Here is a 117823-nt window from a genome sequence, read left to right on the forward strand (position 1 = left end):
CCCAGGTGTATTAGATTTTGGGGAGACTATAAATCAGCTTTGAATGGTAAGGATGGGACATCATCTTAATTTTGGGCAGCAAAACCGGCTGTATGTTAAACTACAGCATCCATTTTCCTTGACCGTGAGCTACCGGTAAACTGGCGAGTTGATCACAACTGAACAATTCTAGAGAGATCCCAGGGCTGTTCCAAAACCATGGACAGTCCCCTGTCTGTCTGTCTCTGTGTGTGTGTAAGAGAGAAAATCAGATTATATGTTATCTACTCCAATAAGTTTTTGTTTTCTTGAATTCTGTTCCCATGTTTATAATGAAAATTGCTACTTTGCATTAGCGTATATATATTAATTGTGCAAAGGGGTTTCACATGATTGAGGAAGAAAGGTCTATAATCATTCTCTCCTATGCTCTGAAAATGCATAGATATGACATATGATAAAGATATATACAGGGAAAGATGCATGTGCAAATTTTCTTATATAGATGTTGTAAGTGAACTGCCACCACCATTCATAGAAACATATACCATATTAACATGTTTCATCGACCATTGTACCACATCGGACAATCCCAATGTGAATGTCAATATATGGACCTGTCCACTTAATCCACGTGGACCCCTTCCCATGATTAATAAAAACACATCTTCAGGAACCAAATAAAAGATCTACTAGTCTAATCTATATGTTGCACTGTATTGTATGGTAGCCCATTTGGCTTTTGATATTGTGTGACTCAGCCAATTATAGCTCTTTCAGCAATATAAAGGTTAAAGTAGTGGTTCTCAAACTGAGATGCGTGGGGGCCTAGTGGTAAAAACACTTGCTTCCCACTTGGAAGGTTGAGAGTTCAGGTGGCAGCAGATGTTTATCTCCTAGGACACAAAGAAAAAATATCTGCTGTGAACTTTGCATGGTGTCAGGAAGGGCATCTGGCCAGTAAACGCTCAGATCGATCCGATCGCCCCAACTCTACCCTGAGTTCAGGAATTGCAGGGTCATAAAAAGGGAGCTTTTAGTAGTGGTTCTCAAAGTGTTGTCTTGGGCAGGGGTGAAATGCTCCCGGTTCGGACCGGATCGCGCGATCTGGTAGCGATGGCGGTGGGTGGTTCGGAGAACTGGTAGCAAAAATCCCTGCCTCCCCCCACTATACCCAGCTGAGCCGCACGATCATCAGAGGCTTTTTTTTTTTTACTTTTAAAATATTTTTTTCTACAATCTCTGCTTTTAAAAGTAAAAAAAAAAAAGCCTCTGATGATTGCGCGGCTCAGCTGGGATCGTCAGAGGCTTTTCAAAGCATTTTTTTCTGCAACCTCTTGGCCAAAGAGGTGGTTTAAAAAATGCTTTGAAAAATCTCTGACGATCCCACCTGAGTTGCCTGATCGGCAGAGAGGCTTTTCAAAGCATTTTTTAAAAAGCCTCTCTGACGATCCCAGCTGAGTTGCCTGATTGGCAGAGGCTTTTCAAAGCATTAGAAAAAATGTTGGCCATGCCCACCCAGTCACATTACACCCCCACCACCAAGCCACACCCACAGAACCGGTAGTAACAAATTTTACATTTCACCCCTGGTCTGGGGCTCTCCAAAACCCTTTCAGCAGGTGAGCAGTGTCAACTACAGTATTTTAGAACTTTAAAATATTTTTGTAATTTTTCTAATGCAGTGAATATCAATAAATACACACTGAATAAAGCAAAGAGCTTTGGGGTCCTCAATCATTTTTAAGAATGCAAAAGGGTCCTCAGACCACAATATTTGAGAACCACTGAGTTAGAAAATCAGAATTTAACTCTCTAGTATTTTCATCATCATCAAAATTGTAAAAATAAAATAAACTGATAATTTCATATCTATCCACAGTTGGGAAACCATTCAAAGCTTATTTTCTAACCATCCTTCTGTGACCACTCAAAAGAAACCAAAACTACATACCGAGGCGGTGAAACTGATTTCCATCTATATACTATAAAACTCTGGTCTTTACCTGGACAACAACAATTTTTGAAGCAAACGAGCTAACTTATAAAATGTATCTAAGACGCAGAACCAATGACTCCTGGGAGAATGAAATTTGGGGAAGTTGTGGCTGTTCCAGTACTCACAAATGAAGACAAATATATGTGTCCCAGGATAATGTTGCAGGATCCAATCTGGATCGGTCACCAGGACCAGAGTTTAAGTCTTCCAAGCTTTTGGACTCGTGCTGGAGCTCATCTTCAGGAAACTTCTCTCTCACCAGTATTCAGTTCCAAATAGTTTAGATGCTTTACGGAGTGATGAAAGAATATTGTTCCTTCAATGCTGTCAGTGAAGGAGCTAACACTACTCATTTCCCAACACGATTCCTTAACTGAACTCTCTGGATTATCATCACATAAACTGAATTGAAGATAGACTCTCCCATTATTTTAATGAGTAACTTGGATCTTCCAAGGCTTGCAATGGAACACAAGTGATAGTGGGGAAACTCCACAAGAATCTTATTGTAACAAAGATATACATTGATCCATTCAAAAATGACCTTGTCATGATTCCAAGAATTAAGATCAATTTATCAGAAGATGAAGATACCCCTCTTCAGTGGGCACAGTTTCCAATACAGTCGTACTTTGCTTTCACAAGGCAAAGAAAAACCATGTAGATTATGCTGCTTTATCTGGAAAAACTGGTGTCCCAGCATGGTTAACTGCCTGACACTTTAACTTGAGGAAATAACATTATCAAAAGTATCTTTTGTTAAACAAAAGGCATTTATATTTGTCTTGCTACAAATCTTTCTTTTTTAATAAAATGATGTTTTTTTCTTTAATTTTAAAATCAAAACAATAATCATCAACCCATGGTCTTTCTGTTTCTCTGTTTAGGTATGAAATATCTCTGAAAGATGTCCCAGATCACAAGTTGTCTAGTTACCCGTTAAAATCTTCACAGCATTTCATTTTGAATAAACATCAAGTTGTTTTATTTTTTTGCATTTATTTATTTTGCAGGCTTTATATTTTGCATTCAGAAAGATGAGTGCTTCCTCTTCCTCCTCCTGAACAAGATAGTCAACTAAAAGTTGATACCATAGTTCTAAAGAGGTCTTCCCGTATTATTCCTTGGATAAAGCTGTTCCAAGGAAGAGCCCTTGAAAAACACAACTATTACTTTATTCTCCTGGTAAAAATTCCAGGCTTAAAGATGCAGGGTATTCCTGTTTGAAGGACTTTTATTATAAGAACAAATGGTACAAACATCTTCTGTAATTAACTTATATGATTGAAACTACACCCTCTGTCTGTTGGAACAGTTTTCAATTCCTTGCTGAAAATCTCCTTTCATTGCTAGGTTTTGGCAGCAAATTCAAAATCAAATTAGTTATAATGGTAGAACCACTTGCATTTAAAAAAAAAATATGTTGAAATTATGTTGAAATTATGGAAATGTATTAGTTTTGCAGTAGAAATATTAGACAAGATATAGTTTAATTAAAAGCAGCAATTTCAAGGCTGTAGGAAGTTCATCTTCTCACCTGTTTAACAATTTTGGATTTTGAGTTGATCTTGATTTTTTTATCTCTTCTGCTAGGATTGCTAATACATGTTATTCTATATTCTACCTCTGCCTTTAGTGTTTTAGCATGAACTATTTTTATACATTATGATTCTGATTTTCTATTGTTGGTAATAACTTTTAATAAATTAAAAATAAAGAAAAGAATAGGAATGTGCTAAGAAAAATTCATGGCCCTAACTAGATGATCTTATGCAAATATCTTCTTGCAAAATCTGTTCCTGTTTTACAAAGATTCAAGCAAGCAAGTAGCAATGCAAAGGAGAAGAGTTGTTTAGCATTTGCCCAGTCTTAGTCTGGAAAGTGTCATCCTTGACACTTTAATACCAGTTTTATTCTCTGTTGCTACTAATATTGCTGAATACAGAGGATTGTGCAAGGGACTATTGAAAGTATCTACTTTTTGCAAACTGTGTTCCTTTTTCCAACTAGACCTGTCTGCTAAACTCTTCAAGGACATGGATTGGTCTTATAATTTTACCACAAAAAGGAACTGATTCCTGTAATCAGCATTTTTCATCTGGTGTACATGGCATTAAGGTTTTAAAAGATTGGGCCAAAATGTGGGCACAATTTTTTAGGAGGAGGAGGAACAAATCAAATAAGAGTGGCTCCTGGTTGAGCCAAATCTGTTCATCTTTCATGTTGCATGCATTGGTTTTCTGCACCTATATATCTACTGACCACTGGACCATTACATATAGCATTAGTTAGTGAAGGGACTCTGCACTTTCATCTCTTTCCCTAGTCTAAAATACTTACTTTGCATGCTACTCTATAATATGCCTTCTATTGACTAGACCAGTGATGGTTAACCTTTTTGGTGCCGAGTGCCCAAAGCGCACGCATGTGAATGCACACACATGTGCCCAGACCCCCAAAATGCAATGTGAGTGCCCCCCATGAATGCACTCCACCCCCGCGCATGCTCCCCCCTGTGCATACTCCCCCATGCCCCATTTTAGTTTCCAGGTTGGTGCAGGAGGCTTTCCAGGCCCAAAACAGGGCATAGGGGGCCTTGCACGGCACCCCTGCACCCCGTTTTGGCTTCCAGGTTGGTGCAGGATGGGGTGCACCAACAAAATGGGGTGCAGGGTGTCACGCAAACCCTCAAAATGCAATGCGAGCACCCCCCTGCATGCACTCCGCCCCCACGCATGTGTGGCAGAGACCCGAGGACCAGCTGGCTGACGGGAGGCATGCACGCATGTGTGGTGGAGCTGAGCTGAGGTGATGGCTGGCATGACAGGCGACATGGCTCCGTGTGCCACTTCAGGTATGCGTGCCATAGGTTCGCTATCACGGGGCTAGACTGTTACTTTCAGGATTTTCATCATTTCCTTCCCCTCCAATAGTTTAAAACAGCAATTAAAAAGGCACTTTTTCAACATCTTAATTGTCCTGCATATCCATATGAATAAAACACTTGAGAGACATGGCCAAAATAATTTGAAAAGCTTCTCATCAATACCTGATGCTGACCTTCCTTACTAACTTTCCTAACATTTTCTTAGGCCAGAGAAAAACTTCTATGATCCATCTGAGGTCATATATGCACTGGTCAGACCAGGGGTAAAATGCTTCTGGTTCGGACCAGATCGCCTGATCCGGTAGCAATGGAGGCAAGTGGTTCGGAGAACTGGTAGCAAAAATCCCTGCCCCCCCCCCATGTCCAGCTGAACCGTGCAATCATCAGAGGCTTTTTTTAATTTTTAAAAGCATTTTTTCTACAACCTTTTTGGCCTAAAAATGCTTTTAAAAGTAAAAAAAAAAAAAAGCCTCTGATGATCGCGCGACTCAGCTGGGCTTTTAAAAAGCATTTTTTCTACAACCTCTTCTTTCAAAGAGGTTATAGAAAATATGTTTTTAAAGGAAAAAAAGCCTCTGCCAATTAGGCAAGTCAGCTGGGATCATCAAAGGCTTTTAAAAGCATTTTTTTTACAACCTCTTCAGCCACCACCAAGCCACACCCACAGAACCGGTAGTAACAAATTTTACATTTCACCACTGGGTCAGACCCCAACTAGTGTGACCCTCTGGTCAGTCTGTCTACTCTAGCCTCTTTTAAAACAACCCACATTGGCTTCACTTACTGCAATCACTGGTAGCAAATTCCAGTTTAGCTGTCCACCATGTAAAAAAACGTTTCCTTCTATTTGTTCTGATTCTGCCTACATTTAATTAAAACAATGACATCACATATTTGAACACTGTTTCTGCATTACATCACATGTGATTTTAAATACCTCGATCATGTATTCTCTGTATCAGTTCTGTTAAAACTTTAAACTGATTAGTTATTAATTCTATTGGTTGAATGAATAATTGATTGCTCTGGAGAAAATCTTACCTATGCATTCACTAAGAATTGATACTGACTGGATGACAAATAATCATCAATCATTAGTTAATCATTACAACAATATTTGAGTCTAGTGTTTTATAGGATAGTCAGATAATAAGCAAGATAATGGGGTATATAGCATAGGTCATTAATAATTCCTAATTCTGAAGTCAGTTTTCTACTTCCTGAATTATAGGCAGTGTGCTATAAATACTGGATGATGGAAGGTGACAGTAGTAGAAGATATATATTGCTGTCTAAACTGAGCTGTAATGGTTAATTTATGGTTCTATGTCTAGTGCAAACAAAATCAATTCAGTTACTTCAGTAAATCAGGTTTTTAAAGTATGGCTTGATGTGTTGTATGAATATAGCCTACAAAGAAATTGAGGAGTAAGGTTCAGTTTGTTATCTTGATATGATTTATTGGGCCAGAGATTTCTGTTTTTCTTCTAAAACCTTTTTGGAATTTCACATCAAACTAATATCTTTTCATTGTGTAAGATTTAATTGTTTAAGAGCTGTCACAGACAAGAGAGAGGCAATTTATTCACCATAGCACCTGAGGGCAGGACTAAAAGCAATGGGTGGAAACTCATCAAAGGGAGATCTAACCTAGAACTAAGGAGAAAATTCCTGACAGTGAGAACAATTCAATGGAACAGCTTGCCTTCCAGAGTCATGGGTGCTCCATTGCTGGAGTTTTTCAAAGAAAGGTTGGACAACCATTTGTCCAGCAGGGGGATGGAGTAGAAGACCTCCAAGCTCCCAGCTCTATGACTCTAAGGTTTATTTTTTTAGTTAGATATTGGAGATTCTTATCCAGAAGACCATACCATAAACTGAAAATAATTTGTCCCAGGTTCATTACAGTTGTAAGAAGGTTTTTTGATATATATTTTTTATTTTTATTTAACCTTAAAACATAGAAGCAGCCATGATAACCACAGAAGGGAAGGGAAAATCAGAAATCCACATTAAGATAATACATTTTTTTGTTTTGTTTTTGCTTTGCTGCCTTCAAGTTAGTGTTGACTCCTGGCAATTGCTAGGACAAATCCTTGCAGGTTTTTTGGCAAAGTTTTTGGGAAATGTTGTCATTATCTGCTTCCTAGAGCTGAGAGAAAGTGACTGATCCAAGGTCATCCTGCAGTCAGGAATATAACTCACAATCTTACAGTTTCTAGCCCGATGCTTTAATCACTACACCAAACTGGTTCTCAATACATTTATTAGGCCTCTTTATTTATTGGATATGAATGCTGCCAGATCCAAATAGACCCAAGGCACATTATAGAACAACCATTAAATTATTCATAGGGTAACATAAAACATAAACATTCATCATATAATTTAACATATAAAATACTAAATACTTTTGAATACCTCCCTTACTTTTGCTGTTTAGGAGGCTCCATCCCACATTATATTAATATTATTTTCAAAAGAAATGTATTGGGATCTGGCATTTGTAAAACATCATGTCATAATGTACACACAATTTAATATTATGTTCCATTTGCATTTAAGAGAATAGAAATGATGTATGTCTCTACATACATCATTGGAAGGTTTTTCACCAGTTCCTAAAGAAGACTGATAAAAGGATATCTGCAACCTCACCAATTTATCATATGGAAAATGGTGTTGTGTGAATGCTGTGCCCCATGGTATCCCTTTTGTAAGGATGCCCTCAGGGTGTTCTCAACATTCCAAAAGTGCCCATTTATGCTACCCACTCCTCCAAATTCTCTGCTTCTGTTTCAGAAGCGCCCAGTTCCTTATGGAGCAAATATGCATATTTGTTCCGTTCATATAATTAATATCAACATCTGCTTTGTCTTTCAGTTAGTTGAAACAGGAATAAACCCTAGGCTAATTTCTTAAATAGAATCCATAAGATCCATAAGAATATATATAAGATTTTGTTGTTGTTTAGTAGTATGATCGAGAATTCAAAATGATGAAACTAGGCAGTTAGAACATATAGATCTAATCATAAAAAAAATATTTTTTATAACCAAAATGCAATGTTAAAACACACATCCCATTGTTTTTGCACCATAGTAGATAGAAACAAATGTGTGGTGGGCTAGAAATGAAGACGCTTGCCTCCAGCTCAGAAAGTTAAAATTTCAATCCTCAGGGTGCAAAGAGAAAATATCTGCTGTGGACTCTCTGTAGACCGTAAACACTCGGCTTCATTCAGATCCTACCCCAATTAAGAGATTACAGGATGATAGAAAGGGGGGGGAAAGTAGATAGAAACAAATGTTTGCATGTCTCAGAAAGTCTGCAGGATAGTGAACTGATACTAGTGATGGAATTTGTTGTGATTTATATATGAAAACAAACAATGGTTTTTGCTACACATTATTCCATTCCATTACTTAGTATTCAAACAAACTAACTAAATAATTTGATAATATGCAAAACTCAATCCCAAAATGTCTTAGAGAATGTATGATGAAAACCAGTCTTTCTTTAACTGGGTTCCTGAAACAGTGAAGATGCTGTTAAAAATCCATGTTTGTATCAGCTTTAAGGTGCTAAGTACCTGTGGTAAGGGCTCCGGTCTTGAAAAGAAAACAAAAGAACTAATTAGTATTATGTGAACATATCTTTCTTGGTTCCATTCAGCTCTCATAATTATTTTTTTTTTTTATGATGAAAGCTGGATTTTAACTGTGGAATATTTATGTTCATAATATGCCATCTCAGATTGTTATCAAACATAAAAAATAACAGGCTTCTCTGTCTAATTACTTCTCATGCAAGATGGAGGCCAGCTATCATGAGATGCATAAGAGAAAATTAACACAGAAGGCAAAGAAACATCAATAGTGAAGGGTTCTCTTCAGGGAATGTAGATCTGGTTCCATAGTTCTGTTAGAAATTAGCATTCCTGCATGTAATCAGTTGTTCCTTCTCATTTCCCAAGGTGTGCAAAACTCTCTTTCAAGCTATTATGAGGTGGGTGCAGTGGGGAATCAGAAGAAAGGCAATAGCAAAAAGAGGAAAGTGGGGGAGGGAGCGGATGCCAGTGTTGAAACATATGGTGAATGAAAGAGCAATTCCATTCTTTATTAATGTGTAATAAGTACCAAAACAAAACCATTGCATATTTACTGATAGCTGATATATTGAATACCTCCCATTATCTATGTTGGCTAAAAGTAAGTACTACTATAAATATTTCTAAAACAAAGAAGAGAAGAAAATATTTTACATAGTGATTATAGATTTTCTAATTGTCTACTTATTGTTTCTAACAGTAATGTAACCAAGAAAAGATTTCAATGACCTGTTTAATTTATCTAGATTTTTATCTGTAACTAGGTGAAATGTTGCAAATGAAATCTCTATTAAAACAATTATCAAATTGCCAAATTTTAAAAATATAAGAGATAATTGTGTTAAAGCAGTTTAAATTATTTCTCTGTATTTGTCACTTTTAAAGTATATCTACACTTCCACTTTCCCCATTTGCAGGCTTAAATTCTATGAAAGTGCCAGACAAATTCAGTTCTTCATGAATACAATACATTTAAGAAGCTATAAATCCCCAATTTTTTTAATATGTATAATGTGATGATTAAGTCAAAAATTAACTTTTTAAAAATTGTGTTATTTATATTAAAAGAAATTCTCCAAATTTTTCTGAAATAATTTCTTTTCCAAATTCTTCAAGAGCTGAATTATTCAATGAAACATTTCATGGGTACATTTTATTATTAATCATTATAAATGATTAATAATTTATATCAATTCAATCAAAGCATTTTTAAGCATAGAGGCCTTATAGGATATTTTATAAGCAATTATTTCCCAAACACTGCCATTTAGATACAAAAAATATTTCTCATAATGTTAAAAAACAAGAATATATTAAAATTACTGCTAGTTGCTTTTTCTTCTTTTCCCTTAACAATATTGGTGAGAATTGCCCTTCTGACTGTCCTGATTAATTAGTTACCAAATGCCATGAATTTGCTCTTTTGAGGAAACAGACCTTCAACTTTCCCTGTACCTTACCTTTTTCATTTTTCATCTCTTTATACCTTAATAAATATTGTAACATAAAAATATATTACAGTATCCAATTTGCTTTTCCTAAATCTGACTATCAGTATAGTGACCTCTAGTGGCTACATTAATATAATGGAATAGAGCACCTAGTAAGCAGAGATGGGAATAAAACTACTAGTGAAAATGAATTCAATGTAAAAATTAAGATACATAAGAAATTGAAAACACAATGGGTTTGAGAAAGTAACTATATGACTACAGTAGTGTTTGTCAACTTTAGCAACTTTAAGATGTGTGGACTTAAACTCCCATGCTGGCTGGGGAATTCTGAGAATTTTAGTCCATTCTTCTTAAAATTACCAAGGATGGGAAAGATTAGACTAGACACATCCCCATAAAATATGTACTAAAACATACATATAAATGCTAGAAAATTATTTATTCTACTTCCTGCCTTATTTTGTTGCCTCTGTATCCAATCGTTGCCAGTTACCTCCAAGGGGATAAGAGGACGAGTCCAGTTTTGCATATTTCACTTTGGAAAACAGACTCAAGATTCAGAGGGCTTGACAAACATGAGCATTGGGTCCTATCCAAAAAGATGCAGTTCAATGGAAAGAAAAATAAGGTCCTATCGTCACCGCTGCTGGCTCGGCGGAACCGGGCCAAACCAGGAGGAGCCCACCACTGATGCTGAAGCTGTAGAAAGAGTGCAGAGAAGAGCAGCAGCAGAAATGATAAGGAATCTGGAAGCTAAATTATACAAAATCAGCTAAAGCAATCAGGTATGTTTAGCTTAATCTTCATTAACAAAAGAAGACTCAGGGGAGATATGATAGCAGTCTTCCAATATTTGAAGATCTGGGCATAAGTAAGATACATTGATTCACCATAGTATCTATCTATGATAGATACCATAGTACTATCCACCATAGTACCTGACTGTAGAACAAGAGGAAATGGGTGGACGTTTGTCAAAAGAAGATCCAACCTGGAAATAAGGAAGAATTTCCTGACTGAGAATTATCAAGCAATGGGACAGCTTGCTTACCTGAGCAATGGAACAGCTTGCTTATTCAACATTGGAGGTTTTCAAGAAAATATTTCTCTGATATGAGATCTCATATCTTATGCAAGTGGTTAAACTAGAGGTCCCTTATAATCCTGTAATTCTATATTATTATTGGACAAATGTTTGTGTCTGAGTTTTAATTGTTATATGACTTACAGGATTTAGAAGATGGATGAGTAGTGTATAGGGATGAGTTGGAATTATATGAATGCCCAGTTGGGAGATGTCACTCAAGACTTCTATAGGGCATCACGCTGAAGTAGGAAACTAGAAATGCTTTGGGAGCTTCAGTTCACAATCATTTAAAACTCTGAATTCAGGTTTCTTATATCTATCGAACAGAGTAAATAGAGATAAGTAACAAATCCTTCTCTTAGGTAAAGAAGCCAGTGCACTCTCTCAAATCCTGCAGAAAAATATTCTGAATTTCAGGAAACTGAAGAGATGGAGTTGGATTCTTCATTACAAAATTTGCCCTTTTTATTTCTGCTTTTGTGTTTTTCAAATAGTAAATGCAGCAGCAGTGACAGCTCAATTTATCATTTATCATCATCATATCAATTTGTCATTATAGAATGGACTATCAAACTTTTTATGTAATGCCATTTTTCTGGGAACACTCACTTCTCTTTCCTATTTTCCTCCCACATGCAATTTACACAACATATTCCTCCATGGTTAACTGAATCTTAGCTTACTAAATCAATCCAAATCTTGAGTTTGCACATTGTACCAAGTCATAAACCAATATGTCTGCTTACCATGCTGTCCAAAGCCAGCCATGGCCACCCCATTCTCCTGGAGCAGCTGTTTGATCCCATGCATTAACACATACAGGCAGTGGTCAACTTGCTCTTTGAAGCAAGGAACTGGAAAAACAGCATGGAGGGAAAGGATTAAAATTACTACCAAAATTATGATGCCACTTCTGTAACTTCTATAGCAGGGCTGTCAAACTCCCGGCCCACAGGCTGGATGTGTCACGCGCTGGCCACGCCCATGCCCGGTTTAGTGAAGGGGGAAAAAGGTCTCGAAACATCACATGATGCCACCATGACAATGTGAGTTTGACACTCCTGTTCTATAGCCTCCAAAGTTTATATAGTTTCCTCCAATCAGCTGGAGCTGTGTTACCTTCTCCAAACTCTGATGACTGGCTTTCAAAGCACTAATTAACAGTGATCCCCTTGCAGTTGGTGCCATTTAGGAAAAAGCAGAAATCATCATGGACCATTAACCAACAATATACCTAAAAATGGAATAGCAGCATAATGCTAATTATTTTCTGTAATTAGCAAAATTCACAAGATGTATTCTTCACATGAAAGCTGTTGATTATAGGTAAAATTATACCTAGATGCGGTCTCATTGTAATTGTTCATATTTCTTCTTCATAGTCATAAGTTATTCAGAAGTATTTATTAACAATGCATTTTCACTGGAGGTGTTATTGCTGTTTTTACTAATGAAAGAAAAACCTATAAACTACTCTGCCTAGTAGCTAGCAATTAAAACTTGATGTCCATAATTTTAGAATTATTATTCTGTAGAATTCATAAGAAGTCTTACACATTTTATATTTCAAGGTTTCCCATGTTCATAAGTTTACAGTTACATAATGTACTTTACTAGATGTTTTATACTGCTCCACTTTGAAGACAGAGGTCTGAACATCTGTTCGAAAAGCAGACAAAGGGGATGATACGCAGAAAAGGATTTCTTAATTGGCTTCCTTTCTAGCTAGTTTATACAGGGGTGCTATTCAGCAGGTTCTGACAGGTTCTGGAGAACCAGTAGCAGAAATGTTGAGAAGTTCGGAGAACCGGCAAATACCACCTCTGGCTCACTCCAGAGTGGGTGGGAATGGAGATTTTGCAATATCCTTCCTCCAGGAGTGGGGAGGGAATGGGGGATTTTGCAGTATCCTTCCCCTGGAGTGGGGTGGGAATGGAGATTTTGCAGTGTCCTTCCCCTGCCATGCCCACCAAGCCACGCCCACCAAGCCACACCACATCCACCAAGCCACGCCCACAGAACCAGCAGTAAAAAAAATTGAATTCCACCACTGAGTTTATACCTGAGAGTCCAGCAGCTTGATCGTGCAGCAAAGTATAGCCCAGAGTCATAGTTTCCTCAAGGTAGTGCTGCCTTGCATAGTGATGATGTGGAGTTCTCCTGAATGTCTAGGATTATTACTGAGCAAACAGTAATGAGAAAAATAAGAAGTTGACAGATAGATTTTATGAATAGAGCACTGGTCTTCAGAGGGACTAAAACAGTGTTTTTAATACAAAACTGTCCATCTATTGTTTCCCATCTACTGTGTTTCCCTGAACAACACACAGATGGTGTCCTCGGAAGGGAAAAAGGAGCAGCATAAACAAGGGACTAGTTTGCAGTGCTAGTCAAACATCTAAGTAATATCTCTGGCACTTACCTGAAATAAACCTCATTTAAATTTCTTAGGTCAATATCCTTTCGTTGACAAGAAATCATCTTGGCAGTCTACTTCTGGAAGTTTGTGAGGAGAAATTCAATTGTAACATTTTGTTTTGGAAAAGATAGATTGTAAAGCTTTCCACAACATGCCCAAACTTGTATACTTTATATTATACTTTGCACTTTGTATGTTTAACATATCTGTTCCTGTTTTAGCTTTAGTAGGGATGTAAAACCATTGGGCTTTTAAATTATTTTACAGAGCCTAGTTTCTCCCTTCCTGACAAAAAAAAATCTGTTCATTCAGATAACATTTTGAGACATATCTATGGCCATTTCCCCACTATGAACCAGCCTTTTATTTGATTAAGAGCAGGGTTCATTGGTGCATCTAATCAGGCCATTTCACAACTGTCCAAGATAGCTGGTGTCTTAGTGGGAGGGCATTGTCATAGCTTGCAGAAAGTCCAATTTTTAGTTTAACATATTCAGCTGAAACACCCTGAAATCTGATGAACTAATCATGCAGCATGGTGTTTTAAGTTCCAGAAGCCATTGCAGCACAAAAAAAAAGCAAAATGAAGGTAAAGAGATGGAGAAAATAGAGAACAGCATGAATGCTCTATTTAAAAGTATTATGTAATAAAGGGTTATAGATTATAACTTATTCTGGAATCTGTCTTAAAAATCATCTAAGAAAAACCGTAAGTTAGCTAATTCTACATTTTGTTTTATTTAAAAGCAAGCAACTTCTTACTTAGAGCTTGCTTACTTAGTAAATCATGTAAATATCCATCTAATTTTAAGATTTTTCTTTATAAAGCTTTACAAAAGTACTGTATTTTTTCTATAGAAATCAATTATAATCAGATTCCTGCATTTTCTTGATCACACAGGCAGTAACAGCCTCTGAAAAGTGTAGCAAACATCCTGCAACTATTTTGTTTAGTGTGAACCTAGTTTTTAATTTGAGTGTTTTTAGAAATATTTTTGTATATTTTCAAATGTTTTTAAGCAATTTGAACACAGACACAAATCATACTAAAAATGTTAATTCATTTAATACAGCTGTCAACAGACAAATGATTCAATCAAGGCCAAATTTTGGAATTCTTGTTTTATTCCCACTGCACCACTAGGAGGCAATACTATTCCAGTTACTATTCAGAGAAACGTTTTCTGTTGGGGCAGTTAGCTTTGCACTGCAACAAAAATGTGTAGAAACAAAGCTACGAGTATTGTATTTGTAGAAACCTCTGGAGAAAAAAGTTCTGGAAGTAACATTGGGATAAGAAAGCCTAAGTTACCTAGTGTACTTGTAGGTTAAGGTAGCAAGGAGCATCTGCAAAGGGTGTGGACAGAGAGTGTATCAAGAACCAGGGATTGTAAGTGATGAGAAGATGAGACATCAGTTGGAGGCATATTATATAAAAAACATCTAAAGTAAGCATTCCTACACAAAGAGCATAAACCTGCAGATTCCCTTTTCTAATCCTCTCTCCATCAATTGACAGGGATGGCCCATGAATCTGTGAATACAAGCTTGAATCTTCTAAGAGAGTTTTTCTCTCTTGTTATAACCACTTCACTGTTATCACTCACTATCTGAAAATAATGTAAAGTTATAGCTATGTGTTTTAAAATTCCATATGGCTTGGAACTAGACAATTTGTAAATGTCTGTTCTCCTATACGAGCCTGCCCAAGTTTTAACATCCTTGGGAAAATCCCTTCTTGTCTTGCCACATCTTCAGAGGAAATGCAAAAGGGGCTTTTCAGATACAGGTCTCAAGCCCTGGAATACCTTATTGTAAACTGTCAACTATCTTTCTACTGTCAAAACCATTTTATCTGATACTCTTGTTGCTTGATATCTAGAATAAGTTTTAAAATGGAAAACACTGCTTGCAATTCAAATATTTTAATAACAAATAGATGAATCATTGTGTTGAACAATATTTTTAATGGAAATAACACTCAACTGTATTTTAATATGGACATTGTCTTCATTGTCTCTCTGGGAATCTATGCATAATATAATGCATAGTATAGAGCCTTGATAGTACAGTGGTTTAGTGAACCCTGTTATTAACACAGCTGCCTGCAATTTCTGCTGGTTCGAATCTCTCCAAGGCTCAAGGTTGACTCAGCCTTCCATCCTTTCTAAGGTAGGTGAAATGAGGACCCAGTTTGTGGGGGCAATAAGCTGACTTTGTATAAAATATACAGAAGTATGAAGGCTATTGCTTAACGCATTGTAAGCCGCCCTGAGTCTCCGGAGAAGGGCGGCATATAAATCAAATTTTTTTAAAAAAATTATATTAGGCGCAAAAACAAAAGATAATTGAGTAGACTGCAGAGATTTAAGAGCTTCTGATAGGCAGACATCTTTTCTTCCACTATACTCTGATCACAGCAGTTTCACAAGCTTTTGAAGTGGTTCATTTCTCTGAAAAAAACTGTGTGTTCAAAATGGATGACCAGGCTGGAGGGGGAAAAGATTTGCTCATCAGAGGCAGTGGTGAGTCTTAACAAGTTCCTGGAAATCTTCCAGCCATCTTAAAAAATCCTCTCCAATAAGTTTGAAATATATTTTCCGTAGTATTATTTTTTCCTGGACACAAAGCAGAGAACATTGAATGTTGCAAGAATCTATAACCAAAGCTTGACTGAATCCCATGTGCACCAAACATTGCAAATAATCCAGTCACTTTCTTTGTGGTTATTTGTTATCAGCAGTAATAGCCAGAGTGTTTGTAGTAAAAGAGTACCTGTTTTTGTTATCAGAAATTCATCTTTCAGCAAATCCACTCCTGCTTTTGAATGGATTTAAGGAAGCTTAGTGCTGGTTGATGTCAATATTAAAATAGAACAAGAAAGGTAGATACTTGGCATTCCTGAAGCATAATTACAGAGTAAGACTTTGCCTTCTCTTGTCTTCCTGTTGGGACAGTCACATTTTTCTCCCTTCTAATAAAAGATTCTATAATTACAGTTTGGAAATGTTTCATTGTAAACTCACAAACAATTTATTTTTAAAGTCTAGAAAAACATTTTGTAAATTGAAATGCCTTGCATCACAAAAGCTTTAGAATTTTATTCTGTAGACCTGTCCTTGAATGTGCCTTTTGTTTGCACACGAAAGAATATCCAGCTGTTTCAAATTATTACATTTAAAATGAAAATATTCAAAGGAAAGCCTTAGAAGAAAAATGACTTTTAATGAAATTTTATCACTTTAATTTAATTTAATTCAATTTAATTCAATTCAATTCAATTTAATTCAATTCAATTCAAGCTAGTGACTAGTTCTCATAGCTGCTGTAGGTTTTGTGTAACTCAGTGGAATTTACTTCTAAGAATAATTACACTAAACTTTCTGATCTTTGCTGTGCCCCTATTTTCTGTGATTATAGCCATATATAGTTATTTCCCACAAACATTAACTTTTCTTTGATTTATTTACAGACTTTTTTTTATCCCAAACATTTGATCCATAGATGGGGCATCTAACAAATAGTAATTTAATCACATCTTAACTAAAAAAATGTAATCAACAATAGTTTATAAAGTATAACAAAATTAGAAACAATAAACGTGTTCAAAATCCAGGATCCATGACTCCCGTGGAATTGAAATTTGGCAAATTTTATAAAACATTTTACCAAATTATCATAAAATAGTAAGGTGACCAGATTTTAACATTGGTAAAGCAGGACACCCACCATTTTGTGGGCGTGGCTTGGAGGTCATGTGACTGGGTGAGCGTGGCTAGCTGGTCATGTGACCAGGTGGCCATGGCTATGTGTATAGAAAAAAGTCATTTCTGACAGGTCCTTGCACTTTTGACTGGTCCTCACACTTATGACCATCTTCACATTTATGCCCGTGCAGTATTCTTAACAACCATGTCACTCATTTCACAACTGCTTCTCTTCACCATAATGACAAGATAGGGCAAAAATGTAAAATGTGAGGACAGTCGTAAGTTCGAGGACTGGTCAAAAGTGTGAGGACCAGACCAGTCAAAAATAACTTTTTCAGCCCTCTGAGTAGTCCATATGCATAAAAGGATACAGCAATAGAGAGGGATGAAGGAAGGGAAGGGAAATTAAAGTAGGAGTGAGGGTAAGAGAGGGAGGAAGAGAGGAGGAGAAGGAGAAAGGAAGAGGAAGCAGGGAAGAGAAGAAGAGGGGGGGAAGAGAAGTAAGAAGGAAAGAAAAGAGAGAGGTGGTAGGTTTGAGGAGAAAGATTGCTGTACAAAAAAAAAGATGAAAGGGAAGAAAGCCAACCCCAAACAAATATAAAGATATTAAGATAAAGAATGAATTGTTAAACTTTAAAGAATAAAAGAGAACAAATATGAATAAATAGCAATAATTAGAAACACACATTTATTTATTTATTATTATTTATTTTATTTTTTCAATTTATATACCGCCCTTCTCCTAGTGGACTCAGGGCGGTGCACAGCCAAAACTAAAATACATAACAATACAAAATTTAAAATTAATTAAAAGAATTATATACTTTGGCCCGAATTAAAACAGTACGAATTAAAACCCATTAACAAATTAAAACTAAACAATTAATAACCATTAAAAACTAAAAAAGGGGGGCGGGGTTCACGCCAGCCCTGCTTGCTGAAAAAGAAGAGTTTTCAGGGCTCGGCGAAAGACCCGAAGATCCGATATCCTTCTTATCTCCGGGGGCAAATCGTTCCAGAGGGCGGGGGCTGCCACAGAGAAGGCCCTCCCCCTGGGGGTCGCCAGCCGACATTGCCTGGCCGACGGCACCCTGAGGAGTCCCTCTCTGTGGGAGCGTACTGGACGGTGGGAGGCTATCGGTGGCAGAAGGCGGTCCCGCAAATACCCAGGTCCTATGCCATGGAGCGCTTTAAAGGTGGTAACCAACACCTTGAAGCGCACCCGGAAGACCACTGGAAGCCAATGCAGCTCACGCAGGAGAGGTGTCACATGGGAGCGACCCCTCGCTCCCATAATCCCCCGCGCGGCCGCATTCTGCACCAGTTGGAGCCTCCAGGTACTCCTCAAGGGGAGCCCCATGTAGAGAGCATTGCAGTAGTCCAGGTGGGAAGTGACGAGTGCCTGAGTGACTGTGCGTAAGGAATCCCGATCCAGAAAGGGACGCAACTGGCGAATCAGGCGGACCTGATAAAAAGCCCCCCTGGCCACGGCCGTCATATGCTCTTCTAAAGACAGCCGTGCATCCAGGAGGACGCCCAAGTTGCGAGCCCTATCCGTGGGGGCCAATAACTCGCCCCCAATAGCCAGCGATGGTACCAGCTGGCTATATCGGGACGCCGGAAGCCACAGCCACTCGGTCTTGGAAGGGTTGAGTCGGAGCCTGTTACTCCCCATCCAGATCCGCACGGCCTCCAGGCACTGGGACATCACTTCAAGGGCATCGTTGGGATGGCCCGGGGTGGAGATGTACAGCTGAGTATCATCAGCGTACTGATGGAACTCCACCCCAAAGCCACGGATGATCTCACCCAGCGGCTTCACATAAATGTTGAACAGAAGGGGCGAGAGGACCGACCCCTGAGGCACCCCACAAACAAGGCGCCTCGGGGTCGACCTCTGCCCCCCTGCCAACACCGACTGCGACCCGTCAGAGAGATAGGAGGAGAACCACTGCAAAACAGTGCCCCCCACTCCCAACCCCTCCAACCGGCGCAGCAGGATACCATGGTCGATGGTATCAAAAGCCGCTGAGAGATCTAACAGGACCAGGACAGAGGAACAACCCCTATCCCGAGCCCTCCAGAGATCATCCACCAACGCGACCAATGCCGTTTCCGTGCTGTGCCCAGGCCTGAAGCCGGACTGGAGCGGATCCAGATAGACAGCTTCATCCAGGTACCCAGGAAGCTGTTGCGCCACCACACTCTCAACAACCTTCGCCAAGAAGGGAAGGTTGGAGACCGGACGATAGTTAGCCAAAACAGCCGGATCCAGAGCAGGCTTCTTGAGGAGGGGCCTCACCACCGCCTCTTTCAAGGCGGATGGCAAGACACCCTTGCTCAAAGAAGCGTTGATAATACCCTGGAGCCAGCCTCGCGTAACCTCTCGGGAGGCCAGCACCAACCAGGAGGGACACGGGTCCAATAAACATGTGGTCGCGTTCAGCCGCCCCAGTATCCTGTCCATGTCCTCGGGAGCCACAGGGTCGAACTCCTCCCAAATGGCAGTCTCAAGACCGACACCCATCATCCCGTCTGTACCTACCCAGTCAGAGACCAAGCCTTCCCGAATCTGAGTGATTTTATCGTGCAGATACTGGACAAAATCCTCGGCACGACCCTGCAAGGGATCCTCCCGCGCTCCCAGATGAAGGAGGGAACGGGTCACCCTAAACAGGGCGGCTGGGCGATTATCTGCCGATGCGATAAGAGCGGAAAAATAGTTACATTTTGCCGCTTTTATCGCCACTAGGTAAGTCTTAATATGAGATCTTACCAGTGTTCGGTCGGATTCGGAGCGACTAGATCTCCAACTGCTCTCTAGGCGTCTTTTCTGGCGCTTCATCCCCCTCAGCTCCTCGGAGAACCAAGGAGCCAGGTAGACTCGGCGACAGGTCAGAGGCCGCACAGGCACGACTCGGTCCAAAGCATCAGCGGCCGCCCTATCCCAGGCGGCCACCAGATCCTCAGCCGAGCCATGAGTCAGAGTCTCAGGAAATGGCCCAAGCTCCGTCTGGAACCTATCAGGATCCATCAGGCGCCTGGGGCGGAACCATCTGGTCTGTTCCGCCTCCCTGCGGCGGGGTGTGGCAGTTAGAAAGTCAAGCCTAAGAAGGGAATGATCCGACCATGACAAGGGCTTAATCACTATCTCCCCTATCTCGAGATCATTCTTCCACTGCCCAGAGACAAAAATCAGATCCAGAGTGTGTCCTCCTATGTGCGTGGGTCCACAAATTAATTGGGTCAGGTCCATGGCCGTCATGGAAGCCATGAACTCCCAAGCCGCCTCAGACGCTTCGCCGACAGACGGCAGATTAAAGTCCCCCATGACCATAAGACTGGGGGTCTCCACCGCCACCTCGGCAATCACGTTGAGGAGCTCGGGCAGGGCCGCCGACACGTGGCAGGGAGCCAGGTACGTAATCAGCAAGCCCATCTGCCTCCCTTGTCCCCACTTCACAAGGAGGGACTCACATCCGGCTATCTGAGGTACAGTGGCCTCCCTTGGGGCGAGACCTTCCTTTACTAGAACCGCCACCCCCCCCACCCCTCCCCTGGGACCTCGGCTGATGGAATGCATAGAAACCTGGAGGGCACATCTCAACGAGGGGGACCCCCCCCTCCTGGCCCAACCAGGTCTCTGTAATCCCTACCAGGTCCGCACCCCCCTCCTGAACCAGATCACAAATGAGGGGGGCTTTATTTACCACAGACCTGGCATTGCACAACATCAACCGAAGGCCCAGGGCCTGAGGATCTGAACAACCCGGGATGCGAGACGAGCATTGAGGGCCGGAGCACGCAAACGCTCGCAGATAGCGAGTGCGTCCTCCCCTAACACGATATGGCCCCCTGCTCCCGCCATATCTGCCCCTCCCACCCACGATGTCGATAGCAACGCCCTCCCCAATATAGGAACTAGCTCCCCCCGCTCCCCCCAACCCCTGTGGGTTACCCCCCGGACCCACCCTAATCACCCGCCCGGGTCCCCTTAAAATTTTCGCTAAAAATTTTGTTAAAAAACCTCTCAATCTATGTCCCTTAGAACCCTTAAAACCCTTAAGCCACCTCTCGGGGTTCCAAGACCCGTCCTTAAGGTAAGTTTTTTCAAGGCCCACTGGCCACACCCAAGAATGGGGGGAATTTCTCAAGGCGACCAAGTCCGCGGTTGTATAAGTTCGTATAGTCATACTCAAACATAGAGATGGGCATGTCCATGGTGGCAGGGGCTATCAAGATCTCAGGCCAGTAGTTCAAGATCTACAATCCAAAAATCCATCCTAGCAATAGGCAATAAAGTCTGCATTTCCAAAATGCCCTCTCACGGCAATAGGAAAAAAGACGATGGTAATCCTCACTGCCCTCTCACCGCAGCGAGGTTCCTAGGCCAGATGGACAATCATCTGGGTGGGATCCATAGGTCGTTGATGCTCTCCCACCGCAACACGACTTGGTCACACAATAGGTCCACAGCCTCCCTCTCACGGCGGCGGGCAACCACACCCAGAGAACCGACCATTTTAGGGCTGGAAAGAAGGGGGGAGCAGGGCTCTAGATGCCATCACCCATCCAAGTGGCTGCAGCAGAAGCACTCCGGGGGTCAAGGCAGTAGGATGGAGCGTCCAGGCAAGGCCTTCAACCGCCTGCGCCCCCATGCTCGGCCCAACTCGCTTGGGCAGTGCAGACAGGCCTCCAAGACACCCTCCCTCCACAGGGGAGCCTGCGATTCCAGATTCATGCCTCCAGCAGCCCCAAAAATGCTGCGGTTCCATGGCGAGGGGGGGGAGGGGGGGGAGGGGGGGAAGAAGACCCCCCCCAGCTGCAGGCAGATGGAGCCTGATCTCGATACGCAGCCTTCCTCATCTCCCATGGCTCGGCCTCTCCTCCACCAAGCTGCATCTGGGATGGGATGCTCCGCCGCCGACCAGCCCTCTACGCGCACCGCCGACAACTTCTTCACCTTCGGCGGGTACCAGCTGATTCCAGAGAGGCTGTCATTGAACGAGTCGGGGGGGGCTCCACCCCACCGCGCCCCACCGCAGCGCCGCCCAGCTGACTCAGGCGAAAACCGCGGCCGTCCGGATCATGGGGAGGCAGCTCCGGCTCGCCCGGCGTCCCCTGAGGACCTAGGTAGGAAACAAGTGGACCTGCCGAGCCCCAACTGTTCCCCCTACCAGTCCATAATGGGGGACATAATCAGGATCCCCCCGAGCCTCCACATCTCACCAAGAAGCCCCATCCCCAACGGAGCTCAAAAAACCGCGGCAGCCATTTTAAGCACAAGGTTACCCTTACATACAAACATACAATGTATTTTCTTTGAACAGAATATTTGGCTGGTTCACAAATTTAAACAGTGTTTAGTCATTTCAATTAAATTTACAATTTCTATATTTCCTTTTTGCCATATTTATTCCTCATCTATTTTTTTAAAAAAACAATATTACCCTTCATCCTCATCTCTAATCTTAATCAAATTCAATTTTTCCCTTCTATTCTATATTATACCCCTTCCCATTGTCATTTATTTTTATATCCATCCTCACATTGGTTAATTATGTAATTATGTAATACAATTGTTTAATATAAATTCAACATTTTAATACAAATCAATTAGTTATATAACTATCTTTTTTGTATATTAATCAATATGAACATGAATATTCCAATTATTTTCATGCAATCCAATTTCTTACAAATCAATTAATTATATTTACCAATAATAATAAACCAAATAATTTCCCCCATATATTCCTCCAAACCAAAACTTAACCATTCCTTCTTTCAACACAATATACAATTAATAGTATCTCAATTATTACAAATCCCTAGTTAAATAGAGCTTTTTTTCTTTTGTGTTTTAAAATCTTGAACTCTCCTCTTTTGCCCTAAATTTCCCATTGTTTGCAGTTTTGCACCTACCTTTTTTGGTGAGGAAAAAGAAAAAGAAAAAGAAATCTCTCTCTGCCTCATTTTGCCACGCTGCAGCAAAGACCCTTCTTTACTTTCGCTTTCGCTTTTTCAGCATAGTTAGGGGAAAAAAATCTCCAGCACTCTGCAGCTAGCAACTACAGAGCCCTGAGCAAAACAGCTGAGAGCAAATCAGCTGAGAGTGGGGAAGCCGATCTAATCAATTTGTGCTAATTAACCTATGCGGAAGCTGTAAGGGGCTGTTTTTTCTATTTTTGCAGGCATCGTCTACTCATTTGTTTTCTTTTAACACTGATCAGCTGTAGGGCAGCCCTTTGAAGCCCCGTGGCAAGAGTTTAAACAGTTTTTTTCCCTCGGACTCAGGAGGCAGCCGGGAGGAACCCACCACTGTGCGGTGCATTCTTTCCCATAATCGGGACTTTTTTAAAACGCCGCAGGACACGGGACAAATTGTTCAAAAGTGGGACTGTCCCACCAAAAGCGGGACGTCTGGTCACCTTATAAAATAGTGAATCACATAATTCAGAATGTGATATTTCCTGTGCTGATTTCTGACTGTGCTATAGTTTTTCAACACAAATGTATTCCAGTTTTTCCTGTGAAGCAGCACAGATCGCTGTTGAAGGCACTGAGGAATCTGATAAATACCTCTGAAAGGACGACCCAAAGGGTCACAGATTGTCTACACAAGGTACCAAGTTTCAGGAGAAAGTTGTCTAAAGCTTTAGTAAAAAAAAAAAAAAATGACATCACAAATGTGGGCTGGAAATATTTCAAAAGTAATAACTACATTGAACATTTGCCTGATTGTGACTTTTGAGCAATTGTCTCATGGCACCATAACTGCTGCACTAAGTAATGCACCAGGATTTCCTTCTCTTTCATTTTTGTGACTAGAATTCTCTAAATGTGGAGTACCTCTTGAGATAAGAAGAGTGAAGTGTTATCAGATTTCATAGAAAGAATTCCAGTGTTTCCCCACAATACCAGTATTCTTCAATTTATGACCATTTTCTTAACACCATTTAAAATTATGGTGCATCTCCCCCTCAAAAGCTACTTATGAGCCAGTACCGAGGGTACAAATAATGCAACACACCTCTGATTGTTTGGCGTTATGAATAAAAGCAGAGACACTACAGTGCTGTCTGTCTCACCCCCATCTTCCCCTACTAGGTTCCTGCTGGCCTTTCACTCCCTCATTGAGTTCTCACAGGCTTTCCCCCTCACAGAGGCAATTCTCTCCCCACCAGGCCCACACAGGCCTTAGGCCTCATTCCCACAACACCAGAACCCAAACCTTCCTCACCTTTTGAAGAGCGGGCCTGCACTAGACCCCCCAGGGCCTCCCCCATCCAAAGCATCCCTTGTTCCACTTAATGGCCCACACATTCGTTTAAGGACCACATCAGGGAGAGCAGAGAGTAGAGATAGTTAAACTAGGCCTGTGATGGCAAAGCTATGGCACATGTGCCGGAAGTGGCACACAGAGCCATCTATCTAGGCACGCCAGCTGTTGCCTGTTGCTGGTCTGGGTTCCTGTGCGCACATGTGCGCCGGCCAGCTGGTCTTTGCGCGTGCGGGAGTGCCTGAGCCCAGAAGAGCAGCTCCATGGCCCACAGGTGCGCACAGGAAAGCTGAAATTCTTGATTCTGGCATGCACATGCGCAGCAGCCACCTTGTCTTCATGTGCACATGTGTGCCAGAAACCAGAAGACCAAGTGACCGGTGTGTATGTGCACACAAGAAACCAGAAGCTCAGCTTCACAGTGTGCACATGTGTGCCAGGGAACTGGTCTTCTGATTTCCATTGTTCCCCTGCACCGGGACCCGTGCTCCCATTTCGTGACTTCTCGGTGCTGAAAAGGTTTGCCAACACTGAGCTAGGCCATCTTGCTTAACAGCTATCATGACACACAACCATAATAGTCAGGCTTCATTATGGTCATATGTCAAGTATTATCTGTATGGCTTGGTTGGTAGTTATTCTAATGAGATGATCTGCCATTTATTTTTATTTATTTATTTATTTTTAAATTTGTATACCGCCCTTCTCCCTGAGGACTCAGGGTAGTGAACAGCCAAGTAAAAGCATAAACTACAAACATTAAAATACAATTAAAAAGATATATATAAATTTGGCCCCATAATTAAAAACAATAACAAACAATTAAAAACATTTTAAAAAGTGTTAGGCCAGCCCAGCTTGCTGGAAAATGAAGGTTTTAAGGGCACGGCGGAAGGCATCGAGGTCTTGGCTTCTCCTTATCTCTGGGGGCAGCTGATTCGAGAGGGTAGGTGCCCCCACAGAGAAGGCCCTCCCTCTGGGGGTCACCAGCCTACATTGTTTGGCTGATGGCACCCCAAGGAGGCCCTCTCTGTGGGAGCGCACAGGTCAATGGGAGGCCGTCGGTAGCAGTAGGCGGTCTTGAAGATAACTAGGTCCTATGCCATGGAGCATTTTAAAGGTGATAACCAACACCTTGAAGCGCACTCGGAAGACCACTGGGAGCCAGTGCAGCTCACGCAGGAGAGGTGTTGTATGGGAGTGCCATGCGGCTCCCGTGACTACCCGCGTGGCCGCATTCTGGACCAGTTGGAGCCTCCAGATGCTCTTCAAGGGGAGCCCCATGTAGAGAGCGTTGCAGTAGTCCAGGCGAGAGGTGACGAGGGCATGAGTGACTGTGCACAGGGAATCCCGATCAAAAAAGGGCCGCAACTGGCGGATCAGGTGAACCTGACCAAAAGTCCCCCTGGCAACAGCCGTCAGATGTTCCTCAAGGACAGCTGCGTATCCAGGAGGACTCCCAGATTGCAAGCCCTCTCCGAGGGGGCCAAAAACTCACCCCCAATAGTCAGTGATGGAGTCAACTGACTATATTGGGATGCCGGGAACCACAGCCACTCAGTCTTGGAAGGGTTGAGCTTGAGCCTGTGTCTCCCCATCCAGATCCGCACAGCCTCCAGGCACCAGGACATCACTTCAAGGGCATCGTTGGGGTGGCCTGGGGTGGAGATGTACAGCTGGGTGTCATCAGCATACTGATAGTACTTCACCCCAAAGCCATGGATGATCTCGTCCAGCGGCTTCACATAAATGTTGAACAGAAGGGCCGAGAGGACCGACCCCTGAGGCACTCTATATAAGAGGCCTCGAGGTCAACTTTTGCCCCCCTGCCAACACAAACTGCATCTGGTCTGAGAGAAAGGAGGAGAACCACCGTAACACGGTGCCCCCCATCCCCAACTCTTCCAACCGGTGCAGCATGATACCATGGTCGATGATATCAAAAGCCACTGAGAGATCTAACAGGGCCAGAACAGAGGAGCAACCCCTGTCCCGAGCCCTCCAGAGATCATCTACCAACGCAAAATGTCATTTCCGTGCTGTGCCCGGGCCTGAAACCCGACTGGAACAGATCTAGATAAGACGTTTCCTCCAGGTACTGCGGAAACTGTCATGCGACCACACTCTCGACAACCTTCGCCACAAAGCGAAGGTTGGAGACAGGATGATAGTTGGCTAATACTGCCGGGTCCAGGGAAGGCTTCTTGAGGAGAGGCCTTACTACCGCCTGTTTCAAGGCCGTGGGGAAGTAACCCTCACTCAACGAAGCGTTAAAAATTCTCTGGAGCCAGCCTCGTGTAACCTCCCGGGAAGCCAGTACTAACCAGGAGGGACACGGATCCAGTAAACATGTGGCCGCACTAAGTCTCCCCAGAATCCTGTCCACGTCATCAGGGGTCACAGAGTCAAACTCTTCCCAGATAACGTTCTCAAGACTATTCCTCACCACCCTGCCTGAATCTACCCAGTCAGAGTCCAAATCCCTCCGGATCCGAGCGATTTTGTCATACAGATATTGTCTGAAATCCTCGGCCCTGCCTTCCAGGGGGTCCTCCCGCGCTCCCAGGTGGAGCAGTGAGCGGGTCACCCTGAACAGGGCGGCCAGACAATTCTCTGATGACGCAATAAGAGCGGAAAAGTAATTAAACTTTGCCGCTTTTATCGCCACTAAGTAGGTCTTAATATGCGACCTTAACAGTGTTCGGTCAGATTCAGTGAGACTGGCCCTCCAACCGCTCTCTAGGTGTCTTTTCTGGCATTTCATCTCCCTCAGCTCCTCGGTGAACCAAGGAGCCGTGAGGGATCGACACCGGGTCAGAGGCCACAAAGGCATGACTCGATCCAAGGCCCCACCAGCTGCCCGATCCCAGGCAGCTACCAGGTCCTCGGCCGAGTCGTGTGCCAGATCTTCAGGAAATGGCCCAAGCTCCAACTGGAACCTATCAGAATCCATCAGGATCCATCAGGCGCCTGGGGCGGACCCACCTAATTTAGTTATGTAGCCAGATGATGCGGGACAAGCAATGCTTAATGTACCTTTCTAACCTGCTCTCTCATGCAAGAGTCAGCAGCACCATCCTACAAAGGACTGCCCAATCTCCCTGGATGCTACCAGACATCCCTGCTGCCCCAGGTACAGAGATAAATGACCACTGGTCAAAATCTACTAAAATTTGTGATTACAACTGCCAGTGGTCATCTGTACCTGTTGTATTAAGTTTGGACTTAGATAAATCACACAACAAAAACTGGTGAGTAATGGAATTTTTAGTGAAATGTTTCTGGTTCGGACCGGATCACCCGATCCGGTAGTGATGGAGGCAGGTGGTTCAGAGAACCGGTAGCAAAAATCCCTGCCCCCTCCCATGCCCAGCTGAGCCACGCAATCATCAGAGGCTTTTTTTCTTTTAAATGCCTCTGACGATCCCAGCTGAGTTGCCTGATCATCAGAGAGTTTTTTAAAAACCCTCTGCCAATCAGGCAACTCAGCTGGGATCATCAGAGCCTTTTGAAAGCATTTTTTACAACCTCTTCGCCGAAGAGGTTATAGAAAAAATGGTTTTAAAAGAAAAAAAATGGCCACGCCCACCCAGTCACATTACCCCACCACCAAGCCACGCCCACAGAACGGGTAGTAACAAATTTTAGATTTCACCACTGCATTGCACAATCCCGTTCTCTTGGCAGAAGAGACCTTAATCCAGTGGCCCTTGAACAGATGTTACGGCTAGAGACCTCTTCTCTTGCAGTAGATGACCAGGATGCCTTGTGTTTTTAACACTTCACAACATCTGCTCAACTTGCCTTCTTGATGGTTGAATTGTTGATTTGTCTCCTCTGCTCAATCTATCAGGATAAATTTCATATTCTGGAATAGACAACCCTCCACCTCACTAAAGGTCAAAGTCCTGTCAGCTAGGTTTTGCCTGTGTACTATGATGGTTTACTGGGGTGTGGCCACAGGTGAGAGCTAAGCACCAGGTGGGGACCAAAGGTGATGAAGCAATGCTAAAAAGAAGATAGCAAGCCCACTCCACCAGAGGCACTACCTTTCCATAGACATACTATACACTCCAATATTCTATGAAACTATTATAAATAATGTACTCCCAAAATATCAAATATAGTACAAGAAAGTCCCAGGCTTTATACTGTATAATTAAATTTTTAGCCATGAGGATTTTTCTCCCAGAAAAGTCTTCACAGTATTCATCCATCCATTCATACACATACAATATACCTTTTTAAAGTCCAGTGAGCATTTTTAAAACATATGTACAATACAGTAATTAGAGAAGTATTAATAACGTGAAACCAAGGGCCAGCAAATTAAGCTAATTAAGAATAACCTATAACATGGATCGGTAAAGGTTCCCAGAGAAAGGAAGCTTCACAGCTCAATTGCTGTTTCCAATGGCTAAGTACATGTCTGACAGTGGCAGGATGACAGAAAAAGCTGGGCACGTCCTACTATTTTTCTTTGTACCTGAGCTCCAGGTGCATTTAGCTTGAAAAGTGAGCAAGGAAGAGATTAGCTGAGCAAGGATAGGGACTTGCAAAAACCAGTTTGTTATCTATACATTTGGGGAAAATAAATGGTTCTTAATTTTTATTTAATAGGCATAAGATCTCTGGAGGAGAATAAACACCTTATCCTCTCCTGATTCCAAACCAAACACGCCTAATTGAGTTGGTTTGGGGAGCCCTCAGAAAAAGCTAGGACTGCCCTAGAACTAGTGAAACTGGTTTTTGCAGCCTTTATCTGCTAACCAAGTCATGATTTGATTTACTGATTGCTTTTCTTTGGCTGTATCATGCTGGGCACGGCTCTTCTGCCGGCCTCATGATGAAATGGTTGTTTTTCCTTCCTGAAAGAGCTAGTCTCTGATGTGATGTTGCTGGTAAAATCTTACTAGAGGCTCCACAAATTGCTTTGCATCTGCATCTTCATGACCACCTGAAGATTGTGAAGAGAAACATTTGAAGAACAATGAGCAACACCAGGATCTACTGATTTTCTACTTATTCCTTGAGATGTATGTGGGGGGCGGGGAGAGCAGTTTTATAGTTGTGAATATGGGTGGAAGGATGGGTAGATAAGGCCAAGAGAGTGAATTCGTGATGAAGAGACCATTGCTTCCCTTTCTCTGCCCTCCCCACAGCTCTCTTGATCCTATGCAAATTGGAGAGTTCACCACTTGGGGGAAGGGTGCAATGACCAAGCTCATTTGTGCATATTTAAATATCTAAATTATTGCCAGTTTAACTGTAGTGAGAAATAGTGGGATCAGTGATGTTCATCAAACAAGGTGAGGATTAGAACAGAGACACCTTTTGCTAATTGAAAGAAAATAACTTTGCTAAAGGCACTCCAGGGACTAATCTGTTTGAGGAATTTTGCTTTGACCCCTTATTATTTCTACATATCGCATATTTAGCCAGTGCCATGGTTTATGCACCATGCTAAAGATGATTTATTGATAGGATTTTCACACTAAACTCTAAATCATGGTTTACAATCCAAAATGACTCACAAAATATCTCTTTATGGTGTGAACCAGGGTTCTGCATGATATTTGGGCATAAAACAGTTAAATTTCATATTTTGAAAACTTACAAGAAAAATTACTGATTTCTCACTTTCATTCTAATAAATATTATATGCAAACTTTTATTAGAGCCGTGGTATTGCAGTGGTCAGAATGCAGTACTGCAGCCTAACTCACTGCTCATTCCAGGAGTTCAATTCTGAGGGGCTCAAGATTGACTTCCATCTTTCCTGTAGGTAAAATGAGGACCCAGATTGTTGGGGGCAATATGCTGATTCTGTAAAACACTTACGGCTCTAAAGCATTATGAAGCTGCATATAGGTCTTATTGCTATTGTGTGAAAATATGAGAGGCATCAGATCTTATTCAGCTTGTTTCTTTGTAAAGAAGTCACTGAAATTTGATGGCATTTCTGTAATATAAACTATGCATGCAATCATATACCTGTACAGGCTGAGCACAAGGATTGGCAATTTTAACATTATAATAGTTTCTGATTCTGTATCTTTTTTTAAAACATTAACCTCATAAGATTTGCTGTAAAGGCAGCTCACTGTCTGCTTTCAGTCTCAGTTCCTCTATAGGTTGTTTTTAAAATTACAGAAAAGGCTGGCCTAATGCTTGGTTCCGTAAGATTTTTATTAGAGTAGCCATATTGGATCTCCTGAGAAAAATGAATGAAATTGCCCTACTAAGTTACAGTTTGGATTTAGTAAATATCCCTATTCAAATTTTTCATTGGGGGGGCAAATGGGAGGGAGTCACAACCCCAGAATATTTTGATCCCTATAGCAAAAGACAAAGGGTTCCTTGTATTCAATTTGGAAAAAGTGCCTAGATTGGCAGATGCATTTCAGTTCAACACCTAAGCAGTAGGATGAGTTTCTTCATTCCTCTTAGCTACCTTGAAGCGTTTAGAATAAAACATCTGGTGTACAGAATGTGCTTTCTTCTTGACTGTCACTTCCTGCTCTACGGCTGCTCCTGCCTTACTTTGTGTAATGATAGGCCCTACCGGCTCTCCTTGTTAAGTCTTAAAATGGATGGCCTCGAAAATCACAAACTGAAGAAGAATGACAGAGTAGGCAGGGATCCTGTTATTTATATGTCTGCCTAAAACAGTAACTTCCTGTATCTATCAATCCACAGTAAAGGAACTCATAAGAGAGTTAGTCCATTTTGTCTACTAAGCAAGCTTTAGTGCTGTTTTTTAAGCAAACAGGAAACAGTTTGATAACAGGTTGGAGTTGTAGTTCCAGCCAGCCCACCACGCTTTTCAGGGACTCACTTTTTCCCATCGCGGGCTACATCTTCCTTTTAACAGGAGAGGCCCCCGACTGTCTCTAGAATCTTTACCCTGCAAATAATGTTACATCCCTCAGCCCTCATCCTCCCATGCAGGTGGGACTGTCTCATAAAACCGGTATGTGAGCTCTATGCTCTTTCCCATGCTGATGTTTCACTGGAGGATGTCTGTAGCAGCCTCTCAAAATAGCAGCCTTTTGCCAGACAGGGCCTCTTGCCAGACAGCAGCCTTTTGCCAGACGGGGCTACTCTTTCCAAAGTTATGTTGAAGTTAATGTGCTGAAAGGCTGGGTACAAAATTAGGATCAGCGGCCAATGGCCCCTGCACGTGCACTTCCTCGTGTTGCTTTCCATTTAACACCGAACGGGACTCCCGTGGAAAGGCCGGGACACACCAAGCGCGCCAAGAACGGCTTCCTGTCCCTCCTCGCGGAGGCGGCACGGGTTCACGAGCGGGAGGAGCAGCCGCCACCGCCCGCACCTGGCAACCGCAGGCAGCTGGCAGTGCTGCCCGGCGCTACGGGAGGGACGGGGAGCGGGCCCGCCGAGGTCTCGCGGGATTTGTCGCCCCCAGGCCGGCCCCCATTCCGGTGTCTGGCGGGCGGGACGCAAGGAAGAGGAAGCACGAGCAGACCAGGACCAGACCGCCAGCGAGCGCTGCGGACGGCGCAGATTTGGCGGGCTGCTGTTACTGCTGCTGCTGCTGCCGCCGCTGCCACTACCACGGAGCGAGCCCGACTCCTCCTGCCCGAGTCGCGCCGTGCGAATGCTGATGGGGAGCTGCCGAGTCCGGCCTGAGCTTGGCGGCTGCTAGAGCGTGAGGCCCGGGAGGCTGAGGAGGGAGCGGCGGCGGCGGCGGGGTTGCAGCCCAGCCGGGCTCGCACAGCATGGGTAAGGCGGGAGAGGAGGGAGCCTTCGCTCCATTGCTCCGATGGAATGACCTTTCCTTCCTGGCCTTTGGGGCGGGGGTCGCCCCAGAAGTCCGCCTTGTTTCCTCCTGGGAGCGGAGAACAACGCCCCGCAAGACGGTCCGTCCCTCCGCTCCTCCACCTCCGTGGCGTGGCGGTGGGGGAGGACGACCACAGGAACCCCTCCCGGCGCTCTGTAAAATGTTAGGCTGGTCTCCCTCCCTTCCTTGAGCATTCTTGGCTGGTTTCGCCCTCTTCCCCCAAGCCAGACCCAAATAGGATGGGGAAAGTGGCTTTTTTTGCGGTTCACCCCTCCTCCAGCATCAAAGGTTTCAATTAGTCCCTGGGCGCTAACGCTGGCGGAGTCGCATATTTTCTCATCCTGGAAGACTCCAGAGTATCCAATTAGTCATAATTACGCGAACAGGTAGGATACGGGACAGGAAGTTTGAATGGGCTTCCTCTCAAATTAAGGCTAGAAAACTGTAGTTGACTTCCTGGTTCTTCTAAACTTTTTCCTATATTTAGAAAATATGTCCTACTGACAGCTTTTGATTTTATTGACGTTGGAAAGGGATGGAAAAGCAAACACTCATTTATTCAGGTGAGCGTGCTTTAATATTATGGCCTGGTTTTGTTTCAGGTGGAAGCATGTTTGGACTAGTGAAAAGCTGTTGCTGTTTTGCAAGGCACTGTGGTTGAGAGTCTCTAGATTTTTGTTGGATTACAGTTCAGACATTGTGTACATTTGCCTTACTTCTGTGCTACGCAGATCAGTGTTATGATAAGTTGTACTCCTGAGTATATTAAAAGAGTGATATGCTTTTATGTATTGGGTTTTTTTGTATCGGTTTCTTTAAAATAAAGTGAAAGAAGATTGCTCATTTTTTTCCTGCAAGTCATATACAGCCTGAAAATATGTGTGCTTCTCTAAAAATACTGTATAATCTAATTTATCCAGTGTGACTATTCCTGAGTATATGGTGTTTTGATTGTGGAAATCATTGCCAGAAATATAGCACCTCCCGTCTCCATGTTGAGGAATATACACTGTGTAAGTTGCTAAGTAATGAATGCATTTCAATGTTAATAAAAACAAAAAGTATACACAATTGAAACAAGAATATTAGATCTCTGGGAAGATCTGCAATGGACCAGATGGATTTGTAACTTTATTTTTATTTGTGGGAAATAAAATTCTATGTAGATATTTTTTCTGATGAAGAATGAAATATACAATACATTTACAGGAGAATCTGGATATATTTTGAAAACAAAGTACCGGTACTTGATTTATTGCTACGTAACAAAAACCAACTGTTATAATTGGAGGAAGTGGTAGTGGCTGCTAAAACCTAAATCCTGTTTTGGTTATTAATTAGCAATTGCTTTAGGGCTACTTTTAAAGTTGTTTTCTCTGGAAAAATTATGTAATGTTGCTTGATTTATTCCCAGTTAGGAATGACATGTGGTTGCCTATGGACTTTACTTTAAATGTGATTGTTTATAAATTGGTATTGGTGAAGCAAAACCTACATTTTTTATGATAAATTCTATAGATATTTTTTAATGCAACAGTAGTAGCATTAAATGTGTAAATGCTTGTAGTTACATGCTGTTTCTTGAAGGTTTTTTTTTTGCATGCAAATATACTCTTCCCTGTTTAATAATGCACACATATATTTTAGCTAGTTTCTCATATATTCTGTGTATTTCTTGACGATCTATTGTATGTATTGTTTGCAAAGACAGAAGTTCCAATCCAAAAGTATTCATATTTAGGGCTGCCTAGTGTTACAATCCATATATGGCTAAGATACTTGGTTCAGACAAGCCAAATCCTCCATTGTGATCATTCTTGTATAATATCCTGTATAATTAGATGGAGTTGAATATATAAAGTGTGCTTCCGTACACGGAAAGGAAAACATTCTGTAAATATATACTGATGTGGAAGTGCTTTCAAAATGCACTTAAGCTTGTTTGTCTGGTCTCAAAATTAACTTATCCTGCCTTATTTGAAATTGAGTAACATCTGGCTCTTACACTTTCTTCAGTATCTTAAATATGATCATTATTTTGATAGAACACATAACTTGAAAGCCCTCCTGCTATGCTTCATGTAGTAGCATGAATTGATAAATTTGATAAGAAAGATATCAGTACACTTAAAACATAAAAGTTGAGGGAACAACAAGGTAAATCCTTTACCCTCCATGGCAAAGACTAGGATAGATGGTTTGGGATAGTGGTGACCTATTTTTCGTTCAAGTATTAAGTATATACATGTTTTACAATTATTGATTTTAAGGAAGGAAGATGTGTTCACCACTGTAAGGTTGCTCTATGTCACGGATCTTATCCAAAGCCACTCCTAGAAAACTAACCCTAGTAGAATACATGTCTACTATTTTTATGAATTTTAACTGGAACCTTTCAGATGGCCATTCAACTCACTCTCTTCCAATGCTAGAACCTCCTTAATGTTCATCAAGTAATGATAAATTCCATTCTACTGAATTCAACCCACTACTTAAGCCTGTCTAAATCTTTCTCTCTTCTCCCAGTTTTGTGTTTAAGAGCATATTAATTTTTTTTAGAGTTTTTAGTATGTTGGGCTTTTTAATGTACTGATACTAATTCAAACCTCTAAATCTATGCTAAGTAATGCTGATTTATATTTTTTATAAATCATTGAAATTCGATAAATGGGTTTCTGTGGGAAACTTTTAGTTACAAAGGAAATTGGTCCCCCAATTTTCCAAATGGTTTTTGCCCACAAAGCAGAAGGATGGAAGTCCTAAAACATTTTCTTCCAGAAGCTTTTGGGCCTTTCACACTCTAGCTGCTACCACAATGAAAGGGTTGACTAGTGATTTTCTGAAGAAAAAGTTCCTCTCCTTTATTTACCTGGATGTCCTCCAGATTCCTGGAAATTCCGAACTTTAATTAGAGGTCATGGGGAACAGTAGTAGTCCTATGTTTTTCATATTTTAAAGGGATCAAACCTTGTTTTATTTCCGTCAGAAGATGGACTAGAGAATTTTACTATTGTAAATGACCCAATAATATCTCCTATGTGGGGATGTGGATTGGCAAACTTGTCATGAGAGTCTGGCTAGCAGATTACATTACCAGTGCTAATAACTATCTTATTTATTAACATGTATACCAAAGTTCAGTCATATATGTATATATTAAATATAAGATACAGTGATAATGAAATAGAAGTTTAGAACATAAGGAGACAAAACACTGGATTTGCAAAATAGGTTAACTTCCTCTGACAATGTCAAAAGGGGTTCCTGAAGAAAGGTATCCAGGAGAATGTTCAAGAACTGTGGTATTACCAGTGTTTAGACTTGCTATCTTCACAAAGAATGTCAGAATGGGTTTCTGATCTCAAAAATATAGACAAGTGCATATAGGCATCGGCTTAATAGGACATTATAGACCAGTGGGTCTCAGCCTTCCTAATGCCGCGACCCTTTAATACAGTTCCTCATGTTGTGGTGACCCCCAACCATAAAATTATTCCATTGACCATTGAAAATATGTGTTTTCAGATGGTCTTAGGCGACCCCTGTGAAAGGGTCGTTCGACCCCCAAAGGGGTCCCGACCCACAGGTTGAGAACCACTGTTATAGACAGTCCCAATTCAGTGTAGGCCACAAACAGGCTAACTGCAGTTCCTGAACTATCTTTACAATTAGTTTCATGTACAGTATCATTAGCTTTAGACAATTCTAGTGCTCAAATATGAATAATCAGGAGTTCTGGGAAATTTTTTAATCTAGCAAGTTCTGCAACCATGTTTATACAATGTTGTAAAGTTCTGGTGATAGAAAATTGTTTACATTGGATAACATCAGTCACCCATTTAATATTCATTGGCAATAAAACTTGAAACTTAACATTATTATATCCAAATACAGCATAGAACAATGCATTTTTTTAAAAAAAAACTTCACATAGTAAGAAGGGGGAAGTGTACAAAACCAATCACAATTATAGCCAAAATTCCCATAATAGATACTAAAAACCAGAGTAATAAAAATATGTACTAGTGGGGATATAAAATCCATATTGCTACTGTGCAGTTATTTTCCTTCTCCATCTGGGTAATATTTGATGTTTGGCCTAAATGGGATCCAGTTTCCACTGCTTGGATCAAGAGGGTGAACAATATTGCAGCTCAGAAACAGCAAAAGGATCAGAAGTAGAGTAAGAACTTCAGTATTTGGCCAATAATCATGTCAGGATTTTTCCTATAGTCTAGGCTTGTAATCTTGTCATACACTTCCCTGCCGTCTTATAGTTCAGAGGAAAGTTTTAAAAACTTTTTTTAACATTTCTTCCCTATATACATTCATTTCCTGCTTTTCCTGTTTCTGTGCACGCTTTTATCTACTATTCTCCCATGTTTCTTTATCAGGGTAGAGCTCCCTTTTTAAGGGAGTTAAAGCATTCAGTGATGTGGTGTCTTCATCAGGAAATACAAAATAGAATAATATAAATTAGTAATAGTGAAAATAAGAATAGAATAGTGAGATGCCAGAATTTTAGAACCTTATTTTAAATATTTCCATTCAAAGTTTGAAGACTTTAATGTTTTTCAGAACATAAATAGCATTACAAAAGTAGTATCAGAAACTACCCTTGATATTCATTTATTTTCTGAAGTGTCTAGAGAATTGATACAAAACAACAAGATTTTTGGGCAGGTTGGTAATTGCCTTTGCAGTAATATTAACTGGTTTCCAAGAAATACATTAGCATATACTTAATAACTCTATTTTGTGGGGAGAAAATTAGTATAAAAATGAATGGGTTCTTTGATTTCAGTTGGAAAACAAAAGAAAGAGGAAAGTGTGAGTTGGATTTGGCCATATTTAGTATTAAATCAGGCTTATCCGGGAGATATCCAAATGGAAAATGATTGACTTGAAACCAGAACCTTCCTTAGCTTTATTAGAAAATCAGGAAAAAAGAGCACTATTTCTGTTCCTATTCTTCTCAGATGCGTAGATTTGGTTATATAGAGGAATAAAAATTCCATAAATTGGATGTAAATAAAGTTCTGGACAATATGCTTCTGGAAATATTAATATGGGCTGTGTTGGTCTTAGTCCTTGATACTTTCAAACAAATCATAGAACATTAGGTTTAAATTGTCCAGGAATTACTACCACAATTATTCCTGTCTCTTTATATGATGTAGTGCAAAATAGATGGCATTTTTGTTTAGGAGTGGATGAGGATTTAACTTTAGGACAACTGTTAGATGATAATGATACCATTTTCTGTGTTAATGAAAAAATATCTTTTGTTGCAACCCAATGATAATACTCTACTGTATTTTAACATTGTATTGTAATATTTCAGTTTTGACCAGTGACGTTTTCAACTTTAGAAACATCTAATTTATTAGAAGTGATCACTGCTTGATATAAAAAAGAGCAGATTTTATATTTGTTGTTTTTATTTATTGTTGTACGTTGCCCAAAATGGTTTTTTGACTGACTGACCAAGAGACAGACAGACAATGTACATTAATTTGATAAGCAAATTTTAAAGAATGGAATAGGGAACAGGAAATGCCATTTATTTTACATAGTAGGAAACTGTCTTAATAGCTTAACAAAAATTTCAGCAGATCTTAGGGCCATTATATTTATATAAAAGAGGAATGAGTAAATCATGTCTTTGGATATGTAATGAAAATAATTCTTTATTAAAACATACGTTTTTGCTTTGTTCTAAGGATATACATATATGCACAATAATATATTTTCATTTCATTTCATTTTCATTTTATTTGATTTATATACCGCCCTACTCCCGAAGGACTCAGGGTAGTGAACAGCCACAAGATAAAACACATAAATACAAAATTTAAAAGCAAAGTAAAACCGAATTAAACAATTTGGCCCAAGACAGATTTAAAACACCCCAATAATTTATTGACAAGGTTAAATACGTACATGTCCAGACTTTTTTTAAACTATGTACGGTACTTGTTACATGGAAATTAATGACTGGACAATAGAAATGGATGCTATGTTCTCTTCTTATTGTTAAGAAACTAGTTCTTCAAAATAGAAAATGTATGGCTTCAGTTACTGAATAAATTCGGTAGAATATAACATGTTACTTGCCATTTATGTTACTGCAAGGGTCAGCAATATAAAATCCTGGATAGTGTCCGTAGCATTCCAACATTAAATATATGAACATTAACTTTTTAATGGTAGAAATCTCAGATGTCTGTAGTTTCATATATAAGGATGAAGAAATCACAATATTTTCATACTCTTGCATAAGATCTCATGCTATTTCAGACGTTTTATTATCTATTTGGATACCTAAGAGGAGTGATCTATTATATGATGCACTGAAATCCTGCTAGATTCTGTGGTATTTGAAGCATTGCCTGTACATTTTCAAGCTCAACTTTGCCTCCCTAAGAAGTAGAACATTACAGTTGCCACATAAATTTTATACCCAAACAGAACAAATCATATACAGTCTTGTCTGCAGTCAACTGATTGACCATTGTTTCAGACTATATATCTCCTTTTTTCAATATACTGCTAGATGTTATATATTACTAAATGTAGTCATCTTAAAAATGAAAAGTTTGAACTGATTGTTTTTTTTTTTAATTACTAGTTTACTCCAGGAAAATTAAGTACAGTTTTGTGCACTGGATGTACACAAAAACAAAAGTCATTTCCTTGTTCTCCTAGTATTGATAATTGAATCCATGTCTCAATTCTTTTTCTGGAGAAATCTGACATGCTATATTGTAGGTAAGGTGTTGAAAAATTGGTGATAATTTTGTTTATAATGAATGCTGCTGTCATTCTAAGCAGGACCAGCCTCCCTGGCCCAACATAGCCAAATTGTGTTGTTGTCTGTCTGGGTGCTATAAATGTTAATATCTTGAAGTAGCAGTGACTCTGGAATCATTTTGGGAGTAGTAGGTAAGCACATTCCAACCTGGAGCGTTACTTGGCTATCTTAGGATGTATATTTCAGGCTATTAATAATTTCAACAAGCAAATTATATACTTCACTTCATGTTGTGGAAATTTACTAGCTGATTCACAATTAAATAAACATTTCAGCCTTGGGATACACATTAGAAGTATATTATCTAGAGCAGTGGTCCCCAACCCCCGGTCCGTGGACCGGTGCCGGGCCATGGAGTACCTGGCACCGGGCTGCGCAGCGGCCGGGGGACATGAACGCTGCAGCGCAAAGGCTCCTGGGCCGTGCGCAAAAGCTCCTGGGCCGTGCGCAAAAGCTCCTGGGCCGTGCGCAAAAGCTCCTGGGCCGTGCGCAAAGGCTCCAGGGAAGAGAGCCCCGCGCAGGTACGCACGTGTGGCCCAAAGCCCCCACCCCTGCGCGCGCTCAGCGGGCCACGGTAAAATTATCAAAGGCTGATTGGTCCGCGGCGATAAAAAGGTTGGGGACCACTGATCTAGAGGGCAGTTCACACAGGGAACAGTGGAAATTGCTTCTGTGTAAATACAAATAGTATACATTGCAGTATTAACAGTAATTTTGGAACAGGGTGGAGTGGAGCTTGAAAAAGAGATCTACAGATTGCCAGGCACTTTGTCAAGCAAGTTTCTTGGGCAATATTATTTCATATAATCTCAAAGGTGGCATTAACTCTATGCAGTGGTGGGATTCAATTTTTTTAACAACCGGTTCTGTGGGCGTGGCTTAGTTGGGGTGTGTGGCTTGGTGGTCATGTGACTTGGTGGGCGTGGCTAGCTGGTCATGTGACCAGTGGGCGTGGCTATCTGCATAGGGACTACAGAGGGCTGAAAAAAGTCATTTCTGACTGGTTCTTGCACTTTTGACCGGTCCTCGCACTTATGACCGTCCTCACATTTATGCCCGTTGCGGCATTCTTAACAACCGTGTCACTCATTTCACAACTGCTTCTCTTCACCATGGTGACAAGATAGGGCAAAAACGTAAAATGTGAAGACAGTCGTAAGTTCGAGGACTGGTCAAAAGTGCAAGGACCAGTCAGAATTTTTTCAGCCCTCTGAGTAGTCCATATGCATAAAAGGATACAGCAATAGAGAGGGATGAAGGAAGGAAAGGGAAATTAGAGTAGGAGTGAGAGTAAGAGAGGAGGAGAAGGAGAAAGGAAGAGGAAGTAGGGAGGAGAAGAAGAAGGGGAGGAAGAAAAAGTAAGAAGGAAAGAAAAGAGAGAGGTGGTAGGTTTGAGGAGAAAGATTGCTGTACAATAAAAAAGATGAAAGGGAAGAAAGCCAACCCCAAACAAATATAAAGATTTTAAGATAAAGAATGAATTGTTAAACTTTAAAGAATAAAAGAGAACAAATATGAATAAATAACAATAATTAGAAACACACATACAAACATACAATGTATTTTCTTTGAACAGAGTATTTGACCGGTTCACAAATTTAAACTGTGTTTAGTCATTTCAATTAAATTTACAATTTCTATATTTCCTTTTTGCCATATTTATTCCTCATCTATTTTTGTAAAAAACCAATATTACCCTTCATCTTCATCTCTAATCTTAATCAAATTCAATTTTTCCCTTCTATTCTATATTATACCCCTTCCCATTGTCATCTATTTTTATATCCATCCTCACATTGGTTAATTATGTAATATTACAGTTGTTTAATATAAATTCAACATTTTAATATAAATCAATTAGTTATATAGCTACCTTTTTTGTATATTAATCAATATGAACATGAATATTCCAATTATTTCCATGCAATTTTTTACAAATCAATTAATTATATTTACCAATAATAATAAACCAAATAACTTCCCCCTTATATTCCTCCAAACCACAACTTAACCATTTCTGCTTTCAACACAATATACAATTAATAGTATCTCAATTATTACAATTCCCTAGTTAAATAGAGCTTTTTTTCTTTTGTGTTTTAAAATCTTAAACTCTCCTCTTTTCCCCTAAATTTCCCATTGTTTGCACCTACCTTTTTTGGTGAGGAAAAAGAAAAAGAAATCTCTGCCTCATTTTGCCACGTTGCAACAACAGCAAAGCCAACAGCCTGCTTTACTTTCTGTTTCATTTTTCAGCATAGCTAGGGAAAAAAAACAGCACTCTTTGCAAGCAAGCAGCAGAGCCCTGAGCAAAACAGCTGAGAGCAAATCAGCTGAGAGTCGGGAGCCGATCTAAGCAAGGGCTAATTAGCCTATGCTGAAGCTCTGTGGGCCAATAAAATTACAAAAAAACACCGAACCCTTTGTTAAATTGCTGGTTCGCCCGCCCCTCGCCCACCACTATTTATTGGCAATAAATAGTGGTGCGGAGGGGCGGGGCAAGGGGCAGGGCAAGCCAGCAATTTAACAAAGGGTTCGGCCGAACTCCCTAGAACCGGCAGAATCCCACCACTGACTCTATGACAGAAATACCTTCACACTCTTGTATTACTGCCAGTGAGAAAATAATCACTTCAATTAATATAATTGGGAGGAATTTCCATGCATCAAATTTTTATTTCTATAATTTTCTCTGTTTCAAGGATCATAGATTTTTAAATGATTATTAATGTTATCACATCTGTACTCATGCTGCTGTTTCTTACCCATGATTTCCAGACTTTGACTTAACCTAGATTGTGCCAATGGCATAATTTTATGAAAAATTCAAATTCATTGTAATGGGACTTCAGCTCTGTTGATGGCTTTTCTACTCGATAATTCAAGTGAGTTTTATTTTGACAACATTTTACAAAATAGTATAACATAGTGCATATTAATTAAGAATACTTGAATACCAATATTATTAAGATGCTTGACCGTCCTTATGCCCATAACCAGATGTTGACTACTATAGCATTAGTGTATTACCATTCAAGTTTTAGCAATAAACTTCAGTTGCTTTTTTAAAATCATGTTTCTGTCTTTTAAGTATGAAAAATCCATATTTATATAAAATTCTTGGAAGCTTCCTTTTTTCTTTTTAAACATTGCTTATTACTTGAACAGGAAACATTTATGCAGTAAATGTTTGTGGCCTTTTGTGTGGTAGAAAAATGGCAGATGCTCAAAGACAACTAAAATTAACTCTTGATTATTGACTTCCATAGGCAGGATAGTTCTAAGGCTATGATTTGGAACAGAAGTACCTGCCGATGATAACTTTTGTTTTACTGCTGTACAAAGTTTATCTATAGAATTCAGTAGTGAAGTCTCATGTATATATGATAGAGTTGTAGCTTCTTGGCCTTCTCTGTAAGCACAGTGTTGGGCTTTAAACTTGCACAGGGCAATATTTTGAAACCTTTTCTTACTGGCAAAAGTTATGTCAATAAGCCCATACCAGTGCTATGGCTTTTTTCATTTCCTAAGAAATTGTATGCAATATACCTCATAACTAAAAAAAATACAGTTTTTCTGTGCACTGATAGATTTTGAGCACAATAAAAAAGCAGTACTAGAAACACGGAGATCAGGGAGAAGATAACTTTAGAATCATTTGGAGGTGTTACAGCATAGGACTTAACACTAAAAGATATATTTTTTTATATATATAATTTTTATTAATATATTCTATACACTAATACACAAATAAAATATACAATCCTGCCACCATGGTATAATATGATTACATTGTCTATAAATATAAAATCATTCCTTTATACATACATACATATTTGCCACCATATATATATACATCATCATATATCTATTCTATCCCACCTTTTCTGGACCCAATCGTACCATACTTTCCAACTGTTATAAAATTCTGAATCTTTTTTACCATTGATCAATCTAGTTAATCTATCTGATTCCGCACACTCATTAATTTTATATATTATTTTCAAATCTATCGGTAAGTATTGATTTTTCCACTCCTGCGCATACGCTAATCTTGCTGCAGTGATAATGTGAATCAACAAGAACCATATATCTGATTTAACATTCAAAGGTTTTGCCCCCAATAGGAAAATCTCAGGTCTTAATTCCAAATTAATCTGTGTAATTTCCAAAATCCATTGCCGTATTTTTTTCCAATATTTAACCGCCTGCAAGCAGGTCCACCATTGGTGAAAATAGGTTCCATTGCTGTAACCGCACTTCCAACAGCAGGCAGATGTCCCGGGAAACATTTTAGCTAGACCGGTAGACCATTTTATATATGTTTTCTTTATATGAGGAGGCCATGGTTAATTTCATATTTTTCAACCAAATCTGTTCCCATTGCTGGAAGTCAAGGGGATATCCAAAATTTCGCCCCCATGCTATCATACAATCCTTCACTACATCCTGTCCTATCTGCAGAGACAATAAATATGCATAACATTTAGATATCCCTTTCCCTCCTTCTAATAAGATCTTATCCAATTCTTGTCTTTTACGGTAGATTCCTTCACTATGTAAATCTTTTTTATACCTGGAGTGCACTTGAGAATAAGACCACCAGTCTATCTTACATCCTTGAAGAGTTAATAATTCTCGTGACTTCGGATTACCCTGAACATCCAAGAAACCTTCATATGTCAAGGTTTTCTCCCCTTTATACAATGTCGGGTAAATCTGAGCTTCCTGCGCCGAAATCCAACATGGAACTTTTGAATATACTCTTCTTCTAACCTTTTCCCAAGTGTACCCAAGCGTCCTACGTAAATAGTGATCATCAAAGTGTCTAGGATGGCTGGATGCTCCCGGCCATAGAAAATAGTGCCAGCCAAGTTGAAGACCGGCTCCCTCAAATGTCAAAAGTCGTCTCTTTTGTAGGACCATCCATTCTTTCACCCAAATCAAGTTCGCTGCTTGGTGATAGAGCTCCCAATTTGGGAGTCCAAATCCTCCTCTATTTTTGGGTTCTTGTAACATTTTAAGTCTAATCCGCGGCCTCTTTCCCTGCCAGATAAATTTAGATATACTCCTATCCAAATTTGTAAAAAACTCTTTATTCAACCTTACCGGGGCTGTTTGGAATAGAAATAACCATTTGGGTAACACGCACATCTTAATGGTTGCCACCTTTCCCAAAATTGATAGCTGGAGATTTTTCCATCTTTCTAAGTCTCTGAGCATCTGGCTGTAAAGAGGAAGATAGTTATCCTCCTTTATGGAGGAACATCTGACGGTCAACCATATACCCAGATACTTAATTTTATTTGTTATTCTTAAGCCCATTAACTGCTCCAGCTGTTGCCTTTGCATCTGAGTCATATTTTTCACTAGGATTTTAGTTTTTTCTTCATTCATCTTTAACCCCGCTACCTTCCCATACTCTCTAATCAAGCATAATAATTTCAGGCCCGAGTCCAGTGGTTGATCCAAGATAAATACAAGATCGTCTGCATAAGCCTGAACTTTAACTTCCTCCTGCCTAATCTTCATTCCTCTTACTTCCGTGTTTCCTCTCACTTCTCTAAGCAGGGGCTCTAAAGTTAATACAAATAGATATTTTGTGATGTGATATTCAACACCAGTATCATATAAAGGAAGTAGTCATAGTGTGTCTCTCAGAACCTTTCCAACATTTAATATATGTTTTTTAAAATAATATGGCAAATTTCTTCTAGATATATTATAATGCAGTGAAAGCTATTACAATAGTACACCTTTTTCTCAGTTTTTCAATTAAAAAAAGTTTTCCAGAGCAGTTCATAAAGTTTAGAAATAAAAAGGCTTTGCCTATGAAGGAGAAGAAAAGATCAGTTTTGTACAATAACTTATACTTAACAGATCTCCATAAAGGTAGAAATGTGCACAAATTATTAAGAACCAATGCTTTTTCCCCCTTGCATGACTTCTTCAATAGGAGATAGTGAGTGGAGAGAGAGGCTTGATTTTTCAAGTACTTGTTAATACAATGGGAAGGATTTTAGTAGGGATTAGCAAGCTTTTCAAACAGGTGCCTTTGATAATTTTGAATGGGAGAAATAACCCAAAACACTTTGTCTGAAATACTATTTTTTTAAAAATATTATTTTAGACAAAGAACTAGTTTGCCTGAAGTCGTACAAGAATTCATACAACAGAAACATTGCAAAATTTTGGCATTTAAAAATCTATTTTCAAAAATTAGGTCAATGAGTACTAGTGCCATCTAGTGATATTTCTGGTGAATGTTTATGGCTTACAAAACATTTTAATAGAATTTGTAAATCTAGCTAGTATTGGTTTCTTGATAAACTTGAAACAATTGAAATATAGTGGTTGTTAGGGATGCCCAACTCAAAAGAGAACATTTGAACTTTTTCCATTGACAAAAGAATTTTGGAAAGAAAGTTGGTAGAAAATATACAATTAAATTATTATTCAAAATGGTGTCCTCTGTTGTACAAGAAAAATATTTTTTTCCTATTCCCATGTTTATCTTAATTTAACAAGAAACCGCTTTCTCTGGATATTTGCAGAATAATGCTATTGCACTGCTGGGAACTTAATTATCAAGAAAACAAACTTCAGAGATGCATTCCTAAATATGTAAAAGAATCTCAGCTTCCAACTTAGCCCAAAGAGTTTAGGCCTATGACATAAGTTATTAAAGGGAATTGCCACACAATTTAGTTTGGCATATTCACAATGAAAAAAACTGATTTTTATGAAAGATTCAGTTGGTGAAAATAACAAGTTTAACTAGGTCTCCTCCAATACTATAATCAGGGATCTACAAGTTATAATTCAATTTGATAGTGAAGTGATTATTTTTGCTAGTGAGATAGTTGGAATCCCACCATGATTATGCTATAGTATTATATGTATTTATCAATTTGAAAACTCTATAATTAAATTATTATGATAAATCAGGACTTTAAATATTTTCCTTTTATTTTCAGTCAATTTCACTATACAGGTAGTCCTCAACTTATCACCATAAGTGAGCCCAAAATTTATGTTGCCAAGTGAGACATTTGTTAAGTGAGTTTTTTGCCCCATTTTACGACCTTTCTTGCCAGAATTGTTAGTAACATGGTTGTTAAGTGAATCTGGCTTCCCCATTGACTTTACTTGTCTGATCACATGACCTACTGCAACTGGCATAAACATGAGTCAGGTAACAAGCATCTGAACTTCGGCCATAGGGATGCTACAACAGTCGTAAGTGTGAAAAATGGTCATGAATCACTTTTTCAAGTGCTGCTGTAACTTTGAACTGTCATTAAATGAACTGTTGTAAGTGGAGAACTACCTGTACCATATACAGCTGGTTTTGGACTTACTAATCACAGTTGTGACCAGCAATTCCTCTAGGCCAGGGGTGGGCAACTGTGGCCCTTTTACAACCTGTGGACTTCAACTCCCAGAATTCCTGAGACAGCTTGGCTGTCTCAGGAATTCTGTTTAACAGCTGACAGCTTAACCAAGCTGTCTCAGGAATTCTGGGAGTTGAAGTCCACAGGTTGTAAAAGGGCCACAGTTGCCCACCCCTGCTCTAGGCAATGCAGCCATAGAATAAAAATCACCTGAGCACACCTGACATGTTCCATCAGTCCCAGCTGCAAATTGCCCATTGTTTAAGGATTAAACGATGTGACTAAAACTTCCTGTCAACTTCCCTACTGACAATGCTAGTTGGAAGCGGGCTCTTAAAGTTACAGTAGCCACTCACTTGATATTTATAATTGTAAATGCATATTGGTTGCTCAGTGATTAAATTGCAGTGATGACCACAAGGATGCTTGCAATAACTGCAACTTTGAGGACAGGTTTAAAGTCAGTGCCATCATAACTTAAAACAGTTGCTATCTATATTCTAACCATTCATTTCTTACTGTTAATTATTTCTGATTTTGATTCTTCTTATAGTGCAATGCTATGCATACATACCAAGGAGGAAATTTCACTCAGTTCAGTGATTAATTTCAATCTAGGAGGAAGATTAAATTTGGTCAGCTATTTGAAATAGGAATTTTAAGTTTTAAATTGAGATGTAGATACTGTTTTAGAGGAATTTTGCTGATGTGTATCTGTGAGTCCTTGTTGGCTCATGGCAACTGCTTGGAGAAGTCCCTGCAGTTTTCTTGGCAAGATTTTTGAAGTAGTTTGCCATTGCCTCTTTCCTAGGGATGAGAGAAAGAGATTGACTGGGCCTGATGTCACTTTGATGGTTTTGTGCCTAAGATGAGACCTAAACTGATGGTGCTTTTACAACAAAGGTGCTTTTTTTCATAGACTCCATAGACACTTAACCACAACACCAAATTGGCTCTCTTTAAACTGTTATTATTCATCTTTTTTTGATTTGGGGATGTTTTTTCTCTTCAATCTTCATAGTGTTTCTTGTGCTTCCCCTTGTTCTCTTTCACATAAATTAAAAGTACCAAATCTGTTCCTCATGTTGACCTTATAATCTGACTATATACCCCCTCTAAGTCATAGCTTGATTGCAGTAGCATAAATTAAAGAACCCCTTCTTGAAATGTTAGGGTAGCCAAGTTCTTTGGGAAGTTTGCAGCTGTCCCCAGGTTGTTCTATGTGTACACATAGCCACTTCATTTTATGGATGATCTTTGTATACCTGGTACCTGTAAATGCACATGCAGTTTCACTTGACTCCCAAAGATAAGATTGTTTTAACTTCAAGGAGTGTTTTGCTGTGCTAATATACTTTGCAAAGCAACCTTATTGAATGCTTTGTATAGCTCTTCTGAAAGCCCTGTGTTCATTTTCACTTTATATTTTTTTAAATGTAATTTTTAAAAACATTTTTATAGGTTTTATTCAACTAAACTGACTTTTTCTTTTCTTATCACAGTTGAATATGTTGTGGAATATAATTATGATGCTGTACATGATGATGAGCTAACCATTCGAGTTGGTGAAATCATAAGGAATGTAAAAAAGCTTGAAGAGGAAGGATGGCTAGAAGGAGAACTAAATGGGAAAAGGGGCATGTTCCCTGATAACTTTGTTAAGGTAAGCATTCATTATTCATTAAAGTTGTTGGTTAACTTTATTTATTATATCTATATTAAGAGCCATGGTGGTGCAATGGTTAGAATGCAGTTCTGCAGGCTACTTCTGCTTACTGCCTGCTGCCCGCAGTTCGGCAGTTCAATTCTGAGGGATACAAGTTTGACTCAGCCTTCCATCCTTCTGAGGTCAGTAAAATGAGGACCCAGATTGTTGGGGGCAATATGCTGACTCTATAAACTGCTTAGAGAGGGCTGTAAAGCACTGTGAAGCGGTATATAAATCTAAGTGCTATTACTATACTGGTGAAAATTTAGTTTAGAGATCAGAAATAATCAGAAAAGGGTGTTTGAAGAGTGGTGTAACATAGCATATTTACATAAGATATTTCAGTGTGCTTTTTTTATCCTGCCTTTATTATTTTTATAAATAACTCAAGACTGAATATATCTAATAGTCCCTTCTCCTCTTACTTTCCATGGAGCAACAACCTCGTGAGGTGGGTTGGGCTGAGAAGTGAGTAGCTGACCCAAAGTCACTTAGCCGGCTTTCATGCCTAAGGCAGGGCTGATGGCATTTCCTTTCGTTAATATTTCTGTAGTGAGTAATCACTACATCCTTTTTATATGTAGATGCTAGTTGTGCTTTGAACTGCTAGTAAAATAGTAGGTATTCAATTCGTGCTAATTTGGTCATGATAAAAATAATATACTTGCCTTCAGTGGCCTTACATGTCTAGTCATGACCATCCTATCCGAAATACTTAATAGAGTGCAGGAAATTGTGACATCAATATGTCCTGATAGGTAATAAAGAAAAGTAATATGTTTTACTAGTGGATACTATTTCACTAATAGGCAAAAATAGTTTTTAAAATTGATTTTCTGGAGCAAAACTAGAAACATACCTAGATAGTTCCTAATGTTATTTATTTATCTTTTCGTAAACATTCAAAAGTCCAGTGCTTCCATAATTTTAAGTCAGGAAACATGACTTATGATTCAGGCTTCTTTGCACATATATCATTCAAAATATGAACACATTCATCCTGTTCACATAAATATTGAAAATATTGAAATAGGAGCAACTAGGAGCAAACTACTGTATAATAATGTAATTATTCATTACATTATCTAAAAGTAATGTAATGAATAATTTAAAAACAGGTGATATCACAGCAAGAAAACTCATGTGCAAAATAATGATCATTTACAGCTGAGGAGGACTCAATTCTCAGTCATGCTTAAAAAACTTCTGAAGGAAGCCGTGTTGTAATGGCCTTTCTAATTGCCAATAGTTTTGGCATTGACTTGATCCAGGAAAAATCCTGTTCCCTAGCAGAGAAGTGGCAGCAGAAAAGAACCTTGTTTTCCAGAGTGGGGACCAAACCTGAACCCTCAGTTCTTAGTCTTATTAGATGGGCAGATACCACTGAGATCAGGTCATCCCAAAACTTTAAAAGTGACAAAACAATACATTGAATGTACCCCGAAACCAACCAGTAATAGTGCAACTCTTAGAGTTAGAGGTGTTAATTCACATAGAATAAATTCTTTGTATTACAAATGTTTCACAAGCAAAATTATGCTTCTTACCTGTATAGTCCAGAATTTATCAATCTTACCTAGCCAAAGAATCCCTCCCTGTCTTCCAAATTCCAACGATTTTGTGTATCATGACAGTAAGAACCATAAAATAAAAATTCATTTAAAATATAATATTCTGCTTTTATTACTGGTTCTAAAATATAATTAATTACTATTAATTACTAAATTAATAGTAATTATGTCTTTTAAAGAATCCTCAAGACTATTCTAATCTGGATTAATTAGATGTGGGAATCTTGAGGGTATCAAGAACAAATTATTATAAATAATAATTTATTAAATGTATATGGCATCCAACTCCCAAGGACTCTGGGTAGTTAGCACCAATATAAAACAGGTGAATAATTCAGTATTCTAGCATTTTCCCCATGAAATACTCCATTGTTAGATCAAATGATATTCACGGCCAGGACACGCACTATATTAGGATTTGACAGATGCTTTGGACAAAGCATGACCCGAGTCACCATTTTGTACCTAATACATCCTTGATGAAATCAAGTAATTTAACCAAAATAGAGCGTTGCAACCCCTTCCAAATTTCTATCTGAAGAAATTTGAAGTTAGCCTGCATTTGTGAATCTGGATTTATGTTATTGCAGTGCAACCTCTATTAATTGAGAAGGCAGATCCTCAGAGCTGCACAGAAACCCTTTTTAGTCCTTTTCCATCCTTGAGGCAATAGAATGCATTTGTAGCACATGGCAAAACTGTGTCCAGAGCACTTGATCATGCTGTATAGGAAGGTGCCCTTAGCATCCTCTGCAGGCCCCAACCTTGCCTGTGTTTGCACACAATGGAAGCCATGATTTAGCAACGGCAGTGGCTGGGTCACACAGCACTGATTGGAAGGACGGCAAATATAACTCCTTTTTTATATAATACGGGTTAAATATCAGCACCAAAGAAGACTAGGCAAGCATTTTGGTTGAATTAACTTTTTTAAAAAAAAAAATATAATTCTTTAATAATCCTTTTATACTCACAGATCCTAAATTCATAGACATAAAAAGCAAAAAATACAAAGCGTATCTCTAGGCTTTACAGGAAAAGAGATGGCAAAAGATCTGAGAAGTGTAAATAGCAGGTTCCTCACTGACGATGGACGTTATTAATTTTGTAAAAAAATATTTTTGGAAAAGGGTAATGGCCAGTACCATAAAGCTGCAGACAGATATTCTCTTAGATGAACTGTACCACTGAGTACAAAGGGATAATAACTTTTGTGTGGAGTGGAGGATTGTTGATCTTCCTTCACAGCTATAAGTAGGTATTGCTACAAGCGTAGGCAAACCAGGAAATGTTTGCTTAGTTAATATTTGAACTTTGGCCACTGCAACAACTAGGTAAAAAATTCTGCAACATATACACCTGGGTGTGTTGAAGCAAATATGTCTTTAGAGCCAGTAAGTTCTTTTTAAAAAATTTCTTGCTAGAAGTTCCTAAACCTAATTAAATCATGATGTTTTTATTTTTTAAATGAGTTAGGGGATTATGTAATGTCATGGCATTGCCTAAAGGACTGTTTGCAAATAATATATTTTTTCAGGCTCAGACAGCTGTTTATTTTTCATAAACTTTATTTATTTGGATTTAGATAATGTTTTAGTTGGGATATGGATTTAGATATTGCTTTCATTTTATGGGCTTTAATGAATTTAGCAAGGTAAAGTTAAGCTGCAGAATTTACTTATTGATTTCATTGTGCATTTGTTTTTTAGCCTTGCTGAAAGGAAAAAACAAAGTAGGCAATTTTTAAGATGTTTTCAAATAAAAGTCAGCTCTTTTGAAAAAAAACCTGACCAACTCTCTAACTGTTGTTAAGGCTGAAACAAACGGAATGCTTTATTTTCTTATGCATCCAGTTATTTAAATCAGCTTCCTTATGGTAACTCTGCTGGGAAACTGTTATTTTTGGTGAGGAATTTTTAATAGTATTGTTGATAACTGAAATAATAATTAATTATAATTTCTAAATTATTTTTATTCCTATATTAGAGATTTTTTAACTCTTCCTGAGTTCTAATGAAAGGCATTGATGACGGGTTTGCTGATATCTAATGCACAAAGTACTGGTAATAGAATCCATACTGTGAATCAGTGTTGAATCAGTGTTGAATCAGTGAATCATCAATTGTGATGCAGTCCATAGGTAACAGTATTAATTTAAAACAACGCAGAGGAAATACTCAAACATTTTCTGCTCAACTGCTTACATGCTTGTACCAGGATAACCTTAAATTGTTTTTACCTGCTGTTTGGTATTCGTTGCATTGCTAATGTAATGGTAGCTTCAGTTTTAATAATCTGACTTGGATGTCATGTAAGGATATAAATAGTACACAGAAATGTAGAGCTTGAGATGGGGGAAGCATTTCCTATCAGGAAACTCAGATTGTTTATGCAGCCAAAAGAGTAATGCAAAAATATTTGGGAAAGTACTTGCAAATGCTACAATCAGAACTGAGCATGTATTGTTCAGTGACTAAGGAATATTGAATAAGGGTCAAAAAATGGAAAATTAAGAGGAAGTGGAAAGGAGTAGACTGGAATACAGTACTTGGAATTCTAAGAAGGACTCCAGAAGCTGCAGGTTTCACTTTGTGTTCAAATAAGGGATCATGTTGTTTTGCTAGAGTTAGGTTGTTACTGAACTGGAAAAAAAAAGAAATATTGTAAAAAAGAAATGAAAAGAGGAGAGGCTTTCCCTCCCCTCCAATTTTATAGGTAGTCCTCAATTTACAACCATTCGTTTAGTGGCCGTTAAAAGCCACAACAGTACCGAAAAAAGTGATTCTACACTTGATCTTAGCCAAAAGGCTGAGAAACAATCACTCCTCCTTATTTATTACTGAATGTTCTGGATTTTCAAAAACTTTTCACACTTATGATCATTGCAGCATCCGCATGGTCACATGATCAAAATTCAGCTGCTTGGCAACTGGTTCATATTTATGACGGTTGCAGTGTCCTAGGGTCATGTGTTTTTTGCAATCTTCTGACAAGCAAGTCAATGGAATCCAGATTCACTTGAGAACTGGGTTACTAACTTAACACCTTCAGTCAGGGGTGTCAAACTCAAGGGGCCGGATCAGGCCCTTGGGGTGCTTAGATCTGGCTTGCAGGGCCACCCTGGAAACTAGGGCGAAGGACTGGTCCGCGGTGCCTCTGCCAGCAAAAACGGAGCTTGCGAGGGCCATGGGTGGCCCTCCTGAGCTCCGTTTTTGCTGGCAGAGGGTTGCAGGAGGCCGTTACAGGTGAAAATGGAAGCTGGCAGAGCACTCGGGCTACCACAGGTGTCCCCAGCACGAGTGACGTTGAGTTGGCCATGCCCACCCTGGTCTCCTGAGGTCAAACACAACCCTGATGTGGCCCTCAATGAAATTGAGTTTGACACTCCTGCCTTCAGTGATTCCCTTAACAATTGTGGCAAGACAGGTCATAAAATGGAACAAAACTCACTGAATACTTGTCTCGCCTAGCAACTGAAATTTTGGACTCAATTGTGCTTGTAAGTTGAATACTACCTGTATTATTTGAATAGGCCTTTGAGGTTGCCATAAAATACACAGACAGCATCACCACCAGATTGATTTGTAACTGGCTGATACACTTCACTCAATGTGTAATCCTTAATGGATCTACATCTATATGGATGGAAGTAAGCAGTGGGGTTCCCAAATGTTTTTCCTTAGGCTCAGTACTCTTTAATATATTCATAAACAATTTAGATGGGGGAATAGAAGGGGAACTCATCAGATTTGCAGGTGACACCAAGCTGGCACAAATAGCCAGCACCCCAGAAGATAAGCTCAAGATCCACATGGATCTTGACAAATTTGAACACTGGGAACCTAACTAATAAAATGAAATTCAATATAGAGAAAAGAAAGCTTTTACACTTAGGCAAGAAAAACCAAATGTACAGGTATAGAATAGGTGGAACCTGGCTCAATAGCTGCAACTGTGAGAGGGATCTAGGAGTCCTAGGAGACAGCCACTTAAATATGAGCAGGCTATATACTACAGCCACCAAAAAAGCCAGTGCAGTCCTAGGCTGCATTAACGGATGGATGGAATCAATATCACATGAAGTGTTAGTTCCACTTTACAATTGCCTTGATAAGACCACACTTGGATTATTGCATCCAGTTTTGGTCGCCACAATATAAAAAAAGATGTTGAGACTCTGGAAAGAGTGCAGAGAAAAGCAACAGAGATGATTAGGAGACTGGAGGCTAAAATATATGAAGAACAGTTACAAGAATTGAATATGTCTAGCCTAGTAAAAAGGTGTAGGAGTGACATGATAGCAGTGTTTCAGTATTTGAGGGGTTGCCACAAAGAAGGGGGGGGGTCAACTTATTTTCCAAAGCACCAGAAGGCAACATAAGAAACAATGGATGGAAACTAACCAAGGAGAGCAGCAACTTGGAACTAAGGAGAAATTAGCAGTGAGAACAATTAACCAGTGGGACGGCTTGCCTTCAGAAGTTGTGAGTGCTCCATCACTGGAGGTTTCTAAGAAGAGATTGGACAGCCATTTATCCAGAATGGTACAGAGTTTCCTGCTTAAGCAGGGGGTTGGACTAGAACACCTCCAAGATCCCTTGCAATTCAGTCTATTATTCTATCTAACTCAGTCTGCTATTCTATCTACACAGTGTGGGTGAGGATTTGGGCTTCCTTCGCTCAAGTCACATCACTCCAGCCAGTGACAGGAGACAAACTGGCCTTACTCTTGCCAAGAGGCAATAGCATAAAGAAATTAAGAGTGCATTATGATTTGTACTTTGACATTGTATCAACATATTTATCATAGTAGGCTGCTATTGCATAGCTTCTTCTTTTTATGTGGTGAGAATTGGCAAGTCCTCATGGTATAGTCATGTGTATTGAAAAATATCTCAAGACTGTCTTTGAAATAAAATCATAAGGATTACTTAGCTACCTGATTGCCATTTGTTGGAGAATGGAAATGAGAAGTTCCAGGAATCATATTTTTTTCCTGTTGGCATAGAAATAACTTTCTTCCAGAGGTTAAATGTTATTCAGCCTGCTGCAAGTTTTCCATATTTTTGGGCAGAGTAAAACTTTTTGTCAAATAGAAATCAAGAACTCTTGAAATTTTCTTAATATGCTTAAAATAATTAATATGAAATTAAATTTTAAGAGCTTAATTAATATTTTATCTAGTTTGCTAGTAAACTATGATGGTTATAGCGTATCTTGTGAAAGTGATGGGGATGTATATGTTTTATTTTGATTATTTGGAAAGAGTTTGAGCCAGGGAATCCTGAGCAAGTGGATAAGATCCTTTCTCTACCACCTGTGGATTCTGGATTCATGTTCTTCCTGGCTGGTTAAGGATTCCAAGGAGATGGCATGTGAATGGTTCCAAGCAGTAGTTAATGTCTCATTATGGGATGGGGATGTTCTCCCTGCTTGGATGGGAGTAGTGTTGCGCCCCTTTCTTAAGAGACCAACCTTGAACCCAAGATCAATGATAATTTTTGTCCTCTCTACAGCATTTCATTTTCTGGGAAACCAGCAGGAACTTTACTTGCCTAACAACTAGAACTCAGTTAATGGTGGCAGCTGAGACTGAGATTGCCATCACTAAGCAATGCAGTCAAACTTTATGACTGCATCACTTAATGATGGGAATTCCAGTGCCAAAGCCGAGGACTATCTGTAATCACAATTCAGGCCAAGTTGAGATAGTATTGGTAGTGTGTGCAGATGACTTCTGGAAAGGTCAGACTTGGGCTGATACATCCATCCTGGCCTTTCTGGATCTCTCAGCAGCACTATTTGCTAAGGTAAGGTTGGAGCCACAAATATGTGGGAGAGTACTTTGGGGGTGTCAGGGCAAGATGTAGTTTTTTGCTGCTAATATTATTGCCCCTTTTTGAGTGGTGCTGTGGCCTAGAGGTGAAGATGCTCACCTTCCACTCGGCTAAATTTCTTCTGCTCAACCTTTCTAGGTGTGTGCCTGTTAAATGTGCTCATTTTTGCAATTTATATTTGTATGGCAGGAAAATGACACTAAACAAATTATATTTATTTTCCTATGAACCAGACAGTTAACATGGGCAATTAATTTCTCATTTTATATTTACCAGGAAGTTAAAAGAGAAACTGAATCTAAAGAAGATGGTTTGCCAGTCAAAAGAGAAAGGCATGGAAATGTGGCCAACCTTGTTCAGCGTATGAGTACTTATGGGCTTCCAACCGGAGCATTCCAGCCTCAGGGTAAAGGCTTCAGAAGAAGTATGTATTGTAGTTGATTTCTCCAGTACAGTACTTTTAAAAACATATATATAATTCCTGAAGTCACAAAGGAGTGGAGAGAGGCTTAATTTGATCTTTATTGGGTTAGAAAAGTGCTATTGTATTTTTGAATTGATGTCTTTATTCATAAAGTGGGAAATTTGAAAGCTCTATTTAGAGAAACCCTTTAAGTATCTGTAAGTTGTTTGAGTGACCTATCTGTTTCTTTCCTGCCTTCTAGGAAAAAAACAAATGGGATGTCCCTTCTTACAGGGTACTCTGAACTTGCATTATCCTTTGCTAAGGGTAGGTTCTGAGTAATGATAGCTGGAATATTAAACATTCCAGTCAGTCTGTGTGTCTGCCAATCCATTGAAATGATTATTCTAAGAAATGTAGATTCTTTGGTGCTCTCTGAGTTTGGTTGTTGCTTGCAAAATTTTTATTATCAAACTAGGTAACATCAGTACAAATGAGTGTGGAGTTTGCTCCTGTGTTAACTGTAATAACTTGCCCTGTGTCAGGCCCAAACCCGAAGATTATGCAGCGAGATTCTGTTGAGTCAAAACCTTTATTTGTTTAGATCTAATGGGCAGAGTCTTGCCAAACTAAAACTATAATCTTTTAATCTACTAGACATATCTTGAGAGATTCTAGGGTGTGGCTACTCTCATTCCCTTCTCCCCTTGCCCCATCCAGAACAGAACTGCATAGTCTCTTAATCTGGGCCTCTCTCGATAAAGCTCTGTGTTTACTAAAACTCTTAATCTATTGATTCTCCAGTGTACATTCCATTACACCCTGCCAGTTTTGGTGGGAGTATGGTTTTCTTCTTGGTACTTCCTTGCTTCAAGTATTTTCTGCTTGATTATTTGTCTGTTGTTAATCCCTGCTTGTTTATCTGGGTGTTGGCCACTGGAGAGGATATGTTCTGGAGTTTTGAGTGGGTTTTTTTGTTAGTTTTTTTTTGGGGGGGGGGTGTATTTCTCTTTTGAAGAGTGTGTAAATATGCTTTATCTCTACAATAGTAGGTGGCTATTATTATTATTATTTATTTTATTCAATGTGTATACCGCCCTTCTCCTAGTGGACTCAGGGCGATGCATAGCCAGAACTAAAACACATACCAATACAAAATTTAAAATTATTAAAAGAATTACATAATTTTGGCCCAAATTTAAAATAATTCGAATTAAAAACCATTTACAATTTAAAAGCTAAAAAACTAAAAAAGACTAAGGGGGGGGGTTTCACGCCAGCCCTGCTTGATGGAAAAGAAAAGTTTTCAGGGCACGGTGAAAGACCCAGAGATCCGATATCCTTCGTATCTCCGGGGGCAAATCGTTCCAGAGGGCAGGAGCTGCCACAAAGAAGGCCCTCCCCCTGGGGGTCGCCAGCCGACATTGCCTGGCTGACGGCACCCTGAGGAGTCCCTCTCTGTGGGAGCGTACTGGTCGGTGGGAAGCTATCAGCGGCAGAAGGCGGTCCCGCAAATATTGATGGCTTATTTATCTGAATGCCAAGTTTCCAGTAATTCCCTAGCATTTAGGGATTTATCTTGGCCCAAGATGCCTGCAGTTTCTGAGCTGTGATTGTGTCTGTTCATGTGTTGTGAGATTCAGGAGTTTTCATTGTGTCTTTTGATTGCTAGTTGGTATTCATGGATTCACTTTGCTAGTCTTCTGCTTGCCTGTCCTACACACAGGTAGTCCTTGTACTACCACAATTGGGATCAGAATTTTGGTCACTAAACTATGCAATCATAAGTGAGTCATCACATGACTGGACCTGATTGTATGACCATTTTATATGGTTGTTAAGCAAATCACCATGGTTATTAAGTGAATCATGTGCTTTAAATAAATCACATAGTTATGTGACTCAGACTTCCTCATTTGACTTAGCTTGTTGGAAGCCGGCTAGGCAGGTTAGAAATTGCAGTCATGTGACATCCCCTAGACACTGCAACTGTCATAAATGCACTGGTTGCTGTGCACCCAAATTGCCATCACATCATTGCAGGGATGGTGTAAGAATTGTAGCTTTGAGGATGAGTTGCCAGTCACTTTTTCCAAAGCCGTTTATATCTAGTAATAAAGCAGACTGAGAGTTCAAATGAAATTACTTTGATAGACCTTAAATCAGGATACAGGTTGATAACAGTAGGTTAGAAAATGGATTAAAGGGGTTTTTGTCAGGACCAGACTTATATTCTTTATTTTCCTGCATGTTAGATTTAAAATGTTGTAGTTGTTGTTAGTACAGAATGCAGTGTAAATTTAAGTTGGAGTAGTAGTATTGGAGTTTGGAACTAAAAGGCCCAGATACGAAAGAAAATTAGATCTAATAAGTAATTAACCATGACCCTTTTCAAAATTTATATTCATGTTGAATAATCCTAACTCATTGTTTGTTTGTTTTTTGAAGAAGGAAACCACATTTTCCAGCATGTAAAACTTTAGGCACTTAACCTTCAAATTGTAGATTTGTAGATTTCCCTAAGTGAAATGATGCTAATACAACCTTTGCATGGTATAGTGTTAAGAATTTTTGAATGCATACAGAACTTTTGTTCAAAGTTGTTCACAGATGAAAAACAAGAAAGCAGTGACTTGCAGTAAATTGGTCATCCTTCCAGCTGATTCAGTGCTGCTAAACTAAAGTGAATATAATCCAGAGTCCAAATTTTCTCCATCCATCTCTGACTGACTAGCTGATATCTGATATCTCTGGTGGGATTTCAAGAAGGGAAAGTCATTCCCTAAAGTACTACTCTGCTTAGTCTTTTTTCCTTGCAGAATGAAAGAGGAATTATTTCTATGTGCCTGAGGTGGTTCTTCCTTTCATTACGTATATTGTGCTTTTCTCCATGTCTGAATATTTGGGAGTGATAAGCTCTTTAACACATACTGCATGGAGTTACTTCTCTGAAGGAAAAGGAAACAATCATCCACAACTCTTTCAACACAACAAAGAGCCTGGTGCTGGAGCCCTGGTTCTGTGAAATCTCATTCACAAGTTTCTGGGCTTTTTGTATCTTGCTGACAAACAGCAACCCTCCCAATGAGCAGCACAGAGTTGCTGTTTGTCAGCAAGATACAAAAAGCCCAGAAACTTGTGAATGAGATTTCACAGAACCAGGGCTGCAGAACAACTTGGCTTACGTAGGTAAAACCTGGCTAGAAAGAATATGCATATATCTCAATATAATTTTAAAGGAATTACAAATCAATTTATTTCTTTTACAGAGCAGTGAACATTCTACATCTACTCTTATCATTTAAGTATCCTTAATCATAAACAATAGAATCTTGAAGTTTTAATGAAACTTTATTTTGAATAACTTTTCTTATTATCAACAGGGTCAAAAAAGCGACCATGTAAAGTTCTGTTTGAATATACTCCTCAGAATGAGGATGAGTTAGAACTGAAAGTAGGTGACATTGTAGAAGTGAATGAAGAGGTAAGCTATTTTAAAAAAAAATTGTGAAAAATTAAATCTGAAAGTCATAATTGAATTGAACTCTAGAAATGTCTGTTTTGCTATTATAGTTCCAAACTATTGAAAAGACAATGACTATCTTACTTTCTATCTTACAATTTCTATCTTTCTAACTTACAATTAACTAGACAGTTATTATAGTCCTTATTTATGCTTGAAGGACTCTGAAAAATTGAAATAGGAAAGTTAGGTCTGATAGTGTTACTTAGAGATTTACTGTAGTAATTAAAATACTAGAAATGAGACGCTCATTAAAACTTACGCTTTTTAATAAAAATATTAATTTCAAAAAGTGCCAATCACACTTCTGATTTTTGTCTGCCATTGACTAATATAGTTCTCCTTCTATAATGGGAGACCCAAATATCTATTTTGACTTAGAACAGGGGTGTCAAACTCGCATCATCATTGTGGTGTCATGTGACATATTGCGTCTTTTCCCCCACTTTGCTAAATTGGGCATGGGTGTGGCCAGCGCGTGACACATCCGGCCCATGGCAGGGGTGAAATGCTCCCAGTTCGGACCGGATCGCCCAATCTGGTAGTGAAGGCGGCGGATGGTTCGGAGAACCGGTAGCAAAAATCCCTGTCCCCCCCCCCGCCCCCATGCCCAGCTGAGCCACACGATCATCAGAGGCTTTTTTAAAATTATTTTTAAAAGCATTTTTTCTACAACCTCTTCAGCCGAAAAAATGCTTTTAATAGTAAAAAGAAAAAGCCTCTGATGATCGTGCGGCTCAGCTGGGATCGTCAGAGGCTTTTAAAAGCATTTTTTTCTGCAACCTCTTGGCCGAAGAGGTGGTTAAAAAAATGGTTTTAAAAGTTAAAAAAAAAAATTGGCCACGCCCACTCAGTCACATCCCCCCACCAAGCCACGCCCACAGAACCAGTAGTAACAAATTTTACATTTCACCACGGCCGTGAGTTTGACACCCCTGATCTAGAAGTATCTCTGTTTAATTTAAAGAGCCACATAAATCAAATTCAAGTTCATGCAGTAGTATAAATAGATGATTTTTTTTTTTAGATATTTTCATTTCTGTGTTGCTTCCACTGTGAAAAAGATAAAGACTACAATTGACTCTATATAAATAGCTTGTTTACCAACTGCTTGTATGACTTCAGAATTACAGTGGTGCAGAATTATACAGTGGTATAAAAAAATAACTTTGTGACCAAGGCATGCACTGACCATCTTCAATGTGTTTGTCTTGGTCACATGTTTGGCATTATAGTTAGTATACATTGTCCTGTGCCTGACCCATTTTTTTCTCCCCCACCCCCTCTGACAGAGTGAAGAGATTGCTTAAAACAATTGATCTCTTCCTCAGCTGTTTTTCTCTACAGTGCTTTCCCAAAAGGTGCTAACTGCAACTTAACAAGCTCTGCTCTGTTATCTTAATTATCTGGCTGCCAGCTGCTGCCTATAACTGATAATACATTAATAATTTTCACACCTTGGGCTTTTGTTTTCCTCCTAACCATGGGTACTTGAAGTCATAAATGCATTAGGTATATAGCTGCTGCTATCACATTCCTTTCCATGTGTATTCCCCATTGTGTACCTGTTTACTCTCTTGTAATCGCTTCCTCTCCAGTGAATGTAAATACCAGCATTAATTCCCTTCTTCCTAATTATTCCAGTGCCGATTAGAGCATTCCAAAGGGCAGGGAAGTAAGGAAAAAAGGAATGTAAGAAAGTAAGGAAAAAGGAAGTGAAATTATAAGCACAGAAGAAGTCACATAATTTTCTTCTTAATGACTGCATCACATAGCTACTGAGTTACCAGTGCCAATTGTGGTGACTAAATGAGGAGTACCTGTGTTGCAGATTTTTCAAAAGCACCAGTTGTACATCCTCAGGAAAAACAAATGTGCTACAGATCTTACAAGCCATTGAAACAGTTCTCTTCTCAGCCTTCTAAGAGTCTTCATCAAGCCTACATTCTAAACTTCTTGCTTATGGTAGTTTTCAGACTCCTTAGAACTTGCAGTCAGTTACTAATGTGAGGGAAAAGAAAACTAAAGACCATTATTTTTTCCTCCAATTTATACTGCCGCCATACAGTATTTTCTCTCTTGGTTGCAAGACATTGGCCCAGAATGTCAGTTTTCTCAAAATAGTCTTTGCTTTGTTATTTGTAACATACTTGGTCATACTTTATGTTCGGAGTAAAGTTGAACAGAGTAGTATCACCCACTGCTCTGTTTTCTTAGTATCATACGGTTTTGTAGACAATTTCTATCCATTTGTGAATGACTTATTCCTTGTCCAACATCACTATTCCTTGCTTCACATGGTCTGATCATTTAAGTATATGTACTAGTCCTGCTTATTCAATGTACTCCTGAATTCCTGCATATCTCTGATGGTATTTTTGCTCTAATGGTGAGAACAGTGAGCATCTTTACTTTTCATGTTAGAGATAATCCAGCATCATTTTTCTCCACAGGTGGAAGAAGGCTGGTGGAGTGGGACTTTAAATGGCAAGACGGGCCTTTTTCCTTCTAACTTTGTAAAAGAACTAGAGATAACAGATGATGGAGAAGTACAAGAAAGCTTAGAAGACACAGGTAATAAAATGCAGGCGAACAGAAGGTGGACTGGATTACTTTTTTGTCAGTTTCAATACAAAGACGGCATTAGTCATATTTGCTGATGACCTGGTGGAGCCAGGATGGAGTGTTGGATGCATCCTTGCTCTCCCTGATCTTTTCAGTATCTTTTGATACTGTTGATCATGGTGTCCTTCTGGACCAACTGTAGGGCTTAGAAGGTAAAGGCACTGTAATGTGGTGATTCTCCTCCTTTTCTCAGCAGTCAGTTCCAGTTGGCGTTGACAGGAACAATAGAATCATAGGGCTAAAAGGCATGGTGATGGCCTTCTAGTCCAACCAAGATGGTGCCCTCTGCCCCTCAATTATGGGATGCCTTAAGAATCAATTCTTTCTCCTTCTGTTTACCATTTACATGAAACTGAAGGGAGAGGTCATCCATAATATGGAGTCTGGTACGTGTAATACTTTACTGGTTAGCATTAGGTCATTAGGCAATACAAGATACAGAATAGTAATAAGATCATGTGTTAAAAAAATAAGAGTAAAAGACATAAGTAAAATGGATCACTGCAGTGTGTTTCAAGGGGCTGCCCTTGAAGAACTCTCAAAAGGTTCAACTGGTCCCAAATGTGGAGATGCACACAGTATTGGGTGTTGGTAAGTTTGCCCACATTGCACCTCTATTGCATGAACTGCATTGATTTCCAGCTTCCTCCTGGGTGCAATGCAACATGCTGGATATCACTTTTAAATGGCATGGGATCTGACCATTTGCAGAACAACCTCTCTCTAAGAATATCTGCCTATATCTCCAGATTTGATAGGATAGGTACCCTCCAGTTTCCTTCTCTGAAATCCTGCCACTTAGTGGTATCTCAGAAATGTGCCTTTTCCATGGGTGCCCCGACCTTACGGAACACATACTCCCCCCTGATTTGGCAGCCCCCACCCTTTTAAATTTGGGAAAAACTATCAAAATATGGCCTTTTACCTAGGTGCTGAAGTAGAATAGAATAGAGTACATAGAATAGATTAGAATAAGATCAATTGCAATTGGCTGGAGGGCATTCTAAGGGCATGATTAAAGTTGTCGTTTTTGTTTGACCATTTTATGGTTTTATGGTTATGTTTTATAGTAATTGGATTTTATTGCTATTATGGCCGGCCCAGTTTTGTTTAAGATGGACAGCCATACAGATCCTTTATATAAATAAAAGAAAATGCAAATCATATTTCAGTGCAACCATATAATTTACCCCAATCACATCCTTCATCAATATGTGAAAGATATTTAGGTGTACATTTCTAGCCAGCCAAGTGAGCTTCAGTGTCCTGTCCCTGTGCCTGAATGTCTGGATGGGGAAGAAGAAATCCAGGCTCCTTCATGCCAAGACTGAATAGTTGTGGATTTTTCATTTTCCCAGATCTGGAGTCTTTCCTTCTTTAGTCTTAAATAGACTTGCACTAGTGAACAACTTGGGATTGTCTTGGACTCGCATCTTTTGCTCAGAGAGCCAAGAGGCTAGAGATCACCTGAATCTCCATGGCATAGAACCACGTTATTTGAGAGACTACTGATTTTCCATAGTTTTCTCAGCCTGGTTGGATTGATCTCCTCGGTCAGTTCTGTCTATTAAGACCCATACCTTCTTCATTGCAGCACCTGTCTTCTGAAATGCTATTCCCCCAGTGATCCACATAGTTCCCATTTGGATGATGTTCTGGATGTCTTTAAAAACATGGCCTTGGAGTAGGGTGCTTGTGGAGCCCCTGCTAGTTTTATTTCTTGGCTATAGAATATGGCTCGTCCATGCATATAATTTTTTTAATTGTTTTCTATTTTTTTAGAGTACATTTCACAGAGTCATTCTGAAATTGGGCAGTTCCAAACTACTATTACTCTAAATTAGTAATATGTAGTATCATTTATATGGAGTGCGATTAAAGATTAGTTTTAGTTAATTGCATATGGTGCTTAATTTCAAGCACATTTATTAGTCCATTTAGAGATACAGTTTGCTCAAAGCTAAACATATGTAAGTATTTGAAGAATTTGAATTTATATGAGGTTCCTCATTGTTTGGAAGCAAACTTACAAATGTTACTGTATAGTCCTAGTGAGATCCAACTTTGTTTTGATCAACAGCCCTGTCATAATAGCGTAATTGTCATTAAGTATTGCTACATTTGATCAAATATGTCAAGGATAGACTCATCTATGGTTAAGCTATTCCTGGATTGTCTCCAGGCCACATTCCTGAATAGGTTGATTGCAGTTATTAATATTTCCTCCATATCACATATAGCCTTGGGAAGGGAGAATCACATTTGGAGAGGAGAATCACATTGAAGTAAGGGCTATAACTTTATTCACTTTGGGCTCTGGGTGTACTGACATATAAAATATGGTCTGTCACCAGATTTAACCATGATAATGAGATTTTAATTAACTTGTGTACCCCAATGAAATGTATATGTATGATATATTACAGTTACTGCCAAATAAGTATGTTTGTATCTTATAAAATTTGGAATGTTAAGAATGTATGTATACGCTTATAGAAATATAAAAATATTTTAAAGCTTCCACATCTTTAACCTTACGGTATTTGAATAGTATCTCTAATTTTATCTTAATTGATGTAATCTGTTAATACTCAGATTGATGACATATTCAATCAAAGAGCAGAAAAATACAAGTTATGGTGAAATTTTCTCTTCCTGTCATCTTTATATGTTTGCCTCATTCTAGTGTTTCATTTCTTTACCCAAGTAATAAGGAGAAAGGTTAGAGTCATAAAAACATCATGTAATGGAACCTCAACAGTTAGATCTGAGACAGAGCTGGAGATTAAGGGCATCCTTGTGAAAACACCCTCGATTGTCTCAGAATGGATAATTTTTCATTCTCATGCCTTGTGGAAGCTTTGGTTTCAAACTTCAGGCCTCCCTGCATTTGCATGATGGTGCACCCTCTTCCCGCCCTGCATGGCCTGCACTGGGCCTCCCTGGCCTCTACCTGCTTCCCATTAAACAACCTGCACTTGGGGTTACAATGAAAACTGGCACTACCAAATGATGCTATCACCTGATGTGCTTTACAACCACATCATTTAGCAAAACAATCCCAGTCCTTATTGCCATCGTAACTTGAGGCCTACTATATACAACACAAAAGTAAAGTCAAATCATTGAGCTAAAATATGAACATAACAAAGAGTCTCCATAATAAAAGTATAACATAAACTACCATAATGAGACCCATAATGAGTTTGATGAGGTGGTTAATACCCGGGGCTAGAAACTGGGAGACCAAAAATAAGTAATGAAGGGTTTCAAATCTTCTAGATGATTCATATAGAATTCACCGACCTTCTTTGGAATGTACATATTATTAAGGACAGAGTGTAAGTGAACCTAATATTCCTGTAGTATTTACAATGTAATAGATCCTGCATTGAAAATCCCAATGCTAACACATACTTAGTTGGTCCTGTGTGGATGCTTAACATAAACATAAGCGCTAACCTAATTTTTCCATTTTTAGAATCTGTTTTTCATGGACCACAGTCTCCTGCAACCTCACCAGGGAATGGTAGCGAGTCTCCACAGATAGCACAACCAAAGAAAATCAGAGGAGTTGGGTTTGGAGATATTTTCAAAGAAGGCTCAGTAAAACTTAAGCCAAGATTGTCTAGTAATGATTCAGAAGAAAAAAAGCAAGATAAGGTAATGGGCCTAAATGATACACATTTCAAAATGTAGCAATTGTATATGTTGTGATAAAAAGCTTGTTACTTTGTGCACTTATAAAAACAAGATTGTTTATTTTGGGAAGAAGTTTATTCTGCCTTTTCTTAAGAGTTGCTGTTTCACAGATAACATTATTCTGCAGCAGTGGCTGTAAAAGGCATCCCATTGATGCCTTTTACATTAAGCAATTTACCGTATTCTCCAGATCTTTAAAACTCTATTCTTAAGTATAATTTGGGAAAATTTGAGGGCCAGTATAGTCTGTTTGACCAGGAATGGGAAGACCTATGTTCTAGTCCATCCTCAGCCACAGAAACTCACTAACTTTGTCACAGTCACCCTTAGCCCAAACCCTCTTGCAAGTTGATATGGCATAAAGTGGGAGGTCACTGTGGATACCTACTTTTCTCACGGAGTTAATGGTGGGATACAATTAAAAAAACAACAACCAGCTGCATAAACTATCATTTGAAAACTTTATCCTAATTAAAAAGAGATGGTTTCAAGAGTATGGCAAGCTGCAGCAAAGAACACATTGGGAGTCAGGCAGCATACAAATAGAATGGATAAGTCACTAAAAGGAAGCAAAAACTTCCAAATGCCTGTTCATGTCTGTACCAGTAAAATAGCACATGAGCATGGCAGTAGAAATGGCAGGGAGTGGGTGGGAATCTTCCATAGTTTGACTAGGTTTTTGAAATTCTAAAGGAGGACTATGCATATAGACTGACTATATGTTGAGTACTTCAGGCAACACAGATTGCTCCTTTGTAAATGATGCGCTCTGATAATAAAATACCGCTTTTTTCGGAGTATAAAACACTCTGAAGTACAAGATGCACCTAGCTTTTGGGGAGGAAAACAAGGGGGAAAAAAATCTGCCTCTGCTTCCCAGCAATTTGCCTCCTTGCACCAAACAGCAAACAGCCAGTTTCAGTTTCAGCACAGCTGATTAGCACAAGAAAAAAAAATCTGCCTCTGCCTCCCAGCAATTTTAGCTGGGTTTGCTAACCCTTTTAGCAAACAACCCATTTCAGTTTCAGCATAGTCTGATTAGCAGAAGAAGAAAACCTGCCTCTGCCTCCCAGCAATTTGCCTCCTTGCAGCAAACAGCCCATTTCAGTTTCAGCACATACTGATTAGCACAAGCAGCTGATTGTCGGTTTGATCGGCCTTCCGACGATCAGCTGTTTCAGGTTGCAGGGATGACAATAGCCTATTGCTGCCTCCCCACGTCCCATTTTCGGTCTCCACATCTCATTTTTGGCTTCCTTGCCGCCCGGAACAGGCGGAAAATGGGGCGTGCGGAGGCCGAAAATGGGGTGTGCGGAGGCGGCAACAGCTGATCGTCGGGAGGCTGATCCAACCGACAACCAGCTGCTTGTGCTAATCGGCTGTACTGAAACTGAAACAGGCTGTTTCTTGCAAGGAGACCAAAGTGTGGGGGCCAGTAAGTGGGCAGGGCTACATTCGGTGTATAAGACGCGCCCTAATTTTCAGCCTTTTTTAGAGGGGGGAAGTATGTTTTATACTCTGAAAAATACGGTATGTAAAGGCTTTTTGCTGCCATGGGTCAGGAAAAATAGCACTTGTGTAGTTGTACTTCCACTGCTCAAAATCCATTTGGGAAAAATTCATAGTTTAATGTTGTAGTTGTACCCGTTTCCACAAGCTGAACTAATTTTTAAAGGATACTTGACCTTTTTAAATGTTATGGCCAACCATGTATAGCATATATCATTTGATCTATACTTTCTTCTTAGATCTAATCTGTTTTTTAAAACATGTTAAGTTTTCATGTATGTTATTGTGATTTATTACATGTTTGTGTATCTATATTTTGGCAGGTGTAATTGTGGTTTTTAGTATAAGAACATTTGCAAAACAGACTTTAGAAGTCTTTCGTAGGTAGTAGAGGTTTGTTCATTGCCATGTGTAATTTCCTTCTAGTTATATAAAGGGTTGTCCTGCCTTGTCTATTTTGTATGATTTCTTATATTTAATGTTGCCATCTTGTCATTAGATGAAGTTGTTGTTATTCCAGTAGTGTTGAAACTTTAATACCCATTAATAACACCTAATGAAAAAACATGGAATGCTAATAAAGATGAAACACATTAATGTGCTAAATTTGGAGAAGATGAGCTGATATCCAGAGAAATCTGAAGGCTGGCTCAGAAAATTGATTATATCTAAATAAAATATGCTTTGACTTGCAGCCTATTATAAGTCTTTCCAATAGATAGACAATATTTTGATTTAGAAGCAGTATATATTTCATTGCATTTAAATGCATTGAAAATAAAAGAAATGTATTTTATTAACTTCTTGTTCTATAAGATTTATAACTTGCAATTTATTTTTCTGAGGTGATTCAGAGACCACAAATTAAAATACATTTGCCAATTGCCTAATTCTTGTTTTTATCTCCTGTTCTCATGTAGCCATTACCTAATCTTCCATCTGGACCAAAGGTAACCTCATTCCATGGCACAACAAAATCAGAAATGGCAACAGAAATTGCAAAAACAGAAACAGAAAGCAAACAAAAACGTATGATTTTATATCTATTTTATTTTTATTTTAAAATATTTAATATATAATATTTGATAAAAATTGATTTCTCAAAAGGCTGATAATTCATTCTTGTTTTTTTGACGAAAACATTCTTACAACCTGGGTGAGGAATATGTATCCTAATATAATTTCCATTTGACTTCACTATGTTTGATTAATGTAAGCCTGCCACATTTCACCTTCACAGCTAAAATACCTTAAGCATGACAAGGCATGAAAGCAACTTCTCATTTTAGCGATGGTGAAGATAGTTGATAGCAATTTATTTCTTTACTGCTTGTAAATATATAATATTCTGCTGCATAAGACTCACAAGAGGATTATTATTATTATTATTATTATTATTATTATTATTATTATTATTACTATTATTATTAACTTGTGTAGGAAAAATGTAATCATAATTTTCCATTATAAATCTTGGTTAATCTGGTAGAATCTTAGATTTTCCCTTGACTTTACTCTCCTTGTCTTTTCTGAACTGAGGACTTTAGAAATCATTTCAATAACTTAATTGCTATGGTTCCTCAGCTGCTTCCTTGTCTTATTTCAGTTGCTCATGAAATGAGGGGAAGGTCAAATGCATACTCTTCCTATCTCTTCCTAATGATTTTGTGGAGTGATTCTGTATCCTTTACTAGCATAGTTTTTAAATAATTAATAGTAATGTGCCATACTTTGGCACAACCCTTGACTAAAGAGATCGTGGTTTAGTTGACTATGAATGCAATAGGCAGAATCTTTCTGTGATTCATATTCGCAATATGCATTACCATAATCTTATCAGTGATTTTATGCATGTGTAAAATATGCATGCATAAAACCCATATACATAACATTCAATTCCCATATGTATATGCAAGATCCCATTCAGATTTAATAGACATTCCACTTTAAGTGTCACCTGAACTCCACATTAATTACTTATAATGAAATTTAAACATTTGTATTCAAACAACAACCGTTGGAATGTGCTCAGCGTTCACAACTTTTATTCCTTCCTTTAAGCTAAAGAATACTGCAAAACTGTGTTTGCCTATGAAGGTACCCATGAAGATGAACTTAATTTTAAAGAAGGTGATATTATCCAAATAATAAGTAAGGTAAGTTACACTGGTCTACAAAGAGAAAGCCTTGGAAATGAAAGTAGCTTAATTTTACCAGAATTGGGTCACTAATAAAGGAAAATTAAGTCCTGAGTACTTAATTTTGGACTTAATTGGCTCCAATTTCCAAGATAGATCTTCAGGTCAAAATTGCATCAAAATAATTCAAAACAATGAGGCTCTATAACTTTTCTGCAAAATGTGGTATAGCAATGAGAATAGTGCCACACCAATTATTATAAATTTATCTTTTTAGTGATACCAATAACATAACTTTCCAATCATTTATTGGTTTTTCATGTAACATCTTTATGCTTTTCGCATGAAAAACTGAAAAGCTCTAACATCGGATTAAATGAGAAGGTTCTATCTTTATTCGGTATCTAAACTGCACTTTTTGGCTTTTCTCTTTGAACTGCAGTAAGATCATCACTGGGGAGATTCCAGCAGTAATCAGCAAGCATGGATGGATTCCATTTCCCTTGGTATCTTTTCTCATGCCCACGAGATCCTGATGGAATCTCTCCCCATGCTCATTACTCACTGCCCCACAGTTCAAAGGGAAATAGTCTGAATGCGAGAGTAAGAAGTGAATTTTCAGTGACGTGTTTGCATCAAGTGCTTTATAGGATCTAAGCAAATTTTCCACATGTTTTTCATAGTCATCTGCCTTGCTATTCTCAAAACGAAGATAAATTTATACACTTCCATGTGGTACCATTTTCAATGTTCTACCGTACTTTGTTGAGAAGTTACGAGGCATCATGATCATTTTGTATATAAAATATACAAAAGTATGAAAGCTATTGCTTAATGCATTGTAAGCCGCCCTGAGTCTCTGGAGAAGGGCGGCATATAAATCAAAATAAATAAATAAAATAAATAAATTAAACATACCCTCCCTTGTATACTCTCACCTGTGTATAAATCTTTATTGTGAAATATCTTGAAAACTTTAGCCAACCAGCACCTTTATCACCTGTTTTCTAATTCATTTAATCAAAATATGTAAAATTAACACATTTTATCTCAGAGGTTGATAATTTCCCAAAATTTGTAGACCAGAGTTATTTATATTTAAATATTAGTCCTTGACTTACAACCACAATTGGGTCCAGAATTTCTGTTGGAAGTCAGGGTAGTCATAAAAATGAATCCTGATGTCAGTCAGACCCAATTTTATGACCATTTTACCATGGTCGTTAAGTGAATCAAGCCTCCCTAATAGATATTTTTTGCTGGTTTTTTTGCTAGAAACTAGCAAACAAGTTGCAGATCATGATCATATGACTGCATGATGTTGCAACTGGTCAAAAATGCAAGCCTGTTGCTAAGTGCCAGCATTGTGATAACATGACCATAGAAGTGGTGCAATGGTCATAATTTTGAGTACTGGTCATAAAACACTTTTTCTGCAGGCCAGAATCTATCTAGAGTACTGTAGCTTAGATATAATAATACCTATATTATTTAAAAGGGGCAAGGAAAATCCCAAGAATCCCAAGAACCAATCAGACTTGTAAGATATTCCTACTGTATTAAATTTTATGTCAAAACAGTATTTGACAAACTGGAAGACTGGATAGAGGCTAACAAGATTATTTATAATGAACAAATAGTTTTCAGGAAAGGTCAGAGCATGTTTGACAATTGTCAGGTTTTCTTTTTGTCTTGCTTCTAAATATGAGAACAGTACCACAAAACATTTGAATATAACAACTACTAATTTGACTGTGTACTTTGACTCCGTAGAAGTAAGTTATTGATTAAATTAGATAATACTAACATAGATAAGCATCTACTGTATCTGTTGCAATAGTTCTTTTCAGTTATATTTACCAGAATGAAGGAGGTTTATTTAGATTCCTCACTGAAGCAATATCGACAAAATAAGGAGTAAAGCAAGGCTGAATCCTCACACCAATATTGTTTACTACTTACATACACACTTCATCCCCTCACATGTCAGCTTCTCTAGGTTCTTAGAAAGTTTCCATTTTATCCTACACTGGTAATATACTCTCAATAACAAGAGTTGAGTTGAAAGAATGTTTTAAAAGCCAGGGCGTTATAGGTAGTCCTTGTTTAGTAACCACAATTTGGGACTGACAACGCAGTTAAGCAAAGCAGTCACAGTGAAACTGAGCTTTCCTTTGCTTTACAAACCTGCAGAGGTCATAAATATGAGCATTAGTACTTTTCCATCGCTGTCATAATTGTGAATAGTTGTTAAACAAGGGCTATTTATATGTGCATATAAACATATGTAGATATATAGCATGGGTACATATATCTTTACCTCATGAAGTGGTATGATATGTCCAATGGAGTATTCATACAGGCTGGATAGCCATCTTCAAATTCTTTTAGCAGTTTTATGCTGAACAGGAAATTTGACTACATGACCTTTGAGATCTCTTCTAACTCCTATGATTTTACACATAGTCAAAGAGTTCCAGCACAATTCTTCACTGAATTAAAAAGGAAGTTTTTGGTTAGCTGTTACATTTTAACATTTGAGAAGGAAAGGATCAAGTAGTAAGAAAGTTACTTAAAAGAATAAAGCATTGGCTTGGCATTAATTAAAGTGGGATGCCTTCCAACATAGTATCAATATTTGCCACACCTGTGATGAACATTATAGCTAAGCACACCAATACAAAGTTAGAGGATAGTTTTAAACCATGGCTTTTGACCAAGTCATGATGGACTGATTCACACATCACTCAAGTCAAAAGCAAAGAAACCAAGACAAAGTCGGCCTTAGATTTCTGGCAGGCAAAAGTATTCATTGTGTATTTCCCCTATTCCTTGTTTAGCCATTCTATGCATATGTTTTAGATTAATTTATGCAAGGATATGCTCATGGAAAAAAAAATAATCATTAGCACTTCTTTCAAAATAACATTTGCAACCAATAAGCCAACATCAAACCATGTTCCAAACTAAATTTGCTCCAAACTTAGAGCAAATTCTTGCTTATTCAGTGATCATATGCATATCTCATATTAAGTCTTAAAAACTAGCACATAATTAATGGCTTAGCGCAATACGTGACTCAATTTCTAAAAAACTGCAACTTAATGTAAACTGGTGGGTAGATGATGAAGCCTTAACATTTATTTGTTGTGTAAAATGAATATACATTTAGTAATTTTGTTTTAGGACACTGGGGAGGAAGGATGGTGGAGAGGCATTCTTAATGGCAAAGAAGGAGTTTTTCCAGATAACTTTGCAGTTCAGATTCATGAATCTGATAAAGATTTTCCCGTAAGTACTTACTCTACTTTTTAAGAAGTTTTAGCTTTAAAAAGCTGGTTTAACAACCAAGTAGTGTGTTTTATATATCCATGGTGTCACAGGGTTTTTTCATAATTCAACATTTTATTTTCCTCGTTTAATTATTTTGGCCTTGCAATTGTTCTGTTAATATAGCATTGCCATAACATTGGAGCTCTTTGGAGAAACCTTATTTGGGTGACATAATGGTCCAGTCATTAACGTGTGGCCTAACTTTTCTTGTAGGCCTGTTATGAAGAGCAATGAAGTGATCTTGGAAGATGGGATTGAGACAAACACTATTGCTACCACTGTTCAGCACCTCAAGTTCAGTCTCCAAAAATTGCTTCAGAATGTGCAGGGTCATGGATGCAACCCTTGTCTTCAACTTCTGAAAACAAATGCTCTTGATCTTAAATCATACATCTGCACTGCTTTGAAGTCATGTAGACAAATGCTACATTTGCACTCCTATCACTCTGAAGCTTTTTTTGGAAATGTGAACCCAAAATGATGCATACCTATAATAATGTTAGTACTTTCATTTTTGGCTCTGAAATATTTTTAATTCAAATAAAGATCCTGGCTTGGGTCTTTAAAAGTCTCAGCAAAATTAAACTTATAAAAATCTAAATTTTCTTCCTGGCATACTAGTAAGCCATATGTTATTCTTGAACTGCATGTTTGGGTTATCAGAAGGTGTGACTAGGGATTACGGAAATCTTTCTAAAGCATACAGAACAATGTATAAGTAAAGAATAAGTAAATGCAACTTGAACTAGTGATGAGAAGTATTTGGGAAAGGTGTTACAATACACATTGCATACTTGGAATTCTATGAATGACTTTAACAAACTTACAGAATAGATTCCTGAACAAATTTTGACAGTATTCCAGAGACAGGTGATAGAATAAATGAAAAATAATCAAATCAGACAGACGATCAGGGTAATATCATCCAGGACCTGGTATCAAGAATAATAATAATTGGAGTTGTCAATAATCTTTCCTGTTACTACTTCTTTTGCAAACTTCAAAAGGTACACTGTTTCAGCTTGAATTTAAAAACAAGGCTCTCAGTATACCTCAGTCTATTAGACCAGACAATTTCTAATCAGTTCAGCAAGCATTATCAAGATCATTCTTGTCTTGTCTTGTCTTATTCATTTAACTTTATTATTCAGTTCATTATCCTTTCAGTGGTGCCTCTAGGAGGCACTGGAGTTTATTTTCACCCAGGAAAAGTAGAAGAAGTTTTTCCTTTTAAAAACAATTCATTCCATTACTTAAATTTAATTCTATTTCATTTGTTAAGATTAAAAAGTTTAAAAATATTCAATCAGGCTTTCTACTCTTATTCTCTTGTTGTCCAAATTAATTCTGCTAATTCATTTAATTTTCTTTTCTTTCATTTGGGCTTGCTGTATTGTCGGAGGTAGAGAAGCCGACACACACCCACTTCTCCCTCCTCTCTTTTTGCCACTTTCTCCTCTTTTAGCTATTTCCTGGAGGTTATGAAAAGAAACTTGTATTTTTAAGAAAAGCAGGCATCTCACCCAGACGATCCACACTTCCCTTTACTTCCACGCTTCTGCTGTGGCCACCCCAGCTTCATAGCAGGTCTCAATGGCTGCTTTCTCAGCCGTCCGGTTGAGAGGCTTCTTCTGACCAGCCAGGGAATTTGCAATTTCCCTGTGCTTGCCAGTCTGTGCCTCTCTCGTTCACCATCCCTACAGGACAGCTTCGGTCAAAAAAAAACCCCCCAGATGGCTGCAATATTGATTATCCTTTGGGAGCCCCCAAAGAAACCGTCGTTTCGCTGTGGATGCTGCCCCTCCCCCCCGGGATATTTTCTTTTTCCTTTACTTATGGATAACAGAGTGGAGATTCTACTTGTTAATTTTTCGTTCCTTTTTCTTTCATCTTCAGTTGCCTTTTTTTGTATTTAACAATTGATTGGATTGTGTTTTTCTTTTCTTTTTTCTTCTTTTTATTTGTTGTCTGTGCTTCTTTTTTGTACACAGACATTCCTCTTTTTTTTTCCTGCCGTTAGCTTTTTGGTCTAGTTAATTCCTCACCAGAGGAAATTTGGATTAAGGTTAGAAAAATCTGAAGATTAAAATCATGAATGTTGGATTTGGATTGTAATACTTTATTTTTGTATTGTTTTGTTTTTGTTATCTCTCTTTGTCTCCTTTTTATTTTTACTTTTTCTTTTTGGTTGGTTGGCTTATTTTTGTACTTTTACTTTTTTTTTAATTCACCCAACGGGGTGGATTAAATATTTGGATTATAAATTCTATTTGGATTATAACCTGGTGGATTATAATATCAAGACTACAAGATGAAGAAAACAACAACACATCTGCCTTCAATAGCCTTGGCAACAACTTTTAGCCCTGCAGCTCAGAGAACATTGGACACTATGACTAGGCAACTGGAACTAAAAAATATGATACAGGCGTTTCATGAATACGTCAAAGAAAGAATAGGCAAATTAGATGAGAGAATGGAAAAAGTAGAAGGGGAATGAAAAGATGTCAAGGGGATAATTGAAAAAAAATGAACAAAGAATACAAAAGGTGGAAGAAAAAGTAGAATTGACGGAAAAAAAGAGTGGGAGAGCTGGATGACAGACTTACAATAGCTAATAAAAACCAGGAAAAGAAAATTATTTCTTTAGAAATGGATCGTGCAGATTATTATCTAAAATTTCAAACATAGAAGAGAAAGGGGAAAATTTAACTGAAATAATGGCAGAGTTGTTGGCGGAAGCAATGGAGGAAACTAAAGAAAAGATATGAAGTGAGATCCATGAGATTTTTAGAGTACATACTTAGATATGCATTGAGAAACAAATTACCTAGGGAGATACATGTAAGATTCACCAAGAAAGCAATAAAAACAGAGATATTACAGACAGCAAGAAACAACCCAATAAAATATAAAGGCAGAGAGATTGTGGTGTTGAAACAAATACCTTGAAGAGTCAGAGATCTGAGAAAAGAATACTAGTTGTTGACAAAATGTTTAATTTAAAAAGGAGTGAGCTTCAAGTAGTTAAAACCGGAAGGAATATTGGTGAATTGGCAGGAGCAAAGACACAGATTAGACTCGCTAGAGAAGGCAGAACTATTTTATGATCAATATTTGGGACTATAAGAGGAGAGATTGAGAGAGGAAAAACAGATTAGATACCAGGAAGAAACAGTGAAAGAAAAAGAAGATCAAATAAGAAAGAGAGCAAAGGAACAAGAAGAAAGGGCAATAAGAGAAGGGGCAAGGCTAAAAGATGTTAAAGAACAAAGAGAGACAAGAATGACAAGATCAGCAAAGACTATTAATAAGTAAACTATGGAGGAAGAAGTAAAAGCAATATCAATAAATATAAATGGATTAAATTCGGCAATAAAAAGGAAAAGAACTTTAAATAAATTGGAAAAATTAAAAATGGACATAATATGTTTACAAGAAGTTCATATTAGAAAATAACATAAAAAACTTTTGGAATACCAAAAATTGGGAGAAGTATTTACTGCACTGGCACATCAAAGTAAAAGAGGTGTAGTACTATACATTAAAAAGACACTAGCACCTAAACAAATATTTGCTGACAAAGAACAGAGGATTCTTATGGTGGAAGTAACAATGAACTATAAACAAATACTCTTAGTGGCAATATATGCCCCAAATGACAAGATTTTGATGGAAAATTTCACAGAAAAATAATTGAAGTCAAGTATGAAAATATTTACATGATGAGTGCAATAACAGAAGTTGAATTGGACTATAAAACCACAAAAATAAATAAATAAACCCAGAAAAACTCTTCCAAAAGCCTTTTTTACAATGGTGGAGGAATTAAATATCCAAGATGTTTGGAGAAGAAGATATTCAAAAGAAAAACAATACACTTTTTATTCAAATAGACATGTGTCATGGTCTAGAATAGATATGATGTGGATATCAACCAATTTATTAGTTAATATACAAGATATAAACATTGAAACAAGCACATGGGCAGATCATAATCCAATTACAATTATATGGAAGGGACAAAAAAAGAGATCAAGATGGACATTAAATCAAACAATATTAAATGAAAAAGAGTCAACAATTTATGGAGAAAGAATTGACTTTCTTTTTTAGAGAAAATAAAAAGGAAGACACCTCATTACAAAATGTGTGGGATAGAGTGAAAGCATACATTTGAGGATTGGCAATGACTTATTTGGGAAAAAGGAATAAAAAGAAAAGAAACTCAAAAAAATTGGAAGAGAAGTATAAGAAATTAGAAATGGAACTACAGAAAGATACACAAAATAAGAAGATTAAAAATCAAATGGACCTTAAAAAACATGAATTGAATCTAATTGAAAAAGAGGATTTGGCGCTCAAAATAAAAATTTCTAAGCAAATTTTTTTTGAAAATGCAAACAAACCAGGAAGATGGTTGGCATACAAAATTAAAAAGGAGAGAGAAAAAAAGTTAATCAACTAACGGATGAGAAGGGAACTGTATACTATCAAAATGAAGAAAAGAAAATAGTACAGAATTATTACGAGAAACTCTATAAATAAGAGACAATATCAGAAGACAGGATAAAACAATACCTAGAAAAATCTGAATTACCCAAAATACCAGAAGATTATAAAAAGGCATTAGAGGAAAGAATAACGATGATGGAACTAACAGAGGGGATTAAAAAACAAAAAAAATGGCAAAATGCCAGGGCCAGACGGATTGCCAGCAGACCTATATAAAACATTACAAGATGTAATAAACAACACAATGCTGGAAGTATTTAATGAACTCCTGATAGAACCAAAGATACCAAACTCATGGATGGAGGCATATATTACTCTTATACCAAAAGAACATACAGATCTGCAACAAATAAAGAACTATAGACTGATTTCCCTGTTAAATGCAATTTATAGGATATTTGCATCAATAATGGCTGATAGATTAAAGATATTGTTAAATGATACATATGGACCAAAATGGTTTCCTACCCAAGAGACAGATTAGAGACAATATGAAAATAATTCTGAATACTTTGGAATATTATGAAGCACATCCAGAAAAACAGATGGCATTGATGTTTCTTGATGCATAGAAGGCGTTTGACAATGTGAATTGACAATTTATGATAAAACAACTACAGACTATGGATTTTGGGGGGAGATTTATAAATATGATTAAAACAATTTATTATAAGCAATCAGCAAAAGTGATGGTAAATGGAGATATGACAAAGAAGGCTAATATTATGAAAGGCACAAGACAGGGTTGTCCTCTACCACCATTATTATTTGTGTTGACATTAGAGGTATTAAATAGAAATATAAGACAAAATGAAGAGATAAAAGGTATTAGAATTAAAAAAGAAGAATATAAACTACAGGCATTTGCAGATGATTTAGTCTTTATTTTACAGGAGCCGCAAGAAGTTGGGCCAAAATTAATAGAACAAAAGAAGAAGAATTGTTTATAAGCAATCTAAAGTTAGAGATACCAAATTGTTCAAGGTAGTAAAAAAAATAATTGCTATGTGCAAAATTTGCTTTCAAATTCTTGATCTTTTGATCAGTCTATTTCAATTTCTTAATTGTATTTCACCAGCAAATTGTAGACAAGGCCCAGGAAATGTTCTGAATGTTGTGTTACAAGGTGTGTTGTTTTTTTTTAAATTCAGACTGGTTTCTAGTTGTTATTTTAGACACAATTCAGTGAACTTGAAAAATTGGGTTCATTGTTGTTTTGTTCCTGGATGGCTACCATTTTTTTTCAATTATCTTTGTATGTCAATTGCACCTTTTTCTGGAAAATGTAGCTAACAATAGTCACCTGTACCTTACCTTCACAGATACTCTCTTATTTCCAAATGAGTAATAATAAAACTTCTGCTTATGGAGAATAAGAGATTTCTGAGAAAGAAGAGTCTCCTTTGGCAAGATGGATGTCATACAATTTTGATAGATAAACAAATAAAATAGAGGAGAAAGAGTTGTTGATTCCCCCTGCCTTCTCTGCTTCCTCTTCTTTCTCAGCTATCATTTTCCTGATCATTTTCGAAAACTTTGGTCTGCCTAAGATTTGTAATCCTTGCACCAGTAATTTATAGACAGTACAATTGAGTTACTGAGTATACCTGTTGTCTTCTGAGTCTTAATTCAAGAAAATACTTGGCATGAATATTAGTTATTTATATTTTGTCCTCTTTGCAGAAGCCAAAGAAGCCACCACCTCCTGCAAAAAGTCAAGGTATGTAAGATAGGGTTTTATTAGACCATAATTGCAAAAGAGACTGTAATTGATTGGAAATTATTAATAATTGTCTCAATCAGAACTTCCTCTTCTCCATTTTGCACACACAAAGATTCACATCTCCAATCTCAATGGTAACTGCTCACATGCTATAGTCACAGCCTAGTTTCATTTTATAAATCACAATCAAATTGTGCACTATTCAAACTCGCATTAATTGTGACTTACCTATACAATAATTTATATATATATATGAATTCATGACTTCTATGAATACAAATGAGGAGATAATCCTGAACATACTTCCATGTGATAGTGTATAACTATTTTTTCCTATACAGTTGCAAGAAAAAGTATGTGAACCCCTTGGGATTACGTGGAGTTTTGCATGAATTGGTCATACAATGTGCTCTGAACTTCATCTAAGTCACAACAATAGAAAAACACAGTCTGCTTAAAATAATACTACACAAACATTAGATGTTGCCATGGTTTAATTGAACATAACATGTAAACATTCACAGTGCAGGGAGGAAAAAGTATGTGAACCTGTGGACTTAATAACTGGTTGACCCTCCTTTGGCAGCAATAACCTCAACCAAACGTTTCCTGTAGTTGCAGATCAGACCTACACAACGATCTGGAGTAATTTTGGACCACTCTTCTTCACAAAACTCTTTCGGTGTAGCAATATTCTTGGGATGTCTGGTGTGAATCGCTCTCTTAAGGTCATGCCATAGCATTTCAATCGGGTTGAGGTCAGGACTCTGACTGGGCCACTCCAGAAGGCGTATTCTGTACTGTTGAAGCCATTTTTTTGTTGAATTACTTGTATGCTTTGGGTCATTGTCCTGTTGCATCACCCATCCTCTGCGGAGCTTCAGTTGGCGGACAGATGGTCGTAGGTTTTCCTGCAAAATGTCTTGATAAACCCTGGAATTCATTTTCCCATCAATGACAACAATCCATCCAGGCCCTGAGGCAGCAAAGCAGCCCCAAACCATGATGCTCCCTCCGCCATGTTTTACAGTGGGGATGAGGTTTTGATGTTGGTGTGCTGTGCCTTTTTTTCTCTACACATAGTGTTGTGTGTTCTTCCCAAACAACTCAATTTTGGTTTCATCTGTCCACATTATATTTTGCCAGTAGTGCTGTGGAACATCCAGGTGCTCTTTTGCAAACTTCAAACGTGCTGCAATATTTTTTTTGGACAGCAATGGCTTCCTCCGTGGTGTCCTCCCATGTACTCCATTCTTGTTTAATGTTTTCCTTATTGTAGATGTGTCAACAAAAATGTTAGCATGTGCCAGAGATTTCTGTAGGTCTTTAGCTGACACTCTAGGATTCTTCTTTACCTCATGAAGCATTCTGTGCTGTGCTCTTGCAGTCATTTTTACAGGACGACCACGCCTAGGGAGAGTAGCAACAGTGCTAAACTTTCTCCATTTGTAGACAGTCTGTCTTACTGTGGACACATGAACATCAAGGCTTTTGGAGATACTTTTGTAACCCTTTCCAGCTTCATGCAAGTCAACAATTCTTGATCGTAGGTCTTCTGAGAGCTCTTTTCTGCGAGGCATGGTTCACATCAGACAGTGCTTCTTGAAACCAGTAAACCCAAAACAGGTGTGTGTTTTTAAAGGGCAGGACAGCCATCAGCAACACATCCAATATCATCACACTGATTGGAGTCAAGGTTGGCTCACTCCTGGCTCCAATTAGTTCTTGGAGAAGTCATTAGGCTAGGGGCTCACATATTTTTTCCTCCCTGCACTGTGAATGTTTACATGTTATGTTCAATTAAACCATGGCAACATCTAATGTTTGTGTAGTATTATTTTAAGCAGACTGTGTTTTTCTATTGTTGTGACTTAGATGAAGTTCAGAGCACATTTTATGACCAATTCATGCAAAACTCCACGTAATCACAAGGGTTTCACATACTTTTTCTTGCAACTGTAGTTAAAAAATCTCTTTAACAATATATTCAATCATTTTAAAAGGCTACGCCATAAAACAATTCTTGTTCTTAAGGACTAAAATTCCTGTGCCACTCAGCACTTCTAATTGGATTTCTACCATATATTTGATAGGTGTACAATACATTTTAGTATTAAATTATCATACAGTAGTTTCTCTACTAAAGCAGTGTGATTTTTAAATATTGGCTCTATCTGCAGGTTCTAAGGCTGATCTTCTGCCTGTGGAGAAGAAGTTTCCTCATCTCAGGAATGAAGAAAAGGGTAAGTTCAGGTTTATCCCCTGATACCCAAAACATAAATGTTTAGGACTGTGGTTTAAAGCAAAGCAGCTTTAGTATAAATACAAGCATATGATTCAGGTGGTAGAAAGGAGCTAAATAAGAAAATGCATATAATATTTACAGAATTTTAAAACTGTATGTGTATCCCTGAAATAGCAAGCACTAACTAAAAATTACACTGTTCAGTGTAACATTAGAAGCGTATACAGATTAAAAATAAAGTTTTTTGTAAAACAACCGAAAGTTGTGTAAAATTTATTTTGTTGGCAATAAAAAGAAATTTAAACTCCATCCAAAATAGATTTTTTAGAGTTTTGTCCTACTTTTATTATTTTTATAAATAACTTGATATGGTGAACATATCTAATATTCCTTCTTCCTCCTATTTTCCCCCAGAACAACAACCTTATGGGTTGAGCTGAGAGAGACTGGCCCAAAGCCAGCCAGCTGGTTTTCATGCCAAAAGGTGGATTAGAACTCACAGCTTCCTGGTGCCTTAACCATTAGATTAGACTGGCTCTCATACATTTTAAAGAATATAAATTCATGATTTTCTGCAAAAACTTTGCTAATAAATCCTGCAGCCAGGAAAAGTCAATATTTTACAGACTTTATGAATAATATGCTGGATTCCACTTGTATCCGTTTAAAAAGAGTCCGTTGCAGCTGTATGAACCTGAGAAAGTAAACTAAAGGAAGCAAGATTCCTTGGTCTTAATTCAACTATGTCTTAGTCTTATTTGAAATGGCTTCTAGAATGCAAATTGGGGTATTTGTTCAGAACCGCCTATGCCCATGGAAGAAACTTTCATAAATCATTTCTACATTATTTTTATGGTAAACACTCTGTTCCCAGATGAAAAACCAGTGTTGGATCAGAAGATCTCTAAACCAGTGGCTCCCCAAGTACCACCAAAAAAACCTGTCCCTCCAAACAAGGCTAATAGCATATTAAAAGCTGGGATCTTGCTTTCAAAATGGCCGGATAAAACAGTTTTGCAACCACCAGTTCCTAAGTAAGTATCTTATTTTGTACGTGATATTCTTCAACATGCCGTTTTTAAATTGCTGTAAGACAAAGTTTGAACAAGTTAAGAATTGCATATGTAACTACCGTGTTTCCCCGAAAATCAGACCCTGTCTTATATTTTTTTGAACCTTGAAATAAGCACTTGACCTTACTGCCATGCGCTCAAAAGCCCAATCGGGCTTATTATCAGGGGATGTTTTATTTTGGGGAAAAACAGGGTATATTGCAATTAATACATCTTTATTTACCTTTTATAATCCTGTCCTTCTAAAGAATCATATTGAGATTGGGAGAACACGCTGTAGGTTTTTACATTCACACTTGTTTCTGCCATCTCAATTTGTTTTCTTTATTGTTATTTTCTCAGACACACAGAGTAGTGAAATGTAATTTCTCTACTTTATTTCCCATGTGCATGTTGAAACCATAAATTGCTGAGTATATAAATCATAAGTCGTAGTAACAGTTAGATAAAAGAGAACTGAAGGAGGGAACCTGCATGTAAGAAGTGTGTCTCTGCATATATCTCAGCTTCTAACTCACAATTTGAAGAACTGGATTCTTGAAGAACTGATGTAATTTTTGTAAAAGCATATATAAAGTTTTTGTTACATGTTTCATTTTTTCTTAATTGCTGATAAAATTATTTAACTTTTGAACATAGGATAAATGGGGAAATTGCATCCTGGAGGCCAAAGTCTGAAATTGAGCCAACAGTGAAACCAAAGATAGACTCTGAACAGTTACCATTGAAATCAAAATCAGTAGAGGTAGACTCAGCCGCACTACGGAACTTGAAAGAAACAGGTAAATTTGAAAAGTGTACATAATGAGTCTCAATTTTCTGCTACATAGTATTAGAATAAACCACAACAAAGAATAAACAACATCTTCAGAAAGGAATACTTTATAATTAGTGGATTCTGTTGTGGAAAAGCTCTGTGGTAGAGGTTGGTAGGAGAGGACCTATAGGTATAAGTGTATCATTCCCTTCATGGCCCTCAGAATCCCTTCATACATTTTTCTGTAGTTTTAGTGGCAAATTTAAAGAGGAAGTTGTCTTGCAGCAAAGCAGAAAGCTCTAGCAATATTCTTTAATCATAAGAATGCTTCTGAGCACCTTCTAGGATCCTTAGGCATTGTTAGAAAATAGAAATAATTGATGGTTGCATCACACAGCATTACTTGGATACATACTCACCTGCCTTGAAAGTTTGCCTTTTGATAAATTGATATCTTCTATCCATCATTGCTTCCACTCTCAATGGCAGATGTTTCTGACTTTCAAAATTCCAGATGTTGTCCACCATCTCCAAATGTGGACTTTGTTTTGCTTATGGTGCAATAAATATTCATTTTTTAAAATACTGGAAGATTTTCCCTACCTCAGACTTTTGGAACTATTTAAAAATAGTTATTCAAATAGACTCTACAGGCTTCTGGAGTTTGTTTGTTTGTTTATTAATTTATTTTTGAATTATTCCAATACTTGGAAAGCTGAAATGAGGTGCACTGTATAATGTTGAGAATGCTTATGCCCAAATGTTAAAAGTTAACATTTCCAGTAGATAATGGGAAAAATAATGTTTTTGTATAATGCATTTTTTTTAAAAAAAGAGAATTCTTAAAACAAGCGCTTTCACATTATAGAACTCATTCTGTTATTTTATTATACTTCAAAAGAAGGTCTCAAGCATCTATTTTGTTGAAGTTCAATGCATATAAAATTTAAAAGGGAATAATTTACAATATCTTATATTTTTTTAAATTATTCAAAGATTTTGTATTACAATTATTTGTCCTAATGTCAGAAAGGGTCTGCAGAAGTGAGTGGAATAAATTAGTATCTGATAAGCAAATTGAAGGTGTACTAGGAATAAACGGGGGTCTCATTCATATTAGCAAAGCAAAAATCAGAATACTGAAGCAAAGCACAAAACTACTTTCATAGTTACTAGGTTATTAGTTATTAATTGGAGTTGGTATTTCCTTCAGAATCTTTATTTTAATAAGAGCACAAGGTAGACTAAGAGCAAGAAGGCCCAGTTTCTAGTTCTTCCTTAGGTGTGGAAGCTCTCTCTCTCAGCCCTAGTATAGATAAACTCTTATGGAGTTTATCTCACTAGTGTAGGTTGGTAGATAATTTTGGGCATACAAATGTTCTTGATGTACCAAACCCAGCTATCCTTTTTATGCCTGGTTAGGGTAAAGAATGGGGAATAAAAATTTCCAAACTTTCAGAACATAGAGGATTTCATGTAGGGTTGAAATTATGGGGTATTTCTGATCATTGCCATTCAAGTGTCTGTCAGCCTGGTTGGGGATGTTTGTGTGAAAAGTTCACCTGAATCTCTCAGAGCGATCCAGGGAGATATAAGCAACAGGTTTTGTCTCTATATTGTACATCTTTGGGTTCTAAAACCCTGTTTGCCTGGACAAGATTAAAAAGGATTTGTAGAGAATCATGCGAACGACTTCTTTCACCCCTTCATGAGACAGCACTTCTAATAATTACAGGGCAATAAATCATCTGTTATCTTAAAGAGATATGATACATAATACATCTCTCTATATCTGTACATTTATATTTCTAAGTATGTTTTCTTTAAACAAGAAATGATTTCCTTTAAAAAGAAATCCCATAATCTCCTTGTACTCAGGGATATAGTTTTTTTTGCTCGGTTTATAAACTGAAATTGATTTGCCTTTTTAACCTCCTTTCCCCTCTCCCTTCCCCCATGTATTACACACACAGACACACACACACCTTTTAACCTAGTGAAACAACTTTTCTAAAAGACAACCCTATAAAACTGCTGTTTAGATTACTAGAATATCATTTTGAAGGATTTGCTGCTATGTGTGTGCATTCTGTAGTGTCAGTGGCACACATCCTTTACTACTTTAGCAATAGTGTTGATAGCTTTTGATTTGTATATATTTGCAGTATACTTTTAATCTGATTTAATATTTGGAAAAATGAAAAAAATTTGGTATATATATTTTGTACTTGGTATATTTATATTTATATATTATATGCATATATTAATCCAATTTGAATATGTACAAAGGACTGAAGTTTTATGAGTGCAGTAGTGTAAATATTTATTAATTTTCCCACTAAATATTTCTGGTTTCTGACTTGCTCTACACCTGACTGGATTGCTCTCTTCCGTTCTGAACCCCAATAATGTCCTTTCCAACTGAGCTTAAGGCAAAACGTACAGGTAGTCCTCAACTTACAACAGTTGATTTAGTGATTATTCAAAGTTATAACGGCACTGAAAAAAGTGACTTATGACCACTTATGACAGAGGTCTTCAAACTTGGCAGCTTTAAGACTTGTGGACTTCAACTCCCAGAATTCTCCAGCCATCATAGCATAGCTGGCTGGAGAATTCTGGGAGTTGAAGTCCACAAGTCTTAAAGCTGCCAAGTTTGAAGACCTCTGATTTATGACCATTGCAGCATCTCCATAGTCAAATGATCAAAATTAAAGTACTTGACAACTAATTCATTTAGCATCCCCGGGGTCACGTGGTCCCCTTTTGTGACCTTTTGACAAGCAAAATCAATGGGGAAACCAGATTCATTTAACAAGCATGTTACTAATTTAACAACTGCAGTGATTCACTTAACAATTGTGACAAGAAGGGTCATAAAATGGGGCAAAACTCACTTAACAAGTGTTTTATGCTTAGCAACATAAATTTTGGGTTCAATTGTGATTGTAAGTTGAGGACTGTAGATGTGCCATGGCACCTGTGGTGGGTGTGTTTTTTGGAGAGAGATTCCTCCTTCAGAGGAATAGAGCAACAGGCCTCATTCCCATACAACATCTGATACATTGGATCACATATAATATAGGCTTGCACAGTTTCCCTTCACCTCACAACCCTGAGGAGAGCTCTGGTGAAGCCTCCTCTTCCTCCTCCTCAGCTGATCCAATGAATTGCCTGCCACTGCTGAGGGGAGGGGAAACCAAGAAAGTCACAGACCATAAAGTCAACTAAACCCCTGCTCCCCATTCTGGTCTGTGCCCAAGGATCCCCTCCTTATAGGGAGGAAGGTGGCTCACCCACCAATGCCAGTGCCCCACCCCAGCCAATCCTACCTTCCCAGCAAGTATCCCTCCCTCATCCTTCCTCTTTCCAGAATATAGGCTTGGGGAACTCTCCAGGCAGTCCTACCTTGTCAGCAGGCATTCCAGAGACATTCCCTCGTCCTTTCCTTTCTGGCACCGCTGTTAAGAGATTTCAAATTTTGGCCTCATTTTTAATACAGCCAACAGCCATTCAGCCAATTGGGCACAGGGGCAAGAGAAACATGGGAAAGAGAGTGGGAATACAATCTCTCCTTGTGCCACACAACCTATGGGTTTCTGGGGAAGTGTCGTTGGTATAGTGGCACTGAAGCAGCCACAACTTTCCCATATTTCATTTCCATAGGAGTCATGGCTCTCAGCATTCTGTAAGTTATCCCATTTCAGTTCCTTGATTCAATAATTGTTGCCATGTTCTTTCCAATTTTGCCCAATTGAAGGTTACAAATTTACAGACAGACATGAGAATGTTAGTAGTATTCAGATACAGCACTTAAATACTTTAATCATTCTCAGGATAGAGGTATCAGTATCAGGCATCAATGATCATACTACAGATAAAACCTTTAAACAGCTAAATCTGTTTTTATTAAAACCTGTTATAAAATAGGTAAATAAAAGTAATTTTGCCTATCTGGCAGGATTTATATTGCTCTCCCTAATACATGACCCAAGTAATAATTTGGGTCATGCAATTGAATAATTTTTAATAATGGATTGCTATCAAATGTCATTCACTAGTTTCTTTCCTGCTATTTTCCCATTGTGTATTACAATATGCTATTTCCTTTTCATTCTTAAACTGTTATATAATCTTGCTCCGTAGTCTACAATATATCTTTGTAACTTTTGTAAACATTTTGTTGGTATTGTTAACATTTTAACTGCTTTTAATCCCTACTAATTCAGTCTTCAAGGCATTCCAATTAATAAATTATGAGTGAGCCATGCTAGGGTACTGTTGCATTCAGTAAACTAAATAGTACTGTACTACTTACAGTACAGTATTTAAGTCCAACTTTTTAAAGTTGAGATAAATGTGAAAAATACTCACACTTTAGTTCTTTATTTCTGTAAACCTTTGATGTTGTGTGCATGCATGGAGTTCTGTTCAGCACTATGGGACAGGACTTCAGTTTGCATAGTGAAATTTTCTATTTGTGAGGAATCAAGAATCCATATGCTAGCAGAAAAGCTTTGATATGCTTTTAGAAGATGTATGTAATACTTTAATAAGTAGAAATCAAGAATCCCTGTCATCTACCTCTTTATTCAGAGATAGCTGAATTTCAATACCTCTGAAAAAAGAGTGTCATGGATCCAGTCAGCTACTGTGGTTAGAAATGTACCCAGAACCAATTTGGCATATTTTTAAAAATAGCATAGATTCTTCCCCTGAATGAAATTGAATGGATGTTGCTAAAATAAAAAATGTCCTGATTATGTATTGAAGATAAAGCTGCCATATTTTTCCTGCAAGATACTTTTTTTTTTGTTCAAAATCTTTTCTAGATATTCGTCTCCTTGACTTTTCTTTCCAGATTTTGTTTCCTATCCTGTTTGCCATGTTTCCCTTCTTACGTGTCAGGAAATTACCCTCCCCTTCTCCATTTTGGTAAGAAACTTTCTATATAGCAATCCACATCCTTTGTTCCATATTAATTCTTGAACCTAAATTTCTATTCTTGGATATTATTAAATTATTTTTTAAACTTATGTGTTTATGTTTTCAAGAATTTACACTAAACTGTATCAAATGAAAAATGTTATATTTGGATGATTTTATAACGTTGCATAAAAGGTAAATTTTGGTAATTAGTAGAATCCCTCTCTTTTCCCATTTTAAGTTTGTTTGTATGGCTAAGGCCAAGAGGGGCATTGTGAGTAAGGCATTCTTTAGCTCTTCAGCATATGGTTAGTTGGTATAGTTACTAGGCAACTCCTTCATTAAAATGCAAAATAAGATATGTAAGTGTTCTGATTTTGAACATGGGTGACTGCAAAGGACAACAAAATCTAGCATGAAGAGAAGATAAACTGTACTGTTATTGGGGCAAATTCATATTATGCCTATAGGTAACAGTAAATTTGTGAACTTCTGCCTACTGTGTAATTGCTATTAATGGTTCAGGTTTTTGCATCTGTTATTTCGTAATATAACTTGCCTCATTAAATACATTTGTACTGTGTCAAGGTAAGCTTAAAGGTGGTTGTTGACTTATAACTAATTGTTCTATGACTCTTCACAGTCACGATGGCCTTGAAACAAATGCTTTACAGCCATAAAGCACTTTTTGACTGTTGTAAAATGTCCTGCCATGTGTGCCCCTCAGTCATGTGACCATATTTTGGGTGCTTGCAGCCTGTTTGTATTTATGATCAGTTACCAAATGACCTGTGATCATGTAATTGCTGTTTACAACCTTTTCTGCCAGTTTACCCAGAAAATCAATGCAAACAGAAGGGACTTTGGATTTGAGATCTAGTCCCCAGAGTACTGAGGTATTTCCCCTCCCCTCTATGCAGGAAGAGGAAATTCTTCCGTGTGCTAGAAGAACAGACCTCTGAAAACTAGCAATCACAGGCATTCAGAGCCTTTCAAAATGCTTGCTTTCCCTAGCGTTTTCTCCTCCATAAGGGAAAACTCTAGAACCATCATTTCTGCTACTCCAGAGGGGGGAAAGCTAGAAACACCAATGTTTCCACCCCTCTGGAGGGGAAAATGCTAATGAATATGTCAGCTTTTGCTAGCGTTCTCATCTCTGGAAGGGAAAACGCTAGTGAATGCCAGTGTTTCTGCCCTTTCAGAAGAGAAATACTATCAGACAAATACTATTCTGAGCTTTTTAGAATGCTGACATTTGCTAGCGATTTTACCAGATTTGCATTCCATTCTTCTTGCATGCCAAAGAATCTTCCCTCCCTTGGCATGCTGGAGTAATGGACCACAATTTAATCTGGCAATTAATCTTGTTATTGTCTCCCCGATAGGGTAGGGAGAAATCCTGGACCTCCAGGATATGGTGGGAAGCCTATGCCCTCTCCTCGGCACTCCATTTAATGACCCACTTAGTCACTTAAGTACCACAACTGGGAAAGCTGGGTTTGTGGTAGTTCAGTGAATTGAATGTGTGGTGTCTAAGAATGTGTGGACTAAGATTCCAGTTGAGGCTGTAAGTTGAGAACTACCTGTATAGGATTTATTGTGCAATTATTCATGTAGTTGCAGTGATAAATAAGAAATGTAAAAATGATGTATTTGTGGCTAAAGCTGGAATGGCAGAAACCAGTGATGCCCAAGCTAGAGAGAATAATATGTAACTATGATTCAGCTACCTCCCAAGGCCATCAAGATCCATTAACTTGGAAAGGCAACAAGAAAAAGGCTAGGGTCTAAGTTATGGAATGTAGACATATGTAAAGGCTTTGATGTTTTACCCTGTAGTAGACCAAATAAACTGTTGTATTACTTTATTTTTCTCTAATAGTAATAAGATTAGGTAATAGTATACCGGTAATCTAATTGTATTTGACAATCTTCAATCAAGTAAAACCAATTGCTGTATACTACTAAAAATCTTGTTCCCATAACCTTTCACTAAGCAAAATGATGCATCATAGGGCAACAATTTTTGAACCAAGATACCTCAAATGAGTTAACTTTCAGAATGTGTCCAAATTCCTGGACCCATAACTCCCATGAAATTGATATTTGGCTAATTTTATAAAACAAATTATGATATGAAAATTATCATGAAACAGTTTATGACATAATATAAAATGTCAGAAAACATTTCCTGTGCAGATGTTTGACAGTGGTATACAGTTCTACATGGGCTATTTTCAAGGCAGATACATCTCTGAATGTATGTATCTTGGAAGGCAGGACATTAAGGAGTTCTGTCATTATTGAAGGCATTGAGGAATCTGATAAGAAAATATCTCTGAAATGATCATCCAAGGGGGTCACAGGTTGTCTAATAAGGAATTAAATGACTGGAAAGTTGCGGTGTAATCTGAGTACTGGTTTGAAGCCTGGCACCTGAGTTGATTTGAATGTATTTATTTATTTTATTAAACAAATTTATATAGCTGCCCAACTCACAAAGTGACTCCAGGTGGCATGCAGCATTAAAAATACACAGTTAAAAAATCCACAATTTAAACTCCACCAGTCTATCCCAGGTTGGACATTCAGCTTTTGATTATTTTGATTATTATTTTGACTACTTTGAAAATCTGATTTGATTTTCTGGCTTCCAGATTCAAGGACAATTGGATTCAACCTAATTCTAGATTCTGTTTTAAAGGAATTTTATTAGGCTATATTTGGAAGATATTAAAATGCCTGCCCATTTTCCATTTTGGCAGAATGAGATGAAAATAGCATTTTAATATTCTTAAAATGACAGCTCACTCAGACTCAAGAGTTTCACTGCAATATATATTTTTAAATGTTCTTCTTGTGTTTGCTTTAAAACAGAGATAGAAAGATAAAACAGAGATAAAAACACAGATAGAAAGGATAGCTCAGTGGCCTCAAGTTTTTCTGGTCATAAGCTTATACAGAGATTGTGCTGAAAGTTTTTCTTTTCCATTTTAAAAATAAAACCTTTCTGGGCTGGCAGATAGGACATGTTTTTTTTAGCAGCGTTCATTATCTTGGCATTTTGCAAGTTTGTGCACATTGTAACTTCCAGGTTTCCTTTACCATCAGGCATGGGGTACCTTCTTTAGACTTGGCAAGCATACTAATTTTGAGGAAGGTCAATAATCTTAGTGTGACACAAATTCCAGCTGTAACTTTCTGTCAGTACTCTATGCTAGAGATTAGACCAGTGATGGTGAACCTTTTGGGCTTGACTTGTCAAAAATTCTAAAAATGCCTAACTTGACTGCTGGTGTGTCACGCACACACCAAGCAAAAAAGACAATTCTTTACACATTCATTTATTTTTTTAAACAATACAGTCCAATCATGTGTGTGATTCGCAGTATCCACCACGCACGACTTACCTTCAGGCAGTGTTAATTTTCTGTTGACAAGCCCCTGCAGGCTACCCAAGGTAGCTCAGGTCACACAAGTCGTTCATTTTTGAAGTGGCTTTGAAGAATGCTGTTCCATGCAATCCTTGAAACTGTGAAAGCACGCCCCATTCTTCCACAACTTTCAGAGACTCCAGAGGCCATGCGAAAGCACACCCCATTCTCGTGCAGCCTCCAAAAATCATGCAGGAATGGGTGTGCTTTTGAGAATAGTTGTTTTCAGGTGATGATGAAAAGTGGCGCAACACTCAAAATGTTGTGGCATCACAGTTTTACTATTACTGGATTAGACAGAGATGGCTTAATCCTACCTAACTTTATTATAGCAAGAGATTAGAGTTGCTGACAGAATGGCTACTGTGTGATTTCAGAAGCTCTCAAAATTGAGTGACTGCAACAGATGGAGGAGGCAGGCTTTGGAAGAGCAGGCTGATATATCCCAGGAGCAAAACACATAGTCTTTTATTGGACCATTGTAGGTAGGCTAGTTGGGTCATTTTAAGTATAAAAAAGACTCTGCTAAGTATTGTAGGAAGAAATATCCTTCTGGGTTCAGCTCCAAGCGGGGAAAAAGACACTGGAAACATGGAGACTGCTTGGAAAGATGGTTTAATGGTGGACAGGATCACATGGTTTGAATTCCTGAACAGAACAAGGGTGAGACGCAGTTAGTCCCCGGGTTTTATGCCCTCTCTGGCTTTGAACTTCCTGGGGCCCCGAAAGAGTATCCTGATTGGTTGTCAGACTCCCAGGGGGTGGGGGTCTTAGCTAGCCTTGCTGGCTGGTGTAATCTTCCCAGGTGCCATGTGGTGAATTTCTGTTGCTAGATGGGTCCTATTGTGTTGCAGATGATGGTCCATTGACAAAGATTGAGTTTCTGCCTCTGGCCCATTGACAAAGGGTGGGGGCAGGAAGATGGGAGCTGCCTCATTTTTAAAACATGCTTCTCCATTTCTCACCCAGGGAAACATAATATTCTGCCTTTTTAATATTTCCCAAAATATTTCATTCCTCTAGGAAAGGGTTGGGTGCTAACTTCCTACAGTATAAAGAAGGCCCAAATAATGCATCATTCGGTGTCAGAGTGACAGATCTTGGCAGTTCAGCAGCACAGAAGCAAGCTGGCATCAGGAGAAGGGAGCTCTCAAAGTTAAATGGCTGATGTAGTAGAAGAAGCAGATGCTGTGATGGTAGGCTAGCAGGTGTAGTTAAGTGATTAAACCAGGCAAAGAAAATTGCTTTGATACCAGGCTTATATTATTACAGAACTGTACAAGTGCTTCACTTGAGGAGAGACGCTTTGGTAGAAGTAGGCTGATGGACAGAGGAGGAACTGTAAATGATCCATGCATATACATTATTACTGTATTTTTTGGAGTATAAGACGCACCTTTTTACCCCATAAAAGAGGCTGAAAATTTGGGTTCGTCTTACATTCCAAATGTAGCTTTTTCAAAGCTTTTTTTCAGCCCTAATGAGGCGCTAAGGAGGCACTAGCGAACAATCTTCCCAGCTATGCCTGCTCCCTCAACTCTCCAGTTGTGCTTTAACAAGGCACTAGCGAGGGAACCGATCTCCATGCTTTGCTCCAACTCTCAGCTGTTCTTTAGAAACCTCCCCCCTTGCCTGCTTTTCTCATTGCTGCTTCCTCTCAGCTGTGCCTTAGAAGTTGTTTTTTATCCCCAAGCAGGGGATAAAAAACCAGCAAACTAATGTGCTGAAGCTGACCAGACTAAGGACGCTAGCCAGATGAATACCTGGTAGGCAGATTTTTTTTTCCTATTTTCCTCCCCAAAAACTAAGCTGTGTCTTATACTCCGAAAAATATGGTAGATTATTTTAGTAAGTAAAACTCAGATGAGTGGCAGACTTGTAAAATTTATTTATAAAATTTATAAAGCCCTTTCTTAAGTTAAAAACAATAAATGTTTATTTATATTTCAATTGTCAGGGTTTTTACCCAGTACTCCAAAGAGTCCCACTTCCTTACATAGATTATTTAATATCCTCCCAACATCTTCATATCCTAATGAATTAAGTAGCAATGGAACTTGGATTTGCTGCCTTCAATCCCAACCAGTCTTGAAAATAGATGAATTTATTGCTGATTACTGTGGTCCTTGCCTCCCTTTTCTACTGCTGCTGATGGGTATATTGGCTGAAGAGGATTAGATATGAGGACTGTGTTTATCAGCTAAACATAATCTTCCAACACTAGCCCTGCCTTAATTATCCACACTTTTGTAACCTTTTGTTTAGATTTTTGCAGAATGTTGAACATGGGGCTCCATTTAAAAATATTCTTGAAATTATTTAACAGATTAACAGAGTTGGAAGGGGCCTTGTAGGTCATCTAGTCCAACCCCTCGCCCAAGCAGGAGATCCTACACCATTTCTGACAAATGGCAGTATAATCTCTTTTTGAAAGCCTCCAGTGATGAAGCTCCCATAACCTCCGAAGGCAAGCTGTTCCATTGGTTGGTTTTTCTCGCTGTCAGAAAATCACTCCTTATTTCTAGGTTGGATCTCTTCTTGATCAGTTATCCATTATTCCTTGTCTGACCTTTGGGTGCCTTGGAAAATAGCTTGACCTCTCTGTGGCAGCCCCTCAAATATTGGAACACTGTTATCATGTCTCCCCTGGTCCTTCTCTTCACTAGACTGGGCATGCCCAATTCCTGTAACTGTTCTTTGTATGTTTTGCATGAATGTATGTATGTATGTATGTTCCAGTCCCCTAATCATCTTGGTTGCTCTTTTCTGCACTTTTTCTAGAGTCTCAACATCTTTTTTATAGTGTGGTGACCAAAACTGGATGCAGTATTCTATGCGTGGTCTTACTAGGGCTTTATAGAGTGGTATTAGTACCTCACTTGATCTTGATTGTATACCTCTTTTAATGCAATTTAGAATTGCATTGGCTTTTTTGGCTGCCACCACACGTTGCTGGCTCATATTTAATGGGTTGTCCACTAAAACTCCAAGATTCCTCTCATAGTTACTGCTATTAAGCCTGGTTTCACCCAGTCTATAGGTGTACTTTTGGTTTTTCTTGCCTAAGTGTAAGACTTTACTTTCCTCTACATTGAATTTCATTTTATTAGATAGGGCCTAGTGTTCAAGTCTGTCAAGATCCATCTGGATCTTGAGGCTATCATCTACGGTGTTAGCTATTCCTGCCAGCTTAGTATCATCCTCAAATTTGGTAAGTTCCCCTTCTATTCCCTCATCTAAGTCATTTATGAAGATATTGAAAAGTACTGGGCCTAAGATGGAACCTTGTGGTACCCCACTGCTTACTTCCCTCCATGTAGACATAGACCCATTAAGGACCACTCGTTGAGTACGGTTTGTCAGCCAGTTATAAATCCATCTGGTGGTGATAGTATCTATCCCACTTTTTTCTAGCTTACCAAGAAGTAGGTAAGTTACTTCTTTGTCGAATGCTTTGCTAAAGTCTAAGTATATTATGTCAGCAGCATTTCGCTGGTCTACTAATTTAGTCACTATGTTGAAGAATGAAATAAGATTGGTTTGGCATAATCTGTTTTTAACAAACCCGTGCTGACTGCTAGTTATTACTTTGTTTGTTTCTAGATGTTGGCAGATCTGTTTTTTTATTATCTTTTGCAATATCTTCCCAGGTATTGATGTTAGGCTGATTGGTCTGTAGTTTCTTGGGTCTGGGTTTTTTTGGGGGGGTGGGGGGTGGGGGTTCCTTTTTTGGAGATGGGAACCACATTAGCTCTTTTCCAGTCCTCTGGTAGTTCCCTGGTGCTCCAGGATTTTTGAAAGATATGGCACAGTGGTTCTGAGATGACATCTGCCAGCTCCTTTAGAACTCTGGGATGTAATCCATCAAATCCCAGTGATTTGCATTCATCAAAATCAGACAGGTGTTCTCTTACTACTTTTTTTTTTTTTTTTTGCTTATTTTAACTTTTATTTCTAGTCTGTTTTTTACAGTTATGTTTTTGGCAGGTTGGGCTATAGTTTCTTTTTGTGTTTATTGTAGAATACAAATGCAAAATTAACCTGAATAGTTTGCTGGGAATATCTCTCCTGTTCCCGTGGATGAAGATGTTCTGATGAATGTAATTTAAGGAGGAGGTGCTGATGTGGAATTTCCGTACTGGAGCAACCAGTCCACAATCACATCAGTCTAATGATCTGTTTTTTTAGATACTTTCTTATACTTTTTTCTGGTCCTTTTAAGATTGTCGAACTCATTTCCTACTTTGTTCTAGTAGTCTTGATATGAGATCTATATAATCTCTCCTGGGATTTTGTTTTATACAGTTAATAGTGTTAGTAAATAGCCACTATATTTATGCAAAGAAATATTATCTTTTAATAGGGACTTGATTTCCTTTTTCATAATTTTGAGGGTCCTCATTTCAATTAATCAAAAGCACTTTTGATAAATCAAGTATCAGGAAATGAGAATTTAACTTCAGCCCTCTTAGCCATTTGTACAATTGTGAAATAGAAATTTAAAGAAATAATCAGTAAAGATAGTATTCACTTAGTGACTGCCCTGGACAGTGTCTGTTCACAGTTATTGTAGTGCTGAAAAACTAATTTGTGATCAATACCAGTATTTCTGACCTTTACAAGTTCTCTCTTTCCATCACATGTTTGCTATTCCAGTCGGTTAATATGCATTGTCCTGAACAAAATCGTAAGCACATTTGCAGTTACATGATTTTCATTTAGGAACCACTTTGCTTAACAACTGAGTTACTGGCCCCAGTTACAGTCACTAAATAAGAGTTATCTGTACTCTACTCTCTTCTTGCTAGTGCTAGGAAAGAATGTATGAGGGACATAGTACTATGAAAAATCTGTTAGATGGAGGACTCTATATGTATGAAAGTATATGAATTGGGATCAGTAATATAACTAGCACTGTCTGAGAGTAAGGAGATATTGTGAGTATAGATGGTATTTAGGTTACCACCGTTCATTCAACAAGAGTTCAAATGATGCAGAACAAGGGAGACTTATTACTGTCACGTGATTGTGATCTGGATGCTCCACCTGCGTCCCTGTGGTCACATGATTGTGATCTGGGTGCTCCACCTGCCTCGCAATTGTTGAAGCAAGCTGCAGTCACATGATTGCAATTTCCGAAGTTTCCTGACAGCTACCCACATACAAATTCAGTGGAGATGCCAGCAGAAAGTCAGAAATAGCAGAGTTGCATGAGATCCTCACTTAATTAGGGCAACCAGGAGTGCTGGAACTGCCACTACTAAGTGACATAGCCATGTGATATCACACTTTACAGTACAATTGCATTGCTTAGCAATGGCAGTTTTGGCCCAATTGCTGCCATAAGCCAAAGACTACCTGTAATGTGAAATAGGGGATGTGTATAATTGGCTTGGGTGGGCGTAATTTTGATATGCTTGATAGAGATGTATAAACAGGATACAAATATTATAAATGAAGAGGTGTACATGAGATGAATTGGCATAAAAAAGATATTTCAAGGTCATGTCCCGTGGGAGACGTGTCACAAACCTGAAGTGTGGGAGCTGGCTCAGTCACTTCTCTATTTGAATTGCATGCTGTTTTGGTGTTTTAAGAAAGATCTATCCTTGCATTAGAAATTCGTGAGTTTCTCTCCTACACTGTCTTGCCTCTTCAACATTTTAAAGACGGCATATTCTTTTAACCTATTAATACTCACTCCATTTCTTTTCCATGTTAGAATGTAGATATGAGATGTTGAAATCTCCTGAGCTTTCATTATGTTCTCTGCTTTCAATTTTTTTTTAGAACTTTTAAGTTTTGATGATCTATCACCTACCTCAGATAATTTATCACATCCCACTGCAAATAGGCCAAAGATGCCCGGCAGAAGACTTCCTACTCGCTTCAATGGCAATGGCAAGAATCCTGTGAGTACATGAACCACTTATATATAAATTACCCATCATAATGGGTAATTTAAATTAACCATGAAACAGGTCCCTGTACACACTTTGGGTCCCAAGCCCAGCTCAAAGCCAGCAGCGTTGGGACCATTCTGATCTCCAAAGGGAGAATGTTCTAGAAGGCGAGTGCTATGGCAGAAAAGGCATGTCCTCTAGGCCCCACCAACTGGCATTCCTTAGCCAACAGGCCCCAAAGCATGACCATTCTGCCTGACTGGATTGGACAGGTAGAAACATTTTGGGCAGAGAAGGATGGGTATTTGGCTTGCATCTGGAAAATAAAAAATATTAGAGTGTCTATGGAGATTCTCAGTCATCCTTGTCACGGTATTTTTTCAAGAGGCAACTGGACCTTCTGGTTGTTCTTGAAAGACGTTTTGCTTCTCATCCAAGAAGCTTCTTCAGCTCTGACTGGATGGTTGGGAACGGAAGGATTTATACTCCTTGCAGAGCTGGTAATTTGCATTCTTTTAGTGAGTTGTTAAGGTCACATGGAGGTTTATCTATGTCATCAAGGTCATCTGAGTGGTGCAAATGAGTGTGGAGCCTTCTTGGAACTGTTAAAAGGACTGTGTTGTAGACTGGAGATAGATGATGTCATATCCCTCCCCCTCTATTGAGAGAATGCTGTTCAGTTTTGACATAGATGGCCTCTTTAACCCTCTTTCAAATCAGCAGTCCTTTTGTCCAAATTGTGGACTTTGTTGTCTTCAAAAGAGTGGTCTGTATCTTCTAAATGCAGACGGAGTATTGAATTTAGTCCTTATGGGTTTTTTCTCCTATGTTCTGCTATGCGTTTATGAAGTGGTTGTTTTGTTTTCCCAATGTACAGATCTGCACATGGCTAACTGCATCGTAGTGCATATACCACATTGCTCAGTTTGTGTCTGGGTGTTTTATTCGTGGGGTGGACAAGCTTCTGCCTTAGTGTATTCTTGGATTTGAAATGAGCATGTACATTGTGTTGGCTGGACATCCTCCTGAGCTTTTCCGATATTCCTGCAATGTATGGAATGACAATGTAGCTTCGTTTATTGTTCTCTTCGTTGTCTTCAAAGAAAAACCAGAAAATCCAGTCGCCTCTTGAAAAAAGCACCTTTGGGACAACTATGACCTGGATGACTGAGAATCTCCATAGACATCTACAAGTAAAGTGTTTAGAGACCATATAAACAGACAGGGAAACAGTCATTTAGATACAAGTTTTGCTTGTGATACTCAAGTCAGTTTACAATAAATATCCAAAACTTGTTAAAGAACTCCCACACGAAAATCCTCCCTCCCCCAATCATTGCATCAAATCAAATCCAGTGAAAAAGAGAACATTATCCATCAAATGCCTGCTGAAATAACATAGTGTCTTCTGGCTTCCAAAACACTAATGGGTTGAGGACATCACTCACCACATTCCAGGACACAGTGCCTAGTAGTTCTCATTTGGGTAAAACTGTAATAGCATAAATTTTAGTGATCATTGCAGATTGTGGAGTTCCCTGAAGCAGCAAGCCCATTTGATCTCAGACCATGAATCACAAGGTGAAAAAGGTGGTTACTAAAGCATAGCTAGCCATTTTGTAAAGAAATAGTTGCTAACCCAACGTCTTGAATTTTATTTAAGAATAAAATAAAATGTACCAAATGATTTTATAAATGGATATACTAAAAAGCTTTTAGAGTAAATACACTTCTCAAAAATGCTGATTTCTGTTTTATGTTTCCTTTCTTGGTTGAAGCCTACTCAAAACATAGAAAAAAATGTGAAGGTGCGTAAAGAGGAAGAAGAAAGTGCCAAATTAAAATTATCTGAGTGTAAAAAGGTATGTTGACATTGCTTATGTTTATCTGTACTAAGAAGTCAAAATGATTAGAATATCCTAATCATTTAGTAAGATACATTCTTACTGGAATATTCTAATGCGGTAGTTTTCAATCTTTTCTTCACCATGGACTCTCTTTAAATACCTTTTGTGGCCACGAACCACCAAGACTTAACTCAAGATTTAAATCAAAACATTTCTTCAAGCCTTTGCGGAGCCCCTGTCATGACATCACGGTCCCCCAGTGGTCCATGGCCACAAAAGGTGGTTGAGAACTACTGTTCTAGTGCATTGATACAGATTTAGCTTGAGTAATTATGGGTGGTGGATTATTAAAGTTAGATTTTTTTTTATGTCAGCCTGATGAATCAAAATGCACAAATACTGTTATTGACTAAATAAAATATTACTTATTATCTAGTTCAGTTGTGGATAACATTGGAAAAACAGCTTTTTGATTAGCTTTCCTCAAATTTCACATCTTTATCAAAGATATTTTTTAAAAAACTATACAAATTTTGCTGCTGAATTTTCGGGATATGGTCTCAGGATGCTGGGCAGTATAAATGAGATATTTGGGTACTTTTTGAGATTCACAGCCCACAAGTTGCAATATTCCGATGGGTAGGGTAGGGTAGGGTAGGGTAGAAAAGAAAAGAAAAGAAAAAAAGAAAAGAAAAGAAAAGAAAAGAAAAGAATTTTTTATTGGCCAAGTGTGATTGGATACACAAGGAATTTGTCTTGGTGCGTATGCTGTCAATGTACATAAAAAGAAAAGATACATTTGTCAAGAATCATAAGGTACAACACTTAATTAGTCATAGGCAGGGCCGGATTTAGATTGAAAAAGGCCCTAGGCTATTCCACTTATGAGGCCCTTTCACCAGTGGTGGGATTCAATTTTTTAACAACAGGTTCTGTGGGCGTGGCTTAGTTGGGGGTGTGGCTTGGCAATCATGTGACTGGGTGGGCGTGGCTAGCTGGTCACGTGACTGTAGGCGTGGGTAGCTCGTCATGTGACTGGGTGGGCGTGGCTATGTGATAGTGGGACTATGTGATAGTGGGCCTTGCACTTTTGACCGGTCCTCACACTTATGACCATCCTCACATTTATGCCCGTGCAACTTTCTTAACAACCATGTCACTCATTTCACAACTGCTTTTCTTCACCATGATGACAAGATAGGGCAAAAACGTAAAATGTGAGGACAGTCGTAAGTTCGAGGACTGGTCAAAAGTGCGAGGACCAGTCAAAAATAACTTTTTCAGCCCTCTGAGTAGTCCATATTCACAAAAGGACTACCCAGAGGGCTGAAAAAAGTCATTTCTGACTGGGCCTCGCACTTTTGACCGGTCCTCACACTTATGACCATCCTCACATTTATGCCCGTGCAGCTTTCTTAACAACCATGTCACTCATTTCACAACTGCTTCTCTTCACCATGGTGACAAGATAGGGCAAAAATGTAAAATGTGAGGACAGTCGTAAGTTCGAGGACTGGTCAAAAGTGCGAGGACCAGTCAGAAATAACTTTTTCAGCCCTCTGAGTAGTCCATATGCATAAAAGGATACAGCAATAGAGAGGGATGAAGGAAGGGAAGGGAAATTAGAGTAGGAGAGAGAGGGAGGAAGAGAGGAGGAGAAGGAGAAAGGAAGAGGAAGTAGGGAGGAGAAGAAGAGGGGGAGGAAGAGAAAGTAAGAAGGAAAGAAAAGAGAGGTGGTAGGTTTGAGGAGAAAGATTGCTGTACAATTAAAAAAGATGAAAGGGAAGAAAGCCAACCCCAAACAAATATAAAGATATTAAGATAAAGAATGAATTGTTAAACTTTAAAGAATAAAAGAGAACAAATATGAATAAATAACAATAATTAGAAACACACATACAAACATACAATGTATTTTCTTTGAACAGAATATTTGGCCGGTTCATAAATTTAAACAGTTTTTAGTCATTTCAATTAAATTTACAATTTCTATATTTCCTTTTTGCCATATTTATTCCTCATCTATTTTTGTAAAAAACCAATATTACCCTTCATCCTCATCTCTAATCTTAATCAAATTCAATTTTTCCCTTCTATTCTATATTATACCCCTTCCCATTGTCATCTATTTTTATATCCATCCTCACATTGGTTAATTATGTAGTATTAGTTGTTTAATATAAATTCAACATTTTAATATAAATCAATTAGTTATATAACTACCTTTTTTGTATATTAATCAATATGAACATGAATATTCCAATTATTTCCATGCAATCCAATTTCTTACAAATCCATTAATTATATTTACCAATAATAATAAACCAAATAATTTCCCCCATATATTCCTCCAAATCACAACTTAACCATTTCTGCTTTCAGAAATATACAATTAATAGTATCTCAATTATTACAATTCCCTAGTTAAATAGAGCTTTTTTTCTTTTGTGTTTTAAAATCCTGAATTCTCCTCTTTTTCCCTAAATTTCCCATTGTTTGCACCTATCTTTTTTGGTGAGGAAAAAGAAAAGAATTCTGCCTGCCTAATTTTCCAACCTTGCAGCAACAGCAAAGCAGTTTCTCTTTCGTTTTTCAGTATAGCTAGGGGAAAAAAAATCTGCACTCTTTCCAAGCAAGCAGCAGAGCCCTGAGCAAAACAGCTGAGAGCAAATCAGCTGGGGGTCGGGAGCCAATCTAAGCAAGGGCTAATTAGCCTCTGCTGAAGCTCCGTGGGCCAATAAAATTACAAAAAAAACACCGAACCCTTTGTTAAATTGCTGGCTCCCCCGCCCCTCGCCCACCACTATTTATTGGCAATAAATAGTGGTGCGGAGGGGCGGGGCAGCCAGCAATTTAACAAAGGGTTCGGCTGCACCACTGGCTCTAGGGCGGCCCTTTGAAGCCCCGCGGCAAGAATTTGAAGTTTTTTTTCCTCTAGCCATCAGCTGGGACTCCGGAGGCAGCAATAGATTGGGAGTGGGCGGGGTAAGCGAACGGCCGGCGATCCAACAGAGCAGAGGGTGAGTGAAGGCGTGGAAGCTGCTTTCTCCATCCTGCCCTCTTGCGTCCAGAGCCGGTGGGAAACCACGTGGCAGCCCACGTGGATCCCAGGCAGCGGAACTCAGGCTAGAGAAGGGGTGGGCAATTGTGGCTCTTTTACAACCTGTGGCCTTCAACTCCCAGAATTCCTGAGACAGGCAAGCTGCATCAGGAATTCTGGAAGTTGAAGTCCACAGGTTGTAAAAGAGCCACAATTGCCTACCCCTGGCAATGGTAGGCTGGTGCCGCGCAGGTGGGAGGCGAGGGGCGGGCGAGCCAGCAATTTAACAAAGGGTTCGGCTGAACCCCCTAGAACCCCCAGAATCCCACCACTGTGTAGGCCCCTCTTGATCTTGAGGCCTTAGGCTGAAGCCTAGTTAGCCTATAGGAAAATCCGGCCCTGGTCATAGGGTACAAATAGCAATCAAAAAACTATCGATATAAATCGTAAGGATACAAGCAACAAAATTACAGTCATACAGTCATAAGTGGAAGGAGATGGGTGGTGGGAACGATGAGAAGATTAATAGTAGTGCAGACTTAGTAAATAGTTTGACAGTGTTGAGGCAATTATTTGTTTAGCAGAGTGATGGCATTTGGGGAAAAACTGTTCTTGTGTCTAGTTGTTCTGGTGTGCAGTGCTCTATAGCATCGTTTTGAGGGTAGGAGTTGAAACAGTTTATTTTCAGGATGTGGGGGGTCTGTAAATATTTTCACAGCCCTCTTTTTGACTCGTGCAGTATAAAGGTCCCCAATGGAAGGCAGGTTGATAGCAATTGTTTTTTCTGCAGTTCTGATTATAATATATCATTTTTCTAAAATAAAAGAGACCACATTTTTATTAGAAGTCTTTATTCATGCAGCAGATTGCAAAATAATTTTGGTTTCCTATGATAATAGTCTATCCATAGTTTTAGTAATCATCAAAGTATCAATCAAGTACCACCAGCCAATATTTTAAGCCATTATTCTATATAAGAATATAGATTTTGCTAGTTCTTCAATAAATGGCTGTGGTGGAACAGTGGTTAAAATGCAATATAGCAGGCTGACTCTGTCCATAGTCAGGAGTTTGATCCTGACCGTTTCAAGGTTGACTCAGCCTTCCATTCTTCTGAGGTTGGTAAAATGAGGACCCAGATTGTTGGGGGAAATACGCTGACTCTGTAAACCACTTAGAGAGGGCTGTAAACCACTGTGGAGTTATATGTAAGTCTAAGTGCTGTTGCTGTTGCTTAGTGAATACATTTGACTGTATTCTCGCCATTCTCATTTAGATCATTGTTCTTTTGTTTCAGCCATCAAAACTTACTTCACCAGTTCTGACTTCATTACCACGACCAAGTTCTATTGTAATAAATGCAATTGCTGGAGAAGCAAAGCTCAACCAGGAAACAGATGAAGGGGAAAAATATTCTATAGAAGAACTAAGATCTCAGATCTTTGATCTCCTGTTGGCTGTAGAAAGCTTGAAAAAGGAGCATGGGTAAGAGCTTTTCATTTTTTTCCACAATGGCTTTTTAAAGTGGTTTAGGCATCATGAAGTCCTTCTGGTATTGTTGTACTATAGGTCCCATCATCACATACCATTGGTCTTGTTGGCTAGGGTAGACAGGAATTCAACAGTTGGAGAACCATGTATTACAATTCCTACTATATAGGTAGATAGGAAAAACCTACTATATTTGTCATATTAATTCAATGTTTTTATACATTACCAGAATTAGTTTTGAAATACTTTATAATGTGTTTGTTGATAAAGGGCTAGCTGAAACAACTTTACTTTGTTCATAAGTGAGAACAATGTATGTAAGTACTGCAACAGGAATAGCTGAGATTTTATTTTTGATTGCTGGTTTCATGTTTTATTGGTAATATATGAGTGCATACCAGAATATGCACTCTGATACTCAGATACTCATTTCAGTTTCCTTGCTGGGTGAGGAGATTCTGCACTCAGATAAATATGCTCCTTTTAGTTCATAGAGGAAGTTTAAGGCGGTTAATACTTGATCATATTTCTGCTCCCAAGGTAGGTCATTCCTACTCTATTTGGAAGCTGCTTATCCTTTAAATTGAGATCTAGCTAGTATATTGCACAAACTATGTAAGGATGGTTTTTCACTGCAATTTTTTTGTCTGTGCAAATTTTAAAGGAAACAACTGGAAAAACTGAAAAAAGAATTGGAGGAAGAAAAGCAGATGCGAAGTACCTTAGAGGTAAAATATTTAAATAGAAGCCCAACAGTTTCCATTACTTTCAATAAAATAATGCAAATTCTTAGCAAGAATATAACAAAACAGCTATAGTAAAATAAACTTTGACTTCTTTAGGCATCTAATTTCAGGGAACAGATGGGGGGGGGTTGTGGGTTTTTTTTGCCAATTTTCCTCCTATTCTCTGAGATTTTCTGGGGTGATTTTAACCAATAAGATGGAAGCTCCTCTGAAGTACTATGAAAAGTAGCTGGTGATAAAATGCAAACACAAAATCGGAGGCACAACGAACTGTTATATTATGTGAATGGCTCTATAAAACAATGATTGTTGATATACAGGTAGTCCTTCACTTATGATCCTAAATGAGCCCAGAAATATGGTTGTAAATCATGCCACCCATTAAGCAAGTCATGTGACCAAACTAATTTACAACATTTTTGCAGCTATTGCAAAGTGAACACAGCAGTTGTTAAGCAACTCATAGTTCTCAATGGCATATTTTGCTGGAAAGCAAAAGTAATAACCAATTTCCAATAAAAATTGTGTAAATTGTGTTCACATTGGAGCCTGAGTGGCGTAGGAGGCTAATGCCTCCTACTAAGGCAGCATTTAACATCCAGTTGCCTGCAATTACTGCAAGTTCAATTCTCACCAGGCTCAAGGTTGACTCAGCCTTCCATCCTTTCAAAGGTAGGTAAAATGAGGACCCAGTTTGTGGGGGCAATAAGCTGACTTTGTATAAAATATACAAAAGTATGAAGGCTATTGCTTAAAGCATTGTAAGCCGCCCTGAGTCTCCGGAGAAGGGCGGCATATAAAAATAAATAAAATAAATAAAATAAATAAATAAATAAAAAATAAATAAATAAATAAACATGACCATAAGATGTTGCAAATGGCTATAAATAATGCGCTGGTTTCTGGGCACACAAAATGTGATCACATAAATGTGGGGGAGCATATGTTGGAACTTCAAATGTGACCAGTTGTTAAGCAAAGACTTCCTGTACTTTATTTGAATTTTGCCATTCAACTATTCTTTTACTGAAGCCTCAAATTCAGACTACTTGGTACATATTTGAATTTTCACTTTCATTGTGGCAAGATTGCAATTTTGGAGAAAATATTTTAAAGAGAAAATTGGTAAAAGACTAGGTAAATGTTAGATGTTATTTCCAGCTTTACTATACAAATGACACTCAATTTTAATTTATGTATTTAATCTCCATTTTGTAAACTACAGTACTTTTATATATTTGTAGGAAATATACCGTAATTAGTGTTTCATAGACTGTTAGTGATTGATCTTTTCCTGGCTTAGAATTTAAGCAGAATTGAATCTAATTAGTACTTGAATGCAAATTGACATAGAACTGTCAAGGGTGCAGCTAAACAGAAACTTAAAAACACTTCCACATATCTGCGTAGTCACTTGGAGTTAAATCTTATGTTTCAAAGATTCTAGGCGATCCACTCGTTCCCATCAAAACTGCAGTCTTACAAGTTTGCAGGAGGTAAAAATCCTCTCCTGTAAAATCTGGTATTGAAATTAAGGGCAAGCGATTCGTCTATAAAACTTGAGATAGTCAGACCCACAATTGAAAGCTAAGGGTAGAGAATAAAATGGCTACTTTAGATTTAAGATTTTCTCTTAAGATTTCATCTTTAATTGATATTTATTCCAGGCTATGGGTTTCCCAGAGAATAAATATTACACTGTACCATAGAGGACTGTGGTGTTAACTGAAAATTCTCTGTTCTTCAAATTTATTTGGTTATTTTTATGCATTTCTAAGATATCCAGCTCAAATATTTGGCAGACATTCAACTCAAACAATGGATGTTTCTGGGCAGCACAGAACAAAAGTAAACAATAAAAAAATAGGAGGAAAGTGTATTATGTGTGTTTGTCACCTTGAGTTATTTCTAAAAATAACAAAGGTGGAATAAAATAAATCAATAAGTAAAAATAACAAGAAAAAACATGTTAAAAAAACAATGTAAAATGGCAACCATGATTAATAACTCAATTAGACCCAAACACCTGGAGGAAAAGCCATGTTTTAACAATTTTTGAGTTGTTAAACTCAAAAAGTAGAGTTAGAGCCCATCATATATTGGAAGGGATTATTTCAGAGCATAGGAGTAGTCACCAAAGAGATGGACTTCCTACATCCCATAAGAGGGCAGTATTTAAACAAGGAAACCTGGAGCATATACTCCAGGCTGATGTTTTGGGGAACAGGCAGTTCCACAGATATTCTGGTCCTAAGCCAAATATGGTTTGAAAAGTTCTATTTAGCATCTTGAAAGGCACCCAGAAGCCTGCTGGGAGTCAATGGAACTAACAATGTGGTTGCATCCCATGGGCATAATGAGCTCCACCATAACTTTCTGGGCTGTTCCATTTGGACTAAATTAAGACTTCAGGTGGTCTTCAAAGGCATTCTCATTGCAGTTAAGAGATTACTAAGGCATGGGTGACTATAAGCAAGACCTGCTGATGTAGGATCAAGCGCAACTGGTGCACATTATGCAGTTGAGTATACAAGAATTGATGATGCTTTATTCTGTACCAATATATAATCTCACCCAATGGCTTCATGTAGGTATTAAAGAGGGGAGGGAGAGAGTAGAGTCATGAGGCACTAACACTCATTAGTAGCAAAGCCTTGAATCATTGAATTCAAACCTTCAGAACCATACAAATTGGGATTCAGTTTCTTGAAATTCCTTGAATGAATTTGTTTTTGGTATCCATTTTTGCTTGTTTTCTGATGTGTTTTATTTATTTCATCCTTCATTGCATTAATTGCCCAGAGTTGCTTTATGTGAGACAGGCAGCCATATAAATTTAAATAAATAAGTTACATGGAAGAAGCTGTTGTGGTGTTGCTGCTGCATAAGACTGTCAGGGCAGAAGATAATTTATCCCAGTAATAAGTTTCAAGAATATAATAGAATGAAGAGCAGTACTAAATTTAAAATATATTTGATGGGTTGTAAATGTGTATGAAATATGAAGCATTCTCTATTTGATTAATTAATTAATTAATTAATGTTTATTATTTATATGATTCACAGATGGAAATAGAAAAGCTCAAGAAAGCTCTCATAACTACATGAAAGAGCCGCATTCCGTTGATCCTTAATGTGCCAGGATTTCAGAATCAGAAATGAAATTGACTTTTTTAAACCTCAAGCCAACGGATGATAGCATTCCATTAGAAAAAAAAATCTGAGTATAATCTTATTTATATTCTGTGAGCTATGAGGAAAAAAATGGATAGCTTTTTGTTTGTTTCTTGCCAATATAGGAGAGGCCTTATTTCTTACTGTGCAGTATGGCAGGGTTTGCTTGAAAATACTACTGAATCTGTATAAAAGGGGGGTTCTTAGTATATTTTTATTGAATATACCCTAATTTTAAGAGATCTGTACTATAAATAAGGCAATATAACTTTGCAAATAAACTGTAAAAATATATAGTATAGGAGAGAGGCAAATGGTATAGTTTTGTACGTTTACTAGTCTTTTCATCATGCTAAAGGGAATATGACGTTAATCATATGCTGTTTTATTGTTCAGGTCTTTTGAGTTTGTTCTCACTATGAAGCAGAAGGATCACCAAACTCTACCACTATGATATTATAATATTTCCTTAACTGAGAATCCAAAGTACAGTACTGTGATTCTTGCACTATAGAATTTATAGAAAGGGTCTATAATTAGGACATATGGACACATATAAACACATGAATACTTAGAAAAATCAAGGGATAAAATTGAGATAATCCTATAATATGACATTTTTGCTAATTTCTACAGAATGTGACATGTTAAATATTCTCTTGAGTGTTTCATTTCTTTTTACAAATTATAAATCTAACACTACAATATTATGAGCTTTAAAATGCTTTGCACTAATAATTGTAAAATTTAAAAACCTACATATAAAAAAATATTTAAAGCTACCAGTTTTCTAAATGCAGTCTTAAAATAAGGGTATATCATCTACATAGTTGTTAAAGTATTCAGTAAATCAATAATGAGTTTTTAGATAAATATTTGGCTTATGTTTTAAAATTCAAATTGAATTACTGTATGTTTTTAACAAAGTTTCTTTGAGTCATCTTGTTTTAAGTTATTTCTACAGCCTAAAATCCCATTTATTTTCTGTAAAGAAGAAAAACTGAACTTATTCAGTGCTCTGTTCAAGCCAAAGATAAAAGTATAATTCAGCCCTTTTTTCTTCTAGCATTGCTATCCTAAAACTTCATTGAAAAAGGAAACTGTTTCATTAATGATTTTAGGCTTGTTCTAAATGAGTGGAATGTTTTGATGCCTATGTCCTGTTTTATATGGCAATAATATTTTGTCTTGGATGTGAGCAAACCATGTTGGTGTTTTTAACATAAAAAATCTTAATTCTAATTGCAATTATAAATCAGTGGATTAAAATTGGAAATGAAAAAATGGGTGTGTAAAGTCATGATGCCTGTTTGCTTACTATATATATACAGAGCTAATAACATATAACTAATATATCACTTAATGATCATCCTCTGTTGCCAGTTTTTCTTAGTAATCATAGTAATAAATAATGTTCTCAGATTATTAATTTCTAGCTCAAAGAGATTCATTTCATACTAATTTATAAAGAGATTAATTATTCTTGGCTTAGTAGTCAAAATTACCATTTGTGGGTTTATTGGCCTCCTCATTTTGCAGAGAATTCAGAGATGGGAGGCATGTTTGGTCTTGAACAGATCATTTGCAAGTAATCCCCTGCAAAATTTAGGAGAAAGAGCAATAAGCCATCTTCTTCAACAAACATGGTGGACTGACAGACAAAAAAGTTGCCCATCCTCCAAAGTACCTAAAGTACCATTGTATTTTGTTGTTGCTGTTTTATCTAAAAAGTAGTTAGAAAAGCTTCCCCCACTTTTCTTTGTCATAGGAAAAACTAGTTTTTTATATTTCCGTGAATAGCAGCAGTTACACATTCTAGGTGTCATTTTGCAGTTTTGCAGAATAGAAACTTAGAAACCATTTGCCTTTTCTCTCCCAATGTTCATTAAAGTATTATTTTTTTTCCAGTACAAGGTAGCTTTTTGATAGCACCTTCAACCCTGACTTTCTATTTTTTTTAACCTACACACACACACACACACACACACACACACACACACACACACACTATACAATTGAGAAAGCATGGGGAATTTTAAAACGTGACTTTGGGTTTACAAACAAAAAACAAAAAACAAACCCAAGCACCAGCAATGAGAGATAGTTCGTACTTTCTTGGGAACACTCCAGCATAGAGCAAAGCTGCCTTTTCTTTATTCCATATCCCCACAGAAGAAAGATATTTTTTCTCTCTTGCAAGGGGATTTTTTTAAAAAGCTGCAAGGATTTTTTCACCAAAAATCCACTTCTTCCTTCTGGTAACTGAACTTGAAGGGGAAATGACTTCTTCATTCTTCCTAGGATAAGAAAAGGAATGATTTTCCTCTTCCCTTCATACTTTTTCAGAAGCAGAAATAATAAGTAAAAATGGTGCCTTAAAAAGAAAAGCCTTACTTGCACTAGTCAAAACATAGTTCTGTTCCTCCCCAAAGCTATACTGAATTGTTCCACAAGTAGAGGTTTTGGTGCAGTACAGAACCTGGGCAGAGTGGAACAGCATACTCAGTAAGAGGAGATAGATGTATGATCTCTTAATTGATCAAATCCATCCTAAATTAAACAAAATGGCCTTGAGTGTTGAAATTTGAGAGGTTTTTTTCTGATTTCAGTTCCTTTACACCCTACCATGATTATGCAAACAAGAATTGGTTTTAATTAAAAAAAGGTTATTTATATACTCCTTATTTAGAACCTGAATGTGAGGCAGAATAGGTCACTGTAAAACAGTTTTTTTCTACCTTGAAGCTTATAGCAGATAAATTTAAGACAATCATGGAACTCAGAAGTGTTAATTATTATATTGTCTTTTTTCCTGTAGCAATAAATAACCAAGTGCAATGACTGATGTAATAAATCCTAGAGATTGCCACTATGAAGGGTTTTTTTTTAATGATGGCTATTTTCTCTAATGTCTGTCTTTATGCTCTGTGATGGGAAATGGGACTGGATGCAGACATTCCAAAGAATAAAATTTTTTTCAAGGAGGAATCTTTACTGACTTGTTTACAGGTGCTGCAAAATTATGTATGCTATCAAAATACCACAAATAAAATTATATGCTGTTAATGTGAAATGTATTTTTGTTTAAAAGCATTCAAACATCTTTTATGTCACTCAACTGTATTTGTGTACAGAGAAAAGGACATTTGTGTGATTACAAAACAAATAATTCTATTTACATGTGAGAGGTGAGAAAAATTTTGTCACCACTGATTTTCAATTTTTAATTTTTAAGATGTCAGTACAATATAGTACAATCAAAATTTTTACTAGGTGGAATAAGGTAACATTATTTAATGATACCATGGTCTTGAATTCAAAACCATCTTTGAGGAGGTGAATGGAAATATTAGAGAAATCTGGAAATCTGATTAGTATAAAATTGATGAGATAAAAGCTGATATTCGTACTTCTTGTGAAACAAAATAGGAATTAGACAACTGGGAAGATGGAATGACAGCATTTCCTCTCCAGAACCAAGATGCAATCAGTGGCACAGGAGTGGGCAGCCTGTGCCCAAAACAGTGTTTAGGTCTTTTTCTTTCTTCAGTGGAATATGTAACATTTTAAGAGAAAACTTTGTTAATTATAATAAACGAGTCCTCAATATTAAAGTATACTAACAAAATAATAGAAGGGTGATACTGCAAGTAGATTAACTGATACTTCTCTAAATTAGTTTAGCCTGATCAACAAATAGTGAAGTACTAAGCCAGAGCTGTCAAACTCCCGGCCCACGGGCCAGATGTGTCACACTCTGGTTTAGCGAGATGCTTGGTTTAGCGAAGGGGGAAAAAGTCCCGATACATTACTTGATGATGCCATGATGCCGTGAGTTTGACACCCCTGTACTAAGCAAACTAATTCTCTTAGCCTTGAATAGTTTGGCTATGTCTCTCTGATCAAACTTAAAATCCAATTTGGAATAATTAAAAGTTATGACAAAAAAAATTCAGAATTGCTAGTAAAAGCCATGTTCACAATGTCTTTGTTATTGCCCTTGTTTTCTCTTAGTTAAGACCAATCTCTGAAGGGGCCATGAAAATGAGCAATTACATTCATTTTGTGCTGCCACTTGCCACATTCTCCATTGAGAGTGGAGACAGCAGCCAGTATGGATAGTACTCGCCCAATCAGCCTGAAGAACTGAGTCTGTCAATAATGTTAAGTCCCGCCCTTGTTGCCGGGCAGACCAGCTTTTGACTCAGTCCTTCAGTCTGGACTGGCGCATTGACCACAGTTTAAAAAGCAAATTTGTGGTTAGTATATCCCCAATCCCAATTTAGGCAAATAGAATTTCTTAGTTTCCCTTTAGGGACTACTTTTTGCAAGGAAACATATTAAAGCAGTTACTCTGTCTATTTATCACAGGGTATCTGCTTGTGGAGAACATTGTTTGGTTTTCTCCCACTACCTACCAAACCTGTTCTCAATGGTACAATAGTAAAAGGTGATACAAACTAAAAAAAGGGGGGGCGGAAAGAAAGCAAATAAAAGATGCAAAAGAGAGAATAAACTCTTAAGAAAGCAACTTCCTATTCACATCATAACAAGTGTAAACAATTTCACTCTCTCTTCACCTCTTAATTAACAGATTAAAAAAAAAACTTCATCCTATAATTCAACTATAAGGAAATTCAGGAAGTAATATCTTTTCCAATTCAGCTGCTAAGCAAAAACATTCAAACAGAGCTCTAAAATAATATTACCTAACAAACATAAGACTCATCATTCTATATCTTGACTCTTAACTAAATAAATCCACATTTAAAAGGCATAAAGTAGTCCCGGTATCCTAGTATAAACCAAAGGCTGAAATTATACATGACAAAGGGGACAATATATCCTTTAAAGTGAGCAAGCTCATAAAGTTCTCTTAATTTAAATGAAAAGACAAGTCAATTTAGATGCTGCTAAACTTGAACATGTTTAAAGGCTTAAACATTTTCCCCCTTCCATTCAATTGTGCCTAACTCTCGGAGTCTGCTTGAACAAGTTACTGCAGTTTTAGGGGCAGTTTTTCAGAATTTCACAATTACCCAGCTGGCTTTGTGCCTCAGGCAGGTTTAGAACTCATGACCTCCCTGTTTCTAGCCTAATGCTTTAACCACTATACAAAACTGACTCTCCAAACACCATATTAACCATAAGCAAATCCAGTTCAGATGTCAGTAAGTCCAAAAAGAACCACCCAAAACAATATGTCCCAATTTTAACCCTGATTGAATAAAGTAAATTTGTGTTCTTACTTTTTGCATAAAACAATCTTGCTCTTTAATCCATTCAGATGATTGTTGATTCTTGTCTCAAATTTCTTCAAAAATTTTAAAAGCCTCTTTTCTAAGTCCACCCAAAAAATATTATACCAATTACTCTCTGGGATTGGCATTCTTATTTTGTTTTTTTTAAAGCCTCGTCTGATTTTTTTTTATGTCTAATGACAAATTCTTGTTCACATTCTCAGATAGATTTTGTTGCAAATCTTTTTCTATAACAGCCTCATCTGGGAAATAGAATGTTGCTAAGAACAGACAACATAGCTGACATCAATGATTCAAGGTCCCAGTGCAATTCCTCAAAAATGTCTTTGAACACCAACTTGCTTATCTTGTTATTTCTCTTCTAGTATCTCCAATATTGAAAATAACTTTCCTTTCTCACAAAAATACAATTATTCTTTAGAATTTATTTCAAAGTATTAATATTCAAAATCAAATATTCCAACTTTTCAATCCCTTAATCTGTTTAAAACTTTCTAAACATCTTGTTTTTTGCTGTTTATTTTATATTCTTAAAGCTTTTAAAGTACCGTAACTGTTAAGAAATATTAAGGAATGAAGGCATTCATCTGTTTCCAGCCTTGTTATTTTTAAAGTAGTTAATAATCAATTTCTAATAGCTGATTAGCAGAGGAAATGCAAATTTATATTCCCTTGGTTCCTGGTTTGCTACCTTGAGATTTCATGAAAAGCCACTCTATGGAGCACAGCTTGTGTGAACATACATCCTCTGTTCGCCCAGAGTGGGTCAAAGAAGGTGATCTGCTCGTTCACCTGTCTGTTTTTAGTTGCAATTGTCAATTCCACTTACATGGATCTGTCTTCACGCCTCCATTCTTCTTCAGAAGTCATCTAGCCACTGTTGTTCTGATGTCACACCCAAATTTCACAAGACACAATTTCTTTGGAATTTCATTGACTGTTGATTATATCCTATGATCTACAAGATCATAATTCCTCCAAGCAAAGGTTAGAGACCTTCAGGTTTATTTAAATAATTTTTTATACAAACTATTGCTCCAAGTAGTCTTGCCTAGATTTAAATTTACAGAATTCAGGCTTCATTTGATTTCGGTTTTCACCTTCTTATCATGTCTGATCCTCCATTCACAGCCCACTGGAGCTTCTTTGGTTCATTCTATCTAGACTTTAATAGGTTCTATCATTGTCCCACATTTCTTCTTCAGAGCATCAAAAATTAATCTGTCTGGCTGTATGGAATTTTAATGTATAGAACATTAAAAAAAAGATTCCTAGATTTATTTTTTACCCACTCAGTTGACTTCATAGTGTAATCTTATGTGTGAATACAACCATCCTAGTTCTATATAGATATTACAGTAAGTAGCGTAATGCAAATAAAACCCTGGCAACCTAGAATTGTGTTTGTGACAATGTTTTCCACAAATCTAAATAATCAGTGGGAAATTGGATCCTATGCTACTAACTATGCTATGTGGATGAATGGAGTCTCAGTATTACTTACTTGGAACAGACCAATTACATCTTTCCTTTATCTGCTTTTAGGAAACTGAAATCAATCTTCAGCCTTATTCTGATGTTATTTAGTCAAGCACTGGAAACTTACCCAAAATCATAATCTTAAATAAATCTGTCAGTTATCTATTTTTGGAAATAGCAACTTCCACATAATTCCTCTTTGCAATTCTCCTTTATCATTTGAAGTTGATTAAGACTGTCCCTCTGGGGACGAAAGCAGAAAGGATGTTATCTCTTCCATAAAAGGTTACCACAATTTCAGCTGGCTGTGAAGATCCTCAGGCATCAATATATCCAATGAAATAAGCACCCTATAAAGCAAAAGCCTAACTTAACTATGAAGAGTGCTGATAAGAAAAAAATATCTCTAATTAACATTCTGCAATTTTCTTAGCACTTCCAAAATGCTGCCCTTAAGGCACAAACATAACTTTACTAATTTTGTCCATTTAACTTCTAGCTTTCCACAAAAAGCACACATTATGGGTGTCTAATCGTGTCAAATCTGATTGAAAGCCAGAACACCAGGATGTTATGATGAATTTCTATAAATCACTGGAGTGCTTTTCAAGTGCAAATACATCTTACATTTTAAGCATGCTCAATTAAGAATCCCATCTCACTAGATATATATAGTTCCCAATATATCAAATACTGGGGACTGAGAATACACACCACCACCATCATTTCCATTCCTTGCTTTGTCAAATGTTGATGGTAGGCATTTTCAAGAATGCCTCTGAGTCCCAAATGGTCTCCACAGAAAATAATAATGCTGGGGTACTTTAGCCTAGTCCTGGACATGGGTTTACCTGCCCAGAAAATGAACAAAGGTAAGTAGAGGTAGTAGGAAGCATCCTGCAGGGGCAGGAGAGGAGCTAAAGGAATGGCAGAAGGCATTCTGGTGTTGTTCCCACATCTTCTACCTGTTGCTGCATCTAATTGCAAGTGTAAAATTTCCTAAGATTATTGCAAATTAGCAAATAGAATAGCAGGTCATTATAATGGAGGATTAGAAGACCTCTAAGATCTCTTCCATTAGTCTGTTATTATGTCATTCCATCTGACAGTAGTTCACACATTGCATGAAGCCAAGGTTTGCTTTATCTAGGTTCTGTTGAATAAACTAGAATGGTTGGGCTTTACCATAATTTATTTATTTATTTATTGGTTCGATTTATATGCTGCCCTTCTCCAGAGACTCAGGGCGGCTTACAATGCATTAAGCAATAGCCTTCATACTTTTGTATATACCTGCTTAGTAGGGCTTTCGGCCACCCCTAAGTGGTGTTCTTTTTTATACAAAGTCAGCTTATTGCCCCCACAATCCGGGTCCTCATTTTACCTACCTCGAAAGGATGGAAGGCTGAGTCAACCTTGAGCCTGGTGAGATTTGAACTTGCAGTAATTGCAGGTAGCTGGTGCTATTTAACAGCACTTTAGTGTGCTGCACCACCAAGGCTCATTAATATTAAATCAAACCAGGTTTGCAGTCTATAGTTGCTGAGTCCACATAATAGTGTAAGCTAAATCAAACAAATTCCAATAGTGCTTAATGCTGGAGTCCTCAGTGTGATGTCACCGGGACCAATGTGTCCCTTGGCACCCTCCAACTGCTATACCCCACCTGACATTTTGCTTTGTGATATCGCTCTCCAGCACCTTCAGTCTCAATATGTTCTCAAAATCCAAGTGTGCCCACTGAACAAAATAGTTGGAAATTCCTGAAGTAGAGCAATCTGTGATATGCATCAGCCTTAGCAATTATGTTACAGGCAGAATCAGAGGTGGATTTCAGCATGTTCTGACCAGTTCTGGAGAACCGGTAGTGGAAATTTTGAGTAGTTCAGAGAACCGGTAGTAAAAATTCTGATTGGCATAGGCCTCATCTATTCTCTGCCTCCCAAGTCCCAGCTGATCGGGAGGAAAGGGGGATTTTGCAGTATCCTTCCCCTGGAGTGGGGTGGGAATGGAGATTTTACAGTATCATTCCCCTGCCACTCCCACCAAGCCACGCCCACAGAACCAGTAGTAAAAATATTTGAAATCCACCATTGGGCAGAATCCAAGAATAAATCTGACCTCATGGAGATGTGAATGTACTATTTATGTTCATGAAATAGACTTGACCCTTGGCCAACTTCAGCAAAACCACTGCTGATTAATTCCAGATATTTTTTGTGATTTTGCATTACAGGTACTCTTCTGTTCTGAACTACTGCAGTTGTTAAGTGAATCACATGGTCATTAAGCAAATCCAGCTTCCCCATTGACTTTGCTTGGCAGAAACTGACTGGGAAGGTTGCAAGTGGTGTTCATGTGACCCTGGGACGCTGCAACCATATGTAAATACATAATGGCTGCCAAGCACCCAACTTCTGATCACATGACCATGGGGATGTTGCGATGGTTGTAAGTGTCAGGACTGGTCATAAGTCACTTTTTTCATGGCCATTGTAACTTTGAACGGTCACTAAATGGTTAAATCGAGAATTACCTCTAGTGAGATATTTAGAGAGACAAATTAGTCTCTCAAGGTATAATTTAAAATGAGACCAACATTACAATATTTTATCTTCTCGAATTCAGATAAAAAATGTACAATTAATTTTCTTCTTCCCTACAATAAAATCTAACAGTTATACCTGGGGAAGGTAGTCTAGTAAAATGATCACTTGTCTGCAGAAATGCCTACCTATATACCACTTTCCAGGCAATATTGTTATGCAGCACCACACAAATCTGAAGATCCCATCAGTCGGGAAGCTGAGATAATTTTAACAAAAGGAATGGGTTATAAATTGTAAACTGCTCAAACATTATAAATACATTATGAATGTTTTTAGTCTTATCATATTCCCTAACAGCACCCAGAAAAGTTGTCCTTGCGTCCCTTTCCATTTAATCTGAAGATTATTAATCCAATAAATGCCATAGTACACTACTATTGTTTTCATACATTTGCTCAAACCAAAAACTGCTATTAAATCATACCATTTTTGAAACACTGTAACCATTTTCCAGTTTCAAATACCTTTCCTCCTCTTATGTTAGGGATTCTAAAATTGTGTACTTCCTATATTGGTATGTCTCCATTTAACCTTTTCACTGACAGATACTAGGAGCAGAGCCTTAAAATGCCACAATTGTGCTTGTTACCATTTTTAGTGAGCTGACAATTCAGCTGGAATCAGGAAGTAAAATTGTTACCTCACATTTTAGCCCCCACTTGTCTTCCTTCCCAACCTACTGTATTTTCAAAGCTGTTAAAAGTATACTCTCAGTTTGGTCTCCTTCCTCCTCTTCCTACGTGGATGATTTTTTAATATTTTTTGCCCTTAGACGCTTTGTATTATATTTCTTAGTCTTTTTCCCTTATCTT

At 38.0% G+C, this 117823-nt stretch overlaps 1 protein-coding gene across 1 annotated transcript; it reads left to right on the forward strand.

Moving 5' to 3' along the window:
- The first annotated feature begins 32125 nt into the window (after positions 1 to 32125).
- Positions 32126 to 108207, forward strand: CD2AP (CD2 associated protein). The gene is made up of 18 exons (XM_070956724.1): positions 32126 to 32173; positions 47942 to 48102; positions 55832 to 55979; positions 59342 to 59442; positions 61935 to 62055; positions 65588 to 65769; positions 68238 to 68346; positions 69379 to 69473; positions 72642 to 72746; positions 78987 to 79023; positions 81207 to 81269; positions 82146 to 82305; positions 82984 to 83126; positions 97252 to 97373; positions 99143 to 99226; positions 103549 to 103736; positions 104407 to 104470; positions 107555 to 108207. The coding sequence occupies exons 1-18, from the start codon at positions 32170 to 32172 to the stop codon at positions 107594 to 107596; spliced, it is 1929 nt and encodes a 642-aa protein (XP_070812825.1). The 5' UTR covers positions 32126 to 32169; the 3' UTR covers positions 107597 to 108207.
- The last annotated feature ends 9616 nt before the right edge of the window (positions 108208 to 117823 follow it).

This window comes from Pituophis catenifer, unplaced genomic scaffold (assembly GCF_029215685.1).
Source record: "Pituophis catenifer annectens isolate HBS135680 unplaced genomic scaffold, rPitCat1.0.hap2 SCAF_1, whole genome shotgun sequence".
Lineage (NCBI taxonomy): Eukaryota > Metazoa > Chordata > Lepidosauria > Squamata > Colubridae > Pituophis > Pituophis catenifer.

Coding starts and splice junctions, on each gene's coding strand:
- CD2AP (XM_070956724.1), top strand. Junction 69,474..72,641: donor TTATCCAAATAATAAGTAAG/GTAAGTTACACT, acceptor ATTTTGTTTTAG/GACACTGGGGAGGAAGGATG. Junction 103,737..104,406: donor AGCTTGAAAAAGGAGCATGG/GTAAGAGCTTTT, acceptor CAAATTTTAAAG/GAAACAACTGGAAAAACTGA.